The sequence below is a fragment of the Cygnus olor genome, chromosome 5 (genome assembly GCF_009769625.2).
Source record: "Cygnus olor isolate bCygOlo1 chromosome 5, bCygOlo1.pri.v2, whole genome shotgun sequence".
Classification (NCBI taxonomy): domain Eukaryota; kingdom Metazoa; phylum Chordata; class Aves; order Anseriformes; family Anatidae; genus Cygnus; species Cygnus olor.
This window is the reverse complement of record NC_049173.1, coordinates 31,487,010-31,608,905: the sequence shown is the minus strand read 5'-3', so window position 1 is coordinate 31,608,905 and position 121,896 is coordinate 31,487,010. Positions and strand designations below refer to the sequence as shown.

Genomic DNA, 121,896 nt, shown 5'->3' with positions numbered 1-121,896 from the left:
AAGAAGAAAGGTGTTTGAGATATTAATCCCATGCTTTCATACCCACTGCCTATCGATGCAGTTTAGATGCTTAACCTGCCCCAGACACCCCCTCTTCAACACCTGGTGCTGGTGAGAAGAATCCCACCACCGACCTCGGTATTTAGGAGCCTTAAATTCACTCGTATGGTTCGCCCATCCATTTAACAGCTTGGTCATGGCCTTTTTGGTGCCACCCCCTTGGATATTAATGCAAACAGAGACCCTGAGCTACATGCAGCCGCCTTCTGAGATGAGCACGTGCCCTTTAATGTTGTTTCGTGAGATGTTTTTCAGCACGAATTTGAGCTGGTTCAAAATAAATGCAGGGGCCGGGCGATGCCTGCTGTGGGATGAGCTGGGGCTGGGGCTGGCTCAGGACAGGCTCTGCAGATCCCCACTGCCAGCAGTGAGCTTTGGATCGAGCACAAGCTAAACAGAAAAACGCACGTAGAAGAGGGGCAGGCAACTGAGCCGACAAACAAAAAATAACCCTGACATCCCCAACCAAACCGGGCCCCTTAGGCTGACGGCCGCTTACAAACCACCACCAGAAAAGCGAATGCACGTGAATTAAATGCCTGAAAAAAACAAAAACCCACGGCACTGGGTGGGAGGAGAGGGTTTCTTTCTAAAATTGAAACAACATTTGGAAAAATAAATCTGTTGTAACATCCCATTTCCTCTCTTGATTGGCTTACATCTTGTCTAGTCTGATGCTGGACTGCTCTGGAGGGTACATCTCATCCTCTCTCTTTATAGAGCATGCACAGCAGAATTGGCTTTAACCACGTTTCTGGGGCTCTTTGGGGGTCTCCTCTCCTCCCTCCTGAAACTAAAGGCCAAAGCGATCTGGAAGGGAACCAGCAGATCATGCCTGGTCTTTGTAGTTGCACCAGGAGCCTACAATTTGTCCTACGAAACCACCACCACCAGGACTGATCTGTGCCACCGGCCCAGGTCAGTAGCTTAACCATACACCAGAGTAGAAGTCTGAAGAGTTCAAATTCAGTTGGGTTATGCAGTGAAAAGCATTACCTTGGACTTGGGGCAGTTTTACCTCTGGTTGTTTTCCTCCTCCCCAGCAGTGTGGGTTGCACGAGGTCGCCCTTTCCTCTGCTGCAACCTCAGGTCTCAGCGGGGAAACCTCGGTCCCGGGAGCGTTGCACTACGACAACCCAAACCACGTGCAGAGATCCGATGGTTTGCGGTCCAGGTTGTGACCTTTAGCAAAGATTCCTCAACGTAATTAAAATCACATCCCGGAGAAAGCTGGCACGCAGCAGGTTTGTGTTTGCAGAGCTAAAAGGGAGCCCTGGAGCCACCCGGCAGCGCTTTCGCTGCACTTGCACTGCTGCAGCCACATCTGGAAAAATTTAGCGTTTGCTCCTAAAGCTGGGTACTGGGAAAACTTCCTTCCCTGGCCACACACAGTGCTGTAAAGTCAGCCAGCTCTCTGCCCGCTGAGCGAGATGCACGGAGCTGCGAGCTGGGGCTGTTCTGCTAAAGGAAAGGCAGATCGTTTCTCAGCGTGACACTGCGAGGCTCGCCTCGCTCCCCAGGCCTCGTGTTTTCTGCGTTTCACATTCGCATTACGAGGGGTTTTAATTTGTGTACAAAACTTAAATTGCATAGCTAACAGCGCTGCTGGTTTTCTGGGAACTCAAAACAGATGCAGCTGCCTTTGGAGGACGGGCAGAGCGCTCGCGGTGGCACCCAACCCGCACTGGAGGGGCAGGGGTTGGTCCGGTGGCAAAACACTGCTCCGGAGACTGATGCCAAGCCTCCAGGGGAAGAAAGCACTGCAGGCTCCATCTGTGCAGTTTTAATCAAACCTCTCTCCATCACGCTCTAAGAGCATCAGCAGCTCAACGCAACGCACGTATTTCTGCACGCACTTCGGCCATTTCATCTCAACAATAAATTCCTCTTCACCTCTGGACACGGGTTCAGATGTAGCAGAAGTTGGCCGGATGAACGTGGGCCAGACGATTGCGCAAATGCATGCACACATAAAAACACTCCTAAGAATTTTTCAGTTCATATGATTTCTAATCATATTCCACTGCTTTGAGAGGAACTTTAGAGTTTTTGGGAAACATCGAGATAAGTGTTTTAAGGAGATGACAGGAGAAATATTTACTGAAGGAATATTAATTATACCTCCTTGAGATTAAAGCGTTGTTGACAATAAGCTTATTTTAATTAATGTTTCACAGCCTTGTGTCATAAGCAACTTCAACCCTTTATGGAAATACTTGCCTGTGCAGCTGCTACAGGGATGTCATCAGATAACTTGAGGAAGATCTTACTAAAAAGGTTCTTGTGCTTAAAAGAAACAAACCCCCCCAAATCCCATTGAGTTCAGATTCTAGGCTGTATAGGAGCCTAGAGAAGAAAATATTTCCCATTTCCTTTGCCTTTGCTACCCCAATCACAAAGTTACAAACCTTTCAGCTAGACAAGAGAAGTACTTTAGGCTGTTAGGGAAAGCAGTCTGCATGCTGAGCATTACACGAACAGAGAGCTTCAGACGTTATTTTAGTTGGTCAAGGCTCTAAGCAGACTTTGAGAAGAAGAAAAAAAGGAGTTAGATTGAAAAAAAGGAGTTAGATTGAACTGTACTGCAGTGACATACAAAGAGATGAACGCTGTAGGATTATGATCTAGACACGTCAAACTCCCCCTCCACAAAGTACCCTGAAGGGAAGCAACAGAGGAGAAACCAAATGCGACTTTCTAACCTTCAGCGTAGCAGGTAGCAATAAGCCACTGTCTCCCACATCCCCTAAAATTGCCATCTATATGTAAATGGTACAACGACTTGTATGTTTACAATGTGGGGTCTCAAACACGAAATAACCCCCTCCTACGCACCAGTGTGTGCTGTCAGAAATCGTACCGAAGCGGCAAGCTGTGCCCTTTCAGGCCTCCACGTCGAATAGCTGATCAGTTACAAAACTTAAGAGAAATGCACAGTCGGAAGGGCAATTCAATAAAAGCAGCGTGGTTGCTGTCCAGGCTGGAACTAACCGTACTGCCCAACGTTGTTCAGTACCACTGTGTGCTACGCCGATAACCTCTCAAGAAACAAGACAGCCCAAAACAGTTCTTTCGACGTTTGTGTAACACTTCTCTCAACCTTTGGGTCCTTGTGGAATTTTTAAGCATATCATAAATTCAAACCCAGCTCATTTAAACCCCATGTGCAATTTGAAGTAAGATTTTAGCGTTCTACTTTATCTTAGGAGCAACTGGAAACGTATCACACATAGATACGTGAAGGAAAGCACCGCAAAGGGCACACAGCAGCGTTGGTATCTCACTGGATACAAGCCGTGCAAGTCTCAGTTGCCTTTCCCTGGCTCTCCAGCTGAGCTGTTTCTCTGCCAGTTCCCTCAGCCCAATCCCAGCATCACCTCACCTTTTTGCAGCCCCTTTGCCCAGCGAGTCCCTCATCCCCCTCCTCATATTTGTTTGGCCTGTTTTTCCTCTCTTCAGTTGTTTGCTCCTACTACTCGTCTGGGTTTCTCAGCCAGTCTTAGTTTTCTCTTGATCAAGAGAATTATGGAAAAAATCAGATCCAGGAACACTGCAGTCCCTGAATTTTACCTGTACAAAACCAGGACTGACATTATAGCCCGATTCTCAGATCAGGTCCTGAGTAGAGCGCACCCAACGTGTAAAAAGGAAAAGCTGCGAAGGTCTGACAAGCCTCCAGGCGGATCGGATCAGAGCAGAGCGTACGGTTTGTGACTTGGTCACCTGTAAGCAAGTATCTGCAGGGTCAGCAAGAGACATTTCATCAGCATCAGACCAGGTTCTGCCAAACTTGAGGTCTGGACTCCACACACAAGAAATTCTCTCTTTTTTTGCCATTTCCTTTTGCTCCAGCCGCAGTACCACAGGCAGCTGAAAGTCTTTGCCAGATTTCCCCACCCCTCTGGAAGTATCCGCCTATGACAGACCCTTACTGATGAATTCACCCAATTGAATCCCCTACTTAACATTTTAACATGAGTTTTGATTCCCGAAACTCAGCTGCAGGCGATGATGACAGCAGTGGCCTTTTGTGCACATCTGAACAGAAAGAGCAGATGCTCCATGGCTATGCAGAATTTACGAATAACGGCATTTAGCTAAAAATAAGGCAGCAAGCATCGCAACTTCTTGTGAAATTTAGTAGCCACCATTGCACAAGTATTTAGGTACCTGATTAAATTTGTCTTATGAGTACGGACAGTTGGATTCCCCTGTATGTTTTCCTTCATGATTTGACACAGAATAATCATCCTGGAGTAAAAGAGCACTGAAAATATTTTTTGCTACCAACCACCACTATAACACGATTCTCTTTAATCAAGTTAAGAGTTGTTCACAATAGCATAGATTAAAATACTAGGTAATATAAAATAAGCTTTTTAATCTGAAAAAACTCTTAAAAGATATCTACAGGGCACTTAAGCACAGTTGTACTACACATCTCAAACAAGAAGGAGATGATGCGTTTTGTTACCACTAGTAGAAAAAATATTCCAGACTGAGATTCGTTGAAGACCTATGCACCTCTCTCCTACCTGCAGGTAAAGAATGCCTCAGTCTGAATTAGCACCTGGCTAAATCCCAGAGACCTGTAATGTCATCAGTACTTTCATGGTCCTTTTATTAAAAGCAGATTTCCACAGAGAATTAATAAAATACAAAAAAAAGGCACTGAGATGTAAATTAACAGTCCCCAAAAAGTGGCATGTTGCAGCATGCGAAACAAAATTAACATAAAGAATATGGATTGATGATAATCTCATCAATCATGGCAATATTCCCAAATTCTTATTGTGGAACACCATTCTGCTTTATTTCGCAGTTAATTATTAAAGCAATCCACCAAGTATTTAAGTTACTACTTTTCTTATTTGACAAACCCATCAGTATGACTTTAAAGTCACCAAGTTATGAACTATTGCCACATACTCTCACGTTGCTGTGCCTACGCCCACCAGCAGAATCCAACTGGAGCAACAGCTGTGAGGAAAATACAAAGCCTATGGTCTTCTGAAAATATTCTCAAGAAACCACTTTAACCTAACACGTGACTAAAGCCCAGGAGGGACGATCTCTTCCAAGCAACACCTGCAGATGTGTCTCAAAATCTATTCACCTGACAGACACGTATGTTGAAATACAACAGAGTTCTCTGCCAGCATCTGAACAGCAGCTGCACCAGGAAAGCGTCCGTAACGTGTCACAAAGAAAGGAGCCTTTTTACAGCCACCTAGTCTCAGGTTACGTGGGAAACGAAGCGAAGTCTTCAGTCTTTTGCATCTCCCACTCCATCAGCATTAATAGCAAACATCGCTTCAGCCTCAGGAAGGCAAGGAGAATCATAAATTTTGCATATTCTGGTTTCGCCTCGGCCTTTTCGCAGATACAGTCTGATAGGGAGAAGAAAAGGAAACAGGTAAGGAATTGTAGCCTCATTTCAGAGAGCCTCTATCATAGTCATTAAAATGTTCTGTTGGCATGTAAACACATCACACCTAAAGCTGTAAGGACTTCTGAAAATGTTGTGTTTGTTTTACTGCTGGGTCAGTTACCTGCTCAGAGTAGCACTTATGTTCTGAAAAGCAGACTGGAAGTGCCATTCACAGACTACACAGAGACCCGGAATTAAAAGGCACTTAGTTAAGTACACAAAATCTTCCAAAATAAAGCTAATGGAAGATGATCATCTATTCTCTCACCTCGTGGTGGAAGCATGTGCTATGATATTTCCTCCAATAGGCTTCTTGGGATCTGCTGCAAACATGGCTGCTCCGTCTACTTGTGCTACCACTTGGTTAGTGATCACAACTGCCACACCAAACTACAAGGAGAAAAGCAACAAATCAAAATTCATATATCTTCCACAACCTGAATAAATGGAAAAAAAAGAACCTTCTGCTATCCCCTCAGCTGTTGATAACCACTCTACCATGCATCTCAACACAAAATGGAAGCAGACAGTGAGCAGGCAGAAAGCCATCCACAGAAGATTGTTAAGGTGTACAAGAGAAAGAAAACCAATCATCCCTTTAGGGAGCAAAGCAACGTTCATCATTTACCTCATCTGCAAGTCGAAGCAGCATACGCAGAAATCTGGCGAGATGCATCTGTCTGGCTGACAGCTCACCTCTTCCGGAGTAATCTGTCCGGTAAAGGGCTGTGGCACTGTCCACAATCAGCAGTGCATACCTGGAGAAGTTAAATACAACATTCTCAGAAACTGTTCCAGGAGTGAAAAACATGTCTGGTTGAGTCTGATAACATCCAGGAAATTTTAAAGCTACATACAGGTGTGGATACTTGCCCTTCTCACCTGCCAGTTAGCAGAATGATTATATTTACCACCACAGACTCGACCTGTTCAGATTATGAACAACACAATAAAACCCATCCTTGTGGGACCATTCCAACTCAGGATATTCTATTCAAAGGAAGTTGCTGTGTGATTAAAAACTTAGATTTATGCTACGAGCCCAGAACTTAATATTTTGAACTATGGGTATTCTGTGCACAGGTACCTCTATACCTTGTATCACCACCTCCTTCCCTCTAAAGGGGCCCCAGCATCCTAGTTTCAAACAAAAGCGATCTGCACATGTTCCAGTGTCCTGGTTTCAGCTGGGATAATTTTCTTCATAGCAGCTGGTATGGTGCTGTGGTTTTGGATTTAGGATGAAATAATGTTGATAACACACTGATGCTTTAGGTGTTACTGAGCAGGGCTTGCACAGAGCCAAAGACTTCTCTACTTCTGGTGCTGCCCAGCCAGCGAGGGGCTGGGAGGGGACACAGCCAGGACAGCTGGCCCAGACTGACCAAAGGGACATCCCGCACCACATGGTGTCATGCTGAGCGATAAAACTGGGTGAGCTGGCTGGGGCAGGATGAGGACTACCATTGCTCAGGGACTGGCAGGGCACTGGTAAGCTGGTGGTGAGCAACTGCACCGAGCGTCACTTGTTTTCTCAGCCCAGGAATTCTCACACTATCAGCTTCTTCAGTTCCCTCCCTGGTTTCCACTGCAGGGAAAAGTTAACAGCTGTGTGGCGCTTAGCTGCCTGCGGGGTTAAACCACAACAGTCCTTTTGACGCCCAACATGGGGCTCAAGGGGTTAAGAAAACAACAGATCTGGCCAGATCGTGTCAAGAGTGTTCAATTTATTTATAATTGGTCATAATTATTAATTTCATAGTTGCTGCTTACAATTTACTTGCTCTCAAAGGTGTGTTATTTACTCTCAGAGTTGTTTTATGTAACCCCTTTCTTTATCACCTCTGAGGTCTAGTTTAAGGTTGCTTTTGTTTTTACCACCTTGATGTATTGTGCTTATGACATGATAAAAGCACCAATCACAAGTCTGTTTGCCCTCACCACTGTCACTGTCCTTGTACGCTGGTAACCACCTCTTTGAAACTATTAACAATTACACTTTTTAGCTTTTCTCCTCTGAGCGCCAATCTGCAGAGGAGACAAGGAATGACACCTTCCCCTTTTCCTCCAGGCCTGTTACAAAAGCTCTTGAGAATTTTGAATGTCCTTGGGATGTTCAAACAAGCGTATTTCTATTGCTATGTCTCCAGAACGTGATGCTGGTTTTGTTTAGAGTTAAACAGCTATTTAAGAATATCACCAAGAGATCTGCCCTGAGGCAGGAGAGTTATGAGTGGCAAGGACACGGGCAGGTATCTATCATGGTTGTCACCTCCCATGGTTCTGGGCTTCACCCCTTAACAAGTGTGAATCTTAAGAAACTGACAGAATGTTTAAAAAAAGGTGTGCCTTGACCCTGCAGCTGAACCAGAGAACCCATCTGTGCTGGTATCAGTCGCCCCTATAATGTAGAAGAGACAACGGAAGCAGACCTCAGCTCATTTAGTAAGGGAAGAAGCAGCTTCTAGGAGGGAGCAGGAGGAAAAATTAGAAGAGACAGGCTAATCTGCAGAACAGGAAGGGAAGTGATGCATGCTGAAGAGGCCCACTGTATAATAAACTGAAATTTATTTCAGTTGAAAGTAGAAACAAAGAGCAATGGAAAATGAGAAATGTCATGCTGAAGGATAAAACTGGGGGGAGTTGGCTGGGGGTGAGACACTACCATTGCTCAGGGACAGGCAAGGGCTGATGGTAAGCAATTGCACTGTGCACCACTTGTTGTTTTTGCCTTTTTTTTTTTCCCCTCCTTTCTTTCTTATTAAACTGTCTTTATCCCACCCCAGCCTGTAAGTTCTCACACTTCTACTTTTTCCAGCTCTCTCCCCCATCCCTCTTGGGGGAATCAGGGACAGCTATGGGTGCTTAGCTGTCTGCCACGTTAAACCACAACAGTTGAACATGCTGTAAATCAACTCTCCTTTGTTCTGAAGGCAATTTTAAAAAGACCTTTACAACTGTTTCTCAGGCTGGCACTTGTTCTCTGTGAAGTAAGATCAGTTGTCACAGCTCAAGTCAGTTACTGTCATCAAAAATTTCAACAGCAACAGGTATTAACTCACAACTGACTGCTGATACGCAAAGCTTATTACATGGATATGCCAAAGCATAAACTAGTTTGAGAACAACAAAATCTGATCTAACGGAGCTAAGCACTGAAGAGAACAAGTAGATTTCAAAAATGTTAACTTTAAAAGTACACCATTACTTTGACATTTCACAATTATGTCATCTATAGATCTCTTGCACTTGTTTATCACCTACGAGCAGGTTTATAATATGATTATGTACCACTACAAAAATCACCCCGTCTAAATCAAGTCTCATTACCGTGATTCAGCCATCATAGCCGACGCCTGATACAGGAGCTGGGTCTGATGATCCGTGTTAAAACCTCGAGCGTATGCCACGTTATCTAGGACATCGCTGCCAGACAAGCCGTACCTAGAGAAAGCAGTGAAAAAATTTTAAAGTCTAAACTTCACAAACAGGAATTACCTAGCAGGTTTACCTAAAAACTAGATTAAAAACACATTCCAAATAGAAATACTAATTAATACAAGTAACTTTACTATTTACAAGGAAGACACCTTACTAACACTATTTTGATTTTCACATCTAATTTCTCTCTCCCTGTTCCTGTAGGAATTAAACTTGCCTATGTACAGCTTTGAAAAGTACACTTTTAGAATCATAACTATCAATTCATTTTACTACCTGCACATGATAGCTATTTATAAATCAAATAACTCGGCCTTTCTAGGTTAATACCACATTATGCCTGCAGGTGAGTAATAGTCAATCAAGCCTAGGGCTTTGAAACAAGACCACACTGCAATACTAGATGTTCAAGATTAACCTCAAAGGTGCTAGTCAAGCACCTGGCAAATCATTAGACTGTAAAAAGAAATGAGTTGAAAGGCTGTTAGCATCCATCCTAGCTGAGCTCGATGAAAAAGACTGAGAGCTGAGGGGGATGGAACTGACTACAAGTAACACCCTCCATGTGCAGCCATGCAGCCTCCTGCAGGTGTAGGTAGGGGCACTGCAAACATCATCATTTCACTGCCTCATCAGTGCCCAAGAGGTGTTTGTTGCCATATCCACTGGTGAAAGTGAATACTGGAGCACTCTTGTACTTGCTGCATGAAATGCCAGCAGTGTTAGATCAAACCGCCTTAATTAAGAGTTAGAAGGATTGAGCTGGTACTGTCCCCAGCTGACTAGAACTGCACATTCCCTTCCAGAAGCAAAAAAATGTGAGGGAAACGACTTCCTGCAGAGGGACGGCTACAAAACAGCTAGGTGAGGGAGAAGCAGCAGAGGGGCAAGGAGCAGTAATTCCAGATGTTTTGTAACGTGAACATCTGTCACACAAACCTCTAAGCACTGTGTAAAACATCTTCCAGGGATCTGTTTGCCTTTCAGTAAGAAACCATCAAAATCCAGTAGTGACCCAAGTCTTTGGATTACTACTTTTCAATAACTTGACTTTACTCCATGCATTTAGGAGGGTATGTTCATTGGATCATTTTCCTCTATAAAGAAAAGGAAGCACATCATATTGTGGGCCAGCACATCATATTGGCTTGGTGTTAAATCTTGATTTTCCTACCTACACTCTTAGAAAGGCCTATAAATACTGGCCATACCTCCTAAGTCTGTGGTGCTGCTAAAAAGCAGCAGTCCTACCCTTTCAATTCCTGTGCTTCCATCTGCTCATTCTTGTCCCCACATCTCCTCCAGCACCAGCAATTTGTGCTGCTCTGCACGGAGCCACATTAACATTACTTCATGAAGGAATATATGGTGAGGAATGAAGGGTTAAAAAGAACCCAAACACCTACAATGACAGCCCAGTCCTTGAAGTATATTGTAAGGCTGCTTGAAGGAAACACAGTCACTTGACAACTAAATCTTGCTTCTATTTTTCTTTCTTTTTTTTTTTTTAAACCATGCATTTAGAGGAGGAGAGATGGTTTTTAAGCTAGAAAATGTGTGCAGTAGTTTTTAATTTTTTTAAAAACCCCATCCACAGCCAGAAAAAAAACAAAAAACTATGAACCTAAATCAGACTAGCAAAAACATAGTAGAAAACAGGCCAATTTATTTTTATTTTTATTATCTTTGCAGAATATCTGAGCCTCTGTATTCAAAACAGTCCAGCCTTGCTACATGATTTTGGCTTGCAGCTTAGATGCAATTAATGTTAACCACCACACTACCAGAAAAACTGCACAGCTTACTGACATGAAAATTTCAATCAGTATCTAAGTGGAAATAATTTTTAAAACTACAATATCACTGTTCACGTTGACGCATTTCAGCCACTAATGAACGCTGCGAGAGAAAGAAATACTTTAACCTAAGCTCACCGAGGTTGCAATATGCACCTTGGTATTTAATTGAAACAACCATTACAGAGAATTAAACCCTACAGAAGCAGTAATATGGAAACACTTCTGTTTTTGAGAAACTCTGAAGAATCACAAGACCAGAAGTAGCTACTTTTTCTAACAAATGGAAACCATACTTCCTTTAAGTCTAACCAGAACCTCTACACAGACAGCAGCTTTTACTGCCTTCAAGAAATTCAGATAATTATGTTATACTTTCAAATTTGTATAAAAGACACTTCAGAACGTTCTGAGACAGAGGCAGGAGATGAGAAAACAGCTTTTCAACTGGTCATTGGATGCTCTCTTTCCTAACAAACAAGAAAAAATCCAGCTGCTGTTGAGATACTTTTTACAAAAGAATCTTTGCTCCAGGGTAGTGCTATTGGCAGAATTTAAGAAAAAAATATCTTTGAATGTATTTCACTAACAGTAAAACTAAGTTTGAGAGAGATATTCTTAAATGAAGCTATCATATTCCAGAGGACAATGATGTTAGCTACTGTCACATCCACGTAAAAATAAAAATATTTATAAAATACAGCTAATGAAGTGGTCTAAAGTGCATCTAGGTAGGCAGACTGAACGAACACATGAAAATTTGTTTTGTTTTTCCTTTTTTTTCCACATTTGTTTTTAAGGACAGTTCTAACTGCAGCAGTCCAATGAATTGAAAGAGCCAGGCTGATTTTAAGTTGTCCCACCATGAGTAAATGCCTTCCTTTCTTCAACTAGTGTTAGTTTGCTTCTAACGAATCAGTACAGACCTTTCAGCCACAGCAAGAAGACGTTCTGGACGGAAGGTCCCTTCTGTGTCAATGTACATAGCTTTTCCTTCACCACCACCTCGGTCAATGGGAAGCTAGAAGAGCACGTGTGAATGAACGTGAAAAGTAACAATTAATATCGTTACTGCCTTATGCCCTCAACTGACATTCATACAGTAAATAAAATACCAAGCTATGGTGATTAAAGTCACATTTGTCTGGGAAGAGTGAGAGGAATGATTCCTGTTTTCATTCTCTGACACCTACAGAAGAAAACAGATGCTCAGCTTCAGGCTGGTAAGTTTGGGTGCACAAGGGTGTTACCTAAATGATCAAACTGAGCCCTAAGCCTCTAATATTTTATGAAACAGCAACCTCTAGAAAGTAGCAAAAAAAAAAAAAAAAAAGTGAAAAAATTTGTCTAAATTAAGATTAGAAAAAAAGCTTCCTATAAACTGATCTATTGCTTGATAGCAATAGTTGACTGAAGGCTGTTACAAAGGTAAAGTGAAATAAACCTAATATGTGTTAGAAACAAAGCAGCTAGTCAAAGAAACCCATTGAACCCAACCCAGTTTCATCCCTCTTTTCAAAGGCTCTCTGCAGTCTAGAACACCCAAAGCGATACCAAACACTTCTCTTTTCTTAAGAGCTATGATCACACAACACGGCTAATGTCTGTTGTCAGACTACTAAGGAGGAAAAAAAGCTACCAAACATAAGTCAAATATAAGTAAAAACCACGACAAACTTAATTGATGCTGAAGTAATCCTAGCAGGCAGGTTAAGGATGGAACAAAATATCCTAGCAAGCTGCAAGCTCAGCCAAGGATGCTGCAAAGGTTTTTGAGGACTCTTTGTGAACAGACAAAATTCATTTGTTGTAGCTCTTCATGTGCATCACTTTGTTTTGCTACGAGAAGTGCATAGATTAGCTAATATCCAAAAGCTGTGCTGTCTGAATACTTGATTTTAATAAAGTGGACAACTCACTTGACAGGTTACTGCCAGGGTATGGCACAACTGTGTTTTTCCAGTACGAAATTCTCCAAATAACTCTGTTATGGACCCTGTTTCTATTCCTCCTATGGGGAAAAAAAGGAGAGAAAAAAATGTTGTTATATTTCAAACAAAGACATGTATAGAGTTTTTAAATTTATAGAGACTCAGTTTACCTTCAATACTTTGGCTGAAAGTATTAAAACTCTAATTGGAAAAACTGGTTTCCATACTGCGGTTTCTTCGTGTTGGAACCAAGAAGTTTAGGTAAGTATATGCTTGAAGATACTGAAAAGCTGAAATGTTTTGGTTTTTGCTTACAAGTAGGAAAACGAAAATGTTGATATCTTTTTTTTTTTCTTGAAGGAAACTCTAGGCTAAAATAAACTAGAAACATGCAAAGCAAACAGCTCTGGGTACTGCATCATGACTAAAAGCTTTAAAACTATTTCTACAGCTTTTAAAGAGAATCAGTAAAATCAGAGCAGTACTTGATGAGATTTTAGTGCAACTAGAACTCACGTGTTTGATGTGTTTTTGTGCAATGATCATCTCCATTGGGAAAAAAAATAATGAAAAGTTAATCAACAGAGGACTAAAATCACTACCTTGAAGCAGTTTATCAAGTTCTTTGGACCCGGTGGTGATCTGGATGATTTCTGACCTTCGCTGATGGAATTCCGTTGCTGTGGTAAAACCCATCGGGACCAGTTTAGCTGCTTCAGCCTAAAGAAAACCAAATTAAGCAGTCCGAGGAGTGTTCACCCCATTCATTTACCCCCCTCCAGTAATTAGCATTAGTATTGTATTCCTGTTTTGTGACATGGAGAAGCAGCTGTATAATGTGATGCAGACACTTCATTTTATAGACCACATATGAATAGTTGGTACCTCTGAACAAAAATTTAATTCTGCTCAGAGAAAAAGCTTTGACATCCATTTTGCCTATTCAACAAAAATCTTTCCTCCCCTGTATTCACCACCTTTTTAGTTCAGTTCTGTCCATGTGAAACTAAAACACTTAGGATGGCCATGGCATTCCTAACAGGCTGCATCTTCATAATGCTGAATAAATACACAAAGTTGGAAAAAAAAAAAAAAAAAAAACACAAAAAAACTGGAGTTCAATATTCTCTGAGGTCAGATTTTGATAAATGAGAACTAGTTTTGCAGAAGCTCCACATTCCGAATTAGAAGATGCTGTGAGATTGCAGCTCAGGGTCTCTCAGTTCCCAAAAGTAAAGCCAGGGTGTGTACCTGCCTGAGGTGCTGAGTTAACCTGCTTAAGAAGGTTCTAAGAGAGGAGCAGATGTTCTGGGTCAGTCCAGTGGTTCACAACCACGCATCCTACGCCTTGACAACTGCCATGAGGGGATGCTTAGGGAACGTGTGTAACAAAGCAGGAATCAAGGAACTGACCCTCCATCTGGTAGTTGCTCTGAGTTCAGCCAGTGAGCTTCTTGATCTGAACGCTACCCTATTAACATTGCTCTTAGCTCTGTATTTATACATTTTTAACCAGTTTATGCTACAGAAGGCTGACGTGTCTTGGGACAATGAGTTCCATAACTTAATTATACCCCGCATGGAAAAGAATAAATATTTTCGTTGCTTCAGGACTATCATAAGCCTTCTTATCATAAGAAATACTAAGCTAAAAATAATAGTAATCTTGGACATACTCTCCATACCTTCCACAAATTTTATACAGCTACCTCCCCCTTCATTTCTTCTTGAAGCTAGTCCTAGTCTTGTCTTTTATAAAAAGTCATGTCATCCCTCTAATCATCTTTACTGCCCTTCTCAGTACATCAGTCATGGAGACCTTGCAAAAATCACCAAAATACTTTAAACCAGCAGAAACAAAACCTCTCAAACTTCTCGGCTTAACGTTTTTATACAACATCCTTACCAAGATTTTGTCAGCTTTGGCTTCACTGATGCCTTTAATATTTAGTAGCTCCTTCTTGGGCGCGTGAGCAACAGACTCAACTGTGTGATACCCAGCTTCTTCCAATTTCTTCACATCGTTTGCATTTATACCACATTGCTGAAAGGGAGGGGGGAAAAAAAGACGGGCTATGTCATAAACACCATCTAATCACTGAACTGTTACTGAATACCTGAACTGTCTTTGGATTTGGATCAAACTCTGTTATTACAAGCAAACGTATTAAATGTTATGTCCCTGTCACTTAAACACAAAGAATGTTAAAAAAATATCCTTTTACTAGTGTAACATTTAACTTTTTCACGGTGAGGGTGACGGAGCACTGGAACAGGCTGCCCAGGGGGGCTGTGGAGTCTCCTTCTCTGGAGACATTCAAAACCCACCTGGACGCGTTCCTGTGTGAGCCAATGTAGGTGTTCCTGCTCTGGCAGGGGGATCGGACTGGGTGATCTTTCAAGGCCCCTCCCAGCCCCTAATGTTCTGTGATTCTGTGAAAACCTGTTGTCAACCTCGGTAGCAGAGAACAAGGTGAAGATACCCTCTGGTTGGTTTGATGTTGAAGGTAACTAACAAATATTCAGGAAAGGATACGCAGCAAGGCAAGAGAATACAGAACGTTCTTTTTGGAGAGGGGCAAAACGCAGGTTAAGAACCTGACAGCCCAATTTTCGGGTCCGACTTGCGTTTGAGGGTACAGACCAGCAAGTTCCTGGCGAAGCCGGCCCCGAGCCAGCTCTGCGCGTACCTCTAACCTGGAGATGGGCTCTGGGCCGAAGCTCTCCTCCTCCGCAGACACGTCTGCGTTCGCTTCGAACTGCATCTGCACGGCCATCGCGGCTCGCCTGGGGGGGGACCGGGACGGCTGCGTGAAGCGAGAAGCTCAAGCGAGACGTCAGGGCGCTGAGGGGAAGCCCAGAGCAGCCCGCGGCGGTCTCTTCCCTCCCCAGTCCCGTTAGTTTTCACGGCTTTTCCCCTCACGAACCCGCCGGGGGCGGCTGAGGAGGAGGAGGAGGAGGAGGAGGAGGAGGAGGAGGAGAAGGATGGCGGCGGTGAGGAGGCTGAAGGCCAACGGACCAGGCCCCGCCGCGAGTCCCTCCCGTCACCGCCCGCGGCCGCCGCCGCTTTGGAAGAGCCCGCCACCGCGTCACGTGACGAGGTCACGGCAACCACCCTCCCCTCCGCGTCACATGACCTCCCCACCCCGCTTCATCCCAGCGCCTCGGCGGCGGGATTTGGCGGGAGCTTCCCTTAAAGGGGCCGCGCGTGCTTGTTGCTGGGGGGGGGGGGTTCTAAAATGCCAAGCTTTTTTTTTTTTTTAATTATTATTTTTTTTTAATTTTATTTTAAAGTAAGCGTAAAGAGGGGAGCCTGCTCGGTGACCTCGAGCTGTTGTAACTGAGAAGGTGCCCCTCTGAGGAGCTTCCTGCTGGGCTGGGGCCTGCGCCAGCCCTGAGAGGAGTAATTGGGGATGGAGAGGTGCTTGGAGCTGGGGGGGGGGGAAGGCAGAGCCCCTACTCTGGGGGCGTTTGGCTGGAGGAAGGCCAACAGTAATCAGCCTTGTACCTAAACTAATCGAGGCCAGCGGTTGGGGGAAGGCCGTGGGCCTCGAAGCCTTGCTGGGCAGGGAGAACCCTCTGGTGCGCAGCACGTGGGGGTTTTCCATTAGGGTGTGGGAAGGGAGGAAGGTACCGGGATGGCAGCGGGGGGCAACAGCTGGGGCCACCTGCCTGAGCTCCAGGAGCACCAGCACTCAAAGTGCAGAGGGTTGGGAGAAGGAGCTCTGGGGCTCGCACGCCCTTTTCATGGGTAAGCAGCAACACCTGCGTCGTCTCCCCTCTAGGGATGAACACATCTCCGTCAAAACAAATCAGCCAAAGCAACCATCGCCAATAAAAAACAGCTGAACAGTGAAAGCTCACCCCGCATACAGAAGCGCCTGCAAAAATACCAAAGGCAGCAGAAGTTTCACTGACGACTTAATCCTTGCTATGAGCCTCTCCCTGCTGGACTTCGATACCACAAGCAAGGGTAACGCTGACCGGGAAAACCCAAATTTCACTGCTGCTTTTCATTCCTTCAGCTGACCAAGGTCTGTAGGAATTCCTTCAGCTCCTACCTTCGCGTATTAGTACCAAACATGAGGACAAAATGTAGCAGTGCCACGTTATTACAGACACCGGCAAGAATTCGTTCTGACAACAGGCAAAGCAGCACGATCAAAATAGCTTCAGGCCAGGCTTGTTAGAAATATCTGCAGAGTTTTTGTGCTTTTCATTAAAATGTTTATTAAATCCATTTTAGTGCTGGCAAGCTAGCTGGTGCGTCATGCAGATAAAGTCATTGCAAAGATAAAGAACATGAGATATTAAAGAGGTATCAAGCCAGTACTAAATATTTGAGACTATCTACACAGCTAGCTTTAAAAAGGCCCCTTAACCCCAATGGGAATCTTACAGCACAAAGCTGGGAAGAAAGGACACTGGCCAGAGGTTTCCCTTTGTACATGCTGCTATCCTTTTACCTTTTCCGTGCCCCCTATCCTGTCTACTTAAAGAAAATTAAGGTAAAAAGCTCTTGTCACCGTGTAAAGTACCCGTGAGGTTGTATGGCAATGCACGTCATAGGGCACAGCTAAACTTTATTAATTGTCCTCCAGCACGTGGGCAAGACCAAGAAGATTCAAGGAAGAGCGAATCTTGTGCCCAAGGAAATTCTTCTTATGGTCCCTCCACTGACTGGAACCCAGTGGTGGTGTCTTTTAAAACTTCACCAATACAAGCCCCCCGAATTAAAGCAGATGAGCTTTTGTTCAAACTTCTAAGCTGTTAAATTTAACTTAATATTCCATGTCCAATGGTTGATTTGAATTTACCTGCCGTACCTTTAGGGTGGTATATCTGGTATAAATAGCCTATTTAGAAATCCTTTTTCCACTCATAAGTCTTTTTCCCATAGTTTGCAGAAATAAGGTGATATCAAGGAGAGAACACCATGAAGCTGTGTCAGGAGGGGAAACGGTTCTTCAACAAGAGGGTGGTCGGGCACTGGGACAGGCTCCCCAGGGCAGTTGTCACAGCACTGAGCCTGCCGTTGTTCAAGAATTGGACAACGCTCTCAGACACGTGGTCTGATTTTGGAGTGGTCCTGTACAGACCTAGAAGCTGAACTCGATGATTTTCGTGGGTCCCTTTCCAACTTCGGATATCCTATGATTCTATGATTCAAATGTTGGTGTCAGTAGCTTCCATTGCTGCAACTGAAGTAGCACTAGAATTGTAAGGAGAAATTAGACGGTGTGCAGAGTTCAGTTTTACAAACATTAAACAATTTCAACAGTGTGAAACAATGATGCCCTTTCGAGAACCTGGTTTGCAACTCACAGATGCCCTGGGCTCGGAGAGAGAGAACTACGACAAGAGTTGATTCAATACCAAGATTTCCCTTCTGTTTCTGAGCTAGGCAAACACTTGCTTTAGCACTAGATTACCCTTTCATATTATTCTAAACTGCCAAACTGATCAATCACTCATTTTACTTTCGGACTCTTCTCAAAGCATTGATGTATGCTTAAATAAATGTGTTTTCCACTAGTGTTTCTATCCTCTGTCCAGATTTTGGAATGTTTCCCATGAAAACTAAGGTTGGGAACATGAAAGCAGAGTATTACTAATAATGCACAGTAACTTGCGTTTGCCTTTTTTAACCTTTTACTAGACTACTAAAAAATTTAATGTGCATGTAAGATGACAAAACAGATCATAAGAGAAGAAAGGCTTTTCAATTTACATAAAGGTATCAGCCCTAAGTCAGCAATATTGAAGGACCATAAATGATTCTTTTCCTGTAACATACTAGACCTTGAAAATAGTTGAAATTCTCTTGGCATTCACACATATGCCTGGGTAATTTTAGATACTCATGGATGATGTCTAAATTTATAAGAACAGGTGCTTTAAATTAAATGAAGTAAAACAATGGCTACTATTACTATCCATACATTAATCATTAAAGAAAGCCAAGGTCAAAACATCATTCCAATGGTATTAGTATGAAAACATGATAGCGCTCATTCTTTCACAGCTAGTATTTTATTACCAAATATGAAGTCATCATCTGTAGACGGATTTTTTTTTCCTACAGAAAATATAATTAATTATTGAAAAGTAATTAATTTCTTCTCCCTTTCCTCTTCCCCCCTTCCTTAAAAGCAGATTTCAAATTATGTCTGTACTAATCTCAACTTTGCACTGCGAATAAAAGTGGATTGCTGAAGGAAATAAGAGTTTGCTAATATTATATATCCCACTTCATGATTGAGCAATGGCTACAATAAGCATTGTGTTTGAAGGCTATATAACCAAATTCTCATCAAAATTTGGCTGGCAAAATTTTTTTTTTTTGGTAAGCATTATATCTGTGAAGGTTTTGACAGTAATACATCAAGTCCTATAGATGACACACTATGAACTTTAACTCCAAAAATCAAGTACAAACATAAATTAAATACAAAACTGGAACTGCTTAATTTCTTCTTAATCCCCTTTTTCTACTGCAAATGCGTGGCTTTGTTTCATCTGGTATTTCATTCAATATTCAGACCAATATAAACTCTACCAAGAATTTACTCCAGTCTTCATTATCTTTTTTTTTTTTTGGCTTGGAAACATGCTGGAAAAAAAATAAAAGGCACAAAAAAACCAAGTTAGATAATGATCATAAAGTACTACTGCAGCACCCTCTACTGGTTATTACTGCTGATAAAATGACCTCAGAAAATTTAAAAGTAATTCCAGGTATAGTATCCAAGTCATTTGCAACTTAGTCACTCTTTTCCAAATAAAATTTAAATGGATTGTCCTGAAAAAGCCAGCCATAGTAGTCTAGCACCGGGAAACACAAGAAAAAATCCTCTCAAATAGCTAACAGCTTTTACAAGAGTAATATGTAATTTTCCAGTCAAAAGTTTAAACGGAGCAGCCAATAATCACACCTTGAAGAAGGAAGAACAATAATTCAAATGTTTAATGAATTTCCACCTTGCAAACAGAATGAAAAAAACATAAAAGGACAAAAATACATCAACACTTTAAACACATGAAAACATCTTCAAATTCAATGTATTTTACAGAGTTACAAAAAACGGTGTGAGCCTACAGAAAGGATTGCTTAGAAATGGTAGGCACTTCAACACCATAAATTCAATCAGGGTTATATCAGTTCCAACAGCTCAACCTATATAATATATAAACTATATACAAAATCAATCTGGACTGCACCAATGATATTACGGACGCCTCCTAAATTTAAATAGCTCAGTCTCCTCACTAAAATTCTAACTCATTACAACCTCAGACAATGTACCAAAATAAAGAGACTGTACTGGACGAAGACCTGCGCACAGAACATCAGAACAAACTTTGTGTTGTAAGGGCTCACGCAGATTGAACCTGGTGGCTCCGAGTCTGTTGCATCCTGAAGTCCACGGTCAAGCACAGAGATCTGTAGTCTTCATGACAGAAGTCTTTCCAGCTTTGGCCAACTGTCTAATTATTACCGGTTATTTCGTTAATCGGAAGCAAGACTATAATTCTGTGTTTTGGGAAGGGTTCCAGGAAACTGATAAAGATCAAAATTGATGTGATATGTTAGAGTGTTATGCAGTAGAGAAGTAATGCTAATGAAAGGAAATTCCAGTCACGTTAATTTAGAAAATAATCATCATTGTTTTACACAGGAGCTCTGTAAATCAATCCAGAATAAAATTAACAAACTGTGTCAGAAGAATACTCATACTAGGAAAAGACTATAAAAGGAAGCCAAGACCAGTGGTGATTAGAAGAAAAGGCGGACTGGATTAATAGAAGAGTTAAGAAACTTTTCCTCATCCTCTTCAGAGACTTCTTCATTTATAGTTTGGTACAAAAGAAAAGCCTGTGGTCTGCACTGAGCATCCTCGATATCAACCAGTTACTAAACAAGATTCCTAGAGAGCTGAGAAGCCAACAACATTCCCATTCTGGTGAGAGAGACCTTGAATTCCTTTGAGGCTAAAGTCAAAGAATATCCAGTTTGACTTCTTCAGTCCTGCACTTGGATCTAGCGAATCATCTGGGATCCTGGAGCAGATTTTGATGGATCAAGCTCACCATTCTCCGCAGATAGTGGTAACCAACTGGTACCTTGGACAGAACAGCAGAAATTTCCTCGTGTCTGGAAAAGAGAAGATTACCACATGTTTGAGGTGATACAGACCTTTTAATATCCCACCCCTACCTTTAAATTTCAGTTACGTGGATGGTTCTTTCTGTTCAACTCACCCAATATTTCCTATTTGTTTTTGGACAGTAAAAGGCAGTGAAGTAGCTGGGTAGTTGGAAGATAAAGACAGAGTCACCTCAAACTTTGCAAAAGCTGTGGAACTGGAGAACAAAAGCTTCACGCTGTGTGAGAAATAAAAACAAACATAAAATATCAACACAAAACGCACAAATATACTGTCATCTCCTTTGAATTCAGTTGCAGAAAGGAAAACAAATTGCAAAAAGCTCAATAATTCCTAAAGAATTCTAAAATAGACGAGCAGTGGCTTCATAAATAAGGTTAAAAGAACATTTCCATTCTAACACTATCAGCATTCTGCCACTGAATTAGAAAAAAAACCCCACAGAAGTTATACACATGTAATTCACAGATCCTTTCAAAATTACAGGAGAATACAGAGCAATAGTCAAAAATCTGTTTTCTAACTAACATAAAACATCTCTAGCTAGCTAAAGTTTTCTGAGCTTTTAAGCAGGACCTTAATTCTAAGTTTGTTTCAGGAATCCAACCCTGTTTAAATCAGGTCAAATTTCTGTCTAGAACAGTACTCTGTCTATGACAATATCCAGGAAGGCCAGAACTGAATCTTTTTGCAAATAAGGGTAAGACCATCACCCAGTACACAAGGCCCAGGAAACAGACGCTTTGCGATAGCACAAAACAGGATAAGCATTAAAAAAGGTCTTTTCAAGGTAAATCTACCACAGTAAATCTGAGCATAGGTAACATTTGCATCTGTTTTCTTGACCTAAATAAATTGTAGCTTTTAAGTGACTTTTGGCACGTAATAGAACACTTTTTTTGCAAAGGGTAGTACAAAATTAGAGTAATGTATGTAAACAGCTTAAAGGTAGGCAGGCAAAAATTAATTGGACGGGAAGTAGTGTGAGAAAATGAAAGCTAAAGAAAATAAACTTTAGTTTAAGTGCATTCATCTTTCAAGGGCTGTTTCTGCTTGGCTGAAGTGGATCAAAGACTAAGCCTATTATAAAAGAAACGAAGCACTAAGCTACACAGGTAAACTCTTGGCTCTGTCTCCTTTGCATTGCTACGCTCTGGTCTAAAGGTTTAAGTGAGAGAGTCAAGTCAAAGAGGAAATCAGCAAGTAAGGAGAGAGTAGAGGATAGTAAGGAAGTTAGCTGAATCCCAGAGGAGCTTCGTTTCCAGCCTTTTGGATATTATAGTTCAATTATACTAAAAAAAGTTAGATTGTTAATAAGGAGTTGCATAAAATAACATTTTCAAGAAAACCAAATTATCTTGATGCCTTGTTTCTGATTGTCTAGAGGCCCTCTGTAAGACTTGTGTAAGCTCCACTTGAGGTTACTCACTTTGTGTCATTGATATCTGTCTTCAGAAGATTAAATTTTCCACCCCATCTCTCCAGAAATTCAATCTCCTCTCCTAAGATCCTGCAGCGACTCACCACCAAAGAGACATCATGAAGCACCTACACATGAGAACAGAAGAGAAATTACATTGGAACTGAGACTGGTAAGTTATGTGACACTTGAAAATGCAGTTTTGTGCTAGAAAATTAAAAAATGCAGCTTAACTGCTATCTCAGTTTGGATGTAAAAATGAAACTGTACACACACAAAAACAAACATATGTTCTTTGCCCTAAGTTTCTCCCCTTAGCTTTGTCAACAGGATTACACAGATATGTGGGAACACCAAGCTGGGCTTGGCAATTTGAACTGTTAATTCTTTTAGACGCAGAATGGCATTCAGCTCAATTCTCTGATTTCTACTAGCAGGAGAAAAGGATTTTAAGAAATCACTAAGGCAGCCAGACATCAAGGCAGCAAACTAGGAAGAAACCACAGCTTTTACGTCTCTTGCCTTCTGAGACAGGCACTTCCCATCTCACCCCAGAATATTTACTCATGAAGCTGATTTTGATTTGCATTAATGAAGTATTCATCAGTATCAGCCCTATTCTCTGTGAGAAAAAAAGGTTTAATATTTTTCAAGAGTCATATAGGCTTTCCTGGCACATTACCTGAGGCAAATATTGCAGTGTGGGACACTTTTCTTGCCAGCAGCCCTGACTTTCAATAAACTGGAAGATGAGTCTATGGACTAAACATGAGAAGAGTGGAGCTTTTTCCTCTGTTAAAAACAAAAAATAAACAAAAAAACATGTTGCAAGAAATCTACTCAAAACCATGTAGTAGTGCATTAGCAGCTAAAACGCAAATTTATAATGTGTCCTCCCAGTAAGAGATAATGAGGGCAGCTACTTTCAAGCTACTCAAAATCTTACCATCCAAGAGAGATTCAAAGCTCAGGCTAACTATCTTTCTGGAAGGATTTTCACCAAAAACATCACCATCTGAGAAGAAAAAAAAAAAAAAAAAAACACGAAGCACACACACAAGAAAACAGAAAACAAACAAAAACAACAAAAAGTATGTTATTTCCATACTTAGTTCTGCAGTTACAGCTCTTCCTCTTCAGAAACAGCCATTCATTACACACATTTACAATTTTTTAATAGAAAGCACTGATAAACATATTCAAAGCCATCATTTATCGCCTCTCTCTGCTTACTAGCAGCCTACTAGCACTGTTTTTTTTTTCTATTTTTTTTTAGTAGATATTCACTAATGTAGAACCTTTGGGTTTCTATCATGCAACTATTTAATCTTTCAAGTTCATAAGCCATAAACCTACCCATTTTGCAACTTACCTATTGGGGGTCCAAATATGACTGTAAGTTCAATCGAATCATAAAGAAAATTAAAGACGGCCTGTTTTTCACTCCATTCACTAATCTCCCACTCAGGGAAGCTAAAAGAAATAGAAAAAAAAAACCACCTAAGTTTCAACCAACCAACCAACCCAGTTATCTGAATGACAAAGATCAGAGCATTAATGCAGCATTAATCAGAGCATTGATCAGAGCATTAGTGCATAAGAGCAGCTATGTTATAAGAGACCAAATAAATTTTCATTTGTCAACACCGTGTAAGAATCTTTTGGGAACCCAAGCATACTACTATTCATTTCACATAAATGTTAATTCTGGGATGGGAGGAGAGCTGGATACAGAAAGACTGGATGCAAAGTATCACTACAAAGTTGTTAATAGAACAGTCCCTCACATACTGAAGTTCACCAATGCTTTTTTGCTTATCCTAGATTGTGAAGAAAGGGGCATCCAAAGATCTTCCAAATAAAATGAAAAGGAAAAACAACAAACCCCAAAACATTTATATAGAAATTTGAGTCCCCAGAATGAACCGATAAAAAAAGATAAAACCTGAAATTCCCTTCCTTACTTGTATCTCTCCAGGAGTTCCTCGCAGCTTTTTTCTTTTTCCTGTAGATGTTTCAACTGAACAAACATTTGCTCATTCTCAGTCTCCAGATCCAACAGTTCTCTGCAATGATAAAGCAAAATATCTGATGTAGCACACTGGTGAAAAATAATAAAAATCTCTAGAACCTGAGTGTGTACATTTTTAAGCTCCTTTAAGCTTTTTGATATCTTACCTTTGAAGTTCCTCTTCCTGAGCTTTGAGGCTTTCCAATTCTAAGAGAAAGGAGGAAAAAAAGCTATAAGAGAAAAGAGCAACAAAGACAGCCCTAACTCACTGTGCAGTCATCTTCCTTAACAACATGAGAGATCTCAACAGCTCTTACTGCTACCTAGATACAGACATGGTCTACAAAAGTTAGTAGTTATAGAACAGTTGAAGTGCTGGGTATGATAGCCAGCACACACCCTTCCAGTCACATTTTTCCAAGTTCTAAATCCCATTTACCCATGAGAAGAACAAATCCTTTTCATTCTTTAACACCTATGTTATTAGCTGTATTCAATGTGGAAAAGAAAGCAGTAATTTTTGCGTTGATATCAACTAATACAGCAAGGATGGGGGCAGTTTCACCCTCTCCAGAAGTAAAAAAGAAAACAACAAAACACAAAAAACCACAAAACAAAACCAACATCAATGAACAAAAAAACACCACAAAAAAGAAACCTGCAGTTAGTTCAGCTGGTACCATTACCTTCCTCTAGTTTTTTTGATTCAGAGTCCTCTTCTGCCATTTCCTCACTGCAGTCTGTCTCACATTCTTCCCATTCAGAATCTGTTGGAAACAAGTATCAGAAGGTCTCTGCAGAATTCCCAGATGCAGTATTTAGAATTCATTTTATTTATCTCTGAGTTTTAGACATTTTAGTATTTAAAAGCTAGCTAATAATGTGCAAGAAGCTGGTGGGCTATCTACCAAAAACCTCGAGTAGTAACAGATAAAGAATAAAGCTCTTTTTATTGCATTGTTTCAAAGCTATTACCGTGCACTTTAATTTCTACTGAAGGCATTGAGAAGTAGGAAGAAAAATAAATGAAAAACAAAAAAGAAATATCCTTGTCTCTAAATCGGAGAGACATGGATTTGACAGATAGACTACACAGTGTGTAAGGAATTGGCTGGATGGTTGCACTTGGAGAGTTGAGGTCAACGGCTCAACGTCCAGGTGGAGATCAGTGCCAAGTGGTGTTCCTCAGGGGATTGGGACTGGCATTATTTAACATCTTTGTCAGTGACACATACAGTGGGATGGAGCGCACCCTCAGCAAGTTTGCCGATGATACCAAGCTGTGTGGTGCGGTTGACACACTGGAAGGAAGGGATGCCATCCTGAGGGACCTGGACAGGCCTGAGATGTGGGGCTGTGCGACCCTCATGAGGTTCAACAAGGCCAAGTGCGACGTCCTGCGGCTGGGCCAGGGCAATCCCAAGCCCAAACACAGGCTGGGTGGAGAATGGATTGAGAGCAGCCCTGAGGACCTGGGGGTGATGGTTGACGAGCTCAACACAAGCAATCAATGTGTGCCCGCAGCCCTGAAAGCCAACCGTATCCTGGGCTACACCAAAAGAAGCGTGGCCAGCAGGGCGAGGGAGGGGATTGTCCCCTTCTGCTCTGCTCTCGTGAGACCCCACCTGCCGGACTGTGTTCAGCTCTGGGGCCCCCAGCACAAGGACATGAAAGTATTAGAATGATTCCAGAGGAGGGCCACAGAGATGATCAAGGAGTTGGGCCACCTCTCTGACAGATGGTTTGGGAGTGTTGGGGTTGTTCAGCCTGGAGAAGAGAAGCCTCTGAGAAGACCTCTTAACAAACTTACAGGACCTAAGGGGCTACAGGAAAACTCGAAAGGGACCCTCTGTCAGGGAGTGTAGTGTAGGACAAGGAGTAATGGCTTTAAACTAAAAAATGGTAGATTTAGACTAAATATAAGGAAGAAATTCTTCACTCTGAGGGTGGTGAGGCACTGGAAGAGGCTGCCCAGAGAAGCTGTGGATGCCTCATCCCTGGAGGTGTTCAAGGCCAGGCTGGATGGGGCTTTGAGCAACCTGGTCTGGTGGGAGGTGTCCCTGCCCATGGCAGGGGGTTGGAACTGATGATCTTTAAGGCCCTTTCCAACACAAACTATCCTATGGTTCTATGAAGAGACACAGTTATCGTAACATGGCAATCCCAAGTACTGACTGCAGCTTGTTTGAACACAGCTGAACAAGTTTTAAACCATCCAGGCATGACACTGAAAATGGTACAGTCCTGGAGTACAAAGCTTAGTCCTGCCTATCTGTGGGATCACTAGCAGGTTCTGCAGCCATTTTGAACTGTGTGCTGCCAGCAGCTGTACTGTCATCACTTTCAGATTTAGCTAGCTTGGTTATACGTTCGTAGGCTACAATTATAATTCTGTATTTCAGTGCAGAAATGCTCCCAGCCTTCATTTGTTGGGCAAGTTATTCCCACAAAACAAGTTTGCAGACACAAATGAAGGTGTGCAGACCTAATAGATACTTGTAACATGGGACTTTTAAAATTCCAAGCAACCACCAGACACAGAATCTTGAAGTGACCATTTACATAAAAGCTCTACAGAAAAACAGAGTGACTGGGCAAGAAACCAGCAAATCAGTCACTGGTTTGCAAACACATACCTGCTTCCAGATCAGCAAGACAGCTTTCTGCCTCCTTGAGCAATTCATCCACATTTGCTATTCTTGACTGTAGCTTTTCATATTGTTCCTAAGATGGGAAAATTGTACTCTGTTGCAATGTGTTCTTACACAAGTCAATGAATTTTTTAAAGAAGCTGAATGCCTTCTGGGACCACCATGTGGATCTTTGCTTGCTAATAAAGTAATTAAAGTAGCTGACACAATCTGTCATTAGAATGAAGAGGCAGACTAACAGACAACATTAAGGCAGTTGTCATAGGTAAGAAAGTACCAGATACTTAACAATGTTCCTAACAACTTTCTTTTTTTGAAGGGATGAGATTTAACTAAATACATTTCTAGAGCTTTTAACTTATACTTAGGTAGAAGGTTCCTGTAATGTAACTAGAAGAAAAAGTCACTGTCCCAATGTATTTTATATTTTCTTATAAATAAAAGGAAAACAAGTTCAATACCAAAGAGTCTTATACAAGATAGTTAGGGTCCTACATCTGATGGTCCCAGCTTATGCTAGTCTAAGCACAGATAAAATACAGTAGAAGTTCCTCTGTTAAACCTAAACCTCTGCAGCCTTGCGGCACATTACCTGCGCACTCTGCAGTAATTTGCTGTATAATGCCTCTTTCTCATTGTGACCCAAGATTTTACTTTCTTTGATGAAATAGGATTTCATTTTGTTCAGTTCTGCTCCAAAGCTCTTCAGCTGCAATGAATAGAAAATACAGAAGGGAAAGTGAATAGGAATGTGAAACAAAAGATCGTTCAATCAACTCTTTCTCTCTTCTCTGCTCTCCCTGCAATATCCCATTTCTCTAGCAGCAGTATTACACGGTAGTTTCAAAGGAAATTGAATTTAAGACTGGACAATCCAAGTTAATTCAAGACTACTACTAAAGTAATGGTTTTCTTAGCAAAGATCCAACACAATCTATATTCCAAGAGTGAACAGCATAGAAAACAGTATCATCAGATTTTAACAGCTCCAATAACTTAAGAAGGAGATGCTTTCACTAAAAAACGGAGCAGCTTCATTAACCATGTCAGATGCCTCATTCTAATTGTTCAAGACTTATTTAGAACACTTGTCCCCTTACTAAGGGGCTAATTTAAAGAGGCTAACCAAAATGTCAACAAGTCCACGCAGTGCCCAAATTGCAAGAAATAAACAAAAAAGCCACCTGTTTTAATAGAACATAGCTACAGATTATAGAACCACAGAATCGTTTAGGTGGGAAAAGACATCTAAGATCAAGTCCAACTGTTAACCTAGCACTGCCAAGTCTACCACTAAACCATGTCCCCAGTCTTCAAATAGCTCCAGGAATGGCGACAACTACTTCAGAAATGACTATAAGAATTGTGTAGTTCGAGGTTTTCTCTGACAGTTGTCAATCCAGAAGATGCAGAGGAACATACAAAAAGCTTTTTTTGTAGTGTTTTCGATCCATTTCCACTAGGTGGTATCATTGTAATGCCAGTATGTAGAGGTTTGCTTAATAACCTTTCAAATCTGTTATTTTTCACTAAGGGTTCTGGTGCTTTTATTGTTTCTAAGTGTATTTTTCCTGAATCCAGTTATCCTAGCCTCAGTGATAAACTCTAACACAAATCTAATTATGAACTATGAACAACACTGTCTTTTAAATTTGTTACTTTTAATTTTTGCTGACTAGTCCTTTATTCTTGGTATTGAAAACGAGGAAAACAATCCCTTGATCTACCTTCTTAATTCTGTCTGGGACACTCTTATAATGCTTCTGTTTTTTAAAATGCAAATGTCTTCGGGGTGCTTTTTGTGCCCATTATCATTAGCATCCTCCTTGAAATACCCTCTGGCCTCATCATCTTTCTTTTGGCACATGATACCACTGTTGTACTCCAAATTCTGTATGCAGTTTTATTTTTGTGTAACAACAATTTCTGCTTATTATGTCTCATACTATTATTTAGTTTGGAAAAGTATGGGTAAACATTTAAGTTAATGGACAATTCTGCACCACCAGTGATGCTACAAGAGCTTCAACAGTAAAACTTCATTTTTTTGCTTCCAAAATTGCACTGTTTGCTGAGGCTTCTCTAAAGTTTCTCTTCTCTAACTAACCTGAATTATCAACATCAAGTTTTTCTGTTTCACAGTAACTTGTTCCTCTACAGTATTATAAACCAGCTTTGCATTCAACCCTTCTGCCATATAAGAAATTCTTTATTCCAGTTCTCATAGTAGACTTTCATTCAGAAAATATTTTACCTTGTATCTTCTACCTACCTACTGTTATTCAGTGACCATAATGGTTCTTATTTTATTTGAATGTGTAAATTCTTCATAAATTTGAATGCATAAATTACTTCTTCATTACATTATTTTGTTATGCAATATTACCTCTTCATCAGAACAGGTTCTCATTACTTCCCACAAACTCTTATTCACATTCACCAGTGGTTGGTCCTGGACGCTTACATACTGTTTTAATCTGAAATACAGGAAAAAAAAAAAAGAATTGAAAGAAAGGCTCGTTGTAACTGCAACAAGCATACAAAGAAGCACATTGGTATTTATACACTAGATTCACCTTTTCTAATTAAGATATGGAAATGTAAACATTTTCATTTATTTGGGTCTTACATCTTGGAGAGGTCTCCTCTAAAGCCTTCATTACATAGGGGCTATGTTTTTTGCACTCTGGAACATAATGCAAAGTTCACTTTCTATAGTCTTTTTGTAGAGAGTAGGTCTGAACAGGAGATAGAGAGCTACAGAGCTAAAGAAATGGAAAATGGTGCTAATGGGGCTGGGAAAAATCTTGCTACTGATTTTAATTTTTACTATAAAACTTGATTTAACACAAATTGTAAATGGCATCATGTATCAGACCAGAAGTGACCTTCAGGTTAAGGAAATAAGTCATGGTAATTGTATTTCAATTAACAGTAAACACTGGAAAATTGGAACAAACAACAGCTCATAACCTATTATGATTTTGCTTCCTATGTTTGATTATTTTCAGTACAACTCAAAATCTTTAACTCTTCTGATTTGCAACTAAAACACTCTGTTAGTACCAGAGGAAAATCAAGCTTTATCTCCATAACCACAGCTCCTCCCTAAGAGTTTGCCCTATACTGTATAAACCTGTAATAAACTGGCTACCTACATTAGGTAGGTTTACTCCCATTTTTTTCTGTTTTTCCCATATGTAATTAATAACTTTCTTAAGGACATTCTGCATGCAAATGGAGCTGAAAAATAGAATTACTAATATAACCTATGACTGAAAAAAAAAAAAAAAGACAGACTTACTCATCTATCATCTGAGAAAGGACCTGGCAATCCTCTTCATAAATACGCAGCTTGGGGCGATAAACGTATTGGCTGAGAATCAGGTCTTCTGGAGTTGGTGGTGCACTGACAGCACACTGGTAAAGAACAGCGGGAAAAGTTACGAGGAAAAAGAAAAAAAGATGCATGCTTTTTAAAAACAGCAACTTTCTATCAATTCATATACAGAAACCACCAAAAAGGCCTGAATCTTTATTTTTGCAGAACAGAAAAAAAATAACGGAGGTAGCTTGACATACTTCAATGATTTTTCCTCCCCGTTCTGGACCTGCCCTATCTAATTCTGGGAAAAGTTAATCCTATAACCTTAGATAGCTCATTTCACTTTTATGCTCCATGTTTCCTCACCTTCAAGAACAGACTTCCTTTTGGGAAAAAAAAGAGCTGTCATCACTAGAGCTCAAAAACCTAAACTGGAAGAGGTTAAACTACTTTTATACGGAAACCTGAAAAAATATGTGCACGTTATCCAGATAATGATAGTGCTCTAGAGTAAAACAAGATTCTGAATCAAGCATAGTTATCTTAAGATCACAATTTTCAATAAGTCTTTAGTCACATCCAATAAATAAGATGGGGATATTCCAAAAAAATTACTTACACATTGAAGCACATAAATAACAGGTTAATTCAATCCCTTCAGAGAAAGCTTTCAGTCTTTTTGTGATTGTTTTATTTTGTATGTTTGTTTTTATCAGAGGTCAGATGCTAATGAGTCGTACCAGAGTTTTGTAAGCCACATGAATATTTAGAGACAGCTCAGTACAAATAAATTTGCAAATTGGAAGTGTAAACTAAACTGTAGCTAAGAACAGCAGCTTAAATAAAACTTCAAGAGATTTAAAACTCATAAAGGAAACAATTCAATCAATACAAATTATGCTAATATAGCTTTCATTCTTTTTATCAGCTTTCATTCTTTTACCACATCAGAATTATAAAGAACTTTAAAATGGACACTTTTTTTTTTTTTACTTCCTCTTGCATAGACAACTCAGAAATCTCAGTCAGTCAGCAAAGAAGGAATGAATAAAGGCAGAACACCACAAGAGAGTTCCTTATTTCCGAGAAGGTATCCAAATTTCTAATGTGAATGTTCTGCTGACTTACGTACCCTTACAATGTAACATCTTACAACTGTAAGACTTCGTTATACAGGAGCCAGCTTTCTAAGAACTAGATCTGAAGTACTAGAATGAATTTCATGAGTGAAGAATTTTCACAAATATACCACTTACCATGCAAAGAGTATGGTCTTGAATACACCTTTTCATACACAACAACTGTCAGGAATTTTTAATATGTCATTGTGATTGAAACTATTTCACTCTACCAAAAGAGGTGTCACATAACCCATTCAGAAGAAGGAAGAATGAACGTCATTAGAACTTATTTAACATCGAACAGACTACTGAAAAGTTCTCCAGCATGCTAGAAAAAGTACTGGCATAGAAGAACCTGCCAAACCCACTTCTACATTATCCAGACACTGCTAAGGTTTTCCACTTTGCAGGATGGCTTTTCCATTGCCCTGGCACATCATTTGCCATGCCAGCAGAAACTGCTGTAAGCAACAAGAAATGGAACTGTTTGAGCTAATTCCCCATATCCTCTATTAAATAGACACAATAAAAAAATAAAAACAAGCTTTCTCTACTCATAAAACTCAAAAGCTTTCCATGTCAGTAGAGAAAACTAAGCAGCTCATTCACACTACTTTATTAGACAATCTTTTTAAGAAATGGCAGTTATTCATGAAATCCAGATAGGTGACAGACTATTTCCAGCATCTAGTTGGAAAATCAGTTGGCTACACAAAGGTGTACAAAGAAGCAAGCCTGAAACACCAGTCTTAAGAGAGCTTATATGAAAAGAAGGTACCTTTACTGAAACCCAAAACTGACATAACAACAGTAAAATGTAAAAATCAAGTTGATAGGAAATGTGTAAGCTATTAAAATATTGTACTGGGACAAGTTTCCTAGTTTACTTTTAAGTTAGGGGAAATAAAGGGAACCTCTTCCAGTTATTTTTGAAAGTAAAGAGTTAGAAGTCAGATATTCAAACTTCAAACACTTTAAGATTGACAGTACACACTTACATTTTGCAGTGCTTATCCAAAACTAAGGAGAGAACGTAAGAAACCCACTTCAGTGTCTTGCTTACCAATTTGCACATCAAAGCTGACAGTCTCTGTAAATTTCTCTACCATATTGCTGGAAGTGGCTATATACAAGGAAAGCAACAACTAGACTACGTAAGAAGGAATCTACCTTTTCATTGGAGCCGCTGGAAGAAATACTGTAAAGCAGATACACTGACATTCAGCACAGTTTTTTCAGTTTGGACAGTTTTTCCCAGTGCTTTTCTTCCCCCCGCCCCCACCAGATGTACATGGTAGAACTAAATTCCAGGCATAGAGTAAACCTAGGTTGAATAAAGGGCTTGGTGCAATTGTGATTGACTGAAGCAATCCACATGCTAAACGAACAAAACCATAGTATAGCCAAACACAAGTCAGGACTCTCAGAATATAATAGTTAAAAGGTAAAATATTTTTTTTCAAGACTTCTCAATGTGCCTTCAAACATTATGGAACAGAACCACTCGGGAAAAAACAACCAAAAAAGCCCACACCCCAAAACACCTCAACTCCTCCCCACCAAACCCAAACAAATTTTATTTTGCTTTTACTAGTCATGTGCCGTTATACTAGCTTTGAGGTTTTCTCTTCACAGGGTTTTAAGAAGAACAACCTGAAGATCAACTTCATATATCAAAATTCCATTTGCAGAACATGAATTGGAGAAGTGTGATGGGTTAAAGACAGATTCAAGATGAGCTTACAGAAATAAATTCTACTTTAATAATTATGTTGCCAGAGGTGGATTAATAAAGGCATTCCTTGTCCTAAAACTGCCACATGAAAAATCTCAGTCTTCTCTAAATTGTGACACCTTGCCTTGTTTTCAGGGAGACTGCACAGTACGATTACTTCCTTGTTTGGTATCAGGTTACTACTAATACATGGTGCTTGTCTGTATGCATGCATGCAAAATATTTGTTCCCATATCAGCAAGAATTCAAAAGAAGTTTTTCCTCCATCCAGGATGAGGATACTGAAAAACGGTTCAGGCAGAACAGACTTAAGGGCGAGAAATAAGGAGAACAGGTATGTCATGGTGCAGCAACTTAAAAGAGAATAGAAGATGCAGCAGGAGGGCAGAGCAGCATTTCAGGATTCTGACCTCAGTGGATGATGGATGTAGTAAGACGATAATGTGAAGTTAGATAGAGCTTCTAATTCTTACTTTCAAACATTTTGCTCTTTAAGCAAGCTCAAAAACCACGGATCAGCATATTTATCCAAGAACAGATGATCCTCGGTACACAGTATTTTGTCAAGAGATAGAAATCTATTCTGTTTTTCATTACTGAGGGAAAAAAACCCAAAACATCCGTTATCAGAGGTAAACAAGCAAAGACAGAATTGGAAGCATGTAGTGTCTAACTTGCCAAGGTGGAACTGACTTCTGCCTTGACTCATTTAAAGACCTTCAGTACAGACTACTTAGCTGTTAAAAAACAACGACAAACCATGAGTACAATCCAAAGCCTTATGCATATCAGAGGACAGATACTCACACTGGCTGGAAGATGGCTCTGTCGGGGCTTCTGAATTGGAATATGGACTTGAAGAAGTGTAAAAAACTCTCCAACTGTGATAACACCACTCTGAAATTTCTGCAAAGTTAGGAAAAACGTACACGTAAGTACATTCTTCAAGTGAGAATGCTTACTGGTATATATGCACACAAGTATTTTTCCTGTTCGGAAAATAAGTTAACATCTCTCAGCTATATACATACCTCCCATAAATTATCTTCACAAATGCTGTCTGTGAGAAGCTGAGACTCCATCTGACTGCATCGCTGAACTATATAAAAATAAGAAAAGGGCATTGCTGGGGTTAAAAATATTATTACAGAAATATGAATCTTAGTTGATTAGCTCCAGAAGTAAGCCATCTTAATGTAGAGTTTGACCTTTATGCGTGTTTCTGGTGCTGAATGAAGTTAATGAGGAAAAAACTACTTTAGGCAAATCCTGAGGAACAGATTAGAAATTTAATGTAAAATGAAATTCATTCAAACGACAGAATTCACTTTTCTATAGGAGGAAAGCCACATGTATCATGCTAAAAAGTAATAAATCTGAGAAACAGACTCCAACCAGTTCAGAGGGCACCGTTGGTAGGCGGAAACCAAACAGCATCTGAGCTGCCAGCAAATTTCTAGGTAAAACCATAGCTTTCAAGTGCCAAGCTAAGAAGGTCTAGTTTCTCACTCAAAGGACAGTCCAACTTCCACTGGACAAAACATATATATTCATAGTTGCAAGCGGCAAAGTTGGAATTGGTTTTGTAAATATAGGCAAAATATCACGTACCAGATGACTGGCGGATTTCTGCCTCATTGTTAGGTACCGGCTAATCATCGAGAGCTAATAAACTAAGATTTACTCTGTCCTAGGGAAACTAAACTGCCTCTTCAGCCCAACCTGCCCACTAAAACACAAGTGTACTTAAATTCTACTGCTTTTCCTCCTCATCTCAGTATTCCTTGAATGGCTGGGCCTCATAGCCGGAACATAAAAGCATGTCAGCTGGCTGGGTAGGAAGCTGTACCACAGGCATTCAAGGTATTATAGGTAGGGCTCATCCTTGATTAAGCCAAAAGAATAGAAAAGTTTAAGACAATTGCTACAAAGGAAGTCTTACTTGTTAATTCTGTGTCGGCCTTAACAGAATCTAGAGAGCTGCTGCTGTTGGCATGAGTACAGTCCAGGTTTTTAGCTGATAGATTTGGAGGATCTTCACCTTCACGAACATCTACTTGGCTTTGAGATAGAGCACCAGAAGTAACCTAGTATCAGCAAGTTAAAAAAAAAAAAGAAAAGAAGAGCTATATGAAACAATGTAAGAATAACTCAATCAGTTGCTTACATAGCTGTTTCTTGACATTCGAAATTTATTTTTGGTATCTGCACATTTTATAGTTAATCAGCATAAAAAAACAGCATATACGTAAGCCATTTCCTACCATGGCATATAGGAAGTGATGTTACAAAATCCCTCATTCATTTCTCAAAGCAGTAGCCACCACAGCACACTCTTGCAGCTTTAGGAATTAGAAAGTTTGTAATGATAACGTACAAACTAATTTTTAAGGTCAGATTAGCGCTCCATATTTGCACAGATTTTCTTGAGCCCATGGCAATTTGTGCTATCCATAAGACAGCTAATATAAAATATACATACATATCCTATTTTAAGTAATTGCTTTCAGCCTTAATCTATCACTATACCTAAGCAAAAACTAGCACATGGTTTAGTACAGACAACTAAGAATACGTATTTGAGAAAGGCTCAATAGGATACTATGGAGAGAACTGACATATTCCTTACTCTGTCATGGATCTGGGAAGTTGCACACATCAATTGTTTTAGTTTGAGAAAACAGTGAGAGAAATTCTGAGGCAAACATAGCAAAATGACTACAAACTGGTGGTAAAGAAAACCAAAAAAAAAACTAGCAACAGATCTATTTGCATCTCAATATCTAAAATGCACTGTCAGTGTTCCTATATGCTGACAATGAGTGATCAGGCTCACCTGCAAGTCAAGGGAGGCCCCACCAACCAAGCTTTCATCCACCTTGAGCTTCTTTAGACTTTGAAGATCCTCCTCATCTTGTTCCAAAGCTCTTTTTATGCTGTTGCAAGTTTTTGTCTCTTCACGTTTAATCTTTTCATTGTGGGAGATGTCTCTTTTGTTTATCTCATTGCAACCGTCTTCCACAGATCCAAAGCTTACAGAATCATTCGAATCCATTGCTTCTTGGCATACAGGAAGAAATTCTTCTGCTATAAACTGAGAATGGCTGAAGTTCTGCCTACTAGATTTGGTGTAATCTGGTGCTTCACCAGTGTTTAGGTTTACTTCAGAAACCAGTGCTTCTACTTTGTCTGAAGATTTTGCATTTATATCTTGCACGTCAGAAACAGAAGGATTTCTTCTGCTTGGTAGTTTAGGCTGGAAGATACCTAGAGGGACATTTATTCCTTGATATTTGTCCTTAAGTGCCATACCTAAATTCGTACCTATAGGAGCTGCTCCAGATTCAAGACATGCGTTCTCCTGCTCTTTAGGATAAAATAAATTATCTTGTTCCATTATGGTATTTTTTCCTAACCTCAAGGTATCCTCTGGTTGAGTTGGTAACTTATGCAGCTGGTCAGAAACAGCGGTTTCAGGAACAGAGACAACTGCAGATTTCCTTCTAATATTTTCCAGTTTTGAACAAACATTTAAAATACCTGATAATTTAGGTGCAAGAGCAGGATCTACTGGATCTCTTGGACTGTCACTGACCAAAAGTTGCTTAGTTTCTTCAGATTTTATTTGGAAGTCTGTTGGAAGTACTTCCCCTTCAGCTGACAGCCTCTCATTTTCCTTTGATTCGCTGTCAGAAACTGGAACTGCTCCATCCTTGGCTAAAACTGTATCTAGATCTTCATGCCTAGATGAATTATCTTTCAATACTTGGTTTGTCTGAGTACTAAGTCCATCTGGAGGACTCTTCAAAGAATCCGATTGCTGAATAGGAAGAGAAACATGGGATACCACAGCTCCAGTTTCTTCACTGCATTCCAAGGGGGCATTACCTGGAAATTTGAAAGACACTCTCTTTGATTTCAGTTTTCCTGGATGTACAAGATCCTGCTGACTGTTTACAGGAACTGAATTATCCGTGGCAAGGTCAAGATCCTGTGGTGCCTGGATGTCCAGAGTGTCTTCTGGAAGTGAGGTAGAATAAATGGAATCTGGTATTGCACCACTGTGAACTTTGGCAGCTCCTTTCTCAGTAGGAAATGCTGAGGCTGATGAAGCAGATGAAGAAATGGTAGGCTTATCATTAGATTTTTTAAGATACTCACCATTCAGGTCTTTTACATGCAGAGAATCTACTTCATCTCTGCAAGCAGACAATGATGCACTATGCAAGCCTGGTTGTCGAGTGCTTTTATGTGACACTTGCTGGTTCTCAAATCCTTCCATATTGTTATTAACAGCAACAGTATGAGATACGGTTATTTCCATATCATCTTGTTTGTGTGGAAACACAATGGTCTGATCAGCAGGAACTGCAGAAACGGCTGGAATGAACCTTCTGTCCCACACATCACCACTTAACACAGCTGTATGAGTTTTAGTGATTTCCATATCCTCAGCCAAAGTAAAAATGACTGTTTTGCTACCTGAAAGAGCCTCCTGTCCAACCTGCTTAGGAGGGTTTACTCTGTGCTCACACAGGACTCTTTCAGTACTTTCATCATCAGGGAGATACTTGGTCATTTCCATATCAGCCTTGTCATTTGTAAAAATAATTGTGGAACATAGAGGAACAGACTGATTGGGTAGCCTACCCTGCAGAGAATTTTCTTCCAAAGCTACGTTATGGGTTTTAGTGATTTCCATATCATCCATAGCAAGCACAGTAGCTTCACTGTTTGAAGGAGCTTCCTGTCCAACCTCTTTATTCAAGTTCAAGTTATCATCACGTAAAAGTTTAACTGTAATTTTATCAGCAGGGCAAGACATAATGTCCATGTCACTCTGGTTACTTGTGAACTTAACAGCTTTAACAGGCTGAGCTGAAGACAGAGAATGAAGCCTGACCTCTTTTTGGGAGAGGATTTCATGGCCTATTGCAGCCGTATGGCTCTCTGTGATCTCCATGTCGTTATTCTCATTACTCAGTGAAAATAAAACAGTCTTTTCCCCTGTTGTTTCCTTGGAGCTTTTCCTTTCAGTCCTAGTAGCTCTGCTAAGCATCCCTCCAGGTTCAGCCTTTTCCACAGATTTATCAATTGCAACAGTATCAAATCTACTTATTTCCATGTCATTATTGTGTGTAAAAACACAAGTCTTATCTCCAGAAACAAAGGATATGTCATTGCTTGAACTTTTAGGCAGCAAAATTATTTTGTTTTCCCCTGAAACCGTATGACTTCTCGTGATGTCCATATCAGCATCTTCTGAAAATATGGTAGTTTTCTCATCTACAAAATGCAAATGCTTTAAACCAGTCACAGTTAACATTTTCTTACCAGATACCAAGGAGTACGTATCGCACCCAGGCTGCTCCTGGCTGTTTATTGTCATCATGACCCCTCTTTTTAAAGATAATGTTTTATTTTCATCTTCAGCAATATGTACTGGTGCTGCTTTTCTTCCTGGTAAAATCATATGGATGTTTTGATCAGGAGCCGTTGCCGCACAGCTTTCAGTCAAGTCCATGTTTTCACCAGAGGGAAACAAAACAGACTTTTCTGAAAAGAAAGGTAACTGGGAACTTCTCTTCAGTTGTTCAGATGTATTAGTTAGTAATGTCTCTTCAATACCCAAATGCAGGCCATCAACTGACCGAGGATTTTTAAAATCCTCTTCTGAAGAAACTGTTTTACTGACCAGGAAATCTCTCTCAGATTCTTCTTGAGTTGGCAACGCATTATTTACTACCTTCATAGTACGGGTTTTCACTTGCCTGTCAGAGCTTTGGCAATCTGCATTTATACCCAGTATTTTTGCAGGTTGTACATTTCTTGTATTTCTGGAGGGAGTGGGTTCATTACTAGACACGAACATACCATTTGCAGATAAAGGAGTAACAGTTTGTTTATCTGAGCTCCTTTTGAAATCCCTATATTCTATCGCTGCAGTCTGACTTGCAGTGGTATCTACACCAGAATTATTGGAAAATCGGGAGACCTGTTTTTGCAGCTGCTTGGATATCACATTATTTTGATTATGAGTATTCTCATATTCTTGTACTGTATTAGTAGGAGCAACTTCAAAGGCAACAGAATGAGTTTTGGTTACGTCCATGTTTTGATCATCTGAAAACACGTCTGTTTTGTCATTTGTGCAGGAAACTGAAGCATTCTGAAGGGGTTTTTTCAAAGGCTGAGTTATATCGACTTCTTGACTTTGCAAAGACATGAACGCACTGTTGTTGGTGGCAGTATTTTCTGCGATTTCTCTCTTTTGCTCTTGTAATGAACGCACGCTCTTCACACAGGAAATCAGACCACTTGCCTGAAAGTTTGTTTTTCCAAGCTTCTTATTGACTATTATCACCTCAACATCTTCAGTATTCATTTCTGTAGTCTGGCTTCTTTTCATATTCACATCAAAACCAATTGCCTCAAGATTTTCCTTGTCCCTGTCCAAAGAACTTGCCACAGCACTGACATTTTTGTTGTGGTTCTCACTTGGAATTATTTTACCATGCATTTGTTTTGCTTCTGCAGCTATCCCAATGCTTTGATCATCAATGACAACAGTCTGGCATTTAGTTATTTCCATTTTTTCCTGCTCACTTAAATTGGGAGATGTAGAGATTCTGTTACCAAGAAAATGTGGTTTGCAGGTGACAGAGGTGGACACTCCAGGAGGAAAATCATTTTCAACATTCTTTCCATCAGCCTTGTCAATACAAGTTTTAGTCAAGGTCATATCTTTTCCTGAAAATATTGCAGTTTTCTCACCTGGCAGTGAAACAAGTAGAGAGCTTGATAGTCTGTGCTGAAGTCTACCCTTAGAGGTACCACTGGACACTGAATTTCTACACAAATCAAAACCAACATCCACTGAAGCAGTCCCATGATCTTGGGTCACTCTTTCAGTTCTCCCATCTGAGCCTGAAAATTGTTCAAGCGCATTAGTTTTCTGTGACACAGAAGCTCGATTATCTAAAGATGTTAGACTTTCTGTAACATCATCAAGTGCTGGATGTCTGCTTCCTACTGGCAAAGAGTTTGTATTAACCGTTTTCTCAAAAGTTTTATGACATGAACTGCTCATTCCTTTGGTACTTTCATTATAGATTACATCTGTGTAATTCCCAGTAATTTCCATGTCATCACATTTAGAAAAAACAGTTTTATCACCTCGGAAGACAGTCTCAGAAGAAACAGACCCCGGGATAGCAGACAAAGTTCTGGTGTCTTGCTTAAAAGTTTGAAGCACTGTAGTATCTACAGTGTCTTCAACATTTACTGGTTTTTTGTTTGTACAAAGTTGAGGGTCCTGCTTTACAATTAATTGCTGATGAGATGCTCTCTTTACTACAGAATAATTATCTATCTCCATGGATGGGAAATCCTTTTTGAAGTTTAGACTTTGATTTCCAACACTGGCAAAAGGAAAAGACATTTTTGCAGTGTGACTAGTTGTCATATCCATTCCATCATCTGCAAATGCCTCAGTAACATCTGCACACAGTAATTGCTCTGGTGGAGCCCCACAAATACCAGAACGCATATTTTTAACATCAGGTGCTTGGCATTTTGTCATTTCCATTCCATCATCTTGCTCTCTAAAGATTTTTGTTACATTGAAGGTGGCCGGTGGGTCATGGGAATAAGCAGATTCCACCGATGATCGTGCCACGTCTTCTGAGACTTGTGAAGGGATAAAAAAAAGGTTTTCTTTTTCAGGTCCTTCAATAGGATTGAGTGCTTTTTCATTTGACTTCAAGCGCATCAAAAATTCATTGAAATTTATTTTTTTTACCGTAGTAGCATCTTCCTTCTGTTCAAAAGATGGGCACAGACAGTTCGTAGGATCAAAGGAAAAATGAAATTCTTTACTCATTTCTGCCTTTCCACTGTTAGAGTTTAACCCAGCCAGAAATGATGTGATATCTATTTTCTCAGTTTTGTCAGTTTCATTGTTTTTCAGGTTACGTGTAATCACTGCCGTGTGACTAGCTGTCATTTCCATTTCATTTTCATCTGAAAAGGTGAGTGTTGTGTCATGCCTATTTGTTCGTTGAATGGCGTTGTCCACATCATGGCACTGAAAAAAGACAAGAAATGACAGTTACTGACACTCGTAACAAATGACACAGTGGTTAACTCTATTCAAAACAAAAGTCGGCTAATGCAGTCTAAAGGTTAGAGCTCTACCTTTACAGCTTTTTGGGGAGGAAAAAAAACATTTCAGTCCTTCTCAACAAGTAATAACATATTAAAGGAAAGGACAACTTAACTGTTACAAATTCTTAGAGCCTATATTTTATGTTTGTAATATCTTTACGTATTTAAATAGAATTTTGAAAGAATGTTGCTCAGATTTCTGTTGGACAAAACCTTCACATCTTCACATGTGAAATCCTTGTAAACACGGAACAATCACTGAGACTTATGAATCAGTATTTCCTGTGGTGTTTCTATCTTTCCCCACTCACCCACTGCAAGCAAAATCCCTGCCCAGCTTATCATGTATGTTCCCCAAAGCAGCAGTGCCAAATTGGAATTTTTTAAAGACTCTTCCACCCTGAATAAGAAGATTTCAGTCTCTTTAATAGAAAGGATTTAGAGTTTTAAAGCTGTGGATAAAAACTGGCCAGTAGCAAGATATAATACTGTAGTTTATCAAACATAATGAATACACTGATTAAGAACAACTTTGTGTTTACTTTAAATTAAGTATATTGTTATATATGCATTATTATTTTATAAATGCAAGAAATAAAATACACCAGAAAAAGCATAAATCATATACATTACTTAAACCAAGGAGAGAGAGGGTTTCAATATGACCTTTATAGGCTCATGGCATACATCTTTTAATCCACACTAGATTTTAACCTTTATTTTTTTCTATAAGCATTTTTTCACAAGAGCTAGGACATTTTTAAAACCATATTTTTAAATTCAGCATGAAAGTCAGAAGCCATTGGATCAAGGGATACTGTTCAATTGCTTTGTTTGATAAAATAGACTCATGACATCATAACTGAAGTATAGCACAGTTCAGGATTTCTGTGCCTGTTAAGGTCTTAACTAAAAACATTGTGTTTTATCACTTGAGTCAACTGAAGCATTTCAGTTACCTTTTCATGCTAGTCACTGCAATTTTCTAAACCTTTTTAACAGTACGAAGAGACAACGTATATCCATTCCACCCGTGGAAAAAAAAGAGTAGACAGTAATCCACGAGGAAAAAAATTAAACTGACCTATCTGAAACATAAGCTCCTTTACGTATTCTTAGATAAGCATTGAAAAAAAAATGTAAGAACTAGCTCAGATACTGAAAAGCAATTTTAGAAACAAAAATTATCAATAGTATAGTATAAGGACTATCAGATTAGGAAACTACTTCAAAATATAGAAGATTATGCTTCAGACAAATTTCTTGTGAATACAAGGATTTACTTTTTAGGCAGCTGAGGTACATGTTTCACCTTTACTACACAAATTACTGCAATATATTTTGGACAGTAACATTCTCAGCACTGAAAAAATGAGCACCTTCACATACCTCAGTCTGCTGCACCAATGCCTGGATAGGGGCATGAAGCAAAGTGTTCATCCCTGTCAAAAGAAAAGGAATAGTGCATTTGCTGAGCTATTTTATTATTTTAATCAACTAACTGAAGATCAATGCACTCATTACATAAGTATCACATTCTGAGTAAGCACATTTAAAACCAAATATATCCTGAGAAATATTTTCAGTACTCCTTTGAACACGTAGTAGGGTTACCCATGCTTCTACAATACAGTGCTTGTAAACAGCATTATGAGACAGAGTCTGTTCATGCAATAGTGATCTCCATCCGTGAGACTGTTCTAGACATGTTAAAAATGTTCTATCAACTATTATCAATAGTTTGGAATAAAAATAGTCATTCTGTTGTTAAATCGATTTTCAAACTCACCAGTGATCTCACATGGAACAGCTTCAGGTTCTTCATTTCTACAAAAGATGGTTTAGGTAAACAGTTTGTTAAAAGATTGCAAACCAGAGGGCTTCAGCAATATACTTAAAAGGCAGAGAATTCTGTTGCAGAGCTCATACATGACTGGGCAGCAGATACCAGACATTACAAATATGTCTTCAATATATCCTAATTGGAACTAAAGTGGTATTTTCCCATGAAACTCTTTTTTCACAGGAAAAGAGATTAATACTTTATTTTTAACTCAGACCTTCGACTTTCAGTCGTTCCTTTCTTTTTTGGAAAACTGAAGACGTGTTCCTAAAGCCTCCAGTCATTTCTCTGTAAAAATCAAAAGCCAGGTACACCGACCAACTTGTGTGGCTTTTCATCTAACATTTAATGACTTCTGCTCTTCAGTGTTTTCTTGAATGTTCTTTCAAGCCCAAACTGCCTTGTCTAGTATACTGATTTTTATTTATACACACACGTTACTATATTGCTTTGATAACTTTATAAGTGTTTGTTAACTATAGCTGTAGGTAAATGTTCCCCTGCTGTATGTTTTAAATATAAAAAATTGCTTTCATGCACAGAAACAGTCTAAATCTTTTAAAATTAAATTGAGTTGGTGAGTAACTATCATAATTTTATTTTATCTAGACAAGAACTTTGAGATCAGACTAATACTCTATCCACCTCTGAGTGAAAAAGTGATTGTAATAAACATACAAGACCATCTCTATCAAATACGGAATCTGGTAAGTGTCTCCTGGAAGACATTCCCAAACAATCAACTTTGGATGAAGCAGTTTCAAGACATAATTGTTCAATTTTTCAGAAACATCTACCGTTTTGTGAATGGCCAAAACAGCTATATCCTTTTTCTGCTGTATTCCTGTAACCAGTCAAACGTTTCAAAACCAGTCAAAAGAGCAATTTTATATCTAAATAAATAAGCATGTTACATTTGTTGGTTTCTTTGAGGAGTAACATTCTTATGGTCGCATGCCATGTGAAGAAATGTATTTGCAGTGTGGGAATAATTTTTCCCCAGACTTACTGATTAAGCAGGACATGATTCCCTGTATCTGCTGCACACTCTAAAAATAAGAAAATCAGACATTACAACGAGAGAAACAGGATCAAAACATTCAGAGACAAGAGTAAAGTGTACAGAAAAGAATGTTCTGCAGTTCTCACTCTTCGTGTTCCTCTTTATGATGGCAAAAACCAGAGAACCAAAGTACTTGAAAATGCATTAGCTTTTCAGATTCTTCCTAGGTCATCTTTGACAGAGTGAATGAGACATTCTTCTCGGTCTTCTTTTGATCTAAATCCCTGTCCTGGTTTCAGGAAGGATAGAGTTAATTTTCCTCCTAGTAGCTGGTAGGGTGCTATGTTTTGGATTTAGGATGAGAAGAATGTTGATAACACACTGATGTTGATAACATGATGTTGATAACACTGATATTGACAACACATTGATGTTTTAATTGTTGCACAGCAGTGCTTACACTAAGCCAAGAACTTTTCAGCTTCTCGCTCTGTCCTGCCAGCGGGCAGGCTAGGGGTGTGTGGTGCTTAGCTGCCGGCGGCGTTAAACCACAACAATCCCCAAAACTAGGTGCATTTTGTCTAAAAGAAATAATTCCTTCTCTGAGCTACAAGGTCCACTTGTACTAGTAACTAATGGGTAACTAAGTACTAATAGTAAGTACTAATTAGTCACGTAACTAATAGTAACTAAGTAGTAGTAACTAATGGGTTTTCATCCAGTCCATCACAAACAGCTGACCATGTTGTTCCCTATCTATGACTGACAAGCTTGACTTCTTAAATTCTGGCTGAAGTCTTGTTGCTAATAGTCTGTGAAACCTGTCAGAAAAGAAAGGACTTTTTACCTTCATTTTCTCTCTCTGCTGCATTATTCTTAAGATCTCGCTGGAAGACTCTGCAGCTAAGAACAAAGGAAAACAGTTTTTGAAAACACAAGATGATCTTTTTTAAAGCAAATTAAGAAATAAAAAAAAGCCTTAATCTCAATCTTTTCCCACATGATATGTTCTGAAATGATACCAAAAGACAGCAGCTTACTGAACCCAACCATACTTTCCAGCAGGAAGATGCCATCATCATACTTCATGTGAAAATCACTAGAAAAGTTAATGAAAACCAAAGTTTCCTAATTATATGAAATTTACTCCATCATTTTTTATAGCTAGGATGAGAAAGTGAATAATGTTTCTATTAGGGCTCAAAATCAACTTAGTATAAAAAGTCACCAATTTTCTTCACTGAATGCCCATAAATGTATGCAAACAGCAATTTTAGGTGATAGCAGATTATTACCTACAACTTTATGCTTAAAAAAAGAGATGTAGATCTGCATCCTTCAGATCAAACTTACTTTATGGTGTTCGCAAAGCTGACGCGTCGGGAGTTTTTCCTGCGTTTATCTATATTGATATCCTGACAAAAAAAAAAAAGTTTGATGTACAGAGAACAGTTCGTATGCCATAATCCACAATAATTATAGCTTGTCACACACAAAAAAAGAAAAAATGCAAGCGTAATAGTTCAACAAGTACAACATGTATTTGCCAACATCTTTAAACCACTTATAGTTCTCCAGCTTCTCTCCTCTTCGCAGAGAGACAACTATCTCACAAGAAGCAGGTTCTAAAGATCATTTTGTACTAACTGCTTGGTTTCAGACAGAAGAAGCAGAATACCACTTATAAGGATTTTTGTCTGGCATAATGTTTGGCATACTAGGGAAAAAATACTTAGCTGCTTAGCACAAGTGAGTTGCAAGATTTTTTTTTTTAAATTTAGCTTTCTGTGACAACTGAAAAAAACACTTGTCTTTATGGAAGAAAGGGAAGGATGCATGGAAGAATCAAAATCACCACTGATATTTTCCCAAAGAAATGTTTAAATGGTATCACTGACTACACGATTATACTAATGCAATGTTACAAGGCGTGTAACAATGCAACACTGCATATACTGGAAAGCTAATTCACCATACCACTGCGGTGCAGGTGTCTGCAGTAAGGTTCCCTAACTAAATAGCTCTGCCCAGGACAGCAGAATACTCATTGTTTAAGAAAGACAACGTGTTGATGTACTGACACTATCCATTATATGCACAGAGGAACTATGTCAGCATCACAAGCAGTTATGAACAAAGTCACACTACTGCATACGATGGTTCTATATTGCTCAGTAGCAGTACTACGCATCATTGTTAAAAGGTATTAAAGTTTAAACGAAGACTGAGCTGCTCTTCATACTCCAACCAGTTTTGAAATATATTATGCACGAGTATTTCAGGCTCACATTTCATATTTGAAAGAAGTTATTAGAGAGGTGCTCCAGCCTCTGGACCCACTCTGAGAGGTCTTTTCTTTCTTACACTGTGGGCCCCAGAGCTGCACACAGTACTCCAGGTGGCAAACTTCAAGTCACGTGTACTACACCAGAAGCAAGATATATCTATTAATTTCTGGTTATTCCTCCATGCTTGACAGAAGACATATTCTGATGTAAAATAAAAGTTCAATGGATTTCATGTAATATTTATTACTCCAAACGTTATCCTCCAAAGCAGTTATTACAAGAGTTTTTACACCTACATTATTCTAGTGACCCTGTTTAATCAGGGACAAGTTGAGGAGTAAACCAAAGATATTAAGAGAGTCAGCAAAAGAGGACTTAACAGACCTACCTGAGTGAGTTCATTCCCATTTCCCAAATCATCAAGAGGATTTCGTGGAGCCTTTAAAATCTAAAAGAAAGTGTAAGTTGAGAAAATCAGCCCCAGCACCCACAAAAGAAAGGATCAAGCAACAAGTAAATGACTGGTTCAGTCACAGCTGGTGTACAAACAGTTCAAGACATCATTTATGCACAAGTTACCATGGATTTCATAACCTACAATTCACTCTTGCATTGGGCATCTGTCCCAGTCTCTGACCCTGCTTCTCACCAACGCACCATACACTGGAGTTCAGTTGAAGGTATACTTATTATTGACCAAAGAATTCATAAAATTCTGAATCCGTAACCATGAAGGCATAACTTTAATTTTTGAATATCTTATTCACGTATTTACTTATTTTGAGAAAAGAGTGGGTAAACTGTCCTTCTGAATACCGAATTCATTCACTTCAATCAGAAAATTACCAGGTATATCCCTGTACACTCGCTTCACCTGCGAATCCTTCTGTGGAAATTGTATCATCTTCTGCCACATTGCTAATGTGAACAGCAATGCTTTCAGACTTGAATACATCAGCCAGCCATACAATCAGTGAACTGGTATTTCACAAGAATACGTGAACTGATTACTTGGCAGTAGAGAATCTGTAAGAGCCAGAAGTGTCACATTCAATCACAAACTTAATAGGGTCTTTCTTTGCTCTTGGTATGTTTTTCTTCAGGCTGTGATGAGAAAACTAATTCTTCTTTATGGCTCCCCTTTCCTTCCTTCACTCACTCACTCAGTTTTATTTTAGAAATGCCTTAAGTTACTCACAGAGGACAGTCGCTTTCCTCTCATGTGCTCTGTATTATCACTGGAGGGAAAAAAGAGAAATAGATATTAGTGCATAAACTGGAACCAAGATGTATTTCTTGAACAGTGCTGCCACATTTTTATGGTTAATAATTCAATTTCTCCGTTATTTTTACAAGTGTGAAATTACTTGAACAAACTTGCTTGGAATAGATCATTCCAATGCTAGGTCCCATATATAACCCTTGGAAAATTCAACATATTGTGCTCTGACCCCTGTGGTCAGTCTCTAGACGATCCACTGCTATGAGATTTCCTCGAGCTTTCCTACACCATAATCAAAAAACCTCCCTGTTTTTCTTCTTGATGGACAGCATATTTCATTCAAGAGATCCTAAAGTGCACACAGGGATTAAGAAACATTTTGCATCTAAAAGACAACAGTCGAATCACAGTGAGGTCCTTATGAGGTTTCAACTTACTTTTCCACATTAGGGTCTGCATAAATCTTGTCCATTTCTGTGGGAAATGCAGTACTGAAATCAAAAAAATATTAATGAATCTCACTAACAATATTGTATAGAACAACAACTAGATACTAGACTCAGTCAGTTGCTAAAATTTTCTTCTCTATCCTTCTTTACTCAGAGGAATTCTCTGATGTCTAACAGGCCTCCCAATTCAATGGTTTCTACTGCATATCATGTTATAAATCAAATGTGCTAGCAGTTTGAGTCTTACTGGTTCGGCAGCCTTCTACTTAAAATTAAGATTTTGGTAACTGCTGGAGATAAATATGATCAAGCTTTCTACAATACAAAGTGCACTAGTTCGCTCTGACACACAAGACAATTTTTCATTCACTACTACTCCCTGCCACCCCAAGAATATCTTCTCTTTTATGAACTAGTATGCCTATTAAAAGTCACAGCAGGGGATAATGAGCTAACCCACACCGTGAAGATGCCTTAGGATATTACCTCAGGTTTCCTGTAGAGCACAACAAAATGCAAGGCTTTGAATACCAGGTTAATATTCCTCATAACCTCATTCTCCCATGGACCTGACAAAGAACACAATATATTGTAGCATTGAATCACCACCATAATATCAACAAACACATTTTTCTGTGCTCTTTCCTAGATTTCAGTGATATTTATCTACATGCATATCTCCATCACTACTACTATCGCAAAATATTCTTATGTGACAGCTATAAGCAATCTGACAATACCACCACATTTCATTTTCCCCTTGCTAAACCTCAGCAAACAATGCCTTAAGAGAAACTCTTGCCTAGGCAAGGGTTAAGCAAATTGTAAAACACTTTTTTTTTTTAAGAGACAATTAGAAATAGAGAGGAACTGCTCAGCTTTTGCATTTCACAAAATCACAGACTCTTGGAGGTGGGAAGGGACCTCTGGAGATCGTACAGTCCAACCCCCTGCCCAAAGCTATGGCCAGTTGCTCTGGGACAATCTGTTCCACCTTCTCCGCATTTTTTTTTTCTAACGTTTGAGTGAAATTTCTTGTAGTCCAGTTTGTGCTCATTGCGTCTCATCCCTTCTGGCTCCATCTTCTTGAAACTTTCCCAAAGGTATTCATACACATTCATAAGTTCCCCCCAATAAGCAACATCTCCCCTTCTTCTCCACCAAGCCAGTCTCCTCACCATAGACCACAGCATTTAAACCACGAGATGACCAAGGAAAAGCTAAGCCTTACAGAGTTGTTTTTTTTTTTTAAAAAAAAAAAGCTCTACGGTTAGTGAAACACTAAATCAATCGCTTACTAGTGGGATATTGCTATACACCCCTCAGAAAGGGAACTGCAGAGGCCTTGGCTTTCAGGGCCTGCAGCTCTGAGGCAACAAAACCAAGACAGCCTGGGAGCACTACCTGGAGCAATACCCAAAGGCTAGCATACACCTGTAGCTATCACTTACAGAGGTGTTTTCCCAAAAGTACTGCTTGGTGTTGACCAACCTAAGCCTATCATGCATTTTATCGAGCATTTCTGGACTGCCCCAGCACACTGAAATCCCCTCAGGCCCGAACTTGGCACCATTCAGTCTATTAACAGTACCAGGTTATATTTTGTTTCTAAATATAAAACATTTTAGTTCCTTGAGATGGAGTATTATATAATCAAAAATAAGGCTATAGTAGGCCTATAGTAGGCCTGTGGAAGAGTAGCATCTCTTGAACAGCTTCCATCCGGTAACTTTCACGTTTCACAAATAACGCTAGCAAGTCTTGCAGGGAAATTTAACGACTTAAATGACAAGATCATGATGTAATTAAAACGCTCAGTATTTTTGCTATAATGCATCCGGGCACTGGGAAAGTCAGTAACGGGATAGGGTTTCTTTGTTCGCAACACCACAGTACGTGGAGGAAGCTTTTAAAGACTTGAGGTATAAAAGCGTCTTTCATCTTAGGTGAAACTGCTCTGTGTGCAGGGCTCCCGGTTCCTTTTTGCAATTTTCCTCAAAATTCACAGCCACGGACTGCCTTGGCTGCGAGTTGCAGGGAAAGACAACCGCACCTCGCGACGGGGCTGAAGGCAGCTGTGAGATCTATTAACAACATAAATATTAATGGCAGGAGACCCTGGAGAAACTCGAAATGCAACAAGCCCGCTTTGAAAACGATAATTGTATGAAGAATAAGGGAAAGAAACAATTTGAACGTCGATGAAGCGTTCGCCCCGAAGTTGGCGACACCCACAGGAACACTTCGCTGGTCGCTTGCCGCGCTTATCAAAACTTACAAATATAAAAAAAAAAAAATTCAAACTGGCCGTACGGTACCAGAACTACGTTCCCTACAACCCCCTGCGCTGCTCCCAGCCCCCCAAAGCCCCTCCAGGGCTCTGAAACCCCCCTCAGCCCCGCCAGCCCCCTCCCGGCCCCTCACTCACTGCCCTCACGGCGCCGCCGCCGCCGCCTCACCGTTCAAACCCAACCGCCGCGCGCCAAACCGCCCGCCCGACGGCAGGACGTACAACATGGCGCCCCCCTAGCGCTCCGTACGCCATGGCGGCCCCCGGCGTTCCGTACAATATGGCGGCCTCCGTGATGCCAGCCTGTGGTCTGCCTTGTCGGGATTATTTCTCGCCGGCACCGCGCCACAGCCGGAGGAATGAGTGTGAAGCAGCGGAGGGCGCTCGGGGTAGGGTGGCTCGGTCCCTGTCCGGTCGCGTCGTCCTGTGTTCTTGCCGCCAAAGGGCGGCAGACGGGCGCCATCTCGCAGAGCGGGCGGTGGGCGGGAGGCGAGGCCGGGAGCAGGTGGTGCGGATTCTTATGGGCTGTGCGGGAAACAGGGCTCTCGTGACGAGGTGGCCGAGTGGTTAAGGCGATGGACTGCTAATCCATTGTGCTCTGCACGCGTGGGTTCGAATCCCATCCTCGTCGGCAACTAGCTTTTCCTTTTTTTCTCCCTCCCACACCTCCCGTTTTTTTTTTCCTTATCTTATTTATTTAATTTTTATTTTTGGCGCCTCGAGGGCTGCCAAGGCATATACCGCCACCCCGCGCATCCCTCCCGCCGCCTGGGGCCGCGCAAGGAGGCCTGAGGGGAGGCAGCTGCACCCCCCGGAGCCCTGCGACCTCTGTGCCCAAACACCACCAAACTGCTTCTTTCGACCCAAATTGCCTCATTCAGGTTTGCCAAATCCCTGGTGGGAGCTTCGGGTAAATAAATTTTTGCAAAATCAGGGGCTGAGGGAGCTCCAGCCAGGCTGATCACTGTGCCTCACTGAAACTACATCCACGCTCACTGACTGTTTTAATGGGCTTTTCCTGTAGTTATTGAGATTTTAGAAGTGTAACTGATTACTAAGAGCTACTCTGCATGAAGAGTTAACTTAAAAATCTGGAAGGAGAAGTTAATGAAACAAAATGCTCCCCTGAGACTTTGCTGCATGTTGAAGCCATAATTACTGTAATTAGCATGAGCGGAAGGGGCCTCTCACATGTAATTTACTGGAACAGCTCCCAGAGCCCTCCAGGCTACACTGCCCAGATTGAACTACGCTTAAATCCTGGTGGAAATCAGATTATACCAGATCCTATGCAGAGCGCGGCCACACGGTAGCTCTTTATACGCACAAGTAGCACCTGTAATGGACTGGTTAAAACACAGCTGGAAAAAATGGGAGATGAGCTCCCTGGTCACATTTGGGCTAATTCTCAGGCCTAGGTGGGGATTTATCACATGCCATCACTGGCAGAAATACTTTCCTTGGTAGCAAACCAGCAGATGTTTTATCTTGTGCATGTTTTTAGCAGGTACCAGCAGCAGACACCCAGTGGCTGCGCAGTGTGAAACCACCAGCTCGGACTCAAACTGAAATGTGATGCCATCGCTGGTAAGCTCCTTGTGAAACCAACCTTGAAGGGTCATTGCCCAAAGTGTCTTGAAAAGACAAGTCGCGGCATTTCTTGACCAGCAAGGTGTGATAATGAAAATATATTAACTACAGCCATTAGGGATAGCCAGAAAAAGTGAAACACGACAGTGAACAGCAGTTCCACATTTGGCCATCCGGTCTCCATCTATTGACACAAGCCAGTATAATTTCTTTCAGGTGCTTTTTTCTTGCAGAGGAAAAAACAAAAAAAAAAAACAACAACAGACAGTATAACTTGGGTCATGTCAGTCTCAATTAAAGCTCAGCTGCCCCTAAATCCACCATTTTTCCCGTGTCTAAAGCTAGTAACAGTTGCACATATTCTTATTTTGAAGGCACCAAATTTTCATTTGCATAGTTAGATGAAATATATATATTTCAGTGTATGAAAAAACTAGATGATACAGGGGAGTTTTTACCTCCTTTGTTTAACAAGCTGCCTGCAGCTAAGTACTAGACCAGGCCTTATTACATGATAGCAGGAAAAAAAAATATAAAAATCTGTGGTTACATGAGAATCATGAGAGACCCTTAGCAGGATGTGGAAGAGCAAAGCTCAAGTCTGAATGAACTCTTACAGAAACATTCAACAACAGCTGGATGTACAGGAGAGGAAAAAAAAAATCACTTGGCTACTTTGGGCTATTGGATCCTAGTCACACTTGTGGGTATCAACAGGTGATTTTAGGAGCCTTGCCAAGGAGGAGGGTAGTTGTTCCTGGCCTGGCAAACCTTAGTCGTGGAGCACATGTTGTCCCCAGCACCTCACCCAAGAATACCTCGTGAAGCAGGGGTTTCTCCCGTAACCTTTGCGTCTTGGTGGGTTGAGAGAGTGTAAAGCTCAGCATAACAAGGAAAGAGCACCCAGTACTGGACCACACTCCAGCAAGGCTGGTGACATGCTTACTGAATAGCATCAGGTCTCCTGGATTCCTTTTCTCACCTTTAAAAAAGGTTTCTATAACATTTTAGAAGTGTTGAACCCTATGCATGCATCCTATGTAGGTGGATGCACAGGATTCTGAAATAACGTGGCTCTTTCCAGGAAAGGTTTTGATTGCGTGCAGCTGGTCATTACCACTGAGGTTGCCTAAGACGGACAAGAAAAAGAACCTAATACAATGATTGTGATAAAACTCTCAGAGGCCATATAAACATCGATGAAAATAAGAGCTATAGTGATATTTATCATCCTGGAAACATTACTATAAACAGTATTAAGAAAAGCTTCTCGTTTGCTTATAAAACAGTCTTTTTTTCTTTAAGGCCAATCGTCACCTTGAAGCACACGTGAAGCAACATTAAAAGCAAATACACACCATTCAGAAACAACTTGACCATGGTACGGTAAAAACAAAGTGAAAGTTGGTAGACTGGTCTCTACCTTGGGTTTTTGTTCAAGTATGGAGATGTTTTTATTTGAGGCATAAGGATTAGAAATCAATAGGTTCTCAGAGAAGATGACGTGTTTTTGAGAAGGCAGAAGACGTGTCACAGGGCACATAGCAAGACACTCTGCTAAATCAAGTCTCCTCATAAATCTTATATGGATAAAATCTTGGGACTAGTACCTCCAGAAATAGGCTCAACACACAGATCCATTCCTAGAGTTACTAATCCCAAATCAAGTAATTATGTGAAGGAATTCTAAAAGAGCAATTTCAAAGCAAAGTCCACCTTGCTGACAAACAGTAAAGAAATCAGCTTCACAGTGCTCTGGTTTTACCTTATGGCATTCTCAGTGTTAACGATTTGGTTTTAAAATCAGTCTGACAATAAAATCAAAGTACAAATAGTTTTCCTGTATGATGTGACATCCAGTATGTTGAACAATATTCCAGCAGCTCTCACCGTACAGTACAAGAACATTATATAGCAGGCCAAAAGAAAAATCGGTTTCTTAAATAAAGCGTATGCACTAAATTTTCTCTGCAGGTAATTGACAGCAGACCTGTAACACATTGAGGTGGCTGTTGCCCAGGTGTTCACTAAATGACAATGTAATTCTAGCACTGAAACCCCATGTTCTTGCCCACCTTTTACAGTGCCTGTCAGCAGCCACAGCAATTTGCCGGCCCCAACAATATGGGGGCCTTCCCACCGCATTTCAAGTCACCAGCAGTTTCTTCACCTCAAGCACACTGAAACCTTAGGTCTTTACAAGACACTTCTCTGGCCACACTAGAACAATGCCCTTAGATGTCATGCCCTCTGTCATTCCTCCCAGTCCTCCATGGCCCATTCAGGCATCTTGGAGCAATAGTCAAACTCTGCTCCCTTATAGCGCAAGGCATGTAGGTACATCACCAGCTCCTTTGGAGATGGGTCCCGCCTTGTAATTTTACACTCCATGCATAAAGGGTCCTTCTCTTCTGAACAATTTCCTCCTGTTTGCCCACCCTTGTTCTCACATGAACCTAGTTCTGTAGTTTTTTGAAGTGTTTCCAGATTGGTATCAGGGTCCAGTGTACAAGCTGGTGTTTCATTTCTCTCAGGATCCTTAGTGCCCTCAGCAGGGCAGGAGTTCTCATTTATAGGATCAGCCTGCACAGATTCTGTGCACTTGCTTGAATTACCAGAGTCTTGATTTTCTGCATTGGTGTTCAAGTCCTCTTCTGAAATCCCCAAGACATCCAGGCTCTGTTTGGAACGATGCTCCTCCACGAGCGCCTTAAGGAGTTCTTCATCTGTTTTACCAATCTTGCCACCTTTGCCCTTTTCAGGGCCCCAGGCTTCCATGTTATAGATGGGGTCATTGATAATGGGATATCCCAGGTACTGCAAGTGGACCCGGATCTGGTGTGTGCGGCCAGTACGTGGAAGACACTTGACGACGCTGGTCTTGCCATTGTAACTGAGCCTCTGGAAGATGGTTTTGCAGGATTTCCCTTTGGGGTCCACACGGCACACCCCCACCTTGTATGAAACAACCAGTATGGGCTCTTCGCAGACCACTTCGTGTTCTGGGAACTCCCCCACCACACGACACACATACTCTTTTTCCAGCTATGGGGAGAAAGAACAACAACTCTCAGAAGAGAAAACTGTCTCAGGTCTGATTATGATTCAGTCTCATCCTAGTTACTCCTCTCTCTCTCATCAATGAAATACATATTTTTCATTTTAGTTAATCTACTCTTGAAGTTTTATTACAACTGAACAGGAAAAGAAAAAAAAGCAGCTTTTTAACCAAATTTCTCTCATTCTAGCTTCCAACTAGTTGAGAATTCAAGAACATAAGGGCCTGAACTGTCTTCCCCATATCAAGTTCAAGAGTTGCCTCTCAGTGGTTTTTGCTGTGACCCTCATTGCCTTGAAGTAAATCCTGGAAGCTAGCACCCTACAGCTATAGTTCTGTTTGGACTGAAAACCAGTGGAAAAAAATGAGAGAAACTTCTAAAGCTTAAAATAGAAAAAGTATTAGATGACTGACACGCTTCTACTGATAAATAAAACTGCTCTCTAACTGACGGACCAGCTGATCTTTAGAGGTCCCTTCCAACCCAAACCTTTCTAAGACTCCATGCACAATACCAGCCAGTTTGCACAATCCCACAGGGATGGAAACCCCTTTCAATACGATACTATAAAAATTGCTTACGGTTTTGCTCCATCCTTCTCTCTTGATGCCTTCCACACTTTGCACAATTAGGACAGGAAAAAGACCACCAGCTGTCCTCGGAATTGGGTTTGTTTAGACCAAAAGTTTGACTGACTTTTTGCCATAGCGTGTTTCAAGAAAATACCGCACAAGAAACCCCCAAAACTACTGCAGCCCTTATCTCTCACCTGTCTCTCCCGAACCTGCTCGTCGATCCTCTTGGACACCTCCACCGTCTTGGCAAACATAAGCACTCCTGAGGTCATGCGATCGAGTCGATGAATTGTATGCAATTCCTTAAGGTTGTGCTCTTTGCCAAGGATGAAGATGACGGTGTTGTGCCGAAACCTCCCGCAGGGATGCACTGGCAAGGAGGACGGTTTGTCTACGACCACCACCTCATCGTCCTCCGCCAGAATTTGGATAGGCTGGGCAGTGACCGGCGGCTCGTGGCGATGCACCGTGTTTCGAAGAAAATCATTATTCTGCGAGAAAAGCTGACAATAAGCGTGCATTCTGCATAGGCACACCATCAGGCCAGGCACCCGGGGGGCCTGGGAGGGATGAAAGGAGGGAAGAAGGGATTAAGGGACGAAGGGAAAGGGAGAGGCGCCCACCTTAAGCACGACGTCCAGGTCCCGCACGGGTTCCTCGTTGAGGCGCAGGCGGCCGGCGCGGGCGGCGGCGCGGTAGAAGGCGAGGGGCTGGGCACGGAACTCGGTGCTGAAGACGTGCAGGAGGCTGCGGCCGACCCAGCGCCCCTTGCAGTAGGTGCGGAAGTCGAAGTAGTAGGGCCGCACCTTGCGCAGCCCCCCCTCGAAGTAGTACGAGGTCTCGGCGAAATGCGCCGCGCTGAAGCTCACCCCCGCCTTCAGCTTCCGCGGCGGCGGCACGTAGCGCTCCCCGGCGGCCACGCGGCGCTTCTTCGGGGCCGGGGCAGCCTCCTCCTCCTCCCCCCCCCCCCCCCCCCCCCCCCCCCAGCGCCGCTCTTGGGCCCCGGCTCCGCCATGCCGCGCCGGGGGAGGAGAAGCGGCCGCTGCCCCCGGCCCCAGCCCCGCGCCACCACGCGCAGCCACGCCGCACACAGCGCGCCGGCGCGCCGAGTGACGCCACGCCGCGCAGCCAATCGCCGAAGGCGGCCGCCGTCGCAGGCCACGCCCCCTCAGCCCTCAACCGCGCCTCCGCTCCCCTTAACCACACCCCTTTCCACTTAGCCACGCCCACGTCCCCCAGGCCACGCCCCACCCCATTCACGCCCCACCACCACCAACCACGCCCTCTATCCTAGGCCACGCCCCTCGCCCCCGGCCACGCCCCCTGTTCCCCAGGCCGCCCCCACCCCCCCACCCCGGTTTTCTCCCTCCCCAATTCCCGGCGTTTTTACCCAAAAAACTCGGGGTTGCTGACGCAGGAAAGAAGAGAAGGCGCTCGCGTAAATGAGCTCGGTCAGAGCACCGTGCCCCGAGCCGGTAAGGGCGCCTTGTTTATTCTCCAAGCGTTAGAGGGTCGCTGTTAGGGGGTGGCTGCGGGGAGGTGTGAGCCCGCCTGCCCCTGCAGCTCTCTACAGGAGTCACCTGGGGCTGGGCTCGGCCGGATCAAAGCCCCGCGGCCAGACCCGGCTCTGCCCAAGACGCAGCCTTTTCTCCGTCCCGAGCTCTGTTGAAGCAGCGCTCGCCTTCGCGAGCGCAGCCACTGCCAGAGCTCCCGCTCAAAAAGCAAAGCCATGCAGGCCGTCCGAGTCCCGTCCGTGAGCTTTCTGAGGTGACCTTAGAGATATCCATCCCGCTGTCAGAATTCGTCCCTGAGGCAAAGAAAAACCAGCAGTTACTGTCACGCATTTGCCTTCGGCTCAGCGACAGAATCGACACAGCTGCAGCGTTTATGAACGTGCAGAGGCTCCAAAAAACAACAACAACAAAAAAAAGGCTCGAGTCCTCAGTCTGCGATCCCTGGCTAATAGAAAACGCATCCTGCTCCCCTGATGTGCCTACTAGTTAGCCTCTTCCTTCGGTCCTTTACAAACAGCAGCTGCTAGGAATCCAGGGATCTGTCAGCAAAGCCAGCACTCAAGGAGAGCAAGCCCACGGGGTGGAGAGGAGAAACGCTGCGAGTGTTTACCGAGGCCACTGCTTTTCCTTATCCGTCAGAGGAACGTAGATCACACCCATCAGCTGGGTTTCGACGATCTCCCCGTCGCTGGTTTTGTCGTATTGCATCAGGACTTGGTTCGCACCCTCAGGACCCACGGGCAGTATCAGCCGACCTCCCGGCTTCAGTTCATTCAGCAGCTGGCAATCGGAGAGATCGGAATCAGCAGAGCCAAGAAGAGACAACAGAAGTCAGCCAAGCTGTGAAGGTCACGGCATCTTGAAAAACACAAGCTTGCCAGCTCCATGCAAACAGACAAAAAAACCAGATGGTTCCCGTGGTTCCCTAACTATTAGTTTTGTCACAGCTACTGATAAAGGCAGCCAACAGCAACTGACATCCCGCACGACCACTCTTACCTCCTTTGGTACTGTTGGTGCTGCTGCCCCGACGTGAATAGCATCGTAAGGAGCCTCCTCGGGGTATCCCTGCCTGCCATCTCCAACTGCAGGAGGGAAAAGCAAGCAGAAAAGACTTGTTCAGACAACAGTTCCATGCAAAAATCATTCTCCAAATATTCTTTCAATTGAAATTTAGAGGAGGAGAACTTTGTAGCAAGACTGTGATAGCAACATGAATTCCCACGTCAGAGCACTGACCTGTCTGCTAGAAATGTAGCATTTGTTTACATTTTAAGAATGGGGAGATATTTCTGGAATTGAACCATGCTGGAAAATGGAACAGCCAAAGCCAGGAGGGCTTTTATGTAATACAGTAGCTTTGTGCAGTCTTGAGATTCTGGATACAGAATGAGCTGATACAAGTTAACAAAAAAAAAAAAAAAGGAAAAACAAAATAAAATAATAATACAAAAAGCGTGTGCAGACCCATTCAAATAAACTGAAACTCAGATGTGGTACAACCACTCTCCTCTGAAGAACACCTCTTACTGAATTAAGGTAGGGACTACACGTTCAGAAGTGAGGTGTGTGCTCGACTGCCTGCAGCATTAAAAGCTGCTTACGTACACCGTAGCGTTCAAGTCAGTGTTACACTGTGCTTAGCTAGCCAGTGATTTCTAGCAACAGCGTGGAAAGCATCAACACAGCTTGGAACCACTGTTTTGAGAAGCAGAGCTCTGCAGACAGCCAGAGCTAATGCGTGCTCACGGAAGGGGTCAAGCACCAGGGTCCCACAGAGCTCACCCACAAGTTTTACACGGCCAGAGCTGAGCAAAGTCGGATCGTCTTCTTGGACATTTCTGATGGATTCGTTCACCAGCTCTTTAATGTGTTCCACACCCACGGCTTTCCCTGTTGGGCCCATCTACGAAGGAAAGAGCAGACAAACACTTATCTACCTCCTGCATGCACAGAGATGCAGAAAGACTCTGTACACCCTGTAGGTACAGAGGTGCATTTTACAGGACAAGGTACTATGGGGGCTGGAGAATTTCTAGGAAGAAACTTCAGAGCAGAGTGTCTGAACAAGGAGGTGCAAATACTGTGCCACTTTGGGTTTAAGGCTGAGCAGTTCCAGTTAGGTTAGCTACTCAAGGGATACACAGACATGGCCTATGGGGATTCCCAGCAACCCTTCATTTCCAAATAAATAATTACTTGGTACAATTAGCAGCTTCCTTGGCAGGGCCAGTTCCTTACTAACCAACTTCCTGAGAAGAGTAACTTGACAAGCTTTCTAGCACTTCCCAGAAAATGCCTTCAGGAATTTCACAGAATCATCTAGGTTGGGAGAGACCTTCAAGACCACCTAGTCCAACCTCTGACCTAACATTAACAAGTCCTCCACTAAACCGTATCATTGAGCTCTACATCTAAACGTCTTTTAAAGACCTCCAGGGATGGTGACTCAACCACTTCCCTGGGCAGCCCCTTCCAATGCCTCACAACCCTTTCAGTAAAGAAGTTCTTCCTAATATCCAACCTAAACCTCCCCTGGCACAACTTAAGCCCATTCCCCCTTGTCCTGTCACAGACTGTGACTACTTAAGAAGAAACTAAAAACCTACAATGGACTTGCACAGCAGATTAACACACCCCACTCAATCTGACCTGGGTTAAGGTACGAAGTGATCTGACAGCAGATACAACATCCACTTCAAAAATCACTGCGTTTGTTTTTACTACAAGATGGTCTGGGAACAGTTCACCGCTTCCCTCGGTCCTCTTCCCTCCTCCCAAAAAGCACATGCCAGCTATGGCAGGCTACCTGCTCTGGTGCCTCTTGCTCACTAGGGCTGGAATCCCGTGAGCTTACCATCCTGGCAAAGCAAGCTGTAAGGTATCCGCTCCCGGATCCGACGTCCAGTGCTTTTGCACCTTCCACAAGCTGATCCTTCAACAACTCCAGTGCATGGGCATGCTGTGCGGGTACAAGTACAAGAGAGTGTGAAACATCCCATTTTACTTTCCTCCTCCTACAACTTTTTCTTGTTCCAAGCACTTTGTGCTCCGATTTAAACACAGCACACTGGGCGTTTTGTCTGACATGTTCAGAGCGAGTAGTGTTTGATCTGGAACGTCTTTTTGCAGAACAGCAGTTACAAAGAGGTCCAGTCAATATGCGAAGGAGCAGGAAGAAAAGTGTCACGCAAAAATGATTATTATTATGACAATATTAATGGTTCTCCCCAGCTACACAGAATTTCTACCTGAGCATGCTTTTAAATGAACTCAAAAAAAAAAAAAGTTTCAGCATCTAAAGAAACAAGCACGGCAATCATATCCGCGGGACCTGTTTCACCTTTCTACTTTAGTATTTAAGTAAAATTTATTATTTAAGTAAAATTTAAAAAGGCATTGATGGGGGAGACAAACAATTTCCTGCGTTTCTGTTAAAAAAGAAAGTTTCATCTCACCATATGTGGTGCACTGATTGTAGCCTTGTATCCTAAAAGGAAGCCAGTGACAAGAGTTATGTGATAAAGAAATTATGGTGATAAAATCCAATTAATTATCAAAATCTCCACCGTGAACAGTTATTTAATCTCCCTCCCCGTTCCCTAAAAATACAAAAAGACTCTTCTTTTGTCTCACTAAAGCACTTCACTAACTTATAATCAACTCCTGGAGGATTAATAATGAGACCAAGGTAGCTTTAGTGCTTCAGTTCCCAACTGCTCCAACCTCCATCCCCCAGCTCATTCACCAAAATGCTCTGCAGCTATCACAGGCTGCGTTTGTTTCCCTTCCACAAGCTGAACTCAGAACGATCAATGCATGTTTTGACTGTGGAAAATCTATATTGTTCTATTGTTCTATATTTCCTCTGGATCCCCCAAGCTGAAATACGGATGAGGATTGCTCTACCTGACCTGTCTAAAAACTCAGCCACTGTTTTGGTGATAGCGCGTCCAGCATTAAGAACTCCAACCTGCTGAGGCACCTCATGCCCCTCTGTCACTGTGGCTAGCATAGTCAACACAAACACCATAAAAATGGTGATTCTTTGAGTTACTCACCGATAGATTGAGGAGAATCCATGTATGGGAAATATTTGATGTAGTGGCCTCTGTCAGTAGCCAGTAACACATCGAAGACCCGCTGGGATTTAATTATTCCTTTTTCTGGGAGATGGAGGAGAACAGACAGAGAAAGGACTTAAATCCTCAGTATGGAAGCAAGAAGATATTTGGAAGGAGGCAATACAGCTCTAGGAGTTAGCAGCAGAACTGGGAGAGTCCTTACTAAGCTATCTGAGAATTGACACAAAAAAAAAAAAAAAAGAGAAACACACAGAGAAAACCCTGCAGATGAAAGTACATCTTTTTCAGGTTTTGCTGCACTGGATGAAATCACAATATGGTCACACCATCAGCCCAGAGGATTGTTAGCTATAACTACAGCATGCCCAGGAGTGTTAAATATAGTAAACAAGTCACACTTTCACTCCTGAAGGTGGAGACTCTGGTTCAGATTTAATGACTATAGAAACATTCACCATTCCTTTGCACCGCAGGGAAAATCAGCGTGGCTTTAGCAGCTGAGGAAATTCAAAGCTATTTTTACTTGTGTTCCAGATGCTGCCCGGAGCAGGGCAGCACCACCACGCGTGACTCCAATCCCAGGGCACATCCGTGGAGGTGAAACACTGCCAAGAAGCTGAGCATCTGCCGGCTCAGAGCAACGCCACTCCGTGCAGCATTTTAAAAGGCGTCACGCGTTTACCCCGTGAGAGGAATGGCAGGCGGGCTGCGGGGATAGCCTTTCCTGCTACTTCTGGCATAACCTCTCGTTTCCAATTATAACTAGGACAAGTTCAGATTGCGACGCTGTGAAATTTCGGCCTTCTAACTCTGCCGCTTCGGAACGACCGGCATCGCAACGGCTTGCTGCAGGACACCAAACACCTTAACCCTGAAGCACCAGAGGCTCCTAGGGGCAGCTCGAAGCACCCGCGGGGTCCAGACACAGCCCCGTTACTCACTGTAGAGGTTGTTGACCAGCTCGGGGTGCGTCTTTCCGCTGGAAGTCCAGGCCATCGTCCTGGCGAGGAGCAGTCCCATGAGTGTCAGCGTGGCGCAGGGCAGCAGGTGGCTCATCCCACGGACACCTGCCAGGGGAAAGGGGATGGGATCTCCGATGGGCACGCGCAAACCCGAGCCTTTTTTGGGTTTAAAACAAAATAATCGATACCAGGTGCTGCTCGAAGACAGCGGAGCACGCTACACAGGGTGCCGTCAGCACTGGTGCATTGACACCTTGGTTATAGGTAAGAGCCGTGCCACAATTACCAGCTTTTTATGTTTAAAGGGAAGAGCCGTGACATAATTAACAGCTTTTTGCGCTTCAAATTGCAAATTACCCTGCGCAGCCCTCCGAAACCCAACGACAAGGCGTCATCCGCGCCTCACGGGGACATCGGTTATCGGACCCAGGTCCCCAGCCTCGGCCCCGGCCCCGGCCCCGGCCCCATACCTGTCCCGGTCCCGGTCCCGGTCCCGGTCCCGGTCTCCGTCCCCCAGCCGCCCGTTGCCAGGTGTCGCGCCTCGCTCGCCTACGCCGCTCAGGAAACCTTCCGCCCTTTACCAAGATGGCACCGCAGCAGCGTCGCTCTCCCACCCACCTCCTGCCCATCTTCCCGCCTCCTCTGAGGGCTGGGCTAATAGGCTCCCTCCGTCCACCCGAGGGAGCGAGGTGATTGGTCAAATGTGCATGTCAATCAATGCTCGGTCTGAAGCCGTCGCGGTTTGCCGTGTCGACGGTACGAGCGGCGGTGGCCGAGCCAGGTTTGGGGGCGTCGGGCGGTGCGGCCCCGCTGTGCCCGGCGGAGGAGGGCTGCCGAGCTGGGGGGGCGGTCGTGACAGGGGCCGGGGGTTGCGGGGCCTGCAGGGGCCGGGCCGGCGAGCAGCCGGGGCCCCGCGGCCTGCTGCTGTGAGGGGTCCCTCAGGGCCCGGCTGTAACCGTGAGCCCCGGAGCGTGTCACCCCCGTGCTGCGAAAAGTCCCCTAATGGTGCCCTAAAGGTGCCCTAAGAGCACCTAGAGGCTCCCCTGAGGCGGCTCGAGCAGAGGGCGCAGAAGTCCCGTGTCACGCTCACCGCGCGTCCTTTCTCCCCCTTTTCTCAGCTCCTCGCCATGAGGATGATCGAAAGCGTCGATGCCGCCGTCGCCAGGTCCAGCGAAGACCTCTGGGCTGAAATCTGCTCGTGTCTGCCCCGTCCAGAGCTTCAGGACGACAGCGATGCTTTCACAGACTCCTTCACAGATGCGTACGCCGACAGGGCAAGCCAGAGCAACGCGTCTGGAGGCTCTTCCCAAACAAACCTGAAGCCCTGGGCTCCCCTGAATGATTCAGAGGTATATTTGGCATCCCTCGGTGAGTGTCTGGTAAGGTGTTGATTGTGCTTAGATGCCTGATGATAACTATGGCACTGTTTATGAGGCCAGGGCAATGGTGCTCGCACCTCTGGTTGGAAAAATGTCTTGCACATACTCAGTAGATTGTCTGACTCAGTTAATGCAAGTGGAAATGAGAAGCACAACTGTAGCTTTTTCAACTATTCCCTTGGAAGAAACTCTGTATGAAGTATAAACCTAAGAATTTATGCTTTTCCTGCAAAATAAATAGAATAGGGATACTGCTGTTTCTTTCTCTGGGCAGCACGTAATTCTGCTGTAGTTGACTGAGGGGAAATGTGTTTTGAACTCACTGTAGTGCCTTTGAGTTTCTGTGTCACCATCATTTGTTTCATTATTTCACAGAGTCTCAGGAGACACAACTGAATGGAAAGAAAAAAAGTGACATTTATTTCTATGTTTTCTGGCTGGGGAGATAGGGGGCAGATACAGGAAAGAAAGCTCTGATGCTTTCCCAAATAAAGCCTGCCAGAATCTCTATTTTAAAGTGACAGATTATGCAGTTAGCCTCAATGTGATTAGTTAATTCCTGCATAATCTATAACACCATATAGTGATTGTTAACAGTATAAAATCTGATAGAAACACTTGATATGGGGAAAGATAAAGTTACCATTATTGGAGCCAACATCCTAGCACTGCTAAGAGCAGTCTTTAGTTCTAAGGCCAGGGAATTAGCCATCTAGTTTTAAGTATTCCCTGCTCCCTTCAGAGGTCACATTATACAATAGTATTCAGCTGCAGGAAGGGTGCTCTTGGTGCCTTTTAGGAGGAACCTTTGAGGTTCCCCTGCACTCCAACAGTTGGACTGCTTTCTCCAGTTGTGTTAAAATATTTTTTATGGCTCTTCTTCCCCCCTTCCTTGCTTTCTATGGAGTTATTTTTATTTGGGTCAGTTTGTAATCTGGTTTGCAGTGCAGCCACGCAGTCATGTTGGCTTGCATACGAGGTTGCGTGCAGGAACAGACCAGGAAAAAGGGGGGTCAAGGTTGCAGAAGTGTTTTTTGTAAGCTTATATTTTTGCCAGAGCCTTCATTTTGACTTTGTTACTGTTTCAGACTGTTGTTTCACAGTACACTAAGTAGAGCTCTTGGTATCTGATCAAAAGTGCCATAGCAACAAGCCACAAATTGCTCTTCTGGTATTAATTGCTGCTGCAGTTCCCATTTGCTCAGAAAATGCTAATGGATTAATTTTCACAAGCAGGCTTCATATTGGATCTGGATCTATTTTCTCAGAGTCAGGATGAAAACGTAAAGCTAGCACAAAGTTTGTCTTGTGTATTCTAGCTAAGTCAACAGAAGTATAAACTTGTCCTGGGTTTGTACATGGCCAGGATTAATATTTGAGTCATCATAGGATCAGCCTGTCAGTACGTTTGGGGAGATATGGTATTTCAAGTCTTAAGAATTGTTCGGGCCAGACACTGTGAGTGACAACCCAGTTCTGTGACATAAGACAAACTTCAAAAAGAGTAACAAGTGGGCTGCCATGTTTTGAACTAGTGCAGTTCAACTAACAAACATACACTTTTCAATTGAAAAAAAAAAGTGTGAGCACAAGTGGATTCCTTCTTAAATTGGGTCAGGAATCAATTATAAAGGGATTTTGTGACTGGAGCAACTCCATGAAATTTGCTTTCTTGCAGCTTTGTGTAGTGTAGTTGGATTACCCTGCATCTGGTAAAAACATGGTTTTCGTTGCAGCCTGTGACTGAAAAAACTCACATTACATTCTGTTCTGAGATATCCAACTGATAATACTGCTGCACTCTCTGCATTCCGCCCTCCCCGGTCTCAGTTTGAGCATTATTTGAATTTCACACTACAATTAGTGTGATTTTATGTTCCATGCCAATTTGTATGGAAATTGTGGGGACTTAATGCCTCCAAGATCTGTGCCTTCTGTGTGAATTTCATTGAAATTGAACAGTGAGTGCAAAAGTTATTAAAACACAAAAACGGACAGAGTTGACTGATTGCATACACACCTTATGTCCTTCTGAAATGTCACTCCAAATTACAAACATACATAAATGAAATACTGTCACGCAGACTTCAAGTACAAGAAAAAGTTACTTTTTAAAATGTTAACTCTTGAAATGTTAATTTAAGCTTTTTAATATCAAACGTGTAGACACTTCTTTTTTCCTTCCCTTGAGAAAATTATAATAAAGACCCCTCTTTTGTCTCTTCAGAGAGAAGACTAATGAGAATAAAAGGTTTGTCTCAAGAGGTGACTTCCAAGGACATGCTGCGTACTCTTTCCCAAGCTAAGAAAGAATGCTGGGACAGGTTCCTACAGGAGAAGTTTGAGTCTGAATTTTATGTAGAGGGACACGAATCTGATGAGAGGTAATAAGCAGGTCGAAGAGATGGATTACCACTTAAGGCATAATCATCTATGTTGGCAAATAGACTAGACTTTATTTCTTAAAATGTAAAATAAGGGTTTGTCAGGACTTGTGAGAGGGCATTATGACAGAAAAGGTCTCACTGCAGCTTGTCAAGACTCACAAGCTTTCTAAACATCTTTGATAGTGACCATTTCACAGAATCACAGAATGATAGAGGTTGGAGGGGACCTCTGGAAATCATCTGGTCCAGCCCCCCCACCAAGCAGATTTGTATCATGCTAGAGGGAAACACAAAGGGCATGGGTGGGTTGAACTTTCAAAGCTGTTCACTGATTTTGCATCCCTTGGACTGGGGTGATCTAGAGTGGAAAGAACAGGAACCTATTTGACAACTACCCTTGTCACATTTCGGGTAGGGAGGGAATGTCTAATACATCTCAAATTACTTTAAGGCTTGACTTTTAACAGCGAAGTACAGACCATTCCCTGTGTCTTTGTCAGGGCCCAGTTAAGTACTGCTTCAGAGACAAGTGGGATTTGAAGTTCTTTCTGGGGTTGGTACCAGTCCTGAGATTAGATTTCCCGAGTGGCTCTCAGTTCAGTGCCTCCCTTACAATGCTTCTGCTCTCTCACCCATTACCCTTTTACAGATGATATATGAATTAAGATGAGAGTCTTTTTCTTTAGTAATCTCACACTCCCAATCACTTATAATGCTCTCCATATTTCTATTTTCTGAGCTGACATTTTTCGCAATTGCTTCTAACTGAAAAGAAGATTATCTTTCTCCCTTGAAGAAAATCTACTTTAGCTAGTTTTGGAGTTCAAGTATGACAAATAATCCATGCTTATATGTAGGTTTTAGATTCTTTGACCAGTTAACTTGAATGTGGTATATTTAAAAAACAAGTTGCTGTAGGCATAGATGTTCTTCCAACTTTGCTTTTGAAGGCTGAGGATGTTATCCATGAAAATATTTTCCTCACCAGAATTTGACTGAATGAAGTTAGAGGTCACCCCTGAATGGTACCAGACTACTTGTTTCTCACCCAGCAATGTAATTAAACAAGCCTTAACTTTTAAGCATGCAAATCATCTCACAGACACTACCAAGCAAAGCTTTGCTCTTGTAAAAGAGCAAGAACAAGTTAATTTTCCAGTCCAAGGACTGAATGGCATGTATCACTCTTCCTGGAGGATGAACATATAGATACACATTTCGGAATTAAAAAACTTTAGTCAGTATTTAAACAAGATGGGGTAGAACTTATCCAGTCAGACCAGCTATTTTGAGATAGGCTATGAGAGAGTAAGTGTGTGTTTATGTACATCTATAGTATCCATATCATTAGCATTCTAGGATGTAGACATACTTTTTGCAACCTCTCCTCCCCTTTCTGGTGTTAGTGTGGCTAACAGATCTTTTCATACCTTCCTGTGAAACTGCTATCTTATGTTTCACCCTGTCTTTGCTTTCCCTCAGCACGCTAGAGTATCTAAAGCGCTGGCTACAACCTGATAAAGTGGCAATCAATACTGAAGAAGTACAGTACCTCATCCCTCCAGAATCGCAGCCAGAGAAGCAGGAGACTGAAGAACCTCCAGCTGCTGAGCAGTGAGATACACGCCATGCCTCTCGTCCAAACCCCAAGGAAGCTGTGTGCAGCAACAGTAATAACCCAAATGGGGGAGGGAGGCATAAGCGCCAATTGTCAATCATTTAAGAAACAAAAGAAAGAAAAAAAAACAACAACAAAACTGCTCTGGACCTCTAGAGATATTGACTGGCATTTGTTGTGGGTAAGAGTGAAACAGCATACGTTGAACTGAAATCCTACTTCGATCTAGTTCCAACCTGTAGCAACCTAATCATTCCAGTATGAATGTGAATTGTCTGTAACTCGTCAGGAGGCACTCTGAACAAAAGAAAGAGCAGTTGTTCAGAAGCATCTGAAAGCGTAATGGTCTAGAATAGAACAGATAAACCACTGCATCAGTTTTTCTTCCTGTCTCGTACCTCTTTTATCACTAAATTGGGTATTCTTTTCCTGCAAAGTCCCCTGTGTTTTCTATTGAACTTCACTGTTTATGTTTGAGCTGGCCCTGAGCTGTGCCTGGAGGAGGACAGATACTGTTCGCCTACTCAAACTTGGAGTCCTAAAGGAAACTGTCACTGCAATCGATAAATTGATGATAATATTGAGATTGTAGCAACAAGAGACTACTTAATGTTCCTGTCCTTGTAGTGTCCCCTCCTAGAATATCCCACTTTATTGGCCATCCAAACTCTCTGATACAGAATGGGCTGGAGAAGGAGTATTTTTATTACTGGTCATGTTGTATCTGTTTCTCTCATCTCATTCAGTCCCTCCAGGAGAGGGTCAGATGAGATCCTACATCAGGAAAACAAGTGTGATGACCAAGGAGGCTACAAATAGCTTGTTTTCATCACAGACTAGCACAGAATTATTTGACTTTAAATATATTCCAGTATATATTTTTTTTCTTCATCCTGTTTCAGTCTATAGAGGGTTGTTTCCCATTATTAATCAAAGAATCAGCAATTGTGTACTTGTATAAGACTAATGCTTCTGTGAGTTGTGCTTTCTGTCTTAGCATTGACACTAAAGGTCGATAGAGGGAAGCAGTGTACATCTTCTGTCAGATAAAGCTCTTTAGACAGAAATTGCAGGGGTAGTTCTAGCAGCTTATGCACACTAGACTGTTCATTATGTATCTCTATGAAAATACATTTTTAAAAAGAGCTCCTTGATACCACCTTCATTGTTTCCTGTCTCTGTACAATTATAAATGGTGCTATTGTTTCATCCCCTGACAGCTGTTATTCTGTTGCTGCTTCTTCAGTGTGGTGACTTGGTGTTTGCCCACACAATCAGCCTTACCTGTGTAACCACCCGCCCCAGCCTCGCCGTTTACTAAAGAAGTCACACTCAGAGCTCTCCATTAGAGCAAACACAGGTTTGAGAAATATGGTGAATCACCTGAATGTCAATGATACAGGGCCTACAAAGCTTTGGCAGTGTTGAAGAGGGTCTCTTTGTCATCTTTTAAATGTCCCTATTAATTTATCTCTAAAAATAAGTCTGCTATGCTGTACAGTCAGATAATGTGCTGTAAATACTCTCTCACCTGTGCTGAGAAACTGTAATGAAGATGCTTTTGAGTATTTATCAGAAATGGTATGTACAAAGAGAGAAAAATACAGTTTCTTATTCTGTTCCCAGGCTATTTTACAGTCAATACCCTTCCTTCTTGTGATTAACAGTGACTGTGAAGATGCTTTATATCATCTCGTCTATTCCCATTAAAGCTATCTGAGCAAGAAATGTATTCAAAATAACTATACCGAAACATTTAAAGTCTCAGGTCCCCATAATCTAGCTCTTCATTTAGAGGAGCTAAGAGAAAGCAGTACTCAACGTTTTATTTAAAAGTAGCTCAGAAGCTCACGGAAAGGGCTTGGGGAAGAATTGTCCAAACACAGAATTAGCTGAGCCGAGCACTTCAGATTTGCATTGATACTCCAGCAAGACATACATAGGTCCTTTGCTGCTTAGTTACATTTATCTGTTCTTCACATACAGAAGAATGAGGAATGGAAAGGCCATCTGCCTCAATTTGTCCAAAATACCAGCTACTCTGAGTGGCATTTTGCACAGCAGAATCTGCTTGAATGTAGAAGGGAAGAGCAGCTATTTCCAACCCTTTGTATTTGTAAAGCGTGCTCTTCCAGGATGGCCTGGAGTAAGGCTTGTTGCCCCCAAACTGAGAACAGGTCCTGAAAACTTTAATCAGATCTAGGGACTTAAGTAAAACAAACAAAACAAACTCAGAATAAATCAGCATCAAGCAGAATGGATGCCAGAAAGTCAAACAAACGCCTTGTGATGGAGGAGGAGACGAGAACTAGTGCTGGTTGTTTCAGTGATAACTGAAGAGACCTTTGTCCGTGAGGCATGCGCCTCTGTCAGCTCCCTCCCTGAGCAGCACCAACTGTGTTGTCAAAGGGTTCGTTGGCTTCCAGCGGTGTAATACCAGCTCCACCTACCGGCTTTGGCACAGTCAAGAAAGCCAAATGAGCGCAGGACTCTGTGGTACGTTTTTGCTGCGTTGTGATGCTGGACATGGGTCAGGAAGAAACACTGGTTTTCCATTTGTGGCTCTTGATTGGTAATGTCAGCACAAGACAGTAAATTAGGTCCTGAAGCGTTGCAGCATCACCTTTTCAGGAGAGAATTAGACCTGCCAAAACCTAACTGTTTAGAGATTGGCATTTAATTGGAGACTGCATCCCGATCAAGCGATAGGTCCAGCCCCAGCAACTGGCAGCTTGCTCCAAAGGCTGTCTGACTCAGTCTAACTCAATTGGTGTGTAAACAGCAGGACTAAAAGAACCCATCTATCAGCTTAAGAGCAAAAAGGCTTTAAAAATTCTCCAAGTACACAAAGTATCTAGTTTTAAACTACCTATACTTTTACATAGAAATACTACACTTGAGTAGCATAATCCTGTGTTGCTCAAGGGGAGAGAAGACAGCCACTGAAGGCACCATGTTACAGGTATATGGATGAACACACTGGGAGCTTTCATGTGGTCCACCCTTTGGACACACCGAGCTACAGGAAATCAGACTTGGGCTTGGTCTATGCTTAAAATCATCATAAGAGTAACAGGAACTCATATTTTAAGACTTTTTTTAAAAATAAAGGAGCTTAAACTGAGAGTAAGTGGCAGAGTCATGATGTGTGCAGGTAGTGTTGCACTTGGGTGATGCTACACGTGGTTTAACTAGAAAGGGTGTTACGTTAAGCTGTTATGGGTTATTGTAGGAAAAGAAAGCTGTTTAGCTCTCAATCAAATAAACCCTTGCTGATATAAACAACATTTCCACTAGGATTTTTTTTTTATTTTTGGCTTATACAGCAACACCAGCCTTCCTACCAGTGGCAATAATTTACATGCTGGGAGATGTGCCAATCTAAATAACAACAACAAAAGACGAGCTGCTGATAACAGCACAGCAACGGAGAAAAACAAACCATCAGTAGGCATGGGCAGGTCCACAGTAGCACTGTCTGAAAGCAGTGTGTTCAGGCTGTGACTTACCAGCAGAGAGGTACTATCAAACAAGGAGGGTGATTTTTTAGCATGTGAGAAACCAGTAATCACAAGTGAAGTGTTAGCTCCCTGGCTCTGTGCCTTTTGACAATTCTCCCTTATCTCAGCATGAAACAGGCTCTCCCTACCCCCTTAAGCCTCCCAGGGGTATGGATCACACCAGCATTGTAACACATCATCATCATCCAGCTGCCAGTAATTTGTTCTCAAGATGGGGCAGAATAAAGTTAAAAAAGGGGAATCTAAGACAATATGACTGCAACTTTGTCAGAGCAGGGAGAGAGCCATTTCTGTTTAATATCAGCGACCAAAACAACGGACAGGCTAAAGGAGCACATTAGGCAGCATGCAGGAGGAAGGAACGAGGCTGAAAACCAAGTTTCTTAAAGCATCTTTTTGTCAAAAGCAGCACCTAATACAGTGAGTGACAAAAAAATAATAAAATAAACAGGCGATGGCTGAGGCTGATTAGCATCTCTGCGGAATATAATCTGCTGTAAACATTTGTTACACACACACACCTATCGAGCACAAGCCCACGCACAAATTCAGCATATCACTAAGGCCAGGGTTTGCCAGCATCCTCAAGAAAACGGGGATGGGAAGCTGGTGGCAGCCTGATCCTCCTGTGGCTGCTCTTCTCTAGAACTCCTTTTCCCCGTATTGGTGGGTGGAAGTAGCTCACAGTGTGCTTAAACAGAGGAAATCAATCCAGAGCATGAGCTGGCAGTGCCGTGTAATGATGCTAAGAATATGCTGCTCCTCTGTAATTGACAGGCTGTCTAGGATTTTGAGCTGAGAGAGTTTGCAGCCTGCCACGGGAGGAAGGACCACGCTGTGACTGCCGCTTTGTAGACAGGTGGCCAAGGCGGACGTTCCACAAAGTGGCTTTGTGTGGTCCCTCTGGGGAGATGCTGAGCACCACCAGCTCCTGCAACCCTCAGCTATTCCTAAAAGATGACCCCAGCATTTAAAATTGGGTTGAAAACCACAAACTCAGGTTCCTGATCATCACCCATGTGGGGTAGGATGGGCACCGGGATGTCATTGCAGGTGCCCCAAGCACTGGTGCTTCAAGAACCATTGCCAGACAGCAGGGTAGGACAGAGCTTTTGAAATAGTCTTTGAGTCCACCTGTCTGGCCTGTACCCACTCAGAGCCAAAAAACTCCTTGTGTGGGGCAATACAAACTCTGGGATAAACGATCCCTCCTCTAGCTCCTTAGAAATGAGGAGGATTCGGTCAGAAAAAGACTTTTCCAGGACAAGGCTGTGCAGGGGGAAATGCTTCGCTGCCCAGACTGGGGTGAAGCCTCGCTGGCCCGAGGTGGGCAAGCTCCAGCCCAGCCAGCAACAATTTATTATTTTGCTGTCATTTTCAAGCCACATCTCTCATCTAAAATGATCTTTTAAGAGCCTTCTGCTTTCCTTATCAGATTGTTCTGCTGTTTAAAATTAACAGCAGCTCTTGGCCAGACTGCGATATGGAAGTGAAGATTATTTTCTTCCTGCTGGTTATTTGGTGGAGATGAGTGCTCTCCTTTAAAGTCAGCTCTCAGCCAGTTTTAATAACACCGACCCACATTCATCAGATCGAGACAAATTAACAGCCTTCTCCTGCCAGAAGTCATCATTCTGCTGAGCGTCTTCTACGACCACTCTGAGAATTTCCATTCATGTTACCAACCAGACATTTCCATCCGATAAGGATTATTATTTTTAATTTTTCCTCACTTCAGTAAGCCACTGAGATGAAGAGATATTTCATAGGGAATCAGAGACTTCTGAAGACGAGGGAGCTGCTGGGAAGCGACCTGCTTTGGGGCTGGCACCCAGATCCCCAGCGGGTTAAATAACAAACAACCCTGCTACGCTATGCTCCCTTACCATGGGGTGTGCAGGGATTGGCACTTCTGACTTCGAAGAGAAACAAAGATTTGGTTTTCCTTCCTTTTTTTTCCCCCTTCCAGAACAAAACCTGCAAAGCCAGGATGATTTCTGGGTGCTCATTGCCCTTGCTCAGGGTCAGTAGAGCAAAGAGGTGGCACAGCCCGTGTTTGCTCCTTCTCCTGAGCCTTTGCGTGCTCACCCAGCCAGGGGCAGGGCTGCAGAGATGTGCAGAGCAAATATAAAAGCCCACATCAGCTCCTTACAGAGGTTCATGCTTTTCACAATCCCCTGTCCTGCAGTAAGTGATTGGAAGTGCCGGACACCTGCTGTGAACTCAGCTGCGTGGGTTTTTTTGCAGCTTTTTTCCCCCGAACTCCCAACATTTTCAGCTTTTTTTTTTTGTCCAATTTGGGATGCTCTGAGATGAAGCCCTTCACTGTCCAGCTGAAAATAGTTTAACTCCTGCCCTCCCCCAAAGCACAAACACAAATCCCCTTGGCCATCTCCTCCTGCCGTTCCCAAGGTAAATCACCAAGCCACTCAGATTTGCCAAGTCCTCCAAGTGGAGGACTAACCCAAATTCGCTCCTGAAGCCAGCCGGCAGCAGAAGGGCCATTGCCAGAGTAACAAGCAGCCCCTCGAGTGATTTGGGGGCACTTTTGGGCCAGAAAGGAGAAGTTTTTCGGCAGCTGCCTCACCGTGGGCTCCCCTTGGATGGCAAGGAACAAAAGCATGTGGCCACCACCAGCCCCACCCGAGCACCAGCCAGCCCTCCGGGTCAGCAGCCCTGCTCTCCCCAGGCTTAATTTCAGCTTGTTACCACTGAGCTTGTCATAACACTATTGCATAAGGTGAGGGATACACAGTAATCACTGCAGTCAGAGGACATTGACACTGTTGTTTGCCTCCCAGCAGCTATCAAATCTTTTTAGACGTCTTTCCTTGTGAACTCGATCCCACAACTGAAATCGATACTGAAGCAATACCCAGTCCCTCTCCTTTTAATTGCGTGATGTAACTACGGTGTGGTAATAAATACCCATTAAAACTAGTTGCTCCCCAGCCCCTGTTTCTAAGATCTTTACCCACACATCAATTCACCAAGATGAAATTATCTGGGAATTGCTTCCAAAATGAAAATCCAAGTGCAAAAACCCTCTCTGGCAGGGAAACAAACAGATTTCAAAGGCATTGCCAACATAAAGCCAAGAAGAAAGGAGAAAGAAGGGGCAGCAGAAGTTTAAGCCTTGCTCTTTGATCCTCTACTTCTTCAACAACCTAAATCTGTTGGGCACCTCCCTTGCCAACCTTAAACAAGGCAGCTAGGCTTCGTGAAGGCTAGGAGCTCAGAGCTCGATTCCTGCCATATATTTTTCCCTCCTATTTTAAGCTTATTTCTCATTTTATCTTAGGCTTTCCTTACAGCAGAACATCCCCGTCCCCACACCCACCCCCTGAACCTCCTCCAGCACTGCAGGTGAGGTTTGACAAGCAGGGGAAGAGCTACAAAGTGCATGGCTGCAGATAGCTCCCAGCAGGAATACAATGTGTGTTTTTGTGAGTTTTGGGGTTTTTGTGAGTACTCACATTTTTGTGCGATCTCTCCTCGCTTCTGTGCTCTGTAGGATCAGCTTCATTGACCTCTTCCATCAGCACAAAAACCCCTTTGCACCACAATGCCAGGGCTATGAAAACCCTCTCATCACCAGTCACAGCCCTTCCATCACCACCACCCCCCCACCCCCCCCCCAAAAACAAAACAAAACAAAACAAAAACAGAGCATCCCCATTTTTAATTTTGGTCTTACTCTAATTTTCGTTTTTAAAGCCCGTTAATTGCTAATTTCTAAGTTTAGCAAATCACTTCAGCTCCACCAAGCCCTGCCACAACAGAACAACAAAAGGAATGCATTTAACTTGGCTAATTCCCTCAAAAAAAAAAAAAATCAACCCAAACCAGCTCTGCTGTGACCTTTCATATCTATCCAGGGAATTGACTCCATCTGCCCCAGCACCTTTGCCTGATTTTGGCACAGCTGAAGCCTCAGCCCTGGCCCCCCTTCAGCTCCCCTGGGTTTAATCTCAATATCTGAGCACAGTGCTCACCTGTGCTGCCTCAAACCTGCCAAAAGAAGGTAAAATCAGTGACAAAAAGGGAAATCTCATTAAAATAGTTTCAACCCTGCTTCAAAGCTGTGTCCACACCTCCAACCTGAGCTGTGCTCTGTATAGCAAATTGCTTAGGCATAGACTGGATTTAGGAGCGGAATAATGATCGTGATTTCAGCCACGTGGATCATGCTTGCCTTTAATCCTGAATTTTTATTTTTTAAATACCAACTGATTGTGGCTGGATGATGTCTCCTGAGGCCACGCACCCGTCTCTCTTCAAATCCAAAACACAAAGCCCAAAGTGAATGGATGTGGGTGGAAATCAATACGACACAGAAATGCCCTCCTGCCATTCCATACCCTCACAGAGTGTGTCTAACATAAAATCAGCTTTTTTCCCCCCACCGAAGAAAGCAGAGAGGCCAAAACAGGAGATGAAGAAGATTGTTTACAGTGGCTCGTGGCTTAAAAAAGCTGCAACCACTTCCATCACTTTAATAAAAACCTTAGCTTGTCTGTAGTAGTGTTTTAGTGGCTACTTATCCCCCAATTCCAGAATAGCAGGAGATGGAGGAAGAGGCTGCTCTCTCAATACCCCAAGGTATTAATGCAAAGCTAAGGAATAAGAAGGGAAAGAAAAGCCCAAATTTCCCTGAAGCATACCTGTTTAAAACTAGCCTAATTCATTCTAAGGATGAAGAGATTCAGGCTTATTTTTTTTTAAAGGTATTTGTGTTATTTGTAAACACAGAGAGGAGGGAAGAGTCAAGCAATCTAAATCCAGTCCTGCTTCTTGCATGACTCAAAGCACATTGCAGAAGCTTTTTTTTTTCAAGTGTTTGTGCAAAGGGCATTTTAGTGATGAAACTTTTTCTCTGTGTTCTTAAAAATGTCGATATTGAAGTTACCTTGAAGGTAAAAGGCCCGTGGATCGTGCAGGTCATCTATTTCTGGTGTGTGCAGCCATGTCTCTGTGATGAGAGGTGACCCAAAGTGTGCCTGGTGAAAGTTGGTGCTTCAGTGGGAAGAAAAATCGTCACATGCTGACAGTCTTTGACTCCCATTTGTACTAATATGACCCAAACTTGCAGCAATTCTGCTTTATGTTATTGTAGCCGCACCCTTTGCTGGCATATGTGCCACAGTTGGTCATCCCTTGACCCATGGCTGGGCTGCTGTCACACCACAGCTGCCCTTGGCCCATGGTTGGGCTGTCCTTGCCCCCACTACTGGGTGTCCATCATCCCACGGTTATCCTTGCCCTGTGGCTGGGCATCCATTGCCCCATGGCTGCCATCATCCCATAGCCACCCTCACCCCATGGCTGCCCTCGCCCCAGGGCTGGGACATCCTTACTCCATGGTTGGGTGCCCATTACCCCAACCATGATTACCCCACAGCTGTCCTTGCCCCACAGCTGGGCCATATTCACCCCTTGGCTCCTCCTGTCCCATGACTGGGACATCTTTACCCCATGGCTGGGTGTCCATCACACCATGGTTGGGTGTCCACTGACCAACGGCTGGGCCACCCTCAGTCCATAGCTGCCATCATTCCGCATCACCCCATGGCTGCTCTCGCCCTATGACTGGGTCATTTTTACCCCATGATTTGGTGTCCATCATCCCACAGCTGTCCTTGCCCCATGGCTGGGCCATACTCATCCCACAGTTGGGTGTCCATAAACCCACGGTTAGGTGTCCATAACCCCATGACTGGGTGCCCATAACCCCACGTTTAGGTGCCCACCACCCCATAGCAGGACCGCCGCCACCTCACTCTGCCCTCACCCCACAGCTTGGTGCCCAACACCTCACGCCAGGACCACCCTCACCCCACACCAAGACCACCCTCACCCCACAGCTGGGTGTCCATCACCCCACAGCAGTCCCACCCCTGCCCCACAGCCACCCTTGCCCCCTCCCTCCCTCCCTCTCCCCCAGCCGGGGGTCCCGTCGGGGAGCTCCGCATGGTCCCTGTGCCCACCCACCCCATTTCCCCCTTCCCATGGGACCGACCCCCCTCTCACCACAGCCCAGGGGGGGTGAGCAGGCCGTCCCCACGCGTACCAGGAATACCCACCCCGCGGGTGGGAACGCCGCGCTCCTCCCCGGCTTTTAATCCCGCTGCTCCGGCACCGCATCGCCGCAAAAATAAGGGGCGAGATCGGGGATGGCAGCGGAGGGAGGGCTTGCGGTGGATATCAGCCCCTGAACGAAACCCCATGCCCCATCCTAGCTGGGACAACTGGGGAACGGTGGGATCCCGGAGGAGCTCCCCATGCCTGCCCAGGTGGATCGTGGACAGTGAGTGCGCACCAGAGCGGGGATCGAGAGCGGACTCGACTCCCACCTCCTTAAGGGAACAAAAAGAATATTTTATTCTTTCAATTGATCATCAGATTTGCTTCTACTTTCCATCCAGGTTTTGTTTTCCAGGGCAGGGCGTGCAGACCCAGCCCTACATCACTTGCAGCGTGAAGTAGCAAACTATAATATCTCTCAGTAAGCTCTGATTGGTTATTTAATTAATACAATTTTGACCATCCACAAGGGGTAAGGAGATTTTTCCAGGTCCCGGTGAGGGGGACAGAAAGGTAAATTTGACAGCGTGGGGCCCTGGGGGTTAATTCTGCATTTTCCTGCACTTTCTGCTATAATAGATTTGCCTCCCCCCCCTTGTGCTGCCGTCAGGAGTTTTTTGGAGCTGCCGGGGCAGCAGCCACGCGCTCCATCCTGCCGCCGTCGCTGCAAGGAGAAAGCAATCCAGGGAAGGAGAAGACGAAGTGCCACAGGTAATTAACCAAAGTGATGGGGAAAGGGCGAGAGGGAGGATTGAGCACAGGGTCGGAGAGAGCGGGATGTTACGAGACATCTCAGCCAGAGCAGCAGTGGGAAGGCAACAGGGAAATACCCAGTTTTCCTGGGGGAAATACCCAAGGGAATGAGATAAGGGGATGGGGGAGAGGCGGTGAGGAGATAAGGGGATGGGGGAGAGGTGGGTGACATCCCTCCTGCTGAGCGGGGTGGCTGGAGGCAGGGGCTGGGGCTGGCAGGTGAAACACCAAGAACAAGAAGAAATGTGGGAGCGCCCCTTCCCCCCCCCCCCCCCCCCCCGCATGTCTGCACAGCTCCAGGCTACTTTCCATGCAGCATCCCAAGCTGCTGCCCCTAGGCTGGCAGCTCCCTGCAGAAGCACAGCCGCCTGGTTAACCTCTTCCTAGCCAAGTTCCCATTTTCCCCACACCAAAGCACCAAAGCTCGGACGTGTCTGCCCCTGTTCAGTCTTTAAAAAAAAAAATCACTGCTGGTGGGGGCTGGAAAAGAGGACCTAGACCTCGGGGACAGACCTTGGTTTTTCTGGGTAGAAGAACCCCAGCACTTTTTTTTCCTGTTCAGGGCTAATTGTCTGGTCTTTGCCCGACTCCAAGGCAGGGAGGAGAAGCAGAGCTGGTCCCACCTCGGCATGGCTCACAGCCAGCTCCCGAATGACTCCTGGCAGAACGGCTCAGCCCCTCTCTTCACTGGCCTTGACCTCCTCCTGGAGCTCAAACCGCTCTTCATCCCACTCTACGCCACCCTGGTGGCCGTGGCGTGCACGGGGAACCTCTTTCTCATCCTCCTCATCGCTCTCACCAAGAAGCTGCACTGCACCACCAATTTCCTGATAGGGAACCTGGCTGCAGCCGACTTCATCATGTGCCTGGCCTGCGTCCCGCTGACCGTCTCCTATGCCTTCGAGGTGCGGGGCTGGCTCTTTGGGATGTTCATGTGCTACTTCATCACCTTGATGCAGGCCGCCACCGTCTTTGTCTCGGTGCTGTCCCTCACCGCCATTGCTGTTGACCGGTACGTTGTCGTGGCGTACCCCATCCGCCGGAGGATCAGCCGCAAGTCCTGCGTCTGCATAGTGGCCTGCATCTGGTTGTTCTCCATCATGGCCTCTGTCCCGACCTCCCTGCACACCCAGTACTTGGATCTCAACACCATTGGCCATGACATGATCATCTGCGAAGAGTTTTGGAAGCATGAGGAGAGGGAGCGGCTACTGTACTCGTGCTTGATGCTCCTCCTGTCCTACATGCTCCCACTGTTGGCCGTATCAGTCTCCTTCTGTGCCATTACCTACCACCTGCGGCGGAGGAACGTCCCGGGTGCTGCCTACCCCTGCCAAGACAAATGGACCAAAACAAAGCAGAAAACCTTCCGCGTGCTCACCGTCTCGGTGGTGTGCTTCGCAATCTGCTGGCTGCCCCTCCAGGTGGTGAACTTCATCAGAGACATCGACGAGGAGTTCACCATCTTGGACAAGAGGTACGTGAATGTCATCCAGGTCTCATGCCACTTGATCGCCATGAGCTCTGCCTGCTATAACCCCTTCATCTATGCCTCCCTCCATGACAAGTTCCGCTTCCACCTCAGCAGCTACTTCTACCGCAAGAAGAAGAGCTCCAGCATCGTGTCCTGCAAGGCCTCGCGATTCAACACCTGCTCCACGTTGGCAGATGCTCCAGCTGGGATCTCGGATAAGATAGCTTTGCAAACCAGGTTCTCTTAGCTGAAGTTCCCCAAAAGACTTACTTGGTCTCAGATCTGGCGTGCACTTTGCTTTAGGCTGGACGTAGGAGCTGGTTGTGGTGGTTTGTTGCTGTTCCCAGAAGATTTCTTGTGCCTGACAAGCGGCAAGCGCAAGGCAAGCAGCAGATGGGATGGGTGTCTTTGAGGAGCAGCTCCTCTGAGCATCTCAAGGATGTTTTCTTCTTGGCAGCAAAGCAAAATGGTGCAACAACAACCACCACAGCCACACAAAGGTGGAGCAGTCCTGAGCAGGACTTGCCTGCTAGCCCTTGTGCAGACACACAGGACCTCGGGTAGGTGTTTCCATCAGGCACAGCTAGAGAGAAGCAAGTGTCAATGAAATAGTTGTTGCTTGCCTGTTGGAACAGAACAACGTATGTATATCCAGATGAATGACTGGACACATAACCAGTCTGATATAGTGCTCTAAGCCTCAGTTTTCAGGAACGCTTACACATCAACACGTCCAGAGTCTGCCTCGACATTCGCCCTTGCTCCATGTGCCAAGGAGAAGTGCTGGGTCGTGCAGCGCGGCTGGATATGGGGTCTATACCCTATATCTCCAATCACAGCTGGCTATAGTAGGTGGCTGGTCTTGTATCCAGCACGAAAGACCTCTCCTCGTGGTGTATTCAGGGGTGGGTCAGCTTCTCAGCAAGGCGTTCGGTGCATTTAACACACGTTGGGTGCATTTAAACAAGTCTTTGGGCTGCACATCTTCATTTTGCGGGATAAAGATTGTTCCTAAGCAACAGATAGCATTTTCTGCCTCTGGAGGAACACTAGCTCTCACAGGTAGCAGTTAAATAGCTGTGCATTTTTTTGTTTGTTTAAATTGCAGTCCATTGGTGAAAGCACAATATACAGCCAGAAGCATGCATTTTTCTGACAGCGAGCGTGTGGGTGCATGCGGCTGCCTGTAGCAGATGGCTTGTTTTGAATGGGGGGAAGACTTCCATAATCTACTTGTCCTTCTGAAGGAGTCATCTGTGTAATCTCACTTGGAGGTCCCCATTTCTCAAGTCATCAGCATGCAGCCAAACAAGGCAGACGTAGCCGGGGCACATCAGTAAGCTTCGGGCAGTTCTTCATAGACAGGCAGGGCTCAAGGGAATGGGGTGGTTGGTGAGTACAATGTCAGTTTGTGTGCTTGCTGGGGAAGAAGTTTTAATCCCTGCTCAGAGTAGTTTAAGACCATGTACATCCATGTTCATGCTCCTTGGGTGGCAGTGGGAATCCCGGTGATGGACTGCTGTAACCCAGAAACTGCTGGATAAAGGGTGGGTTGGACTCTTCTTGGTGTCTCCAGATGCTTGGCACATCTGAGGTCCATTAGCAGGGCTGTGCAAGCAGCACAGCAAGAAGGCATCATCTCTTTGTTGGCCAGCTCAGCTTTAACCTCTTGATTTCCCATGAGGAATCGTTTGGAGACATCAGCCCAAGGGCACCAGCACAGAATCACAGAATTGCGCTGGTTGGAAGGGACCTCAATGCCTGTCCAGTTCCAACCCCCTGCCATGGCAGGGATGCCACCCACTAGATCAGGTTGCATAGGGTCTTGTCCAACCTGGCCTTGCACACCTCCACGGATGCTCACTATGAGCGCTGAGTTTCAGGGTCACAACTGCTGCAGGCTACCTAAGGCAACGCCTTTGTGCCACCATCCACTGCTGTGCTCCATGGGGCCAAGCAACAGATCTCCCACTGCTCTTCACAGCCAGGGATAGGACTTCAAAGCCCCCAGCTGGCAGGTCCTCACCTCTGGATGAAAGCTCTCCATGGCCTTGGCTGTCACTCCTCCAGTGCAAATGAAGCTGGCGGACCCTAACAATTTTGGGGAACTACGTGCTGTTGGCTCACCTTCCTGCTGCAACATTTATGGTCCTAATGGCCATCCCGGCACATTATCGTGTGTTCAGCTGGCTGAGATGGGGACCCACCAAACGCAATGCCACTCACCCCATTTGCTTCTCGCAGCTTTCCCATGGCTATGTGCTCAGGAGCAGAGGCCAGAACTGCTCGTGCTGGAGGAGCAAACCAGAGCAAGCCAGGAGCACTGCTTGTCCCTTCCTCTAATAAAGGCTTAAAAAGCTCAGGCTGTGTGTTTGTATTGATTCAAATCCCAAAAAAATAAGGCCTGCAGTTGCTCTCCTTGAGCGCAACTTGATCACATCGCAAGAAACCAATCAATCTGGAGATGTTTTTCTCTGCCACCATCGCTGGCTGCTGCTCGGGGGTCAGCCGCTGATCAGGGCTGGAGCACTGGGGCTGCCTGAGGTTTTGTGAGAGCTCTGCCAAGAAATAGCTCTGTATTTTATTTTATTTTTTTCATTTACAAGGTAATGACTCATGATGTGTTTTTGCTCACTTTGATTTCTCACCACAGCACCACAAATATCCCGTACCTGCATGAAATTTTGCAGTAGAAAATAATTGGTCTTGCAGGCAAGGGCAGCCTCTGAGCCGCTTCTCTTCATGCTGGGAGAAGTCCCAGCATTACAAGAAAAGGCACAAACCTCCCAAATCTCCAGGCGTATTCTTATGTAATAAACCTGCCCATCAGGGACTTAAAAACCAAACCGGTACCGGGATGAGAATGTCAGCAGGCAGCACAAAACCTAGCAAAGAAAAGGGTAATGAAGTTTAAAAGCTAGCTTTTATGCTGATACATGTAAGGTGAATGTTTTCAGGGCTGAAATATGGGGGTTTCCTATTCAACAGGTCCAATTCCAGACAGCTTCCCTGGAGCCAGCATTGCTTTAAAGCCTCCCGTGCTCTGCAGCAGCAAGAGGGGCTCTGAGCTTCTGAGGGCGGTGAGATGGGTACAGAGCTATTTTGCCATTTGGCTTTTTGGCGGAGGCCTTGGGAAGGCACTAAAACGGCCTGGAGTTACTAAAAGCATTTAAGAATCTTGCAGTTTTGGTGGAAAAATGGATGTCGCTGGTAACTCTGCACTAAACTGGGCCACTACACTAAGTCCTGCTTGTCTGCATGTTGCTGAAGAGCACATGGTGCTCACAGAAGCACTGTGCTTGATATGAGCACTTCTACTTTTAATTAACTCAGGAAAAAAAATGGTATGGAAAAGTCATTAAGTCACCCCTTCCATCACACAGTGGTCATGTTTCCCAGCTGGGTGCGAATCGTGCTGCTGAGCACAGGATCAGAGGAAGTCCTGGACAGGGGTGAATCAGGTGGGACTCAGCCAAGTGCTCGCGATCATCTTTAGTTAATGTTTTTCACAATAATCACATTTCCTCCCTGGCCTTTCAGCTTAGTCAAGCTGCTTGGCTGCTCTGATTTCAGCCGTGTGGGTTGTGTTTCCTTGGGAGAGGAGAAGCACAGATCCAGGAGGAGGATGGACAGACGGACAGATTATCTGCTGGGCTCATGTTCTCCGGGCAGTTAGAGCTGCTTTGCTCACCTGAGCTCTTAGTGATGCTGCCATCATGGTTTCTCTACCAAGCACAGAGCTGCCTATGAATCAACAGAAAAAAAAACAAAACAAAAAAACCAAACCAAAACAAAAAAAAAACAAAGGCCAACTCCACGAGCGCTCAGGATGCTAGATAGTTTTTTCTAGATTATTTAAAGTGCTGCTTGTTCCAGTTGTACTCGGTAGCCAACATCAAACGCCACAAATAGAAATGCAAATGGGCCTTTTCATCTTGGATTTTCTGACTCCTTTGCAGCAAAGCCCATTGCAAGCAGGCACGCGCTGCTCCGTGCGGCTGTGCTCCTCCGTGGCGAGGATTGCTTTGTTCTGCCATGCAGCTTGAAAATAAAGGACTCAGAGCCTGGGAGGAGAAAAAAACAACACATCAATCCTTAAAAAATGTGAAAAAGTAAATAATTTAAAAAAACACACCATAGTGCTGCTGCAAAGGGGAGCTAAAACAGACAGGGATGTGTCACTCCCACCTTGTAACTGATGCTAACACCAGGGTATCGTGGGGTTTGCATGTGGTTTGGGTTTGAAATAGCCAAAGTATCCAATACAATAGAGACCTGTCTTAATTAGGAGGATTTTTTTGGTGTGCCAGCTGGATATCCCCAGGAGGGAGGGAAGGGAAAATGGACTCCACCTGGCCTGGCTGCAGCCGCTGTCCCCACTCTGTGCTTTGGCTTGTAGAGCTGCTGCAAGGAGGAGGTTTTCCCTGTGCTAAATACTGCACGGAAATCCCCAAATCCCCGTTTCACTTACGAGTTGAGCTAAACCTTTCAGTGACCTTTCCGCCTCATTACGTGCCGTGAGAACCAGCAGGGAGGATTTTCTCCCCCATGCCCAGCCCGGGCTCTGCGCATCCCTGCTGCCCAGTTCTCCGGATGCCAATCTCCTGCTAGCAAAGCCCAGGCATGCCTGCTGCCAGCGGAACTTTATTTTTCTCCTCTGAAGACAAACAGATCAAGAAGAGGCTGTTTTAATCAAGCTGGGGGCAAGTTTTGGGTCCCACTGGGGCTGTAGGACCTGCCCCCAAAGTCACTACATGGTCCCCAAGTCAAAGTCACCTTGGGGTGGATAAGGCTGGACCATCTGTTCCTCGATGGATGCCTGCCTGGTCTTGCTGCTGCACATGTTTTGAGGCAGGAAGAAGCTTTTCCGGACTTTATACAGATTTTTTCCCCCCATGGGATGAAGCGGTCTGGAGAACATTATCAGTGCATGGTATTGAACAGCGTTCAGGGCTTTATGAGCAAGGCTCTCCTCTTGCTTAGTCTCACAGCAAACACGAACCACAAAAGCGAAATCTTTTTGACCTTTGGCTAAAGATGCAGAGAACACAAATTAAAGAGTCTGAGCATATGCAATGTAAAGTCTTAAATAAGCAATTCACTCCAGCGTCAGCCCTTATTTCCTGATCCTATTGCCCTGGAAAGCTGTAGGGATTTCTCCCTCTTAACTCTTAGCCAGCTGGACAGAAATGGAGCTGGTCTTGCAGTGGGAGAAGACCTGCAAAATCCCAGGAGGAGGGTGTTAAGGGAACAGAGGGATTTCCTACAGCGATGGGTTTGTGTGAGTGGGGAAAAATGTTTTGGGGCCATGTGTGGGTCTATGGCACAGGCTTGCTCTGCCCAAGGTCTCACTGAAGATCTAGGGGTTAAAAAACCTCTTGTGGTCCATGGGTACCTGCTGTGATGTGAAGCTCACCTCCGCACCCATGGTGTCCCCTGAAGGGGTGCCAGTCCATCCCCACATGCTCAAGAGTACTGAAGAATCAATTTTTTTTTGTGTCTTTGGAAGACCATACAAGGTTTGCTGTTCTATGCACCATCATACTTAGGGGATGAGGATGTGACCTGAGATGCAAGCCCATTTCTTCCCAAAGGATGCTGAGAAATGAAGGTCAATTCCTTTCAGATTCTTTACATGAAGAAAGACAGACAGGCAGACAGAAGGAAAGAAAGAACATTCCACTTTTTACCCAAGAGAAGACAAATAAAACAAAGAGGTCCTTCGTCCGCAGGACCCTGGTCCTTTTTGCTTATTTTCAGCAACTGACGAAAATCCCTGCAGATTCCAAGCCAAATCAAGCCTCTTCCAAAATCAAGGTTGCATTAGAAGCATTTACTAAATGGGCAGAGTTGGCAGATTCTCTGTTTTATATCTGTCAACAGACAAAATTTAGGTCTGTACCTATCTCCAAGTCTTAAAAATTGAGCGAATGGGGGCAGGATCCTAACCCTTCTCCCCCCCCCCCCCTGCCCCGAATTCATCTGCATTTCCTACTATTTTGTCCAACTTAGCTTTAATTGACCTAAAAGGATGGCATTTTTACTACTTGCCTTAGGCTGTTAGTCCTCCCTCAAACCAATAGCACCATAGGAAATCAGAAGCTGTTATCCACTGTCGATTTTTTCTTTCTTAATTTCCTCTCATCACAAGCTCTATTACCTCACCCTTAATTAAAACCCCTTGAATTCCCCTAATTAACTCCTCTTGTCTCTTTTTTTCTCCTTTTTTTTTTTTTCCCCAGCTGGGTCTCAGAGGCACTAACGGGCAGCTTTGAAAGAGGATCCCACCATCCATCGTGGTGGCCCAAAGCAGGGTTGCCTCTGTGATTTCTTCCTCTCTCCTTCTCAGCCTCTTTTATATATTCCTATAATCTGAAATAACTCATGTCTCCAAGACCATTAAAAAAAAATCAGTTCTGGGGAACTGATCTACAAAGAATACAAGGTTTCCTTGTCCATATTTTCATGCTTGACTAGAATTTGTCATTCTCAAATGCCAGGAGAACAAATCCCCACCCCCGTGTTTCCCCCCTTGAGTTGTTTTGCTCATCTCCCCAAATTACGTGCAGGAAATGGGAAAATACTGTTTTGCAAGTGTGAGCTAAAACCCAATGTCTTCTGAGAATAAATTCATAACCACTCCACAAATTCAGGAACCACAGTCTCTGATTCAAAGAAACTGGATATATAAAGAAGAACACAATTTGCTCACTTAATGAAAGTAAATTAGACAAATCAGTGATAAAATATGTTTGAAGGCTGACTCTGTGGAGCTTTCCTCAACAGGATCCTCTTAGCTTGTTCTACCAGGAACTGGCAGCTATAAAAGGGGCAACTTTGTTGAACCATCTTCCGTTATTAAGTCTTTTGTTGAATATTTTGCTTAAGCATATTTTCTCCTCACAAACTCTCTTGTCACCTAAAATATGGTTGCTAACCCAGTGATCTTGCCAGCTTAGCATTGCTCTTGGTCTCAACTGCAACCCACAAATAGCCTTGTGACAGCCTGTTGCCATAAGCTAAAGAGATACTAAACTACCCAAAATCTAGACAGCTAACATTTTTATTTTTATTTTATTTTTATTTTTTATTTTTATTAGTATGAAAGTCTTGAATGTAGGATATGACCTCCAGGATGAAGATTCATCATCAGCCATCTGCAATCATTCTCATGTTGCTTAAATGTTTTATCAGATGATTTATTAAAACTGATAACGACGCCTGGGTTGGGTCTTTGCACATTTCAGTTGTCCAATCAGTTTTTGGCTGCACATATCTGAGCTACAATTAATTTCCAGCTCTGAGATTAATCCTTGTTTAACTGTCAAGATGAGATACAAGATGATCTGCTTTTCAGCTGAGGAAAATATTTTTGATTTATGAAATTGTTCTCTGTTAACCCCAAGACATTTCAATGCTGGCAGCATGGGACCTCTAACAAATGCTCCTTGGACTGCAACCCTCACAGTCCTTCCCGTCATATTACAGACAGGTATTTAGAGAACTGATTATTCTCTTCTCTGGTGAGAGTTGGCAGTTTACAGCTCTCCCATCTGCTGGAATATGTCTCAGGAACATCTGAGACCACTTGCTTTGAGTTGTCAGTGACTTGGAAACTGGCAATACCGTGTTTACATGGATTGCCATGTGCCTTTGCTCATATGATCCTCCTTAAATTGGTTATAATCAGTGATTTTGATACTCCAGACATGTGGCTTTAGCCTGCCTATTTTGAGCTGGCCTGTTCTTGTCCCCTGTGCCTGTCCCCCAACATCCCTCCATCCCTGGTGGCATGGTGGCTCCTTCTACCACCATCAGGATGCTGATGCTTCCCAGACCGAGTGGTTTGAGGGCACCTTCAAGGACCACCGTCACAAAACACAAGTCTTTTCCTCCAGCGCAGCCCCCAGCATCACCTTTGGGCAGGGCTGTCTCCATGTCCAGCAGGGAAAACAACCACGCATCCTCTGCAGCCTCCCCAGGCCCACCCATTTCTCAGCTGTCTCAGCTTTGGGCTGTTAGGAAAGGTGCAGAACTTTCTTAAATCGAAGGGTACCACCACCAAGTTCTTATCAGAGATCTCCAAAGGGGAAAATATTAGGGACAAATCTACAGAGGGATTTAACAACAAGGGCCCAGGTCATTCAGCCTCAGTCTGTTTAGATATCTGTAGCTCTAAGAGAAAGATAATATTTATTTGTTCTTTACAAAGCACTTGAAAGATTATCATTTGAAAGAGCTTACATACATGCAAGGTACTACTGCCATTATTTGATTACCATTCAGTTTTCTCCCTCAGCAGCAAATGATGACATCCTTCATCCTTCCTTTCAGAATAAATTGAGACGTAGCTTTAGTTATAAATGTACATGAAGGATTGCTGATATTTTTTTACATGTGTACTGAATCGCCTCTTGGAAATTTCCTCCTTTGTCTTCCAATCAGGCACAGCAAACAAAATTAGCCTGGTAATTTTCCACTAGTTTTACCTTGCTGTGTTTGTTCTGCCTTGATGTCGTCAGTGATGAATGCAATTGCAGCTGACAGCCACTAAAAGAGAACCCCCTCTGCTGAACTGGGGTCGTGGAAGAACTTGGCTGGAAAATGCTTAGGAAATGTTCATTTGTTTTCTTATTATTGTTTCCTGGTTAGTTAGGAATAAAATTACAAATCTAGCCTGGGATCCCTTCAATTCTGACTTCCTTAGCAGGTCTTGCAAAACAGCTCTCATGTTTCAAACCACTTGGTTGTACATGGAAATTTCATCGTCTGTACAAACTGTGCCCATCTTTCTTTTTAAGTCTTGGTCTCAGCTAACAAGGTAGCTTTGCAACACATACATACAGGCTTATTTTCATGTCTTCTGAGTAAAACAAACAAACAAACAAACAACAGTTAACTGCAGCTCAGTAATGATTTTTTTTTTCCCTTGTAGATAAGCCGTTCTTGTCCCATTCACCTTCCATAGGGGTCTCTTTATTCACAAACCCACTCAAATATTTTGAAATCCAAAAGCATTTTTAAATGGCAGCAGAAGGGAAATTCATGTAGACCTATCAGGAGGGAATGAGAGAGCTCTTGTCCACAGGAGGTTATAGATAACATAGAAATTAAGAAACGAGGGAGCAGGTCTGGAGAGCAGAGGGGGGAATTTGGACATTTTGGAGCCCAGGTTTAAATATCACCCCTCTTCTTCCCATGGAGTTTGGTTCAAAACCAGTGTCTGCAGGAGGGTGTTCGCAACCAGACTGAGATAAAGACATGCTTATCCCTCCCCTTCCTGCCCAAGCTTTCTTCTCTGATGTCTGTTTGTTTAGCTGTTGTCTTATATTAAAGAATTATTGTAGTTATGAGCTCCAGCTTGGCTTTCTTATTAGACATGAGCAACGAGTGGTGCAGAAATAGCTCCTGTGCAAAGGTTCCCCCGAGGAGGCCCAGAGATTGTGGCCAGACTTCCCCAGCTACGTGCCAGGCAGCAAATTTACACACTTCTTAATGTCATGCTCTTTGGAAATGCTCTTGTCAGTGGCCGCTATTTACCTTTGGCCGTTTTCTGTTACTGCAGTGGGGGAACGGCACGGTGGCCAGGTGGGAAAAGGTCAGAAGACACGGAGTAGGGCTTTAACATTCCCCTGGACACCAAAACAGCGAGGTGATGGGGCAGCCGAAGCAGGGTATGCGTGTTTTGGGGTGATGGAGGTGCCCTAGTGGTGTTCCTTGGTGGCTGGTGCTTTCCCAGGGCTCAGCAGAAGTAAATGGAGAATTCTGATGGCTGAAATGACCAAATGGTTCAGCTTGAAGGAGAAGCAGTTTGTGATGGAGGAGTCGGAGGGGAAGTGGGAGGGCTGACAAGGCTTTTGCCTCTCTTACACCAATTTCAGAAAATAAAAATAAACCCATCCCTGCTACATTAAGCTATTACAGAGACGGGAATTGCTGCAGGATGATCAGATGATAGAGGTGAAGAGGTTCCACAAGAGCCTTGTCCCAGACATGAGCAGACCAGGCTTTGTTCTGGCTCAAACCATCATCCAGGTTAGCATGGTGCTGTCAGACCCCTTTTTGTAGCCCCTGGAAATAACTGAGGTGAGCAATTACTGCAGAAATAAATATTAATGGCTTCTTTCTAAAAATGGATCACCTGTGCATGTTGTTTATGCGAGGATGCATGTGGTTGGCCTTAATTAGCAGTGGTCTGGTCCCAGCCACTTGCTGGTGTCCCCCAGGACAGTCAGCAGGTTCAAAAAATGGGTCTTCCTCCTACATTTTTGGGAGGCACGTATGGTTTTGGCAGGCCTCACTGGTCACTATGCCTTGACTGGGACAGCAGCAGGGCCATGGAGAGCCCCAAGGAGCCCACAGATGGCAGAGGTCCAGGAAAGGGTCCGTCTTGGCAATGAGGACTTCTTGCTGGGGCTCCACCAACAAGGAGGGCTGTTCCCTCATCATTTGGGATTGAAAGAATCATTTTGCTCTGCCAGAAAGAAACATTCGTGGCCTTGCATGTCTTCATCCTGACCAAGGGAGGTCACAGCCCCGGGTCCTGCCTTCACACCACAGGCAGAAACAGCCAGGATGCTCGCTCCTCAGCCACGGGCTTGTGCTTCTTGGAGTCCTTTTTCCCTGTCTAGCAGAGGTAAAGAGGGAAGAGCCATATATAAATGATAACAGTTTGCTTCCCTTTACAGTCTTTGGTTGAGAGGATCCTAAGCAAGAGGCTCAGGCAGTGAAAGTGCCAGAGTTTCCAGCAGATCGCCCCTAAAGGAGCCAGCTGGCCCCATTTCTGCTTAGCTGACATCATCAGCCAAATTGGTGTTGAGCTCTTTCAGGCTGTCAAGCTCCTCTTCCAGCAATTTGCTCCCTGCTGGAGCCTGTGGGACTTGGCAGACCTGAGTGCTCCCGCTTCTAAAGAAATAAGAAGTCATTTAGCCCGAGGGAGAAAAAAAAATAAATAAATAAAATAAATGAGTCATTCATTTTGGTGCAGGATGCTGGCTGGGTCAGGCTGCACGCAGGCTGCCTTCTGCACCAGCAGCCTGGGGAATGCTGCCGGGCAGGAGGCTGGGCCTCGAAACGCACACAGCTGGGCTGGCATCTCCCACCCACCTGGGCTGTCCCCTCCAGGCAGCTCTCTTGGGTTATTAAGAAGCATTTAAGCAGATGTTGTTGAGCTGCAGAGCAGGGATGCAGAGGGATGAGCCCTCTTGACCAGCACTACATCAGCAATTTTCCTCCTTTTCGCTGCCACTGCTTGGGCTCACTTTTCCTTTGGGGACCACCGAGCTAGGCATTCCTGAAATGCATGTTAAATAGCAAGCACAGTCCCGCTCCCCATCCCCTAGGTCACTGCCGTACTACAAGAACCAACTTTTGCAGACCAAGTGATGCGCTTAGCAAATTGCTGCTAACACATCTCCTTTCCCTATCTCAAACTTTATCTTTTCCCATCAATTATTATCAGTGATGTATTTTCAGCATCTTGCATTGACAGGGTGAGCTACGAGAAGGCAAAGCTGCTTCTGAAGTCCTGATGAATGAAACCATCACAGCAGCTCCCACCGGTACCCAATGTCCCAGAAAAGCTGCAGAAGAAATTGGGAGCTTGAGGCTAGGGAGGAAAGGGGACCTAGACAAACTGGTACAGGCAACACACAGTGTAGTTCATCAATGACCGACTACAAGCACATACAAACCTCAACAACCAGTTCTTCCTGCTTTTCTAGCCCAGGGAGACCTCCAAGCGATGGTAAGAAATCAGGTGCACCAAATCCAGCATCACCCAGGGTGGTCAATGAGCCCAGTCTTCATCAAGAAGTAAGAACTGGATTTATTAATCTTCTGTCAAAAACTGCAGAAAGAAACATGGCTATCAGCTTTTGCATTTCCATGTGATTTGTACTGTTCGACAGACAAAAAGGCTTCACGCTGAAGCCTTAACATTTTCAGGAGCTGGAATAAGTGTTTTATCCCTCACTGGTGTAATAGCAGGCTAATGGCTCTGCTGCAGAGAGAAGAGAGCTGCCAGGGCTCAGCTGAAGGGATCTGAGCATTTCTGGGAGCTCAGGAGGAGCTCAGGAAGAGAAGGCCCAGCCACCTCCAGAACAAGTTGGACAGACCCTAGAGAGGGGAGATTTGACAAAATCACCGCTCAGCTCCAAAAAGCAGAGGTCTGAACAAAGGCTTGCTCCAGGACAGCCAAATGGTGACAGGCTATAGCAAAAAGGCCCAGTCTAAAAACTTGCACTACAAGACCATCCCACATGGCCTTGGGGTGTGAAAATAAGAGCTTAAAATATGGCTATGGCTTTGTAAAGCATCTTTTTGTGAGCAAGGAGAGCTGTGTGTGTCTCTTGTGCTCCAGATGACAGACGGAAGGACCAGAGGATGGAGTTGGCTGGTGACTGGTAGTGCTTGGGTGAAGCCCGGTAGGAGATGGGGAAGCCCAGGAAGGAGGAGTTTTGGCTGAGGGGATGCTGTAGGAAGCAGGCAGAGCGCGATTGCCCTAATGAGGAACCAGAAAGATGGATTTTAAATACTTCGGAGAAGCAGTTATTTCCTCAGATTTCTTCCTGGAAGACTCAGCTGCATGGCCAGGGCTGGGAAGATGGTGTGCGGGGCTCTGGGGCGTGAAGCCACTGGAGAAAGAAGAGTGTGGCCAAAGCATCCACCAGAGAAAGGGGATGGAGGAGGGCTTTTTCCCTCCTGGCTCACCCCATTGGTCTGAAACCAATCTGACGCAGGCAAAAAATCTCCCATTTCTCCTCATTTGGAAGTCGAACAGATAACGGGGCAGAGCAGCAGGGAGAGGTTTTCACCACATGACCTTCTGCTGTCTTCTGCCCAGAGGACCTAATGCAGACCATTGGCAAGTCTATTTTTGGCAGGAGGTAACAACCCTGAAAGCACGGGCTGCAACTACTGCTCGCGGCTGGGTGGCCGAGAGGTAAGAATGCAGAGCCCTGCTCATTAAGCACTGCTATTTACATGTATCACTAAGAGTTTTGCATTGTGCTCTGAGGACCGAACAAAACAAGCAGTTATTATGTGCTCCTTATTTCATTATTTGTTAACTATCGTGGCTGAGTCACTCTCGCTGTGGTGTTTGCCATGGCCCCTGCGGAGCCAGTGGCCGGGTAAAAACTGCTGGGGCATCCTCAGACCCGTGCTAGCACTGTGGTTTCACTGCTCGTGCTGCCACCAGAAGGATTTTTAGCATCGCGAGGGTATTCCTCACTGCGTGAGCATCAGTGCTTCCAGCTCGTTGGGTGGCCTGATCCGTCTCCAGTCCCGCTGGGTATTTTGGAAAGCTCCCAGTCGGACCTGCTCTTACCCACACTTTCTTTCAAAACCATCCTTTCAAGCAGCAGATCCCTTTTAAAGCTGTTCCTCCAGTACTATTCTGACTACATTAGAAGGTTTGATTGCTACAAAGGCATTTTTAGGAATGAAAGGTGGTGGTACACGGGTAGCTAATGTGGAAAAAAAAAAAAAAAAACTAACTAATTTGAGCTCTGGTAACACTTAGCTTTGTGAAGACCTATTTAAAAAAAAACATTTCACAGTTAAAAATAAATAAATAAAAGGACAAAAGGCTTTTTGATAAACAGCATATGCACACAATGCACATTGAGCCCACCAGGAGCAGCCTGGCTTTCTTGAGTAGGGGAGCCCTCAACATTTAGCTCAGCCCCTGGAAGTTACTGCTCCAAGCGCACCAAGTTTGCTTTAACTGCACACTGTCCTGCCGACCTTCTGGTGCAATACTACCCAGTAGTTCAGTGGCAGCTAGCTAGAAATGATGAACTTGGCATTTCTGCAAGAAGGGAATTACAGCAAAAAAGTGCTTTGTGGCACTCACGGTGTGCAAAGTGCTCCTCTTGTCTCCCAATGTTCCTGGGCACCCCTGGGCTCCAGAAAGCACCAGGGTTTCTCCTGGCAAGCCCCTGTCTGAGGAAAGGAGTGTCGCCCACAGAGCTAGCCAGAACATTTTCATTAAAAGTTGTTTTCTACCAAAAATTCCTGTTGTTTATGCAGAGCTTGAGCTCGGCATCCCACCGTTTTTGGAAGCACCTTGGGCCCGTTACAGCTCTGGGACCTCAGCCCATTTTTACCCATCCGTAAAGCTCAACCTATCATTTTCAGGCAAAACACTTACCTGGTGTCACAGCATCCAAACACTCACCTTTGTTTTATAGCATATAAAGTGATATATAAAATAGTCCATTTCTGTTCCTTGAACTTTTTCTGCTGCCTTTCCGTGTGGACTTCTTCCAGCCTGCTCCTGCCCACCCCTGCTGCTTCTGCCGGAGATTAGAAGCCTGATTTCCAAAGAGCTGGGATAATTATTTTGCTTAACTCAAATTTAAATGTGTTTAACTCAAAGCTATGAGCCTGTGATGATAAGCCCTCTGAGGGCTGAAGCTGAAAACACTGCTGGTGGCTCGGCAGGTGGCAGTTTCCAGTGGGCACCTGGTCCATGCACACTGCCAAACATCACCATTTGTTTTATTGCTCAGCTTAGGCCATCTGAATCCCATTTGCCCTCCACAACACCGAAAGGGAGGCAGGGAAATATCCTAGATCCATTTGGATCAGACAACCGTAATGTCTCCACGTGGACGTTACCACTCCATGACCTGCCAAATCCTTCAGCAGCAGCAAATTATTTAACGTGATTTACGGACGGACTTGTTTCCATCCCATTATGTGTTCCCCCAATATCTCCTCTTCCTTAGCTCATTGCAGGATGATTCTGAGAGCTCACATTTTAATTCCTTTAAGCATAGCAAGGTCTTGCTGTGGCAAATTAATAAAGATTTCTTAAACCCTGGTTTACCTTTCAATCAGTTAGCTTATCCTTCATTCAGCTCCCCTAGCAGATGGTGAGAAGCTCCTTATTTTTTTTCCACAGTTACCAAATCCTCTCTCAGAGTAAAAGCTGGCATTTACCATACTTAGTTCTTCGTTTTTTCCTGAGCTGGTGGTGAGAGCCTTGTACCATTCCTCAAACCACCCAGCCCCATCACCCAAAGCACTCCCATCTGGGTACCACCACCCAGGGCTCAGCCACAAGCCAAGGATGGAGCAGGGCTGGGAGCATTCCCCTAAAGAAACCCACAACTCAAGCATCACTTGCATTGCATTTCAAAAATGAACTTTTTTTTGGGGGGGTGATACAGAAGCCCTGGGCATTTATCGCAGCAGAGATGGGGTCATCCTTCATGCCCTGGTTTGCTACACCTGGCAGTAATGTTTTGGGGACAGATCCTTCTCCACGCAACCTACAGCTGTGGCCCTAGACAGGGGGTAATCGTTTCAGCCTCTGGTTTGCTTCAGCCGATGTACTGGCTGCTGATTAGTATAACCATGTTGACAACACGCAAGCGGCACCACAATGTGCAGGGTGACTGGCACTAATTTCAGAAAATGAGCGTGAGCGCTCTTTTATTGTCAGAAAGGGAAGAGCTGCCACGAGCGGCGCTCTGTTGCTATAGGAACCCCTAAACCCCGGGGAAACGCCGAATTGCCGGACTGACGTGGCTCCTTCCGAGGTGGAAATGGGAATTTGCGGTCCCTTTCTGATGCCACCCCTCCTTGTCCACCAAGGGCGTTGGGGTAACCTCAGCATGCAAAACACAGACAGGTGCGGGGGGTTGCCAGAGCCCCGAGCGCTCTGCTGTGGCTACGCCATGATAAATGTACTATCCTGCAATTCCCCTCTCCAAAATTTGGCCTTTCTGGCATAGGTGCTTTGCTCTGAGCTTTCATATACGCAGCTGGAAGTGGCCTCAGCTCAGCTCTGTGTGTCCAAACCTGTCCAGATATGCTCTGGAGTCCCTATTTCTTCTGTTGTTGAAGTCTTCGGAGAGCCCTTTCAGGTGTCCCTGTCTCTTGTAACCACCCAGAATTCGGTAACATCCATCCCTGTTTGGTAAGGAATAGTTCCCCTTCCCCAGCAGACCTCCAGAGCCAGCAGCGAGGAGGAACGAGGCCGGAGCAAGGACGTCCCCATGGTGGAGACGCACGGGCACAGCTGTCTTGCTGGATAGGGCAAGCTCATGGGAAAAGAGGTCAAGTTTGATGAAAGCACCCTCCAGAGTTACCTTAGGGGATGAAGATCCCCCTGGGATGCACAAGCTGCTGGTTAAAGGATGGTAACACAAGCAGTGATCCTGGTACAAACTAGGGGCAATAGTCACGGTCCCATCCTGACACATACAGACAAGGAAAAAGAATTGAGCCCCAGAGCTTGTCAAAGTCCAGCTTGCTTCCTTGCAGCCAGCCCAAACAGGTCAGATTTAAGAGTAACTAAAAGATGGATGAGATCAATGCAAGAGCAGCGTGGACGTGACAAGTGGTGGTGTCAGCTCACCAGCCACCCAGCACCGGTAATGCTTTCTTAAGTGTCCTGAAAAAGGAGAAAAAAGGCAGCTGTATTTGTTGGCAGTGTGCACATGATGCTTACAAATGTCCAAAGTTTGGGGCTGAGATACATTTATCCCAATAAATACGAAAAAAAGGGTATTGCGATAATCCTGACGGGATGTAACAAGAGCCTGGAAAAAGCATGATCTGGCCACGGGTGGAAAACGATGAATTTTGAAGATTTATTCCCACAAATGCATCCATGGGCACTACCTCACCCTTCTCACCCCAGCAGGGACCATCACTCTACAAAAGCGACACCAACAGATACCCGGGCAGGCTTCCTGATGCTCGTTGCTCACATGTTAACGAGAAATCTTCATTCATCTACTTGCCGCGGGGAGTTTTCAGGCTTCCAGTTCCTTCCATTCAGAGAAGACGACAGAGTTTTCCGGGTCTCCATAATTATTTACATGTGGGCTGTATTTATTGGCAATTAAATGGTTCAGCGGCTCCGAGACATCAGTCTCCTCTAAACATGTTGTTTGCCAGATTGCTTCCTGCCAGCAATCCCTGTGGGCTGGGAAATGTTGTCGAGCCCTCCGGGGCTGCATGTTCAGGAGGGAGCAGCTGGCAGAGCCCCCCTGCCGGGGCCACGGCGCTCCGCGAACGCTGGGAAAAAATAATGTAATAGCACAGCCTCACGTTCAGCAATTCAGAGGCTGCGGGGGGGATTCGGGTTTGTTTTAAACACATTTGCAGATCGGGGCACCGGGGGGTCAGGGAGGAGGCTGGGATGGTGTGCGCAGCATCCGCGGGAAATGGCTTGGGAAAAGCACAGCGATTTGGCAAAACGTGCAGTGGCGTGGTAAAAAATCCAGTAGCTATGGAAATACCTGCAGCTAAAACACTCAGCAAACCTGGCAGGGCATGCAGCGGGCTGGTGAAGTATGGAGCAAGCCCAGTAAAACGTTCAGTGATTCTAAAAAAATGTGCAAAAATCCTGATGAAGTAAGCAATGACTCCGGCAAAGCATGCCGTGATCCTGCTAAGCAAGCTGGTAAAAGATACAAAATGTGCAGCAGTCCCAGTAAAACATGCAACTACCCCAGCAAAATATGCAGTGATCCCAGCGAAACAGGCAGTGGCCTGGTAAAATGTGCAGTGGCTTTGGCAAAATACGCAATAATTCTGATAAGACATGCAAGCACCCCATCAAAACACGCAGCGATTGCAGTAAAACCCAAGGCAGCCCTGATAAAACGAGCAGTGACTTGACAAAACTGAAAGCAATCCCAGGAAGGCATGTAGGAGACCTGGTAAGAAGTAGCCCTGGTGAAACATGCGGCAAATTTTTTGGAAACAGCAGCGGGGGCTGAATGCAGAATGTTTTTGGTACCTGGATCCATTGCACGTGAAATATATTTGTGACCAGTAGCGAGGTGCTTTAAGCATTCACCTACAGCCTCAAGACGGCTCAAAATTACCCGAGCTAATAACCAGAACGCAAGGAGGCACTAATTACACACAATCTCATGTGGTCCAAATCCTCCAGGCCCGCAGGGGATGGCAGCAGGGTGTTTCCGAGCAGACAACAGCCTTAAAATATCCCCGGTTTCCTCTCTCACTTCCCCTGCAAGTTTTATTTCAGGGGATGATCCCACTGCTGCTCTCCATCTCATGTTCCCACCAGCAGCCCCATCTCCTCCCTTTATTCACATCCCAACGCCTTTAACCATCATCACCAGCAAAGGGGAAAGGAGGAGGGATAGGAGAGAAAGGATTTGCAGCAGGGAAAGCCTCTGGAATAGGAAACTCCACCGGGCAGCTCCAATATTGCAGAGCCAGGGGGAGGCCACATTAATGCTGAGAAATTGGAGCTTTAAGAGGGGGAAAAAGCAACCCCTGGGCTGTGCAGCTCCCCAGCTCACGCTGAGCATGGTGCAAAATGGTTTTAGGGCAAAGGACTTCATATCCCGATGCAGGAGTGTTTGTCTCCAATTTGATTTCTGTTGGTAAAAAATGAAAAGTTTAGTTGCAATTTAAAAGTCTGGGAGGTCGCTTTGCTGTGTGAGAGCTGCTGCAGCGACAGCAGGAGGAACTGCAGTGGCACAAAGGGCAGCAGAAAGCTGTTGGGTGACGAATTTCAAGACCAAGAGGACATGGGAACTGTCACACCCTGCCACCACGGCGTCACAGCCCCACACGGGGCCGGGGGGGGGGGCACGCTGCATCTCCCCAGCAGCAGCAAAAACACCCCAAAAGATTCATTAAAATAAGAGGCAGGGATACCTCTTGCTACTGCTTTATTATTATTATTATTATTTTTAGTGCTGCTCACTATGGCAGGAGGCTTGCTGGAAGCCCCGCAAGTGCCTCCCTGCAACCTCTGCTAAGGCAGAAAAACTTTATTTTCTCCCAGGCCAGGCTTGCTTCTGGCGGGGCTCTCATCAGCTTAGGACCCACTTGGACTTGCCAGTGAGCACCTGGAAGCTTGCTGAGTGAGGAGCATGAGGGTCCAGATGTTTAAGTGCATTTACTGTATTTTCATGTTTTATATTTCAAACTTCCGTTCAACATTTTTCACCCACCCAGCCCTTTCCGTGGGCTGAGCTGCTGTTTTGCAAATGGGCTTGGATTACCTCAGTTCTGCTCCTTTGCTGTCAGAAAAGCAGGGCCCATGCCTGCCATACTATTTAGCCATTTATGCTTTACTTTTTAATTTATAATTCTGACATCCTAAAAAAAAAAACAACTATTAAGCATCAGTCACAGTTTCAGAAAAGTTGTCATGGGGGGTGTTTGTGTTGCTGCTCTTTTTAGCATATTCCTATTTTCCAAATTTTCCTCCTTACCTGATCATACCCAACAGAGAAATAGCAATAAATATGATCCTGCAAGCGCATTTCCAAGCCTCCAGCCCCCATGTGTTTGACTGGGGGGAAACACAGCCCTGGCACTTCCAGAGGAGGAGAAGGAGGTAATTAAGCCCCAAAGCACCCCGTTATTTCCCATTTCAAAGAATTTTTGCACTGAGAAGGAGGGTGAATCAGCATGGTGCTGCTGTTTTGCTTTGGTTTGCTCCTGCTGCACAGTGAGGTTTCACGGCTCGGGCTGGCACTTTGGGGAGGTACAAAGCAAATTCCCCCGGCTTCTTGGCTCAGGCTCCGCAAGTGAAATCACACCAAGCTGTGCTAAAAGTGAAGGGAAAATACAATCTCTAATCTCTAATTCTGTGTTTTGGACTGGCAGGAAAAGGCTCTTTGGAAGTTATAAAAAACAAAGGTGCTTTTTTTTTTTTGGCCTTTTTTTTTTTTCACCCAGGAGAAAAGGAAGCCAACTCACACAGCTTTACAGGCAAATGCAGAAGATTTCCTTTTTTTTTTTCTTTTTGCAGAAGAGACAGAGAGGAGGTCGGGTACAACAAAGCTGCATATGCGATGACATGGGATTTCAGTTTTGGTTACCAATCCCACTAACAACTTCCTTCGAGTCCCAGACATCCCATCCACCACGGACCCTTTCGGCTGCTACAAGAAGAGCAGGACTTGTTTGCATGAGAGATTAAAATGCCACAGGAACAACACAAAAATTTCTTCAAACTGAGCTTCCAACTGCAAAAATGCCATTTTTTTTGCCCTGTTTCTCTGGATAAACCCCTCCAGGGATCACCATCTCAGGGGTGAGGGTTTAGTCTCTGCATGGGTGAAAGGACCCAGAAACCACTTGCTAATAGCATTTACTGTGATGCTACTCTGATATATGCCATCTACAAACATTAACTGATTTTTTTTTTTCCTTAAAAGAGTCTGGCCTGGAGAGCCTGGGCTCTCTGGGTTATGGCTGAGGTACAGAAAATGATTTTGAAGGTATGCATACCCGAAGAAGGAAGCAACTCTGGTCCATCGACGTGCTTTGTATCTCGCAGTCCGGGACCTTTGCTGTAAGGCATGGAGAAGGCATGGCATGGAGAAGGTGGATGGGCAGCTCGGCTCTTACTGTCTTAGGCTTAAAATGAGAAGAAATAAAAAGAAATCCCACTCTTGACAAACAACAAAAACAACAAACTATTAACCAAATACCCATGGCTTTCTGGGTTTTCCCAGACAGGCACTGCTAAGGACAGGAACTGCCTGTTTTTTCCCCAAAGCCCCTCACCAACTCGCAGCTCTTGAGCCTGATGGTTGGCTTTGACTCCAGCCAGTGGCGAGGCAAAGGATAATTTTGCAAGAGATAAAGCAGGAAAAGAGAAGCAAAAAAGAAGAGGGATCCCAATATATGCCTGTTCCGGGGGGCTCTGGAAACTTGCCATCCAGTACGCACTGTACTTAACCAGCTACAGCCATTTGCACCCACTACAAGCCAAAAATGCCACCTGGGGGACCCTTAGCATGCTTTTAACCAGGGCTTTTTGCACAGATGACATACAATAGCATGACATAGGCAGGCTGATCTTTTTTTTCCATTTCTCACACCCTGGAATCTCTACCAGGACAAACAGCTGCCTCTAGTGCATGGGCAGATATCACCCTTCTGTGCACAAATCTCTTTTTTTTTTTTTTTTTTTTTTTCCTAAAAGCTGCCAAGCTTTACGAGCACTGGGTCTGCTTGTGTGTGTTTGAAACCCATGCTTAGTCAGATGCAAATACCTCCAAGCAGTGTTTTGCTTTAGTTGCCAAATACTTTTCCTGGTATACGCATTGATTCTTTTTTTGTTATTATTATTTATTTTTCTCATCAGGCTGCAGTCAAAACACATGCACAAACGCTGGGTGTCATCATCCCGTGCCTTTCTGCAGCCTCACTGGCACAGACCTGATTTATAGCTGAAATAACACGGGCTGCCTTAAATTTCTGCTCAAGCTCTAGGAAAACTCTCTGTGAAAACTTTGGGTGCTGCTCCAGCTTTCCAGATCTGTCGGGTCCAGCTGCCCTGTAAGCTCTGCAGACCCAGTGTGTAGCTTAAGGGCAAATGGAAATTTTTGGCTGAGACTTCAGCAAAGTGACCGTGCAGGAGGTGCTTGCCAGCAGCCGATGATGAAACACAGAAATCCAACAGCAGCGGACAGACATGCTGGGATCGAGCTGCAGTGATTTATGGGCTTGATTTTGGGGAGAAATGCAGTGTCTGGGAGCTGTGGATTGGAGTTACCCTGTGCTGAGCAGCTGTTCACACCCGTGATGGTGATCTCAGGGTTGCCACACATCCACATTGCAATGAGAAAGGAGAAAAGAGCTGTTTGGTGCTGCAGAACACCCCGGGATTAAACCATTAAAAAACCTGCCTACAGGCAGGGATGTGCCTATACAATGAGAAAAAGAATGAGGGCACTGCTCATGGCTCACTACTGCCTGGCTCATCACTCATCCGAGTTGCGATCTCACCAGGAGAGTCGAAAGTATTACAGCCCTTTTCCCACGGTTGCTTCTCTGTTATTCTTTTTAATAGCCTGTGACGCCATGGTTGCATACGGAAGTGATTTGCTGAATGGTGCTCTAACATAAAGCACGCGCTGTCAGCGCCAGGGAAGTTTGGAGGGATGGAAAAAATCCCCATCCTGTCTATTTTTCTAACAGGTAGTAAGGAGATGAGAAAACCCAGGGGTTAAGGAGGTTGGCAGAGCCTGTCTCACCCCTCACATGGGGTTGCCCTACAAAATGCTTCCCAGGGAAAACCTACAAAACCCCTGGGCAGTAACTCTGGGCACCCTGGGTGCTGGGAGCATGATGGCAGCATCCCCAAGAAACCCACCTACTTTTTTTCACACCCAACTGGCAGAAAACCTGGGGGCTGGCCAGCGGCAGGATGCCAATGAGCAGGGAAGTGGATTTTTAGCACGATGCTGTCCTCCCTCTCCTCCGGTTCTAGATGTGTATTTTCTTTTACCGCTTTTTCAGTCTGCCTTCGAGAGGAGGCTGCATTGACATGTCCTCCTTCACTGCACTGCTGGCGGTGACTCCTGCTAGGAAGTGGAAGGTGATGGGTAAATCCCGCTGAGAGAGAGCAGATCTGTGCTAACTTGCAGCTTTGGGCTGGAGCCGTGCCTGGGGACCCCGCCACGGCGCTTATTTTGTCTGCAAAGCCAGGACTGCATTCAGGAAAGCGGGGTCACAAAAATGACATCTTTCCTCCCAAATCCATTCCATGTGTGCATGCCAGAGGCGTATCTGCAGAAGCGAGCAGCTGCTAAAGTCTGTCTTGTTTTCTAACAAACCAGCCTGATCGTGATGCTCATCCATCAGTGGAGCTCTTAGCCAAAATCTGCCCTGAGGCCATGTGGACAAGCTCTTTGAGGGAGCGGGTCCCCAGCGAGGACAAGCTGCAGACGGTGCCAGCAAAGCAACCATGTGGTGGACAGCCACAGAGGTGTCCGTCCTGCAGAAGTCCCTTCAGTCCAGCTTCATTTCAAGAGGATCAGTGGAAGTTTGGTTGTTTAAATACGTTTCTATTTCTTTCTCGTCTGAAGAATTGGAAAGAAATCACTGTGTTTTCTGAAGAGCTGAATCAGACCTGTCCCTGGGACCCCTCAAGCCTGACCTCCACAATGCCGGATCTCCAAAGTCCCCTTCCAGCCTTGATTAAAACCCCTTCACTAAGGGCCTTGCAGGAGTCGATGCGATTCTTCCTAAACGAGCATTGCACATGGGGCTGCACTGATCTCTCCTGCTGGGAGCAAGAAGATAATTAAGAGCAACCTCTTCGGACCTCGCTCGCTGGGAAGCAAGACCCTTCTCCATCAGCTGCCTGCTACTATTCATGGCCGGGAGAAAGCTGCGGCTTTTACACTCCTGCTCTTTCCTAATTGCCTCGTTTGGCCGCTGATACCCAAATGTTGATCAATGATGGCCAGCAGGCCATCAAAATGAGCTGCAAGGAACAGCAGGCATGATTTTAACTGTGGGAATTAAAAAAAAACCAGCAAACAAACAAACAAAAAAACCTACCACCCTCCCTTTCTTGCTGTGAGCTTGCTATTCCATTCGCAGATGGCTAAAAAAGCAGTTTAATGCTTCCTATATACCTATACAGTTTCCTATACTCCCATATACTGGGAGTATATAGGAAGTCTGCACACAGTGTGAATCCCCACTTCTCTCCATGGCACTACCAGAGCACATTTCTCTCTCCCAGACCTCAGCACCTCCCCTTTCCTTTTTCTCCATGGGGACGTTGTTAACGTCTTCCTTCTGGCATCAAGGAGAGGCATGGCTTCATGCCACTCTGCATTTTCCATTATGACCGGAGCCCCGATTCCTGTTCCCTCTCCACCTTCAGGAACACCACAGGGGATGAAAGAGCTTTTTTTTTTTTTTTTCTGTTCTTCGCATTCACAAGGCCATGAAAAGGTGCAACCCTTCCAACAACTAAACATTGCAGGTAGAGGCATGCTGCTCGAAGCCTGACCACAGCCTGCAGCAAAGCCAAACCCTCTAATTCCTTGTGCATGAAGTTACAATGGAGCAGCAGCACCATGTATTATCTTTTTCCCCCCCAAAGTCACATTTCTGAGAGCTGATATAGTAAAATGATCTGTAAGCATGTTACTTACCCAACTCTTCTCTGTGTGCTTGGCAATGGCACATTCCCAGTTTTCCTGGATGCCGTAACCTGATGCTTGCAGTCCAAGCCAGCACTGATGTAAGTATGTTGCTTTTGAATGACGGAAGCCTTCAGATTAAAGTGCAGTTCTCTGAGCTCTGGTCTGAGAGCTACATCCCTGTTGCATCCCAAATTCACACCTCGACTGAAACAAGAATGAATTTCTTTTCTGCTGCCAACCTGCAGAAGACCAAGCTCCCTCTAAGGCACAAATCCTGAGCATCCCGTGGCTGCTCTTGGAAATCCTTGCACTCACAATGATTTCAGCATGCATGATTTGCATGGATAGTCAATCCCAGAAACAAGATAAACATTTTGGTATCCTCTTTGCTAATTTTTAGCATTGCTCTGACTCAATGAGAAAGCAAGGGCAACACCTCATAGTTTAGTCTACCACCAAACTCAATGGATGGGCACTGAGCAGCAGCAAGCAAGAGTTTTAGCCACGAAACTGTCCTTTCCAGCTGCTTCAAATAACTTCTCAAAGAATGAAAGTGTTGTTGGACAGATTTTTCATTAACCTGATCAGGGCGGCTTTTGAATGAACGAACTGATTCAAGCCTTTTAAATCTGGAATAAATCAGGAATAAATCTGCACCTTAGGGTGATTCTGCTGAAGTCAGTAGAGCTAAAGACAGAGGGAGATCAGATGAGGCTTGTTCAACGCCCTTCCACACAGTTCTGATGTTTCAGATATCTCCATTTGTGGTGGCTTTCGGCCAAAGGGCAAATTGCCAAGATTAAACATATCAGAGCTCTCTGAGCCCATTGCTGTTCCGGCTCTGAGCCAGTTTTTCCTCACCTGGGGACCCACGGGCTCCCATGGAAATTGTGTGGTCAACAAGGTGTGAAGATGATGCAACTTCCATTATTTCCATGGAAACCAGCTTTAGTCAGGGCTCGGACTGGAGATTTTTTTTTTTATTATTTTTTAACAACTGCTTCTGCCTAGCACGAGCTTTTTACTTCTGATAAATTACAAATATTTTGTGCAGATTTGCCATCCTGCCCTCCCTAGCTCCTTGCTGGAATATGGGGACACCAGCCCATACCTGGCTCCTTTGCTAACTGGAGTCCTGTAAACCCCCTGCAAATCTAAAGGATCCCGTTGGCCTCATCACTGTCCCCAAAGGTCTCACCCAAAGCAGCTTTGCCCTGCTTCCTACAGTAAGATGGGTACTTCTTCCAAAAGATGATAACATCAAAGCCAACCTTCTGTCAAAATAAAATGGTTGTTCATTAGGAAAAGTAGCAAACTAAACAAGAAGCATTTTGTGCTTGTGCATTCACTTTTTTTCATTGCCACTTACTTTTGCAGCAGCCTAGAGCCAGCAGCAGCCCGTTGTGCCCACCTCCTTTAGTGGAAGCTGCTTTCTCGTTGTCTCCCAACAAAACCTAGGACAGAGCTGGAACTGGAGGCAGCCTCCTCACTGGTGAGGAGGGGGCAAGCAAGCGGGGCTGGCAGCTGAAAAAAAAAGGACAGCTTTGAATATCCCACCTTTACTCACAACCTTTCATAATGCTTTCAACAATCGCTTCGCTGTCCTTTTCTGGGAGCTTTGTGGGGCTGGCAGAGCCCCGCCACCTTGGCAAACCTTTGCTGCTATCGTTACCCACAAAAGGGCTGTAAAAGCCTCTGTGATGTTTTCACTGGATGAAGTGCTTTTTTTTTCCTTTGCTGAATAAACCCTTCCATGACAGGCATCTGCTGGTGTGTGTGTGTGTGTACACCATGCTGCAAGGAAACCCCTGTCTCACAGGGCACTCATTTTGGAAAAATCCAGCTGAGTTTTCAAACCCACATCCATTTTTTATTTTTATTTTTTATTTTTTCCCTAAGCACCTGGATCTTAGCAAAGGCAAAACAGGAAAGACGTATGGCTTTCAAGACAGTATGAAGTCCACGTCAGCATCTTGTGAATTCATTGCTTTTATCTGTAGCTGCTTTGCTACCATCTGGCCTCGTGTTGCAAGAGGGCAAGGCAGGGCATGCTCTGTGCGGGTTAAGCAAAAAAACAGGCAGGGGTGTTTACCTCTTTTCGAGAGACCCTGGACAGGGGCTTTTCAAGATCCCCTGGACGCAGGACCAGCCATTTTGGGTGCATTCTCACAGACAGCACGGAAGCATCACTGTTGAAGTTATTCCTGAGATGCAGAAAAGAAAAATGAACCAACCAACAAAAAACCCACTGTGGTTTTCTACAGATTTTCAGCTTGCTGTTGCACACAGACACTACGCCTTGCACCTAAAAGCAGACCTGCAAAAAAATTCTAGCATCCACCTGCAGAAAGAAAAGAGAAGAAAGGGCAGTTACACTCCGGACAATGCAATGCTGGTATTCACACTGAAATTGGCATGAACCAGAAAAAGGTAAGGCTACAGTTTTGTTTTAATAGCTTGTTGTATTTTTGTAGTGCCTTAAAGTCAACGTTTGCAAAAGATTTTACCAGCTCTGTTTACCTCCCAGTCACTGGCTATGAGGTTTGGGCTAGATTTTGATCCAAGGAGCTTTTCCCTGCTCTGTTCAGCAGCATCCCAAAGGCAAAAATCTCGTCAGAAGAACCCTTCTCATGAAGCTGGAACCAAAAACGTCAGAAAATGACCCCGCTCTGTTTGACCTGAGCTCTGCTCTCTACTACCAAACTGTGTGCAAATGAACAAGGTCCTCTAAAACCACAGGCAAAAATTCCCTCACGAGGGTATAGGTGGGAGTCCTCGATATTCATGTAGGGAATCAGATTATAGGGGCTCTTTCAATATAGCTTGGACCCTCAGAAGTAAGACACGTGACTGTAAGCACTATGGATGAACCCCGAGGGGTACGTGCAGAGTACTGCCTCCACCAGTAAATCTTGGCCTCATTATACACAACGGCCCGTTACATACATTTTCTTTCAGAATTTTCAGAATGAAAGAAACCTCCTGAGGATGATCACACTCCCGCAAGAAAAAAAGAAATCCCACCTAAAAGCAAGAGGAACTGTCTGCAGAGATTCTCCCCCATAGTAAAATAATAATATAAAAGGTTTGAAACAAAGAGGAGGAGAAGCAAAGCTGATTTTATGCCTTGTGCAGACATCGAAACAAGCGTCCGCAGCGCTGCTTGCTCCCGCCGTGCTCCGGAGAGCTTTATTCCCGTTAGATACAGGGTTATGGCTAGCAGCCAGCGAGGCGACTGGCAGCGTTAATGCACTTACTTCAGCACCAGTGCCTGGCAAGGAAGTTATTTATTTCTGCAAAAGCAATAGGAAAAAGCCCACAGGAAAGAGGAAAAAATCTGACGCACGCACCAGAGCTCAGCTGTGGAGCCCAGAGGGACCATGTTTAAAACCCTGTTCTTTCCACGAGTGGCTGGCTGCAATGAACCTGCTTTAGAAATTCAGAGAGCCCAGGCTGCAGATGCCAAATGCCAGCTCAGGGAGTGCTCCTTGTCGCCAGCACTGGCTCTGCGATGCTGATGCTCCCTCCCGAGTTGTCAGGGTCCAAGCGGTTTCTTCTGCCTGGTGTGAAATCCCCGAGCTTCGACGAACGCTCCTCGCATCGCACTGCCAACAGCCAGCGCCTCGGATGTTAGGTACGCTGAGATGAGGCTTTCCAGAACTCCTAACATTGGAATTGGTAAATGAGGCAATACGTAAAACGATTTTTTGAAACAATAAGGGATCGTGACCTGTCCTGCTCCCTTCTCCAAAGGGGAAAACAAACCAGCAGCCCTGCATACTAAACTCAAATGGCTCGCTTATTCCCATTCCTGTAGTCCCGGTGCAATATGGAAATTGTTTAAGATGTTGGCTCGCTGACACACTGTTATGCTTTAAACAAGACAACACAGAGCAGGGATGGATTTTCCACACCTCTCAGCTGGTTAACCCCTGGCAAGCAGGGACCTTCTCACCATGTGCCCATGGTCGTTCCTCCTGTGAGCACTCAGAGCTGCCATGCTCACACCGCTGCAGAAGCCAAGGTCTTCTTCCACGAAGCAAGTGGATGCACGAGTCTCATTTCACAGGAGGATCACCTAAATCAGACCTGGTCCATGAGCGAGTGAATCTGTCTCAAGTGTAGCACGAGCTATGAGAAATAACCCCGCAAACTGATACAACAAAATCATAATGGCAGGTTGCAGTTACCTATTTTTAGTTCTTTGTGCAGGAAACATGATGCTGGTTTAGGCATGTACATAGACACACCATCTTGACCATAATGAATTCCTAACGTGGAGAGAGAGACCGTAGAAATTAGCACAGCACAAACACTTGCCTGTGTGAACAGGGAATTCTTTGTGATTTCATGCTTTCGGCAAAAAGAGATGCCAGCGAACTGGAAAGACACGAGCACGCAGGACTGTGTGGAAGATGACACACTGAGCACTGATGGACATTTAGCTTCTGATACTGGATCACTAAATCCCTGAGGAAAAAGAGGAGAGGAGAGGAGAGGAGAGGAGAGGAGAGGAGAGGAGAGGAGAGGAGAGGAGAGGAGAGGAGAGGAGAGGAGAGGAGAGGAGAGGAGAGGAGAGAGAGGAGAGGAGAGGAGAGGAGAGGAGAGGAGAGGAGAGGAGAGAAGAGAAGAGAAGAGAAGAGAAGAGAAGAGAAGAGAAGAGAAGAGAAGAGAAGAGAAGAGAAGAGAAGAGAAGAGAAGAGAAGAGAAGAGAAAGAAGAGATTTTATGCCCTTGCCCTCTCTCCAGCACAAAATCCCACATCATTATATATATATATATAATGAGGGATATATAGATTTAATAAAATATATAAATGTATCCCAGGCAGGAATCAGACACAACTGTTGCTAGCAAGCAGTCCAGGACCAAACATGCACCAAGCATAACTATGTCTGCTAACAAACCATGGCATGAAGTAGGTATCTGTCAGCACAAACCACAAGAACTTGACCTTAAAAAAGGGAGTTTTCCCTGCTCTTCATCAGACTCTTCATCTGTTGCCTTCTCTGATCATTGCATTTCTTACATGATCAATTAAATCCTCATAAAATACTCTGGAAGTATTCCTCTGTGCAAAAAGCATCACTCCATGTCACAGGGAGCTCTGGATGTCGTACAGGCATTGATCTGGGGGAAGAGAAGCGTTAGGGCTGGGTCATGACCAGCACTCACATGGGGGTAAAGCACTCGACTCCTTTCTGTAGCCCCCCCCAACTACAGCCACGTGAGCTGCAAGCGATGAAAGGATCAGTAAAACATATTCTTTTCTTAGATTTGGTAGAAATGGATTGGTAGGTCCAAGAGTCACCAGGGAAGGAAGAATAAACCAGCACACACAAATGGAAAAAACTGAGAACATAAAATGCTTCTTTTTTAAGGCAACCTTCTTTTAACGTAAGAAGGGTTTAATGGCAAATTAAAATAAAATCTCATTGTGATAATCTAGAGGGACATTGTCAGAAGGTCTCCATATAATGAGATGGAATTAAACTACCGGAGTGTCTCCAGGTATCCTTGCATGTTTCTGTAGAGAAAACATGAGAGTGGCATGGTCCGGGCGATGATTTTGACATGAAGTTAGGAAAAGCAACAGAGAAAAATGCAGTGCCAACACCCCAGTGCTAAAACCTTCAGCTGTTCAGCTGGAGAAGCTTGGGGCATCCCATCTAGTGTCGAGGCTTCATAAATAATAAATCAAAAGAGAACAGATCATCTTTTTATTCTGCTTGGTGACTGCAAGAATGGAGATGGAAAAGTGGAAAAGGAGCTGCCAAACTGGAATAGATCAGAAAGGAGAAGCGTTAAATATGGTTTGATCAAACCAAGACAGCTTCTAACTTCATGATTACCTCCTCCCAGTGCGTACCTGAGCTGCTCTGAAGTCCTTCTCCTCTCTGCTTTCAGTTTCCCCAGGCCCCCAGGAGGAGGGCCGGACCCTGCTCCATGTCTCTTACCTCCAGTAGACAATGTCAGCTCTGGAATTTGCTCAGGATTTATTCCATGCCAGAGAAACACTTGACTAAAAGAAATAATAGAGCTGGTAAGAGATAAGTTTCTTTTCATTTTTCCTCCCTTCCTACTCAGCTGAAAGGTTTCTCAGGAAATTGTATTTTTAGCCATGGATAAAATGAAGTATCACTAATGGGAACCCAATTGATTTTTCATACTTGCATTCACCAGCTTACAAGTGGCCGACTTGCCACAACGAGGTCAGAAAATCAAAGACAGATAAGAAAAGCAAAGACGTGACCCTGACCGAGGAAGAAGAATGGGTTGTAGAGGCAGATGACAAAATCCCCCCCTGCCATGGCTTTTGGGAAGACTTTTCCACACTTTGCCAGGTATAGGACAAATTTTTGCTCAAGCTATGAGGTTTTGTGGGTTTTGCTCACATTCAAGCCTTCCTTAAAGAAGGGTACAAGGAACTGGGAAAAGGCTGTCTGCTTTTAGTTATAGAGAGAAAAAGGCAATCAGTGACATCCAGTGAGCACGTAAGCGCAGAATCCATGAAAAGCAAAATCCGTCTGTGTGCAATAAATGAGATTAAGGGGACGAGAGACTAAAAAATTAATGTGGAGAACAGAAGGTGCAGCAGATAAACAAACAGGCAGCACAAACTTTTCAAATTTCTGAGAAATAAGCATTTAATAAAAACCCAGTTGCTGAACAAGTAGAAAACATTCCCTCAGCCTCATTGACACAAAGACAGTAAAGTCTAACCAGCTTATTCCCAGTTAGAAAGACCTGAAGGTTTAGATTAAGGTTAATTAAGAAGATTTAATTAAAACACAGACCATCCCATCACTGGCATCTATTTTACAAAATAAGATCTTATTCCCAGCTGATATCTGGTGTGTTTGGCTGGAGAACAAGGCAGATCCAGATGAATTAGCTGTTTCCAGTGCTGGGCCCCTAATATTCCTGCACCATCACCAAAATCACCAGGGGCAGACAAGAGTTTTAGCCACACAGGCCTGCCACAAAGAGAGCAAAGCCCGTTTCTAACCCATTTTTTGAAAGGCACAGGTGGATGCAGAAGTAAGGATGCAGCCAGGAGCTGAAGCCCATGAGCGTAGCACTCATTGCTCTCGTACACAACCCTGATCCCATCAGAAGTAAAAATCATTGAGCTCAATAAACTCAAACTGCCCTGCTATTGACTTGAGCAGAAGGAGGCGGCAATTTCACTGTGTGCGTTCATAGATGCAGTGAATCTATTGTCATTTAAGGCTATGCCCTAGGCAGGATTTTCCATCCCTCCACCTTGAGTTCAGTTGAATGGGGCTCCATGCCCTTCTTCCAGACAATTTTGGAAATCTTATCAAAAAAAAAAAAAAAAAAGAAAAAAAAAGAGAGAGAGAGAGAAAAAATTATTTTTTTTCTGTCACTTTCTTGAGATTAATCCCAGGAAGCCACCAAGTCCCTGCTGTATCTGTAATCCATCTGCGCTGCTTTGTATCAACACCACTGCAATTAGGTGCCTATTTTGCTGCTGACTGCTCCTTTTTATCCAATTGCCTGCGTCGTCCAATTGTTTTGCTGTTCGGCTTGGATGCATTTCTTTCTCCACTGATTACCACTGCTCTGACACAGAAATTATTCAAGGCAGGAATTGCCTATTTGTCATACTTTTAACGCTTAGCATAAAGGGAAGAAGGCCTCTCACAAGAATTCAAATAAACATTAACATCGAAGAAAAGCACAAAGCAATAGTCGTTCATATAAAAATTTTATTAAAAAGGAGGACACAGCCCCCAAAACAGCACTGTACATTAGGTCCCAAACCTTTGCAATTTAACAGTCATAATTAAATACAAAAAGCTACAAAAATGGTGTGCACATCAGAAAAGAAGAACTAATCCCCCAATTGTTCGAAATGTGGCTGGAGAAAGTGTTTGTCCATGGTGGTTTGCAATGCATGTGGGCACACAGGTACCCCCTGAGGCTGTGAGCAGGCACATTTTGGATTTATTTTTTTTTCTGTCATAAGAGCCATGATGGCTTTTGATCTTATCAGATCTTTAGCTTAAAGAGAAAGAGAAGAGCAAATTGTTAGGGCTTGATGCTGCATCTGATAATGTTATGTTGGGTAAATAACTTGCATTTTCATATCATAAGTCACACTCTTTTTGTTATCACTAGTTTTGTTTCAATGATTAGTAATTAAAAGAAAAAACGCGGATACTACTGCTGTCACAGGGAAAAAAAAAACACAACAAAACAGCCTCGCTTAACCACCATCTATAGATGAGAAAATAAAGGAGAAATAAAGCCATATTTTAAAGGACTTTTTTTCTATTCATACTTGAAGAACTACCTCTAGTCTAACCTGGGATCAGTTTTAACAGCGCTAACTTTCAGCGCATCAACCACTATTTTAAATTATGATTGTGAGTCAGCTGCACACTATGTAGTAGTAAACACAAAAAAAGGAGGAAGAATATTTAAAATATATCAATTTTCTTGACTTCCTTACAAAAGATTTCCATGCCGTGCCATAAAAAGAATTTGAAGCAAAATAGATTTACAAAAGCTATTGTGCTCGAGTCAGCGGCATATGTACACATTAAAATTGGAACAATACAAAAAGTATTCTTAGTAGAAAAGGCAATATATAAAATTATATAAAGAGTGTTTTAAAAGTATAAACTTAGGAAATTATGCATAGAAGAGTGTTTCACAGGCCCTGCAGCAACACATTATTTGTAGCAATGGCCGTCTTAGCAAATCCTTGCCAGCGTAGGCAGAATTTCTGCCAGATCCTGAAACAAAAAACTCATTGCCTACAGAATTCGCTGGTTATGTTTGGAAGGGGATAGGCAAAGAGGGAGAAATCCAGGATATATTTTGGTAGCAGCTCTTTTATCAGCTTTTGTTGGGTGTTGCATAGGTAGTAATGGAGTGTTTCTGCTGTCACGGGCTTGTACCACGACTGCCTTTCTGGGAAGCGGATAAAGGAAGGTGCCTGAACTTTCTCAAGGACATGGTTTGCGTCCTCGTTCAGCCGCTCATAGGAGCCGATGAAGTCGTACCTGACGGCGCAGGGCTGGCACAGGTTGTAGATGGGCATCCAGTGCTCGTTCATCTTTTCCACATCCTCATCCAGCAGGTAGCGGAGAAACTCGGAGAAGGTCACGTCGTCGCCTGCCGACTTGCCCCCGTTTTTCCGGTACCTCCTGACAATCTCCACCCCGTACTTCAGCTGGTACTCCTTGATCTCCCCAAACTTATTCCTGTAGGCCGACAGCAGCCTCTCCGCAGGGTTTCGCACAAAGATGAACTTGTAATAGTTCTTCAGGCGGTAGTTGATCTCGTCCGGCTTCATGTCCCCCAGGAACACCAGGTCGCTCTTGTGGTCCATCTTGAGCTTGACGTCGACGCTCTCCAGCGCTCCATCCAGCACCTTCAGGATGCGCTTCCAGTTGGAGCAGGCCACCTTGGGGACGTAGCAGTACAGAAAGCGGTACTTGTCGCTGACCAGGAGGTGACGGAGCACCGTCCGCCGCTGGCTGGCCGGCAGCTCCCAGACACTGTGGGGCATGGCCCGCTGCCCGCAGACCGAGCGGATGGTGCGGTTGCGGATGTCCCGCAGCACCTCACGGTCAAGGTCGCCAGGGACCTCCCTGCCGCCCACCCTCCGGGCGAGCTCCCCTGCCGGAGGGTGCAGCGGGGGTGGCTTCACCTCGGCCAGGATGCCCTTCTCGATCATCAGCAGCAGCCCGCTGGAGGCCAGGATCACGCCGAACATCAACATGGAGGGCAGCAGCACCGTGCCGCCGGCCCGCAAACGGGACCGGCTGCAGGCCGAGGCGGGCGCCCGCCTCAACTCCCCGGAGAAGGGGGACCGGGGGGAACATGGCCTCGGAAGAGCCGGGCCAACGCCGCCTCAGCCTCCGAGCCTCATGCCCGGGGAAGGGGGGAGTTGGATGCCGGCTCCCGGCCGCCGGCACCGGGGAAGAGGACTAAGGCGGGGCAGCCGCCGGCAGTGACGGCCGCGCGGGGCGGGCAGGGGGCCGGCGGAGGCGGCGGCCATTTCGCGGCGTCCCCGCCCCGCGCCCATCATTCCCCCTTCTCTCCGTCACTGCCTCTTTCTCTCCGACACGGGGGAGTGGGCAGGAAGCCTCGGAGGGTGTCCCTCGGCCCCTTCAGGCGTCTCCGTGAGGGAAGGGAGCCCGGAGCCGCCTGCCGCCGCGTTTCCAGTCAGGACTGCAGCTCCCGCCGCGTTCCTCAGTCACTCAGGGCATGCGCAGTTATTAGGGTGAACATCCCACGTTCTCCTCTCCCCACAATAAGTATTACATTTAAGAAAATAAACCGTCCCCGGCCTTGGTTCCGAGTTACAGGACAGATTTGAAGGGTGCTCGCAGCCCAGAGGAGGCTTCCAGACCCTTCAGCGCTGCGTTTTCTGCACCCAGACCCCACCTGCACGCACACTTTTTGCTCCTGTAACAAATACTGAGTTGCAAAGAGTGGGTTTTAAACCCACCGAGTGTGAAGCTGCACCTTTTGACTCCCAGTGCTTCCCCGCTTGTATTTAGTCATTCTGCAGCATGATACAGGCTTTAATTAGACGGCTGTAATCTGCATTTTCCCCAATACTTCATTAAGACAGACTACTATTAATTAGTTATGACATGCTTTGTTTAATCCTTTAACATTTTATTGCACAGTTTCAGCATTGGAAGTGGAAGAGAAAGTGATTTAAATTACCTTGCGAGCTCTCTGCAGCTTCTTGGGCACTGTGCACAGAGGGAAGTCTAAGCCAAGGACAGCTGTGCCACCACCTGGAAGGCAAAGAAAAATATTTCTAAATACATAGGTATTTCCCCCAAGCCTTGCTCTTCAGATTGTCCGAATGACTCGAGCTGAAGTTCTCCTCACACCGCCTCCGCCTAAAGCAAACCCTAAGAGCAGCAACAAGCTGTAACCAGAGGCTTGTAATTGGAGCCAGGTAGGCAGCCTGAACAGCAGGTAAATGCTAAACTAGACATAAGGATGCAATTTCTAAATAGAGCTCTTTCTGGAGTAAAAATCATGCCATACTTGTATTGTTCAGCATATTTTTCTTCATTGCACTTTCAGAGCATACCACAGGGTTTGTGCTTCTTAACTAGTCTTCCAGGGACTCTGTCAAAAGCTTTCTTAACATCAAAAGAAAACAGCTTAGTTTTCTTTGATCAAAAGCCAAGAGTGTTTTGTCAGCCAAGACAGACAAAGTATTTGCAGCGAAGTGCAAGAGCCTGAAGCTAGATTATTTTACATTTTACAGTTTTATTTTGATGTAAATACAGCATTAGTTTTAGGAAGATACTGAATATTCTACACTGTGATCAGCAGCACAGCTGAAAATCTGCACAATCTGTAGCATTACCAGATTTCTGATATGATTTCAGAGGGCAGGTCTGAGGATCTGATCTTGATCTCAATACCAGAGTAAACTGAAGGTGTGCCAGCGTATGAGATGAGAATCAGACCTACTTGGAAAGTCTGCATGTTAGAGAAGAAGATTGATTACAGTAAACACTGGTAAAGGCACTAATACTATTTCCAAAACAAACAAGGGAAATTTTTATTTCTTAGAAGGCATGCTAGCCTAGCACCGCTTGCCCTCCTTTGTTTCTATTCACTTGTGATATCTATAGGCCTAGAGTAGTTACATATGGTAACCAATGAGTTCTGAATTTATATTCCAGACTGCTAGAAATCGGAGACTGCCCAAGATGTCAGTCAGTTCATTTTTTCTCCTAGGTATGCAAGGAAGCTTTGATTTAAGGATTGGTCGTAATAGCACAGGTCTTTGGTAGGATGCAAAGTCTCTATAGAAACAACATAGCTAAGAAAATACAGGATTTGTGGTGCTGTGTTGTTCGTTTGCAAGACTAAAGCCCTTGTCACTGAAAAAAAATATTAACTAGTTATACTGAATGTGCCTAATACTCACTCTGCATGGTGATAAACTTGATCTTCAGAACAGTTAAAAGAAGCACCATGTTCAGAGTGTGCAGAACTACTGGAATATATTTCAGAGATCCATTTCTTCAGAGAAGATACATTTTGAACATAAAATGTCACTAAGAAACCCTAAGTTTAGGCTGCTGTGAGTTGCCTATAAAGCTTGTACTGCAAAGCACAAGAGATGGAATTGTTTAGTTCTTTCTTACAGATATATCAAGGAGGATTTTGTAATAATTGACAGCCCTTTTCAGGATGCTTTCAAACCATACCTGTTTACCTTTGTCACTTTATTCCAAATAACTAAAGGCAAATGACCCTCATTTTGGCCAACTAAATATGTATTCTGGCTCCGCTACAATTACAGGAACCACGCATAAGATGCACATGGGAACAGAAGGCCTGCTGATGACTGCATCTGTGAGCTTCTCCCTGATCCTAATTGTAAACTGTGAGTTTGGGAAGGAAGAGGCTTGCAGACATGCTGTTTCATCTAGTTGATCTGCTGACTTCATGGTGCACTCTAGACACACTTTGATGCTTGTTTCTCCACTTCAGGTAAGTATTTCTGCAGTAGTTGTCATCCTAGCCCAGACTAGTGCATAATGACTAGCCAGTGATGTTATCACTGGATCTTGCCAGAGCATGTAGAGCATTGTGTTAAGAAACTACCTTCAGCACTGCCTGAAATAAATTGTACTTACTCAAATGTAAAATTTAAGAGTCTGTTCCTTTGCTTTTTCACATTTAAAAAGCGACATCTCACAGACACCATAAAAATCCGTGTCTCCTGTAACTCAGACAGCACATGCAGCCCACAGCATTGTTTGTCCCCCATACCAGCAGCACTTACAACTCTGCACAGAGCAACCTTCTCAATCCACCCCCACTGTGAGCGCCTGGGAAAACAGGCAGGCTTTACAGCATGCCCAATGGATTAACCAAATCCAGCTGTCGTTACTATATATGGGTAAAGTATGGCTGCACTTAAACTGCACCTTTCATCTGTAGGAATCTTAAAATCCCTGTGCAGAAGAGACACACATTCATCCACACCAAGTCACAGTAAATTGTTTGCATCCCATGGCTATATGCAGCACCATGGAACAAGGAAAACCCTCATAGCCATACTCATAGAGATGCTTTGCCAGATCTCAGAGTGATCCTCATCTACCTAGGGGTGTAACGGCAGCCTCTTCCCCACAATTACTCATTTCTGAAGGATATAAAAATAGGATTTTTATAATTCACAGCACTCTTCAAGCTGCTTTCAAACCCCACCATTTACTTTTGCCTTAAGATCACAGGGTTGGCATTGCAATCCGTAGCAGGACAGCTCTTGCCAGCCCAGCAAAGACCATTCTTTAGAGCAGGAACAGAAAACTTCAGTCCGTTGCCTGTTCAGACCAAGGGGTTAGGAGCATGTTCCTTCCATCCCCATGTAACAACCAACTGGTGTTGAATAATTCTCTAGTTTTTTTTCTTTCTTTCTTTTTTTTTTTCCTCAATGCGAACTCACGTGAGCAGAGAAGCAACATTATAATGCATTGTTTTATACATTTAACTGCATTACACTGAGCTGATCTCCCAGTATCGTTTATGAGGGTGACACTCAGGTTTAAAGCAGACTGTAGAATTCATCCCTGTCTAACAGAAATGGTCTTAATAAAAAAAGTGTCAATTCCTACAGGGGATGGAGAGAAAGACTGAAGGACATACGTGTCCTTCCAGCCCAGCGTGAGGTCAGACACTGATGGTCATCACAAGCACTGCCACATGCCCTACCAAGGCCCTGCTGGTCTTTCGGGTAGGATCCAATATTTACTTTGGGCTGAGAAACTGCAAAAAGTAAGAACACATGAGGCCCCAACAAAAAGCTTAGAAAAAAAGCAAAAATGTTTGAAGAACAACCATTTGAGCTGATGCCAACTTTCCAAACAAGCACAGTACAGCATGACAGGACAGTGACAAGTAAGTGTGGGCAAAATAAGGCCTCTTGGACCAATATGAGCAGCTCCAAATCAAAAAGCAAAACAAGCAAAGCTTGAAGAGATCCGATGTTGTGGCTGTGTGTCCATAGATCATCCAGTAATTTAGTATAATAAAGCCTCTTAAGGAAGTGGATAAGTGTAGTGAGCTGATTGTGAAATGGCTTCTATGTAAAGCAGAGTTTCTTATCTCTAGGAAAAAAGTCTTTTTAAAACAAGTCAAACGTGCTGGGTGAATATGCTAAATAATTCAGAGAATATTATTATGATAGGCTAGGTCTATCTTGCTCGTAATAGAAATCACTATTTTCAAGGAAAATGTAGCGCTGAAGGATCTGCTTATTTTGCAACTGCAAATTAATTGATATGCAGCTGGCTGAACTTGCAAAGACCTTATGCTGAGTTTAATGCTGTTTTTCCCCGCTCTGTTGTGCATAACTGTGCAATTGCCTCGGAACTGAGCCTTTTCAGGAGTTTTGGTTCCTTTTTTTCAAGGAAACCACCACCACACATGGTCATTAGAAGCCACAGCAGCTTGTCCCACCTTGGCTTTGCCAATTTCCCAGTGTGCTGATGCCTGGAGGGAGGAAGAGAACACACTCAGGTGCCCGGGATTGTAAGGACAGTAAATTCGTGGGGCAGGCTGCAAGGCTGTATGTTCCCCACTGGGACTATACGCACCATATAGGTGCCAGTGCTTGGATCTGCTCCAGCTGGGCAAGAGGTGAGGGGAAGTTCAGAAATAGCGCAGGGGCCGGCGTTTCGGTAACAGCAGCTCTGAGTCAGAGCTTTCCTGGCGCTGGCCGCGGGCAGCAACTCCCAGGTCTTCTGAAGAAGAGCAGATCAACGTGCAGGAGCCCTTCCCAGGCAGAGAACATACAATTTTAAGCAGTAGAAACCAAAACTCCCTTTTTCTGCTCTTCATCCTCCACTGGCCAATCTCAAATCTCTCCCAGCCCTTCCATACCAGGGCTGTGTATCCCTACGAGCTGCGTACACATCGGACATCACTAACATCAGCAGCCAGCTGTGGCTTTATCATCAAATTTTCAGTATGAACACACATTAAATGTGTGCAGCTATGAAACTCACGTTGCCAGAGGGTCTCAAAGTCTCCAAACTCATTCTAGGTATATCTGCTCCTCTTTACAACAAGCGGTTCCCCGAGGCTCCCAAACAACTCTTGTGGGGCTGTAATGAAGTTATGAGTCCTGCAGGTCCTCTCCAGTGATTGCCACCGGCCTCATTACCTGCTTCAGCCAGCCTTGCACACTTAAATAACGGGGGAAAGTTTGGAGTCAGCGCAGCAATCTGCTTGAGCAGCAGCACTGAGCAACTTGCCATACAAGGCAGGGATGCTGCAGCAGCAGGACTGATCCTTAGAAATGAAAATTGCTGCAGGGCTTATGCTTTTCCACATCCTCAGTAGATGACTTTTTTGAGGGGGGTTAAAGATCTCCTACAAACGTGCTAGACAGGACGTTATTTCCAGTGGGGGAAAAGTGTCAGAAGGGTTGGCTGTCTTGTGAAAATGCATTGTTCTCACTGACGCAGGGCTGATAGATGGTTGGAAATATTCCTTCTTCATTATATATTTTCCTCCCAAGTCTTGGTTGAAAGGCAGAAATATCTGTTAAGGAAAGGCAATGCTACATGGCACCTAATAACACTTTTCTGGGTCTGAAAGGAAAGAAATTGCTTACATTCCTTCATAAAACAAATCAAACCAAATGTCAGGGTAAGAAATAGCAATTTCTTTCCTGGATAAATGAGCAAAATGGATGTAGTGAAAGCCCAGGACACTTCACCATGCCCAGGGGGGCTTGCCAGCATGCAAGTTTTTGGTACTTGCTGCTTGAATATGACTAATGTTTTTGTGAGCCAACTAATTTCACAGGCAGGAAAGCAAGGACTGAATCTGCTCTGACGCCTCCCAAATCTGCAGCATCTCATCTCTGATGCCAGAAATTATTACCACAAGGCAAGAAAGTAGGGCTGAGGTCAAACGAGTAGCTGTTTTCATTTGCAATGTCCTTTCGTGCATTGGGAGCAAGGAACAGCTTGCAAACTGGATGCTTTGCCCCAGGAAATTTACTCGAGAGGGAGGTTGGACAGTGATAGTGATGGGTACTGGGAGATGAGAAATGTTAGGTGTAAGTTAAAAGAAAGAGAGGCTCAAGCTGGAATTAAGAAGGAGCTTGTCCTCGAGAGGACAGTCAAGCACTGGAGAAGGTTGGCCGGAGGAGTTGTGCCATCTGCATGGAGCCCGGGATGAAAGACTCCAAAATAACGAGTGCTGCCTCGGCAGGGCGCCTGGGCGCAAGAGTCACTCAGCCATTCCCTTGCAACCACCCATCATCCCAACCAAGCCTTCAGAGAGCAGCAGCAGTTACCTGATGGAGAACAGCATGGTCTTCTGGACAGCTGCATCAAAAGAAAAGGCAAAACAACTGAGCCCCCAAAAGCCCACCTATTTCGCCAAGACAATTCCATTAAACAGGTTATTCCTCAATGCGATTAACATCCCCTGAGCATTGGGATGGGCAAGAAATGGTGCGAGCTGGGCTGAACTTGATGAATACATCGCAAGAGGGCACAAAACAGCTGGGTGGTCCTCATTGGAGCGATTGAGAGCATCGTGCATGTCTCGAGGTGCTTGGCAGACACGGGTTTTCTCCTTGCAAATGTATCAACATAAAAGTGGGTTTGGATATGAGCATTCAAGAGTAGAAAATTAAGGAGGCAGCTCAGGATCTGGGTAGCAGGAAACAGAAGAGAGAAAGCTTCATCTCCTGAAAAATGAATTGTTAGAGAACATGTGCTGTTTTAATTACGCAAAGCACCAGAAGTGACTCGAGCAAGAACTCCAGGACTCCATCCATCCCATCTGGATAATTTTAAAAGAAATGTCAAGAGCAATAAACTAAATAAGTAAATCTGCTTCCCCTTGCTTCCTTACCATGGAGAAATTGGTCTTTCTGCAGAAAAGCACTGGAGACTGTCTTCCCCCATCTATAAATAACAAAAATGGCACATTTTTTTCCCCAGATTTTAGAAAAAAATGATTAGGAATCTAACACAGGCATTGCAGTTCTTACACTAGAAGATGGAGGACTGGGGGTCTGACCCTTTAACAAAGAAATCCTTTTCCACATGGGTTTACTACAAGATTATAACAGCACCTTTCCTCTGCAATGGTCCATCCCAGGGGCTGTGCCCACTGGGGACATTTTGCATAGGACAGAGGAGACTTTCAGCGCTGCAGCCCCTCTCTGCCCCACATCTTGCTTCGGGATGCCCTAATCCTCCACACCATGCTCACCGTGACCTTCAGGCCATGCAAAAGTTGTTTGTTCTCCTGCAGGCCCACAGTCATCCTCCTTAGATCACAATTTCTCATGGAAGCCCTTGCAAAGGAGGAAATTTAAATTGCAAGCCAACTTTCTCAAATATCAGAAAAAAAAAAATCAAAGTCAGGAGCATCTCTTCTTGTTGCTGGATGAAGACTCTGGAAATGGGGTTGGCTTTGCAGGCAAGCCCTGCTGCTTTTTCAGATCCGTGTTTACAGCCCCACATGCCTGCGGGGTTGCTGGCACCGGGCATTCGAGCAGCTCCCGGCATCCCTGCTCCCTTTAGGAAATCCATTCACAGCGGGCGTTTCGGCTTTCATCTCGCAGGGAGGCGAGAACAAAACCCAACCGTGCTCATTTGTGTGCACGACAGCAGCTAATACGGTAAAATAAATGGCACTAACATGCCATATAATTCCCTCTTTATAGACTGTAATTATACAGTGTGGTATTAACTCAACCCTACTTATTTGCTGCACTCCAGCTCCAATACAAAAGGGAAGGATTTGGGAGCTGTGCTTGGAAAAGAAGAAACATCCCCACCGCCCCATCCCAGCCTGGGATGGAGGCAAAGCATTTAGTTGCGAGGTCACCCTCAATTTTGAGCAATTTAGAGCTTCATCCCTTTGAGAATTTCATATTCTTGGCCCCAGGCGTAGCAGGGGACAGCTGGTGCACGCACGTGGTCCTTCCTGCACCCAGAACCCCGCATTTTAAACGCCGGGCTCAGGCACTGCCAAAAGGACGCTCGGTGCTTCGAAAACATGTGCTGCTATAGACAGGTTTTTACATATTAATCTATCTACATATCTACATATTAAAAAAAAATAATTAAAAAAAATCAGCACGTTTATGTCACAGGAGAAAACCCAGGGAGCCTGAATCATGGCACGAAGGAATATGGAGAGTTCACCTTTTGGAGAGGAAAGGAGAAAAGTTTTCTTACCCGCTCTTCCCAGCGCACTCGATGTTTTCCAAACCACGACATCCCCGCTGTGGAAAGCAGAAATGCCTTGGGAACAGTCCCAAACCGCTTCCCAAGGGGAAACCCCGCCAGGTTTTCCACAACCATCTCATTCATCAAGCACTCAACAGGCCTGGCACTGCCATTGCTGCCTAGCACACCACCTTGCGAACCTTGTCATTTATGGGAGCAGAGAAAACTCGGAGCAACGAAGAAAACTGCTTCTAGCAACCCAGCCGGTGTTTAAGAGACGCTCGCACAGGGGCTGCTTTCTTTTCCCCTTTCTGTGAAGTCAGACAAGCACAGCACTGTCTGCAGCGAGGTGTGTGACACGCATCTCTAAAAACAGAATTAGGTTTTGGGCAATGGTCAGTTGGTGCCC

The 121,896-nt window shown here is 44.1% G+C and overlaps 7 protein-coding genes, 1 long non-coding RNA gene and 1 other non-coding gene across 19 annotated transcripts; 3 read left to right on the top strand and 6 right to left on the bottom strand.

Annotated features, from left to right (window-relative positions):
• Positions 1 to 4,356: 4,356 nt before the first annotated feature.
• Positions 4,357 to 15,614, bottom strand: RAD51 (RAD51 recombinase). Its single transcript, XM_040557541.1, has 9 exons — positions 15,350 to 15,614; positions 14,566 to 14,703; positions 13,262 to 13,379; positions 12,648 to 12,739; positions 11,655 to 11,749; positions 8,822 to 8,935; positions 6,120 to 6,249; positions 5,760 to 5,881; positions 4,357 to 5,450 (listed from the first exon to the last, which is right to left on the bottom strand). The coding sequence occupies exons 1-9, from the start codon at positions 15,434 to 15,436 to the stop codon at positions 5,327 to 5,329; spliced, it is 1,020 nt and encodes a 339-aa protein (XP_040413475.1). The 5' UTR covers positions 15,437 to 15,614; the 3' UTR covers positions 4,357 to 5,326.
• Positions 15,615 to 19,608: 3,994 nt separating this feature from the next.
• On the bottom strand, positions 19,609 to 50,781 carry KNL1 (kinetochore scaffold 1). 3 transcript variants are annotated; one of them, XM_040557527.1, is made up of 27 exons: positions 50,490 to 50,562; positions 48,548 to 48,630; positions 48,050 to 48,103; positions 47,589 to 47,628; positions 46,779 to 46,838; positions 45,456 to 45,517; positions 44,950 to 45,005; positions 44,109 to 44,148; positions 43,046 to 43,083; positions 42,646 to 42,698; positions 35,927 to 41,176; positions 35,033 to 35,177; positions 34,122 to 34,189; positions 33,898 to 33,996; positions 30,214 to 30,329; positions 29,296 to 29,386; positions 27,502 to 27,618; positions 26,895 to 26,982; positions 24,945 to 25,025; positions 24,426 to 24,465; positions 24,212 to 24,313; positions 23,620 to 23,720; positions 23,194 to 23,262; positions 22,930 to 23,039; positions 22,257 to 22,375; positions 20,922 to 21,044; positions 19,609 to 20,814 (listed from the first exon to the last, which is right to left on the bottom strand). In XM_040557527.1, the coding sequence occupies exons 3-27, from the start codon at positions 48,082 to 48,084 to the stop codon at positions 20,709 to 20,711; spliced, it is 7,209 nt and encodes a 2,402-aa protein (XP_040413461.1). In that variant the 5' UTR covers positions 48,085 to 48,103; positions 48,548 to 48,630; positions 50,490 to 50,562; the 3' UTR covers positions 19,609 to 20,708. The 3 variants fall into 3 exon arrangements, with proteins under 3 accessions (XP_040413461.1, XP_040413463.1, XP_040413462.1); XM_040557529.1 differs by lacking the exons at positions 48,548 to 48,630; positions 50,490 to 50,562 and adding an exon at positions 50,629 to 50,781; XM_040557528.1 differs by lacking the exon at positions 48,548 to 48,630 and having other exon boundaries at positions 50,490 to 50,602.
• A 119-nt stretch (positions 50,782 to 50,900) lies between these two features.
• On the top strand, positions 50,901 to 50,982 carry TRNAS-GCU. The gene has a single exon. It is a non-coding gene; the product is annotated as a tRNA-Ser (tRNA).
• Positions 50,983 to 53,313: 2,331 nt separating this feature from the next.
• RPUSD2 (RNA pseudouridine synthase domain containing 2) lies at positions 53,314 to 57,306 on the bottom strand. The gene is made up of 4 exons (XM_040558003.1): positions 57,257 to 57,306; positions 56,199 to 56,742; positions 55,770 to 56,066; positions 53,314 to 54,986 (listed from the first exon to the last, which is right to left on the bottom strand). Exons 1-4 carry the CDS (start codon positions 57,304 to 57,306, stop codon positions 54,195 to 54,197), a joined length of 1,683 nt encoding a protein of 560 aa, XP_040413937.1. The 3' UTR covers positions 53,314 to 54,194.
• Positions 57,019 to 63,355, bottom strand: LOC121070411 (protein-L-isoaspartate(D-aspartate) O-methyltransferase-like). Of its 6 annotated transcripts, none has more exons than XM_040557533.1 (9): positions 63,227 to 63,355; positions 62,116 to 62,241; positions 61,151 to 61,255; positions 60,548 to 60,579; positions 59,899 to 60,051; positions 58,875 to 58,995; positions 58,089 to 58,174; positions 57,700 to 57,869; positions 57,019 to 57,382 (listed from the first exon to the last, which is right to left on the bottom strand). In XM_040557533.1, the coding sequence occupies exons 2-9, from the start codon at positions 62,228 to 62,230 to the stop codon at positions 57,370 to 57,372; spliced, it is 795 nt and encodes a 264-aa protein (XP_040413467.1). In that variant the 5' UTR covers positions 62,231 to 62,241; positions 63,227 to 63,355; the 3' UTR covers positions 57,019 to 57,369. The 6 variants fall into 6 exon arrangements, with proteins under 6 accessions (XP_040413467.1, XP_040413464.1, XP_040413468.1 ...); XM_040557530.1 differs by lacking the exon at positions 63,227 to 63,355 and adding an exon at positions 62,607 to 62,752; XM_040557534.1 differs by lacking the exon at positions 63,227 to 63,355 and adding an exon at positions 62,607 to 62,752 and having other exon boundaries at positions 59,947 to 60,051.
• Positions 62,798 to 69,141, top strand: CCDC32 (coiled-coil domain containing 32). 4 transcript variants are annotated; one of them, XM_040557537.1, is made up of 4 exons: positions 62,798 to 62,892; positions 63,255 to 63,504; positions 65,743 to 65,899; positions 67,385 to 68,665. In XM_040557537.1, the coding sequence occupies exons 1-4, from the start codon at positions 62,854 to 62,856 to the stop codon at positions 67,518 to 67,520; spliced, it is 582 nt and encodes a 193-aa protein (XP_040413471.1). In that variant the 5' UTR covers positions 62,798 to 62,853; the 3' UTR covers positions 67,521 to 68,665. The 4 variants fall into 4 exon arrangements, with proteins under 4 accessions (XP_040413471.1, XP_040413473.1, XP_040413474.1 ...); XM_040557539.1 differs by having other exon boundaries at positions 62,849 to 62,917; positions 67,385 to 69,141; XM_040557540.1 differs by lacking the exon at positions 62,798 to 62,892 and adding an exon at positions 62,914 to 62,935 and having other exon boundaries at positions 67,385 to 69,141.
• An 8,004-nt stretch (positions 69,142 to 77,145) lies between these two features.
• LOC121071439 (prolactin-releasing peptide receptor-like) lies at positions 77,146 to 83,137 on the top strand. The gene is made up of 3 exons (XM_040559696.1): positions 77,146 to 77,348; positions 77,736 to 77,836; positions 78,441 to 83,137. The coding sequence occupies exon 3, from the start codon at positions 78,508 to 78,510 to the stop codon at positions 79,597 to 79,599; it is 1,092 nt and encodes a 363-aa protein (XP_040415630.1). The 5' UTR covers positions 77,146 to 77,348; positions 77,736 to 77,836; positions 78,441 to 78,507; the 3' UTR covers positions 79,600 to 83,137.
• A 15,777-nt stretch (positions 83,138 to 98,914) lies between these two features.
• LOC121071080 lies at positions 98,915 to 109,103 on the bottom strand. The gene is made up of 6 exons (XR_005820372.1): positions 106,609 to 109,103; positions 105,351 to 105,462; positions 103,268 to 104,782; positions 101,470 to 102,585; positions 99,597 to 99,725; positions 98,915 to 99,247 (listed from the first exon to the last, which is right to left on the bottom strand). It is a non-coding gene; the product is annotated as an uncharacterized LOC121071080 (long non-coding RNA).
• A 1,870-nt stretch (positions 109,104 to 110,973) lies between these two features.
• On the bottom strand, positions 110,974 to 114,753 carry CHST14 (carbohydrate sulfotransferase 14). Its single transcript, XM_040558002.1, is given in 3 exon segments — positions 110,974 to 113,113; positions 113,115 to 113,151; positions 114,632 to 114,753. Coding segments are annotated over 3 exon segments (1,236 nt in total). The 3' UTR covers positions 110,974 to 112,036.
• Positions 114,754 to 121,896: the final 7,143 nt, after the last annotated feature.

What these genes read in the sequence shown, in the direction of transcription:
- RAD51 (XM_040557541.1), bottom strand. Translation starts at nt 15,436, where the DNA reads ATGGCCGTGCAGATGCAGTTCGAAGCGAACGCAGACGTGTCTGCGGAG. An exon ending in AGCCCATCTCCAGGTTAGAG is followed by an intron (nt 14,704 to 15,349) that starts GTACGCGCAGAG and finishes CCTCCCTTTCAG; the next exon opens with CAATGTGGTATAAATGCAAA. An exon ending in ACTTGATAAACTGCTTCAAG is followed by an intron (nt 12,740 to 13,261) that starts GTAGTGATTTTA and finishes TTTTCCCCATAG; the next exon opens with GAGGAATAGAAACAGGGTCC.
- KNL1 (XM_040557529.1), bottom strand. Translation starts at nt 48,084, where the DNA reads ATGGACAAGATTTATGCAGACCCTAATGTGGAAAA. An exon ending in AGCAGAGAGAGAAAATGAAG is followed by an intron (nt 44,149 to 44,949) that starts GTAAAAAGTCCT and finishes TCTTATTTTTAG; the next exon opens with AGTGTGCAGCAGATACAGGG. An exon ending in GTGAAGATAATTTATGGGAG is followed by an intron (nt 33,997 to 34,121) that starts GTATGTATATAG and finishes CTAACTTTGCAG; the next exon opens with AAATTTCAGAGTGGTGTTAT.
- RPUSD2 (XM_040558003.1), bottom strand. Translation starts at nt 57,306, where the DNA reads ATGGCTTTGCTTTTTGAGCGGGAGCTCTGGCAGTGGCTGCGCTCGCGA. An exon ending in CAGTGGCTGCGCTCGCGAAG is followed by an intron (nt 56,743 to 57,256) that starts GCGAGCGCTGCT and finishes TTGAGGGCTGAG; the next exon opens with GGGGCGTGGCCTGCGACGGC. An exon ending in ACCTGGACGTCGTGCTTAAG is followed by an intron (nt 56,067 to 56,198) that starts GTGGGCGCCTCT and finishes CTTTTCTCGCAG; the next exon opens with AATAATGATTTTCTTCGAAA.
- LOC121070411 (XM_040557533.1), bottom strand. Translation starts at nt 62,230, where the DNA reads ATGAGCCACCTGCTGCCCTGCGCCACGCTGACACTCATGGGACTGCTC. An exon ending in GCTGGTCAACAACCTCTACA is followed by an intron (nt 61,256 to 62,115) that starts GTGAGTAACGGG and finishes TCCATCTCCCAG; the next exon opens with AAAAAGGAATAATTAAATCC. An exon ending in AGCAAGAGGCACCAGAGCAG is followed by an intron (nt 58,996 to 59,898) that starts GTAGCCTGCCAT and finishes TTTCCTTCGTAG; the next exon opens with ATGGGCCCAACAGGGAAAGC.
- CCDC32 (XM_040557537.1), top strand. Translation starts at nt 62,854, where the DNA reads ATGCTCGGTCTGAAGCCGTCGCGGTTTGCCGTGTCGACG. An exon ending in GGTATATTTGGCATCCCTCG is followed by an intron (nt 63,505 to 65,742) that starts GTGAGTGTCTGG and finishes TTGTCTCTTCAG; the next exon opens with AGAGAAGACTAATGAGAATA. An exon ending in GGACACGAATCTGATGAGAG is followed by an intron (nt 65,900 to 67,384) that starts GTAATAAGCAGG and finishes GCTTTCCCTCAG; the next exon opens with CACGCTAGAGTATCTAAAGC.
- LOC121071439 (XM_040559696.1), top strand. Translation starts at nt 78,508, where the DNA reads ATGGCTCACAGCCAGCTCCCGAATGACTCCTGGCAGAACGGCTCAGCC.